The following is a 144,179-nucleotide window of genomic DNA, read 5'->3' as shown; positions in this document are numbered from 1 at the left end:
ACAGCAAGAGTGTGGACTTCCATGAAATTTACATACAAGTGGTACTACATGGAAAGTATCATGTTAAGCGAAATGACTCAGAAAGAAAGGAATAGACACAGAAAGAGTGCATTCATCTGGGGAACATAAAGTAACAAAATAGGAGAATAATACCCAAGAGTTGCCGAGATTAGTACCAGGAATTTTGCTCCATGGCTTGGAGGCCAGCCACACATGCTAAGGGAGAAGGGAGCTCAGATAGAGAAGGGAGCACCAAATAAAGGCTGTTGGAAGGATCCTCCCAGGATGGGAGAAGCATGCTGAAAGTAGACTATAGACCAAACATGATTGTCACCCATTGCCTCTTTTGCAAACCACAACACCCAATAAGAGAGAGAGAACAAAAGGGAATGCCCTACCACAGAGGCAGGGTGGGATGGGGGGAGGGGAGTGGGAGGGATACTGGGACCCGTGGTAGTGGGAAATGGGCCCTGGTGGAGGGATGGGTATTTGATCATTGTATAATTGAAACCCAAGCACAAAAATGTGTAAGTCTGAAACTGTACTTCATGATGTCTCATTAATAAAAAAATAATAATAAAATTTAAAAAAAATTTTAATTAGGTACTGCATAAAAAAAAGAGTGTGGACTTCCTCCCGCATGCAAAGGGGATTCACATGGGATATGCGTGCACTGGGGGCTCCACTGAAGGACAGAGGAAACACCTGAGACAGGAACAAAAGAGCATCAAGGGAGACCAGTCAATGGTCGCAAAGTTCCTCTTCCTTCCTTGCTCTGACCAATTCTGTCCTTCCTCCAGATATAGGCGATGGGTCTCAACCAAGGCACCAGAGTGAGGGCCCAGATGAAGCAACAGATGATAAAACAGGATTAGATTCTGTTGTCGTGCTTGGGCATTGGTTGTATAGAGAGACGAGGGAGAGGGCTCTGTTCCAGCCTCTGGAATGTCGAAACCTCTCCTCTGGGAAGGTAATGTCTCTGATATTGAAGAATAATTTCTGGGGCCAAGCAGTAGCACAGTGGTTGGGCACTTGCCTCGCACACAGCTGAACCAGCTTTGATCCCCCAGAACCCCATCTGGTCCCCTGAGTTCTGCCAGGAGTGATCTCTGAGCACTGAGTCAGGAGCAAGCCCTGAGCACCTCCAGGTGTGGCCCCCAAACCAAAAATAATATTAATAATAATTCCACATGCTCGGCCCCACACTGTTCACCTCAAAGCACAAGAAAATGCCTTTCCCCTGTGTTCCTCTCTATTGGGGCTCACTTAGGTTAAGGGGTGCCTCCTCTCAAATCCTCTACTCTTTCCAAACCCAGAACACCCATGCCTTCTCCTGCAGCCTACCAGGTAGGCACACCAGCCAAAACATCTCCCTCACTGTTCAGTTGTCAAGAAAATATATTAATGCTTCTAAATCAAGAACAAAAATAAAATCACTCAAAAATAAAGTTTAACATTTCATATTTTTGGCACTCAAAATATTCTTCTATTTGTGCTATCCGAGCTTGAGCAGATGACTTGCAAAGCGAAGTAGCCATAAATCAGGCTACTCCAACACCCCTCCTCACAGACATTTGTCAGGAAAAGTAATTAGTATACTGGCTATGAGAACACTAATAAAGCAGTGCGTTTCATCTCATTTGGTCCTCATTCAACAACTGCTAAGAGTTCCAAAGCGAAAGACAAAGAAAATTCGGAGGATCAGTGTCCTAGATCCAGCCCAACAGAGGAAGCATATTTCTCCACATTGGCAACCCTCCTGGACCTCATCTTTATTTTTTAACCTATTGATCGTCTTCCATGAGGAGCAGGCTGGTCCTGCTACAAGAAGAGATGGGCTTCCAAATTGGCCTGAGAGAGGCATGTGGGTTAGAAACAATATTGTCGTTGGCCTAGTCTTGGCAGGATGGGTGGAAAATCAGACAACTGTTGTGTTTTGGAGTTGTGGGCTAATAGTGGCCTCTGTTTTCCATTTTTGCTCCCATCAAACAGAATTACCAGATGGCCAAGAAGCCACTAGAAGTAATGTTCCAATCGAAGAGAGAAAGACCAGTCTCGCAACCACTGCAACTTCTATGGACGAGCTGAAAACAAAGAAGGATGTAAGATGAAGAAAAGGAGAACAAAGGATATAAGAACTCTTGAATCCTCATCCTGGCCCCAGTACACCTGGCCCTTATAGAACAGATTTATCGTGAATTTCAGCAGCTTTAAAATCTCTCTTCTTTGGGGTCGAGGAGATGACGCAGAGGGCTGGAGTTCAGGCTTCGCACACAGGAGCTCTGTGCCACTTGGTCTTTGCAAGTACCACCAGGAGCAACCCCTAAGCACTGAGTAGCTCCTGTGCCCCACCAGTGTGCCTCCTCCAACACAAATAATCAAATAAAACATCCTTGGCCTCCCAAATACCAAGACTTACCACCTAGTGAACATTTGAAAGATTTGTAAGATTTTCCTTAGACCCCCAGAAATCTAAGTCTTAGAGGAAGCAAAATAAACTGTAAATTTTGTTTACATTATTGTTTTGGGGTCACACCCAGTGATGCTCAGGGCTTACTCCTGGCTCTGCACTCTGAATTACTCTCAGCCGTGCTCGGGGGATCTGATGGGATTGAACTTGGGTTGGCTGCATGCAAGGCAAATGCCCTACCCTGCCATACTATAGCTCTGGCCCTAAACTGTAAATTTTTTTAAATCTTCCAGAGAGTTAGTCACATGGGGCAACTAGAGAGAGGAATTTGGGGTGCAGTTCTGGGAAGAGATTTTCAAATGGGGATGTTGGACAGGGCAGGATGGTGTCTCAGAGCTCACCTGCCTTGTGGCCTTACTCCAAATCAGGGCCTGATACCTAAGTGAGTGTGAGTCCCAGCTTGGAAATAAATGGGACTTTGGCACAGTCTAGGAACTGTGTGAAGTGAAAAACCAACAAGAAGCCCCTTCTCTGAGAGTAGGACATGCAGAACCATCGGGTGGAGTGCTCAAATTCCGTCTCCACCTGTCCCCTCCATCATGGCTCACCGTGGGGAGCTAGTTCTCTCCCTGGTTCTGAAGGACGTACTGGATAGCTGGAACTGTTCTTCCAGGCGTTCCTGTGTGAGCACGTGGGTTCGTCTAAAGGAAGACTCCCTTGATTTTCAACAAAGAGGAGAGAACAGAAACTGGCAACGGCACTTCCTATTTGGTCTGAACCTTTCCTGGGCGTTGTGGGCTTCCCCTTTCGACCACCTCAGAGGACAGGAGTCTGGGTAGGGCTGGGAGAAGTCGAGAGTCAGAGAGTGAAAGGCTTCAAAGGACACTGACTGAGTAGATTCCCTCTGGCTGGTGGCACTCTGTGAGCAACTGTGAAGGCCAGAGGCCAGTCAAGCAGCTCACACTCACCTGAAGAAATCCAAAGTTTGCTCCAGGGCCCACAGTTCCCTCAGCTCTTGGCTTTTCTGAGGGATTCTCTGCCTTCTCTGTCCTCAGGACCAGAGGAACTAAGTCCTCTGAAGCCCTTTACTTTCTGACACATATGAATGAGTCCTGAAGAGGATCCAGTTCTCTGACCATGAAAGCTGGACGCTCTTGCTTTCTGGGGCTTCACGCCTCTGTCAGACACCAGTGAGGCATGAGGAGACCGTCTCAGCATCACCAACACACAGCAGCTCTGATGGCCCTGGAGCTGGAGTCGAGAATGGACGGGCTTTCCCTCAGCTCTGTCTTCCAGGAGGGAGGAGGAGAAGTCTGAACTGCTCAGGAAGTGGATTTGTGGTGACACGGGGTGACACGGGGTGCCACTATGCAAACCTATGTGCAAGGCAAACGCCCAACCCACTGTGCTATCTCTTCGGCCCCTCTCTTCACCTTCCAGATGTGGTGAGAGGGTTACATGGTGCTTCAAAGAAAGAAATGCTCTTTGGAGGTGGTAAAAGTAACTGTCCATCCTGGTTAAAGAAACTCTGGTACATCTACACAATGGAGTACTATGTAGCTGTTAGAAAAGATGAAGTCATGAAATTTACATACAAGTGGTACAACATGGAAAGTATCATGCTAAGCGAAATGAGCCAGAAAGAGAGGGATAGACATAGAAAGATTGCATTCATCTGGGGGATATAAAGTAACAAAATATGAGATTAATACCCAAGAATAGCTGAGATCAGCACCAGGAGGGTTACTCCATAGCTTAGAGGCTAGCTGGGCATTCTAGGGGAAAGGGCAGCTCAGATAGAGAAGGGAGCACCAAATAAAGGGTATTTGGAGGATCCTCCCAGGATGGGAGATGCATGTTGAAAGTAGACTATGGACTGAACATGGTTGCCACTCAATGCCTCTTTTGCAGACCACAACACCCAAAAGGAGAGAGAGAACAAAAGGGAATGCCCTGCCACAGAGGCAGGGTGGGATGGCGGGGGATGGAGGGTGGGAGGGATACTGGAATCCGTGGTGGTGGGAAATGGGCCCTGGTGGAGGGATGGGTATTTGATCATTGTATAATCGAAACCCAAGCACAAAAAATTGTAAATCTACAACTGTACCTCATGGTGTTTCACTAATAAAAATAAAAAAAGTAACTATCCATCAATACTACACACATAAACTCTATGGCAACAATGTCACCTAAATTGGGATCTAATGAATTTTCTAATGTAAACGCAAACAGTCCTCTTGAATCTCCAGCGAACACATCTCTCTCATGGATGGGAGGCAGGTGCGATGCAAAATCAGGTCTTAGCTCGTGTCTCCTCACCATTCAAGTGATCTGACATCAGTTCCTCACACCCACCGGCTCGGCCCGTGATACCTGTCTTGTCCTGAGGCCTTCTGTGAAGAGAGATCTGAAGAGTCCTGTTTCACAACGGGATGTCTGAACCCCGCATCCTTTTCATAGCCAGTCAGAGAAGGGCAACGCGTCTCCAGCGGGGGCTACACACAGGCTCTGCTCTCAGCTGGCTCTTCAACACGTGAAGGCTGGCCAGACTGGCAAGTCCCATTTGCCAAGGAGCAATTACTTCTAGAATAATTACATCAGAAATCATGTCGCCTCTCGGAATCAAAAGCGGTTCTCTTCACAAGATAAAAATTCAACCAGAACAGATACAGAAGAAGAAAGAAACAATCAGTGTTCTGTCAGTTGGCATGGACATTCACAGCAGATCAGTACTCTGAGAGTATTAAAGATAGTAGGGCTGTGCTAATATGAGGACTAAATATATTTATTAATGAACCCCAAATCTGGAAATATCAACTGAAGTCATCATTGATATTATAATACAAAAGGAACAAAGGGAGAAGAAAAGATTTTAAATGATAAACTGGAAAGAAAAATCATTTTAAAAATAGATATAGTGGCCACGGGAAGGGTGTTTGCCTTGCATGTGGTCCACCTGGGTTCAATTCCTAGCATCCCATATGGTTCCCTGAGCACCGCCAGGAGTAATTCCTGAGTGCAGAGCCAGGAGTAACCCCTGTGCATCGCTGGGTGTGACCAAAAAAGAAAAAAAAATGGACATAGTAGAAATTCTTGATTCTTAAGATTAGCTGGGCTGATCCTTTGCTTTATGTAAGAGTAGCAATCGTGGGGCTGGAGCAATAGCACAGCAGGTAGGGTGTTTACAGCTTGCACACGGCTGACCCAGGCTCGATTCCCAGCATCCCATATGGTCCCTTGAGCACTGCCAGGGCTAATTCCTGAGTGCAGAACTAGGAGTAACCCCTGTGCATCACCGGGTGTGACCCAAAAGGCAAAAAAAAAAAGAGTAGCAATCATCTGTGCAGCCCTAGTGAGCATTTCTTTCTTTGAAGCACCATGTAACCCTCTCACCACATCTGGAAGGTGAAGAGAGGGGCCGAAGAGATAGCACAGTGGGTTGGGCGTTTGCCTTGCACGTAGGTTCCATCTCCAGCATCCCATATGGTCCCCCGAGCACCACCAGGGGTGATTCCTGACAGCGGAGTCAGAGCCTTTCCCTCTTGGCTACTTCGCTGGCCTTTGTTCATAAATTCACCACAAGGAGAGGAGGAAAGCACGTTGATGCAGTGGGATTCGTCCTCCTGCCCTCGGGATGGCCACTGGTTTAAGGAGCATGAGACACCTAGGGAGCGGCTCTCTCCCAGCTAGAGTCACAGGCAGTCACTGCTTCTGGTCCAGGTGCAAGCCAACAGGCTCCAACACTATGGGGGAGGAGCACTCCTACTGTGCAAGCCACTGAGCTGGGGCAGTTTGGCAGCGGTCTTACTCTGGCAGAGCTAACTAGCACCGTGGTTTACATGGTGACAGAATTTCTGCTGACCATGCAGACTACAGCCAAAGCAAAAAAGAATCCTATTCCCAGTGTACCCCCCATCACCTGCTTGTCTGTTCAGGTCACCACTGGAAGCTAATGATTTTTTTTTCTGTAAACTATAATCCTCAATGTACTTTTTTTTTAAATTTTTATTAGTGAAACACCATGAGGTACAGTTGTAGACTTACAAATTTTTGTGCTTGGGTTTCAGTTATACAATGATCGAATACCCATCCCTCCACCAGTGCCCATTCTCCATCATTTACATTTTTTTTTAATTTTTGTTAGTGAAACACCATGAGGTACAGTTGTAGACTTACAAATTTTTGTGCTTGGGTTTCAGTTATACAATGATCCAGTACCCATCCCTCCACCAGTGCCCATTCTCCATCATTTACATTTTTTTTTAAATTTTCGTTAGTGAAACACCATGAGGTACAGTTGTAGATTTACAAATTTTGGTGTGGAAGCTAATGATTTTATTGGAAAATGTTCTATAAAGAACTCAGAGAAATTTGGGATTAATGAAAGAACTAAAATGTGGGTCCCCTTCCTTCTTCCCTTTCCCCTGACCCCCTATTTGTTGGTGTTTGCTCTGTGTGAGATTAAGTAGAGTCAAACAAACATCTACAGTTCAACTCAGGAGACGGGCCAACTTGGAATGGATAAAAGTCATGCAATTGTAAAGACTTTTCATGAAAATGGGTCAACAACTCCCAGGATTAGAACCTTGGAATCCTTGACATTGAATAACAAATGTTTATTACGCACTTATGAGATATAAGGCTGGGGACAAAGGAAGCAATGGGAGGTGAAGACTCCAAATAAAAGCTTGAGGGACAAATCTTTTCCAGAATGTTATTCTCAGAAACTGTCAGAGAACTCAAAAGTTCAAATTCATTGCTTCCAACTCCCCAAAAGTATTCATAAATACATGGAATGTCAAAATTTGCTTCAAGAAGGGAGCACCAAATAAAGGGTGTTGGGAGGACCCTCCCAGGGTGGGAGAAACATGCTGAAAGTAGACTATAGACCAAACATGATTGTCACCCATTGCCCCTTTTGCAAACCACAGCACCCAAAAGGAGAGAGAGAACAAAAGGGAATGCCCTGCCACAGAGGCAGGGTGGGATGGGGGATGGGGGGTGGGAGGGATACTGGGACCCGTGGTGGTGGGAAATGGGCACTGGTGGAGGGATGGGTATTTGATCATTGTATAACTGAAACCCAACCACAAAAATTTGTAAGTCTATAACTGTACCTCATGGTGTTTCACTAATAAAAAAAAAAAGAAAGAAACTAAATAAACAAATTAATTAATTACTAAAATTTTTTTAAAAATTGCTTCAGGAGTAAATTGAAATTTGCTAACAAACTAAAATATGGACTTCCCATCAGATAAACCTTAGAACAACCATCAGCACAATAGGGAAATCCTCAGGGCATTAACTTCAAATTAGAATCAAAGCAAAAATGGCTGATGACCACCCTATTCACATTATATGGGCCATTAGAACCAGGAAAATAAGAGAGAACAAAGAAGCAAAATGTATGCAAACTGGAAAAGAAAAAAACATAATTATTTATAAACTAAGCTTGTATCGGTAGAAAATACTAGAACGTTAAAAGAATTTGACGAGTTAGCTTGATACATTCATTTTTCAGTTAATATTTAAAAAGCAATTGCACTTTGAGATATACTAGAAACAGGCATTTAAAATACAAAACTTTTAAATAGCACTTACAAATGAACATCACTGGGGCCAGGGAGACAGCTGAAAGGAATGGTGTGTATGCTCTGCACACGTAAGGCTGCGAGTTTGATCCCTGGCTTCACATGTTGCCGCAGGGTTGCTGGTTCCTGAAAAGCTTCACATCACTGGCCCCAGCATCAAACTGTCAGACCCTGTGAGCAGCCTATCTCTGAGAATGGTCCACAACACCACCACCACCACCCCCCCACCGAAGCCTCTGAAGAAAATTAACAATACAAAGTTGCATAAATAATAAAGTCACCCAAATCTTTGCAAGATGTCTTAAGAAGAAAAATGCCAGGCACTTACTGGGAGGCATGAAGAGCCATGCTAATGAGACATGCACTACATATGTAGATTATGTGGACATGGATGTCGTGTTGGAACCAGGACAGTTATTCCCATTTATCCCCTTAACTTCATTGTAGTCCCAGATGAGGCAGGGCAGGCACACACCACAAGGGACTGACACTCAGATCTGGTGATGCCAAGCTGACAGGCCCACAGGTTGGACGGGTGAGACAGATGGGGGAGGGGTTCAGGCCATGTGGTACCCAGGATCAAACATAGGGCCTCACGCAAACAAGGGCTGCACTCCATCCCTTTGCACTGTGCCCCCCATCTCCCTTCTTCAATCCATTTCCCTACCTTTGTTTTTGGGGAGTTTTATAATAAAATGCTGAGGAGAATCATAAAAAGGTTAAGGGCTAAGAATAACCCACCTACTCCAGAAGAAGGGAAAAGCCAGGTGCTTCACGACATAGGAAAAGTTTAAATGAAAGTTATAATTAGCTGAGGATGGAAAGAGAGAAACAAATAAATTGAATAAAAGAGATCACAACACAAGATCACAAGCATCCTGTTGTTCATCAATTTCCTCGAGCAGGCACCAGTAACGTCTCCGTCTTCCTAGCCCTGAGATTTTAAAAGAGCCATTTCAGTGCTCTTTCAGGATTAGGAGAATGAGACCCATCATTATTACTGGTATTTGGCATATTGAGTACGACACGGGAAGTTTGCCAGACTCTGCCGTGCAGGCAGGATACTTTTGGTAGCCAAAAGAGAGAACAGGTATTTATAAAAACCTGTCTGCTGACAGATCTGGCTATTCTAGATCACTCAAGAAAGAATAACCCTCAATAAATGATACTAGAAAGCTTGTTTCTGCAAATGAATAAGAACAAAAGTGCGAAAGGCTAAACCGAATAAACAAATCAGACAAGTCTTCGAAAAGATTTTTAAAGTGACCAAAACAACACAACCCAAAACAATCAGACTAGTACGTTTGGCTCCATGAAACATAAAAACTGTTGTGAAAGATGGCTTCAAGAGTAAAAGACTACACTCCAATCCAGAGACAGTTATTTTTGACTCCTATAACTAAAGAAAGATTAAAATCCATATGCATCAGCAACTTTCATGAACCTTTGCAAAAAAAAAAAAAAAGGAACTACCTCCCCCCGTGGCCACCACCAAACGGACAGCATATGACAGGCAGCTCTCAAAGACAGGGGCTACAGATAACAGAACACATTCAAATCAGCAGTTGCAGAGGCACAGATTAAAACCACAATGAAATTCTGCTTCCTACAAACTAAATGGGGAACCAATTTACAGTCCTGAGAGCAGGCATGTTGGTCAGAACAAGGAACACCAGACAGGCTGTGAAAGTGATTCTAAATGAGGGCAGCCACTCTGGGAAAGAATATGGCAGTTCCACCCAGGAGTGGCCGAGACTAGTACCAGGAATTTTGCTCCATGACTTGGAGGCCAGCCACACGTGCTAGGGGAAAAGGAAGCTCAGATAGAGAAGAGAGCACCAAATAAAGGGTGTTGGGAGCATCCTCTCAGGATGGGAGATGCGTGCTGAGAGTAGACTATAGACCAAACATGATTGCCATTCAATGCCTCTCTTGCAAACCACAGGACGCAAAAGGAGAGAGAGAGAACAAAAGGGAATGCCCTGCCACAGAGGCAGGGTGGGATGGGGGGGATGGGGGGTGGGAGGGATGCTGGGACCCGTGGTGGTGGAGAATGGGCACTGGTGGAGGGATGGGTACTTGATCATTGTATAACTGAAACCCAAGCACAAAAATTTGTAAGTCTATAACTGTACCTCATGGTGTTTCACTAATTAAAAAAATAATTAATTAATTTAAAGATTAAAAAAAAGAATATGGCAGTTCCGCCCCGCCCATGGGACCCACGGAGCATCTGAGAGTCAGTAACCCCATTCTTTAGTACACATCCAAGAAAAGCGCTTGCTCATGACATGGAGACGGGTTTCAGGATGGCGCTGATTGCCATGGGAAACGTTTTTAAGCGACCCAAGTGTCTCTGACATACATGGAGAGATGGACCCGTGACATAATTACATAGTTGAACACTACACAATTGTGAAACTCCATGAGGCATGATGACCCACTTCACAAAAAAAATATTTTGAGCCAAAACAAAAGCCCATGGTTCAGGCACTTGCCTTGCATGCAGCCGACCCCCATTTGATCCCTGCTACTGTGCAGATGGTTCCTTGAGCACAAACCCAGAAGTAAGCCTGAGCACTGCTGGATATGGCCCCCCCAAAAAGCATACAAAGTAAAATTTTAAAAAAACAAACATAAAGATCATCACAGAAAAATATACAACATAACCATTTGCAAAGAAAAACGTTCATTACAGTTAAGCTTAAATTACGTATTTCTATATATTCCTTAGAGATACATAGAGACTAAAAAGATAAGTAAACTCTTATTAGCATCAAATTTATGGAAGGGCTTCCTTTCCAAGAAGATAATTTGGACCCTCCAAAAAAATGTATCAGAGCTTTACATAAAAAGTGTGACGAGATCAGGGCCTGGAGCCATAGCACAGCGGGTAGGGCATTTGCCTTGCACGTGGCGGACCCAAGTTCGATTCCCAGCATCCCATATGGTCCCCTGAGCACCGCCAGGAGTCATTCCTGAGTGCATGAGCCAGAAGTAACCCCTGTGCATCACCGGGTGTGACCCAAAAAGCAAAAAAAAACAAAAGCGTGTCAAGATTCAGCCCCACAGAGTACCAGAACAAGGACAGGAATTCTCTCTGAGTAATGAAAGAGCATCGTCTGACCCAGTGACGGCGGCCAACAAATCCAGCAGATTTTCCAGGAAAAGGCTGAAGCTGCAAAGACTCTTCTGAGGCTGGTCTGTGTTAAATGACCACAGAGTAGAAGGTTGGTTTGAGGCAAAGCACAGGTGCTGAGCAGGAAGCCACAAGAGAACCTCTCGGTAGCTTGTCGGGCTCTCCGAGAGGGGCGGAGGAATCAAACCCGGCTCGGCCAGGCCGGCTGTGCGCAAGGCAAACGCCCTACTGCTGTGCTATCGCTCCAGCCCATAATTTACAAATAAAACAAAAATTTTAAGTGCAGAAGGATTTTGAAAAGGTTCGTGAAAATGAAGGCAAACTCCCCTAGAAATCTTAACATTTTGATCCTCAAATTTGACATACAAATGAGCCAAAACAAAGGCAGTAGCGGCTTTGCTGCACCTCAGGACATTTGGTAAAGCTTCCTTCCAGTACAACAGAGAAGCACAAAGACTACCCAGACCTCACAAAAACTTATTTATTAGTCTTCTTACAGCTTATGAATTACGACTAAATATATATATTTCTATTCTGGGAAAGAACAAGAGAATGAAAACTGGAAGCAAATACCCCTTTTATTTGTCCTTTCTTCTTTCCTCCCTCTCCTACTCCCTCTCCTACTCCCTCTCCTGCCTCACTTCCTGGTTCGTGTCCCTACTTAGCAAATTGCAAACATTAGTAACCTCAGCAAGTGCCTCATTTCATTTCTGTGGGTCGTGGGTCTAGTCACTGAGGAACTAGGCCCTTTGTGCATACGGAGAGCCAGACGCCACCTCCTCCTCCCAGCCCACTGGGGCTACTGTCCAAATCCCATTCCTTGTGGCTGAAGGACTGAGCTTCTAGTGTCAGCCCTGAAGTCCTTACTAGAAGCTTCTCCAACAGGAACCTCATACCCCCAATCACTCCAACACCTCCGAGGCATCATCTGATGAGGCCAGTGCCCCCCGCCCCCAGGTACTCTTCCTCTCAATAAGTACAAACGCCACCAAGGGATGAAGCCAGAGAAACCATGGCCACATAAATGACACGGAGGGCTGGGTGAGCCTTCCCTGCAATGGGGACACTGTGCCAGGAACTCGGAGACACTTGAAGGACGGTGGGGTGGGTTGTGTGAGTTTGCTCTTTTCTGGGTTGGGTTCAGGCAATCCACACCCAGCCAGGCTCGAGGGCTACTCTCAACTCAGTGGTCACGCCTGGCTCAGGAACTTGGATCATGGGATGCTGAGGATGGAATCTGGGGCCCAAGCATGCTTTCAATGTATTCTAGGCCTTTGTGCTATCTCTCTGCTCCCACGAGTGCAGGTTTCTAAGGACAAAAATGTTAGGGCTGGTGTGATAGTATAGTAGCGAGGGTGCCAGCCTTGCATGCTGCTGACTCGGGTCTGATTGATTCCTTGTCACCACATACGGGTCCCAAGCCCCGCCAGGAATGACCCCTGAGCACAGAGCCAGGAGTAAGCTCTGAGCACTGCTAGGCATGGCCCAGAAACCCTCAAAAAAAAAAAAAAAACATAAACTGCTTTTGTTTAAAAAAAAAAAAGTCAGAATGGAAAGACCAGGCAGATGTGTCCCAGGCAGATGGCACTCCAGGACAGAGAGCAAGAAAGAGGCAGTTGACTGGAGCAAGTTTCTGTGGGCTGAAAAGGGGAACATGAGGCCAAGCATCACGTCAGCACAGACTTGAGAATGCGGTGAGCTGCTCTTAGAAACACTGGCATTTAACAAGGGCTGTGGCGGAATCAGGAGTTAGGACAAGGACGCCGACCAACTGCTTCCAGCTACTACTTAAGCTCCTTAACGGCCAGAGACACACAAAAGAATCTCAGAACTGAGCAGCTCACTGCAGAGATGTTTCTGGATTTTGCAATAGGTTGACTTCACTGGGCTACTCCAGACAAGATCAGGTGCTGTCCCTCCGCTTGCCCCCTAGGTGTCCCAGTGGCCACCACCTTCCAGAACCCAACAAGAAACCCAGGTACATGGGAACAGTAATGGCAAACACCAGGCCTCACGGGACGGGGGATGGGCCGGTCCCTCTCATCACCCCTCCCTGATGGGACCTTGAGATGATGCCCATCAACTACCTCCAGCAACTGTTTAAGCTCCTTAATGGCCCTGATCCAAAGACACACAAAAGAATCTCAGAACTGTGGGGCTGGAGCAATAGCACAGCGGTTAGGGCGTTTGCCTTGCACGCAGCCAACATGGTTGACCCAGGTTTGATTCCCAGCATCGCATATGGTCCCCCGAGAACCGCCAGGATTAATTCCTGAGTGCATGAGCCAGGAGTAACCCCTGAACATCGTGTGTGACCCAAAAAGCAGAAAATTAAAAAATTTAAAAAAAAAAAAAGAATCTCAGAACTGAGCAGCTCTCTGCAGAGATCTCTCCAGGCTCTAATTATCTAGAATTTAAGAATCCCAGGAGCACACGGGCACTCTGGCAGCCACACGACATCCTATGCTATTCATAACAAGCTATACAAAACAAACTGTCTAGCTTGCCTTTTCGGCGGGTTTGAGTGGTGGCGGGAAAATTCCAAATAATAATGGTGGGACTGGTGTTGAAATATTGAATGCAATCAAAGTAGAGAGAGAGAGAGTATTATGGAAATTGTCCGCCACACAGGCAAAGGAGGGTTGAGATGGAAGGAGATACTGGGGATTTGGGTGGCAGAAAATGTGCACTGCTGAATGGATGATCATTATATGACCGAAACTCAAACTTGAGTTTTCTAACTATCTCTTGGTGATTCAGTAAAACAAATAAAATAAAACCATAAAAAGAGTTAGGACTAGAACAATGCCACCAACATCTCCCTCCTCCTGGGTCTCCTACGGCAAGAGAGGGACCTGGCTGGGCTGAAAGTCAAAAGGCAAGAGAATCAAAGTGAGGGGAGACACACAGCATTGCCTCTTCATTAGAGCCCACGTGCTCGCCTATGGAAGTCACCACAGCAGGCAGGGCGTTTGCCTCGCACGCAGCCAACCCGGGTTTGATTCCCAACATCCCATATGGTCCCCCTGAGCACCGCCAGGAGTTATTCCTGAGTGCAGAGCCAAGAGGAACCCCTGTGCATCGCCGGGTGTGACCCAAAAAGAAAAAAAAAAAGATAAATTGCTGAGAAGGAGCAGGCAGAGGACAAGGTTGAGTTCAGCTTTCCTGCCGAAGCCACCAGGTTATTTTAAGCAAAACAGCAAGTGTCAGACAAGGTCAAAGAGAGCCGGGAAGAGCGCGCAGCTGTCTCTCCTGATCCCGGCCTGCGGTGAGGGGTGTGGGTGGGCTGGTCCTCCGGGCCACCCTGACTACTTCTTGCCGGCCCAGTCCAAGGGCTCACTCTGAGGCATCGTCCTTGTGTGCATAATGAATTGCTAACTTCATCTCTTGACCGGTTTGTAAATCTCAATCCTTCGTGGGGATTAAGCACTTGTGAAATTCATTTATCAACATTGAAATGAGGTTTTCAGAAAGCTGCCATCCAAATCCCAAGGAACGATGAAAAATCAACCTTTGGCGGATCCTTCCAGACTGACCCACCCCCATCTTCACCCCCACCCCCACCACTGTCGGTGCTAATGATTAATAGTTGCTAAGGAAGGTCTGGGGAGACACTGACAGACAGACCCCCCAGGTGACAGCAGAAGACACCTCGGCCTAAGGAAACACGCATCCCCAGGCTCCCTGCCATGGAACGTTTCCAATCAATATTTAAACGTCCAGGAGCTCCAGCGTCCAGCCAGCAGCACGGAGGATGAGCCCAAGCACAGCGACTCGCAGCTGTTGCAGCAGCTGGGGGCAGATGAGTCAAGGCTGACTTGGAAAGGGGACACGGATGCTTCGTCCTGTTGTCTGTCCACTCGGCCAAGAGGCGTCCCGGCCCCCCACCATGTCTCTCCTTGCTCCCTCTGATAGCTGTGGCCTGCAGTGCCATCACGGGTCTTTGAGGCATTTCCTTCCCAAACCGCAGTCACACGGGACATTCTAGCACCTTCCTGGGACCATCCTTGAGTCTTCTCCCTTCAGTCTCTTCCTCCCCTGGGCCCGTCACGCTCCCACAGACCCTCCCCCACACGCTGCCTCAGCTCACAGCAGGTCCAAAGCCACCCAGAAGGGCCAACGTGCAAGAGGGAGAGGGTGAACGTCTTCCCCAAGGATCACTCCAGGCTCCCTTGCAGACGCCATGGCATCATGCCTTGGAATCATCTAGACCAGTCTGCGGGCCCCCGAGATACTCTGAGCATCCACCAGTGTTAATCACGTAAGTGGGGGCAGGGACTGCACAGAACCAGGGGCCAAGCAGAACACTTGGGCCACAAGAAGGAAACTGTGTCTGAAAGCAGGAAGGGGCCACTGTGCAAGAAAGGGGAGTCGCTTCCCTCCCCAGGAGCGACAGCCCACAGCACAACCACTAACAGGGATCATTCACTGCACATATGGGATCCCTCACTGCACATATGGGATCATTCACTCCACACACAGAATCATTCACTCTATACACAGGATCATTCACTCCACACATGCAATCATTTACTCCACACATGCAATCATTCACTCCATACTGGAATCATTCAGTCTACACACAGGATCATTCACTCCACACATGGAATCATTTACTCCACACATTGGATCATTCACTCTACACACAAGACCATTCACTCCATACATAGGATCATTCACTGCACACACGGGATCATTCACTGTATACTGGGATCATTCACTCCCACACACAGGATCATTCACTGCACACACAGGATCTTTCACTCCATACATGGGATCATTCAATGCACACATGAGATCATTCACTCCAAACATGGGATCATTCACTGCATACATGGAATCATTCACTGCACACATGGGGTCATTCACTCCACACATGGGATCATTCACTGCACACATGCGATCATTCACTCCACACATGGGATCATTCCACACATGGAATGATCATTCTCTACAATCATTCATTCCATTTGTGGGATTAGTCATCCCATACAGGTGGGAGTAATTCATTCCGTACATGGGGGATCAGTTCATTTCATACATGGGACCATTTACTCCACACATCTGATCATTCCATAGGTGAGATCATCCATTTCGTACATGCGACCATTCATTCCATATGAGGGATTATTCACAACATATGTGAAATCATTAATTCTATATATGGGGACATTCATTTCATACATGGGATCTTTTTATCATTTTTGTGGAATCAGTCACTCCCTCTGTGGGAGTCCTTCACTCCATGTGCGGAGGTCAGTTACTCCCTCTGTGGGGGTCATTTGTTCCATGGGTGGCCCTGTCAGCAGCATCACCAAGACTGAATGTTTGCCTCATGCCCGGGAAGAGTGGACTGAGCAGCATCTGTCAGGGATGTCCAGGAACCAACGTCCAGCAGGCTCACCCAAGGAGTCAGAAGCCCAAGGGAGGCCCCAAACTTGTCAAGAGGCCCCGCCACTAGTGACTGGCTGCGTGCCTGGTCCAGAGCCAATGTCTGGCTTGTCCCCAAGCTGGGGCTCCCCAAGACGGCCTGCTTGCCCTGAAGTTGGATCTCCTCAGCGGCCGTCACCCAGGCCCCAACTCCCCCACCGTGCAGCGATGCAGACACACCGCAAAGCTCTTGCAGACCAGCACGGGCCAGAGGGTGCCGGGCAATGAGGCATGACCTAGAATGATCCTAGCTGCCTGAAGGCCACTTCCCCAGAGCAGAGGCCCGAGCCCCAAAGACCACAAAGACTGTTGTGTCCAAGGGAAGCTGAGCAAAGGGGCCTTCCAGGTCAGAAAGGGAAATAGACCAGTGCAGTCAAAACAGACGGAGAAAACTGCTGGGACTGCCCCAGCTCCCAGGTAACCTCTGATTCAGGAAGTCACGCCCACAATCCGCCCCCCAGCACCATCTTTAAAGCACACAGCAGCTAAGAAGAAAAACCGCTGGGTGGCTCCACAGCTCCCGGAAAATGCTCCAGCTCCCAAACAGAGCGGAGATCACCGGGAAGTCCCAGATGGGGTAGGTGCCACATCCTGCCTTCTCCAGATGGAACCCCAATGACCATGAGCCTCTACAAGCATAGTTCGGGCATGCGGGGACCAGGACTTTTATTCCAAACCGTATATAAGGTATATAAAACATCTCCTTATATACAAAGTGATCAATGGAAAGTAAATCATCCAACGTTTCTCCCTGAAAATCAGGCTTAACTCTTACAAACCACAACACCCAATAGGAGAGAGAGAACAAAAGGGAATGCCCTGCCACAGAGGTAGGGTGGGATGGGGGGGGTGGGGGGTGGGAGGGATACTGGGATCTGTGGTGATGGGAAATGGGCACTGGTGGAGGGATGGGTATTCAAAATTAATTAATTAATTAATTTTAAAAAAACAGACAGAGAGGGCCCAGAGAAGTACAGAGGGGAAGCCACTTGCCTTGCATGCTGCTCATCCTGGGTTCGATCCCCGGCATCACATATGGTACCTCAGTCCCCACCAGGAGTGATCCCTGAGCACAGAGTCAAGGGTAAGCTCTGACTGAGCACGGCTGAGTGTGACCCCAAAATGAACAAATGAAAAAAGACCTGAAGATAAAAATTAATAAAAATATGCAATTCACATCTAACAAATAAAGGATAATGATTGGGCAGGGGGGGTTATTTATGGTTTGGGGGCCACAGCCATTGATGCTCAGGTCTTACTCCTGGCTCTGTGCTCGGGGATCACCCAGGGTGGTGCTCAGAGGACCATCTCTAACACAGAAGATCATACCCTGGTCAGTCACATGCAAGGCCAACTTCTTACCCCCGCATACTGTCTCTCCGGCCTCAATAAGTGGCTTCTGTCAATTGATAGCAGGGACCATTGGAACTCTGAACATGAAATGGATTTTTGTAATATTATTGAAAGATTAGCATCTTGAAGAGTAACAGGGACACTCTAGTTGATTTTCAGAGTTCCTCAGAATGAGAGATAAAGGTTGCATACTTATAAACTTGTCACCAAGCTGCAAATGGCTTGCCAATAACACGGGGATCTGGGAAGTGAGTGAGGAGAGAGAGAGAGAGAGAGAGAGAGAGAGAGAGAGAGAGAGAGAGAGAGAATAAAGTTGATTGTGCAGTCTTAACTTGACTGGATTACAGGTACAGAGGAATGCTTGATACTATTCTGTGCCCTTTCATTGAAGCGTCCACTTTTCTGCAGTAAGTTCTGTTTAATGACCAAAAAAAAAAAAATCTACTCAGTGGTGAACAGAAAATTTGCATTATTTCCACTAAGGGCCATCAGAGATGAAAAGTGAACAAGGATTTTTCAAGAGGGTAAGGAAAGAGAAACAAAAAAATTAAAAGGACAGAAACGCAGAGGGGGGAAAAAAGGCATAACTGCATCAACAGTGGGAAGCAAGAAGAGTAAAAGCAGACAAGTGAAATGACATTACCACCTTGTGGTCTTGCAGGATATTGCCCCGAGTACTGAGCGCAGTGCCTTTGCACACCTGTGGGCACTTGCAGGCTGACTCCCCTGGGCTTGCACCCGGCACGCCTGAGTTGAAGGCCACGCTGGGCTTCCTTCTGGACTTTTCTTACTTGTGATTCAACTTTCTTGACTCTCCTGTCAGTCTGAAACTGTCTCGTCACTTGCTATCCACGGCCCAGGCCTTGACAAAGCTTTTTTCCTGGGCTAACCCTGAGATATCCTGGGTTACAGAGGCCAATGCAGCGAATCCAAACCCTTAATGGTTTGTCTAAACAGTTTCAGTGAGGTAGAGTTGGTAGACCGAAAACTTGATAATATTGAATAGCTGCAGCTGGATGAAACCAAGGCTCTCAGCGATGAGACTGTCACCGTCAGGAGCATCATGAATGAGTTCCTCGACTCTTGTAGCCCTTTTTCATCCCTGCTCGGCCTCCGTCCCTGACACCTCATCTTCCTGAGCTCTCCGTTCTCTTTCCAACTCCGTGGACCAGCCTGTGACAAGCAGCACGACGTGTTCTTGTGGTTCTTGTCATCTTGTGGGTGTGACACCACAGAAACCAAGGATCAGGTTGGAAATATAGATCCCAAGGGATTCTATGGCTAAAATGACCCTACTCTCCAACCTGCCGGCCCAAACCAGAACCTTCCATCTCGTCCATTTTCATCAGTCTTACTAGCCCAACAGCTATTATGATCACCTAGTTTATCTTTTTTTTTTTTTGACGAGGGGGAATTCTTGAAGGGAGTTGGGGAGCAGGGGTCCAAGTGCTGCTGCCCAGTGGACCTTGGATTCAATGCAAGGGCCAGAGGATATGGTGATTACCCTGGCAACTTGCCACTGCTTGGGGATCTTCAGGGCTGCATCCAGTGACGCTCAGGGGACCAGGTGGTGCCTGGAAGAGAACCAGGATCATATGAGACAAGTGCCTTAACCCCTGTACTATCCCTCCAGGCCCCCAGTCCTCTTTATTCACAGACCCCTGGGAGCTGTCCAATCTCTGGCATGGACTAGACTGCTAGCTAGCCCCCAACCGATTCACTTATCCTTCCTCCTACATCCAGTTCCACCTCCAAAATGCAGAGCTTATCATGTGATGACCCCCTGCTGAATTCCCAGCCCCATTCCCATAACACCCTCAAGGAAAGACTCCAAATGCAGGCATCTTACCTCTCTCTAACACAAGCCCTGCCGTTCCTGTTTCACCCACTGCACTTCTCCAATCTGATGCAGTGCTCAGGCCACACCAGCCAACTTGTCCTTCCCAACCAGGACACTGCATGCTTCACCCTCCCCCAACTGGGTATGGATGGTGAAGCCTGCCGGAGGACTCGTTTCTTTTGTTTTGTTTGTATTGATCAATTTTTGAGTTTGGTTTCCTTCTTCTATTGGACTCGTTTTTTTTTTTAGGCCTGGTGAGCTGCGAATAAATGTTAACCTTGAATCACACCTGCCACTCACAGCTGACCTCACTTCCCGTGAATACTTCCTAACAGCTGACACGTGGATTCATAATGATGGGCGTGCTGTTCCCTCCAGCCCCGCCTCAGCCCCCTTTAGCTCCAGTGTTGGGTCACTGAAACTGTGTTATAGCAATGGGAACATCCTGGCAGTAAGCACGGTCCCCAGTGAGTGGACACACAGGATTGGCTGCTTTCTGCTGAGCTCTGTTTGAGGAAGCTATCGCCAAAAGACCAAGAGGATGACCAAAGATTTAACGAAGAAAAGGAGAGACTGGGACTTACTGAGCTGATTTTATTTACACTGTTATTATTGTTGTTGTTAATAATCATGAGTGTTGGCAAAGATTTGCTCTTAAACTTCAGGTAGAAGTTAAAAATCTGTTTAACTCTACTGGAAGTAAATGCAACAAAAATGCAGTGAAAACAAAAAGACATTGAAAACATATGCATACTCTGCAGAATTCTGCAGGATTCCACTGGTAAGAATTAACATTCACGATGTGTACTAAGATTTGGACATAAAGGATGTTCAGCACAGCGTATGACTTTCAAAAATCTGAGAGCCCAAATTGTCTCAAATTGGAAGTTGTTGACAGACTAAATTTGGGCATAACCGTATAATGGAATTCTAGGCAGTCATCAAAAATGTGCTAGTATGAAACTTGAAATTAATCTGAAAAAAGCAAAAAATAATAATAGTAATTCTGGCTACAAAACAATAGTGACTTTGTGTGTACTGTGTGTGTGTGTGTGTGTTCACTTATATCTCAGTCTAATGATGGAACACTAGTCCATACAGATTCACACATACACAAACATAAAGAACCAAAACTTAAAAAAAAAAAAGGGAAATATGTCTACCAACATGAAAACAGATTCATAAGTCATTGGTGATTGTCTTTTCTGATTTTTCTGTAACGCTCAAGTAATTCCGGGATGGTGGGGGTGGGGCAGGGAAGTTTTCCCTATGCTGTGAAGGGAAGAAAGCAACCTGCATTCCTGAGGCATCCAAAGGAGAATGCCAGAAGCTGGTCTGAATTTAAAAGAGCATCTGAATCCTAAGAGCAGAAAGAGCCGCGCAGCTCAGCAGAAGGTTAAGCCAATTGGTCAGAGGGCGTTCATGTCAAGTACTCAGATCGATTTCTGTGGAAGGTCGGTGTCAGTATGATCTGGAGGGGAGGCCGCTGGGAGAAAGGTGCTCTCTGTCGATACCGGGTCACGCTATTCACATGACCCTCTGTCCTTGACTGTCCACCTCCCCTCCGCCTAGTACAGGAGCCCCATCCTTGGGACAGGAGCTCGGAAGATCCAAGAAACTTCCTTCACTTGTGGAGAACAAAAGGCACCTGCAGAAGTTGCGGAAGGGTGGTTTTGGCTGTACTGGTCCTGCCCGCGTCCACCGGGTCCCTCTGAGACTCTGGCCCCACCAAACCAGCTCCAAGTCAGATGGATGCTTTCCTGGTGCTTGGACATGTCTCCGAGTTTAAGTTTCATCAAGCACTGTAGCACTGTCCTCCCCCTCTTCATCAATTTGGTCAAGCAGGCACCAGTAACATCTCACAACAAATTGTGAGACTTGTTGTTACTGTTTTTGGCATATCGAATACAACACGGGGAGCTTGCCAAGCTTTGCCGTGCGGGTGGGATACTCTTGGTAGCTTGCCGGGCTCTCTGAGAGGGGCGGAGGAATCGAACCCAGGTCAGCTGCATGCAAGGCAAATGCCTTACCCGTTGTGCTATCACTCCAGCCCAGGTTTCACCAAGACGTATAGGAATTGACTTTCGAGGAACACCTCCCCTCCTCAAAAGAAAAAATAAATAAATAAAATCTCTGATCTCTATTAGAATGACGATCAAGTATTCATTTTGGGAACTGTTTCGTTCTGAAACAAAAAGTCAACCAACACCCAAAACAAAGCAACAAAAGAAAGAAGGAAATCTCTGACTAGAAAAAGAAGCTGAAATTAGTGTTTCTCTGTCAGGGGGAGCGGCCCACGGGCTGCCCAGCTCGGCAGCTACACGGGTCTCCGTGGGTGTGTCTGTGAGGTGTTCCCAGGGGAGTCGAAGTGGGGGTTGGGGGAGAGCAGATGAGCTCCCCCGTCTGCTTCAGGGCTGAAGGAAACTGAGTCAGAGGGAGGGACTGCCTGACTCTGAGCCCTGGATGGGCTCTGGCCCTCAGTGCTCTGGGTCGCAGGCCTCTGGGCCTCTCCTAGACTCACTACTGTTGGTCCTGCTCTAATCCCTGCCACTGGCTCCCTTCCAATCAGGTGAGACTGTGCGTTGGGGTGTGTCTTCTGGTTCTGTGTCTCTGGAGAACTCTGCTAGAAACGGAGAGGAAAAACACTCGTTTTTTTTTCAAAACTTTGGCTAGGGGGGCTGGGGAGACAGTACAACGGGGAGGGTGTTTGCCTTGCACGTGGCCGACCCGGGTTCGATTCCCAGCATCCTATATGGTCCCCAAACACCACCAGGAGTAATTCCTGAGTGCAAAACCAGGAGTGCATCCGCCGGGTGTGACCCAAAAAAGCAAAAAAACAAAACAAAACAAAAAAACCAAGAACAAAACAAACCAAAAAAAAAACTTTGGCTAGGGTTTCAGGGTAGTAAGAGACTTCTGTATTCTTGTGTCATATCAAAGAACATTCCATTGCAAGAACACAGGAAGCACTGCTAATTTGCTGGACAGAGCATGGCCAAATGATCAATCGCCACTGTGGAGATTGTTGGGAAAAAAGCACCCGTGGAACTATGACGTCATGTGATGGGACTTTTCTCTGCGGAAATTTTAGGTAAGATCAACTTCTCAGAGGGAAGCAGGGCACCGGGGTAAAAAAAAGTGGTTTTAGGAGCATAATCTAGTGTCAAAAGAGCCATGACCGATAACGTCTCAATAGAGAAGACTTGCTGGCCTGGGGAGTGGCCTCTAGGGAGCAAACCCTGAGGCTGAGTGGGGGTACAGAGGATCACTGAAAAGAGAGTGGATTTTGTACCAAAGATTCCACGTCGCCCCCTGCTATTGGCTCGTTGGACATTCAGAGGCAGCAGCTCCAACTTGGGGTGCAGGAACTCACGGGACTCAGTTGAAGCATTCTGCCATACTGCCCACGTGGCACCCGCATGTGGCCCGTGTGCGGTGCCCCTGCAGAGCGCTAGGACAGCCAATGCCAACAGCCAATCTGCTTTATCTGCTTAGTGCATACTGCCTCTTCCATGGTGGATTCCATGAAGGCACGTGAAGATGTCACAGAGGGACCTTCACATTTTTTGCCCACTATTGTGTCTCCGGTTCCAGCCACAGCCGTGCTTAAGACCACTCTCCACACGTTCGGACGAGCCTCACGCAGGAAGGAACCAGCAGAGGAACCCAGGTGTGCAGGACCCAGGGCGTAGGTCTCCAAGCCTGCTCTGATGGGGACTGGGCCTCCTCCACCCAGATCCCCCATCTTCCAGCATGTAGGTGTTACACCCACCAACTGCCCACCCCCCCACCCCGTGCCGTGTAATCCCAACGGCCAAGACCCAGAGACTATAAAACCCAGCTCCCGACATATTATCTAGTTCTTACTTTGGAGAACCCAGCAAGCTACCGAGAGTATCCTGCCCACACAGCAGAGTCTGGCAAACTCCCCGTGGCGTATTCAATATGCCAAAACCCAGTAACTATGATGGGTCTCATTCTCTTGACCCTGAAAGAGCCTCCGATGTGGCACTTTCTAAAATCTCAGGGCTAGGAGGAAGGAGACTTACTGGTGCCTGCTGGAGGAAATTGATGAACAACAGGATGACAGTGATACAGTGATACTGTGTCTCCATCCGTGTGTCTCAAATCTTGCCACCAATCTTCCAGTTCCCTCTTTTCACCTCTCACCAGCCCCTCACTGCCTTATGGTAGCTGATATGTAAAGGAACCTCCTTCAGGATGAATTTGGCGCGGCCAGACGGATAGGATGTCAACACGGAAACCGAGAACTGTTGCATTCTGAGACTGAACAAATTTCAGCCTGACCCCCAGAAGGGGTGTTTCTAGACACAGCTGAGGCAGTGGGGTGGGGAGGGCTGGAGGGAGCGTGGGCACGGGAGAAGACGGGGTGCGGCTCGTCAGGAAATGTAACCAGAACGGTAAGAAATTCTGTTATGGCCAAGAGGACACTGGGCCAGCATGCTTCATGAACTTGAATGTAGCACTGTAGCACTGTCCTCCTGTTGAGACTTGTCTCCATAGTGAGACTTGTTACTGTGTTTGGCATATCGAATATGTCACGGGGAGCTTGCCAGGCTTTGCCATGCAGGCGAGATACTCTCAGTAGCTTGCTGGGCTCTCCGAGAAGGGCGGAGGAATCAAACCTGGGCCGACCGGGTCGGCCACGTGCAAGGCAAACGCCTTACCCACTGTGCTATCGCTCCAGCCCAATGAACCTGAATAGGACGGGAATTGTTTGGGAGACTTAAAAATGTCCAATGTGGGGCCAGAGAGATAGCACAGTGGGTAGGGCGTTTGCCTTGCACACGGCAGACCTCTGTTCAATCCACCCCCGGCATCCCATATGGTCCCCCAAGCACCGCCAGGAGTAATTCCTGAGTGCAAAGCCAGGAGTAACCCCTGAGCATTGCCGGGTGTGATCCAAAAGGCAAAAATAAAATAATTTTTTTTTAAAGTCCAATGTTTTGAGGCCCAGAGAGACATGAAGGAAAGAATCTGCCTTGGAATTGTCTGTTTATTGCAGCACTCTTTACAATAGCCAGAATCTGGAAAAAACCTGAGTGCCCGAGAACAGATGACTGGTTAAAGAAACTCTGGTACATTTACACAATGGAGTACTACGCAGCTGTTAGAAAAGATGAAGTCATGAAATTTACATACAAGTGGTACTACAAAGAAAATATCATGCTAAGTGAAATGATCAGAAATAGAGGGACAGACATAGAAAGATTGCATTCATCTGGGGAACATAAAGTAACAAAATAGGAGACTAACACCCAAGAATAGCCGAGATAAGTACCAGGAGGTTCACTCCATGTCTGAAGGCCAGCCACACATGTTAGGGGGAAAGGGAGCTCAGAAAGAGAAGGGAACACCAAACAAAGGGTGTTGGGAGGATCCGCCCAGGATGGGAGAAGCATGCTGAAAGTAGACTATCGACCAAACATGATTGCCACTCAATGCCTCTTTTGCAAACCACAGCACCCAAAAGGAGAGAGAAGGAAATGCCCTGCCACAGAGGCAGGGTGGGATGGGGGCTGGGGGGAGGGAGGGATACTGGGATCCGTGGTGGTGGGAAATGCGCACTGGTGGAGGGATGGGTGTTTGATCGTTGTATAATTGAAACCCAAGCACAAAAATGTGTAAGTCTGGGAAAAAAAAATGTTTAGTGGAAAAAAAAAAAAAGAATCTGCCTTGGGATCTGTGACTGACCAATTTCCCCGGGAGAAAGACTCTTTCCAATTAAGGCAAGGGAGGAAGGAAAGTAGTTTGTATTTACATGTTTGTATCTTAGAAAGCTCCACCCCGAAGCAACACTCTTTCTGTCACACTGTTCCACGCACTTGTCCACAGACACTCTCCTCACAAATATTCTCACACACTCTTAACACACTCACACACTTCTCTCACTCTTACACTTGCCACACTTCCTCTCATACAACCTCACACTCACTTCCATTAAAAAAAGAAAAGAAAAGGTCGCAGTCACCCTTGTCCTCCTCCAAACCAGTTGGCTTGACCTCCTTAATGAAAGATCCCTGACTGGATGGCTTCAACCAGGAGTGTGTGTGTTCTCATGCCGTGGCGACCCCAAGTGCTTGGTCAAGGAGCCGAGGGGTGAGGTTTCTGCCTTGTGGGTTGTCCCCACCTTGTACTCACAAGCTCTCCTCAGGGCACGTTGAGTTCAGCCAGCGGGCCAGTTCCTCAGGACGTCATTCTACAGGATCAAGGCCTCCCCTGGGGGACACACTTCACCCAAAACAAGTGCTCGGAGGCCCTGTCTCCAAACAGAGCCCCCTCTGGGTGAGAACCAGCACTCTGATGGGTGCAGGCCCCACTCGGGAAGAACCTGCACGTCTGAGGTAAAAGACAAGACGTCAGACTCAAGCCTGCGCCCAACAACCTTCCTCAGGGGCCAAGGAAAGATGGGGGGACTGGAGGTATAGCACAGCGGGGAGGGCATTTGCCTTGCACACAGCCGACCCGGGTTCGATTCCCAGCATCCCATAGGGTCCCCCAAGCACCACCAGGGGTAATGCCTGAATGCAGAGCCAGGAGTAACCGCTGAGCATCGCTGGGTGTGACCCAAAAAGTGGGGGCTGGGGGGGGAGGGGAAGGAAAGACAGGTTGTAGGGACAGTAAGGCAGCAAGGAGAGCTTTGTGGGGACACAGGGGTGCAGCAAAGGGGGAGAGCCATGGGGTGTTGGGTGGGGCTCAGTGGCACGGGGCAGCCTCACCCAGGGCAAGGTCAAGGCTCCATCCTGCGCAAGGTGGGGGAGACAGAGATGGCACTGTGGATACGGTGTTTGCCTGGCTCAACCCCTGGCATGATTCTTATGCACTGAGCCAGGAGTAACCCCCCAGGATGGCACAAAACACAAATTCAGATCAGACGCCCAGCTTTCTTTATGGGGGGTGGGGGGTTTGTCTTAAGCTACACCTGGCAGTGCTCAGGGATCCCTCCTGAGAGCACGCAGGGAACTATGTGTGGGTGCTGGAGAGCCGACCTGGGCCTTCCCTACTGTATACTCTCTCCAGCCCTTAAGCCCCAACTTGGTGACACTCTGAATTTTCAGGGGTGTTTTGGTGACGCTGGTCTAGCTAAAATGCTCTGAGCTCTCAAGTGAGCTCAGAGACTCCAAGGGAGATCTTATTTCCCGGGACCATTCACTGACGGCATGAGGTCCACTTGCCCCAGGAGTGGGGGGTTACCGGGAGTCTTACCCCTACAACACTCCCCACCCAACACTTCATCCCCAGTCCTGGCTGCCTCGGGCTCCAACAAGGAGGAAAAACAGAGCCTACCCAGCATGCCCCAACCATCTCCAACATGCTAGGGTCGATCTTGTGGTCAAGCCCCTTTCTTTCACTATTTACTATAAAAGATGCTGGGCTGACGTGAACACAGCATCAGGTAAGATCAAGAACTAACTCTGCACCCCTAGCCAAAACCAGGAAATTCGGTAGGAAATGTGGTCAAGTGGTTCCATTTTCTTTCTGGTTTTGTTTTTTTTTAGACTATTTTGGGTTGGGATGCAGAAACGCAGAAAGCTGTTTTAACAGGATTGCTTTAGGTTCTTGTTAGGAATGTCACCAAGACAGCCTTTTACAAGGCACCTACACAGCCTTCTGCTTCCATGTGAAGAAAAAAAAAATACTGCAAGAAGCACAATAAAATTAAAAATTTTTTTCCAAGTGTCACAAAACTAAAAAGAGAACAGTTTGAGTTAGATTCTTAAAATGTGGTGAGAAGATTAAAATGGCAATCCTTTATCAACTAATTACTAAATATAGTGTTTTATAAAGAGACTAAATTATTTTCCAACGATTAAGATTCACCATATAATTAGTTAAGAAAACCAACTAGAACTGCAGTAGAAATAAGAATGCTTGATTCATGAACGTGTGTTGAATTAAGATACAGTAACATCATTTGATGTGTCAAAGAATAGTTTTTGGTCAAATCCGCCTTTGTGACGGACACTCTGAGTTAAAGGGGCCAAGCAGAAGTGTCATGCAACTGCCAAGAGTCATCACCATCAGGCCTCACCATCAACAACATAAAGGTAAAGGTAAAGGTAAAGGCCCTCCCGTTGATCGTCGATTTGCTCGAGCGGGCCCAGTAACGTCTCCATTGGAGACTTTGTTGTTACTGTGTCTGGCATATCGAATACTCTCAGTAGCTTGCCGGGCTCTCCGAATCAACAACATAATGCAGAAATATCACATCAACACAAATTATGATGAATCGACCGAGATATTAAGAAGTCTACAACTGTGGGTCAGGAAGCCTCATGAGATCACACGACTGCGTGTGGAATCCAGGAACAGCTTCAGAATAAATGTCTGATTATCGTCACATTTGACTCTTTCACCTTTTCGATTATCTACCCACACACCCAGGGTGTCATGTAAGAATTTCTCAAGCCAGAAGTAATTTTTTTTTTCTTTTTGGGTCACACCCGGTGATGCACCGGGGTTCCTCCTGGCTCTGCACTCAGGAATTACTCCTGGCGGTGCTCGGGGGACCCTATGGGCTGCTGGGAATCGAACCCGGGTCGGCTGCATGCAAGAGCAACACTGTGTCATCACTCCAACCCCTCAAGCCAGAAGTCCTGATAGGACAAAGTGCAGGAAGCAAGCTCGGTCCTACGCCCTGTCTCTCTGTTTCCAACTTAGCGCTGGACGAGGCAGTGGCTAAGAGAACACTGATTTTTCTGAACCAGGTCCTCGGATCTTGCTTGGAAGGTCCCACCTCAACCACATCTTTGAAAGAAAGCGTTTTTAAAAATGTGTAGGTGTTGTTATGGAATCAGAGAATCTGAAATGCCAAAGAATGATTTCAAAATTTTACTAAAGAAAATTATTTTGGGTCCGACAGTTCAAACAGGCCGGGCAAAGGCTTCGTCAAGCAGGAGGCTCGGGTTCAATCCCCCCACCACCACTGTGCCCTGAGCACTTGTCAGGAACCAGCTCTGAGCACTGAGCCAGGAGTAGCCCCGGAGCGATACAGGGCGTGGCCAAAAAATGAAAACGATCTGCACATGCGCAGCTGGCTCGATCTCATAGCACAGCCTGTTTTTTCCCTCTTCCCTACAAAAGGGAAACCACACACACACACACACACACACACACACACACACACACACACACACGGGCAAAGCTGACGTAAAAAGACTCATGAAGGCACTGTAGTTAGAACCCAACTTTATTGTTACAACCAATTTTTATTTACAGAATATAAATCTCTTCAAAAAGATACATTCCTTCATTTAATCAATGGTAATAGGCTTCATCAGACAGAAATAAAGCCTAAGTATCACTTTTTTAAACAGAAATACAAACAGCTTAATTAAAAGTTTGTGAACATAGAGCAAAAATTTATTTTTACTTAAGCAGTTACATAAATGAGGCTGTTTTAATTCTGTTCACCGACAACCCCATTGTGTATCCACAGAACAATTTTTACATAAATTAACAGTAGTAAGAATGTAAAAACTAAAACATGAAAATAACACAACGAAATAAAAAAAAAACAAACCAGGAAGTATCTTCATTACCAAACAGATTAAGGAGTTCCTCAGACACCCAGGTACTTTCTGAGGCATATCCAAACACCTACGTCGGAAGTTGCATTCATTTGAGAGGTATCAATACATTTTCAGTGCTGCGACTATTTGTAGCACTTACAGTATATACAAAGCAGCATTATACTACAACGTTTCACATTTGATAAACACAAATTTAAGTTGGTTGCCACAATTTCCCAATTCAACACAGAGCTGACTTAATGACAGTTATTCTTTTCCTTCTGACACTGAGTGAGGAAGTTTGCACTTAAGAACATGGAATAATGCCACGTCCTTTTCCTTTTAGTAATAGCACGTTTTAAAATTCAAATACTTCATACCGTGGAACTTTGCCCAGATGTACAAAGGTTCCGAAATAAAGCTGAAAAAAGTTTCCTCTGCAGATTTCTACCAATTTGAAATTGCTGTAGGACAGATAGGCAACAGGGCATCAAACTGATTTCAGTGTGTCACTACCGCACACCATCACAAGGGAATACTCTCTCATCTGCTCCGCTATGGGGGGCGGAGAGGAGGGGCTCTTTTCCAGATCAGGTCGCAGGAGGATTCATGGATTTAACTAGGGAACAATTCATTTCACTAGTTTCCTCTTATTCTTCACTAATTCAAATACAGTATGTGTTTTTTTTTAATTTTTATAAATATTGTGTAACGTTTTCCTCAAATGACTTAACCGATCATTTCGAAGTGGTCATTCATACTATGAGTGGATAAGAAGTATACAAATAAATGACTACAATTGCAGAGTAAAAGTATTTAACAGAGAATTTTTTTTCCCATTACTACAAATGCTGTAAGATTCATAATGATCACAGACTTTATTTTAACCTATTTAATAACAGCAGTAGCAAAGTGCTTTAAGTATAGGTAAGAGAAAGATTTCAGGGGAAAAAAACTGATTTAAAAACTTGAATTTAGGACGCCTTATATACAAAAGGATCATCTTCTTGAAGCAGTATCATTATTGTTTCCATTCAAAGAACTGAAATCTCTGTCCATTCCAAATTATGAAGTGAAATTTCCAGAAATGAAAAAACTTGAAGTAAAAACTTCTGGAAAATCGCATTGATTATGCAATTTCAGTTTTCAAGTATTCGGCACTGCAAGCCCAAGCACTTTTTCTTTCACAGCAAGACATTTGCCGACTAAGCTTCAAAGATGGGGGAAATTCACTTTAAATAACTGACACACTTTACAGTCTGGAAATATCCAACCTAAGACATAACACTGTAATCAAACATGTGGCATGTAATGGGGAAAAAAAAAAAACAGGTGATTCAATACAGCCATCTTAAAATTAAAAAAGAGAAATGTTGCCTTAATATATAACTAAGTTTCCAGTCAGAGGACATTCTAAACTCTACTGCACCAAAGAAAAAATTTTAAAAATCATTTTGAAATAAAGGTAAAGCTGTTTTACCACACTCTTATCATTTATTTTTCTCTATGTATAACAATTACTGGCATTTTTTTTTTGCCTTTTGTGTAAAGTAGTGCAAGTTCCCGCCAATAACAAAACTCTCCTAGCATAAAGCATTACTTTGTCTAACCGAACAACCAATTCCTATTAAAAGCTAAGGTCTATTTGTTACTTTGGAATGCAGTATAAAATGCTTGTTAGAAGCAATTAAAAGCAGAAAATCAAACAGTATTCTCATTTATATTATGAAGGAATTGAGAAATGTTACAGAAGGCTTTGTATAATTTATAAAAGAAATATCTATATAACTGTCAAAGTGGAGGTTTGTGATGGTGGGAGAACATTGTCTTTAAATCTGAAAGTTTTAGTAGCGTTTTTATGAAGGTCAAGTAATTTAATCCAGCAAAAATGGAAAGAGTGGTCATTAAAAGATGATTCTATGTTTCTGTTTGTTACAATCCCATAATGAAAAACAATACATTTGGAGAAACTGTGAAATACTTAAGTTGAAGACAGAGGCATAATTTATTGTCTCTCTTATTCAGAATCACACTGAGATCTATAAAATTTCAAAGTTGTTTTTGGTAGAAAAAGGTCGACTGAAAACAGGAAAAGACACTGATCATTAAACTTGTATTTTCAGTTTGGGAATCAGGACTCGGAAAACTGGAGTTCTCATACCATTAATTTACTGCTTGCAGGAAGTTTACAAAACGAATGGCCAAGTGAAGGAGGAAGAAAAGTCATATTAGGCACTGAGAGGCTAAGTAAAGAAGTAGTGACATTAACGAAACTAAGCGACCCTATTTCCAGTTCCTCTTGCTATCACACTGTGTGGCCAGAACTGTTGGCTGTTTCCAGTCCAGAAACAAAGAGCTGGACCATTTCTTACAGAGCGAGATCGACAAGAGAATGCAAACCAATACACAATCTCATATGCAAGATACAATCCACACTGATTTACAAGTCTTTATTTACAGGTCTTATATACAGGCCGGGCAGCTCTACGTGATGAGTTTGTGCTCATACTGATCTCAAATGATCATGTGAACAATATGTCACTACCACATCTCTTTGATTTCCAGAAATCAGAGAGCATGGGCCAGGGGTGCGGAGGGGGATTCAACGATCACTGGTCAGGGAAGAGCATACACGTATGTCAGGAACAAAAGGGGGGGGGGGTGGAATTCTGCTTATTAAAGCATTCAGGCCACTATGGTCTATTGTCTATTGACTAACAAGGAGTACACTGAATGCCAATTCTCTGACAACCATTTTCATATTTACAAAATGAGCTTACTACCAGTTATTAGATAAGGCATTCAAGTTCCGTAGCTTAACGTAAAAAGGCAAAAGACATCTCAGCAAGCCACAGGACAGATTTTAGAGGGATTTTTTTTTTTTTAAGAATCCTTTAGATGGTTTAAAACCCAAAAATAAAATAAAAACCCACAGATAATACAATTTTGAACTCTATAATTATTCTGCAGAATGATTCCCCCAAGCCGTCTGGGAAGCAGAGCATCACACCCAAAATCTAGTCAAACAATGGGGGCGAGATCTCTGATATCTATCTGCTCCCCAAGCCCACTGCAGACCCAAGGGAGGGGCGGAAGCCTTGTCCCCTTCGCAACCTCCCTCCGAAGGCACCCTGGGGCCCAGCTATGCGCACCGACTTCACACACCGAGAGTGTGAAGAACGGGACCAGGCAGGAGACTGATCCCTCCCCGACAGCACCTCAACTTTTATAAGTATCCACGACTGCACTTTTGGAAGTCAGCAAACCAAAAAAGCAGTTTAAAAAAAAAAAAACACTTTTTTTTCCTCAAAATTTTAAGAAAATGTCCCAATCAAAGATGAAAATTCCACCAAAATCAACTTTTCAAGTTCACGCTAACATTATATAAAAAGCTACAGTTTAATTGGTTCCATTCACTTAGTCAGTAATGCAAAATTCTATTGATCAACAGTACTATGGTTTATAAAACTGAAGTGAGTCTCCGTCATATGGGGGAGGTAGGAAACAAATCTTGGTCTAACACTGTTATAGAGACAAGAAAGATTTTAAGAATCTATATAACTAGCAGGTACCATATAAAATGGTCTTTTACGTGTTTCTACTTCATTTGCTTTAAACATCTTGAGATAATCCAAGTTTTTTAAAGCACAGATCTGAGAACTTAAGTCATTAGGAAATAATACATCGGACCCCACAGAAAATTTCAGAGGATAAACGTGTACGTGCACATTCTGAATACGCAGATCCATCAGCCGCGTACACGGGCGCTTCCCCGCGTGCCCCAAGTGCAGAGCCTGTCGGATTTCCTTAGCAGCGACTGTGACGGCCAGCTCCACGCCTGAAGCCCGCTGACCCACTCCCAGGATCCACGGAACTGCCGCCCTCGCGCAAAACCTCACAAAATCACACGTACTGAGTAAGAATAACCAAAACCGAAGCCCTCCTACCGTGAGTATTTCTGCTTGATTCACGTCATGTCTTGGGTGTACCAAATCAATGTCATAAATGTCTCTTACTTCCATTCCCCGGAATCTACCTGCATCAATGAGCTACTGGACATCGTTAGAAAGGCAAGGGCAGATCCAAACAAGGACATGACACTAAAGTGAAAGGAATGACTGGAGAGGTAAAAAAAATCTAAATGACTTTTTCTTGTTCCCAGGATGACACACACAGTCTCAATAATTAGCAGTTTTCCTACAAGCGATCCTATTTAGTAGCAAAACAAAGAACATCTCAATAGTGAAACACAAGTTTTGATTAGGAATAATCTGACATAGTAAATTTCCTTTATAACTAGTAACTTAAATGGCCATATTTAGTACATGAAACATTATTCAATGCAGATTTCAGCAACATGAAATCCTATCTATTCCAAGATTATATGGTGAATAGTAATATTTCTCTGCCAGACTAGATAAAGAGAGGGAGATTTAATTCTAAGTACAAACCCTAAAAAAAAAAAACCCTTTCTAGTATTCAATTCAAAAGGATGTAGCACTAGTAAAAACGGTGAAGATACTTCACCCTCCTAAACAGTTATTTTTTTCTATAAACATCCTAAGTAATCTATACCAGTGCCTGGCATTTCAAGAGTATATAATTCACTTACAATGCATCAAGATAAAGGTTACACTTGAATGCCTAGAATATTTACTAAAATTAATCTTATTAAAATAAAAAAAATCTCTCTGGCGCACTCACTGCTGATACTCAACAGATGACACAGATGGATGCCAGCACAGAATCATGTTAGATTTATAATAAATAATTCACATATAACACAGATTAAATTATTAAAGGACTCAACTGACATCTTTATACCTTTCTGCAGATATAACAAATTCCTAATCCACCACGTATGGATAGCAGTTAAGTCTATTTCTTGACATGACTCAGTCTGTCTGAAAGAGACTGGCTGTTTAGAGGCATAATTCTTAAAGCAAGATAACCAAATCAAATAACAGAATTTTAACAAATATTGGCTTTTTGGATTTCTTAAGAAACAATTCACAAGCCTTGTTCTGCTACTTGGGAATAATTAAAGTTCTTCTTTACTCAGGCACTTTTAATGCAGTAACCTCAGGCTTCATTTTAAAGTATTGGTTAAAACGAACAATAGCATACCTAGTGAGAGAAGAGAATAATGAAAGAATTAGTGGAAGCTGAAAAACTTAATCCTCCCTTTATTTCCACTCACTCTTCTAAATGAGTTTTTAAAAGATTTCCAAGGGATGTATTTTTAGTTTATTGCACCACCTACTGGACGCTTTTCTAATTCTGAGAGCATTTAACACTTAGAATTCCTCGCAGATCAATTAGCAAATGTATGCAACCTTTCTAATATTTGGCTGAAAATAATAGCTATTAACATCCCCTATCGGGTTCCAAATGTTAATTTTTGTTAAAGAAGAGACAAAGTAACGCAGTGTGTAGTAAAATTCACCTTACCCAAGGAAATCAAAGTCAATAGTGGAGTATTTGGCTTGAATCAAAGCCCACAATCCCCAAAAGAAATGAGAAGCCTAAAAAAGAAGAAAAAACAAAAAAAACCAATCAAGAGGCATGAAAATGCATTTCTTTGTAAAACAAATTATCAAACGGCTAAATTTTCCTTTTTACAACAATTCCACAATGTTTCTTGACACTTTTTTATATAAAATACCTAAGACGCAAATGAAACTGAAGTTGCATGCAAGTAATCAGCTATTTTGCTGTACCTTCGTTCCAGCCCAATAAATAACATTTTTTTTAAAAAAAAACTCCAATTCTTGAGACCCAGCACCACAGGTAGGGCATGTCTGCCCGGGGATTTGCTCCCCACCATCCCATACGGTCCCTCGGAACCACCAGGAGTGATCCCTGAATGCAAGCCCTGAACACCCTAAGCCTGATCGGACCCCACCTGGGCAGAGTTGGGCAGGACTGATGCAGGTTTCCCTGCAAGGAATCCAAAGTTCGTTATGAATGCAAACAGAAATGAACAAGGCAACCTCGGCCCAGGGAAATGCTCCGAGTCCCTGAGACCAGCAGGGCCATTCTCACCTTTTTCAGTCCAAAATTAGAAGAAAGAAGATCCCACCTCAAACACATTAATTAGAGTCATGATCACAGTTCTAGGAGTGACAAACATCTGCAAACCATCTTTCCTGACCTACTCTGCACAACCGAGACTGCTGCAGTGAAAAGTGGACTTGGACTTTTAAAAGAAATGTGTGTGTGTGTGTGTGTGTGTGTGTGTGTGTGTGTGTCTGTGTCTTTTATTTTGGGGGTAGGGGTTGGGGGGGGGGGGGTGCCTTGGGCCAGATGTGGCAGTGCTCAGGGATCAGCCTGGTAGTACCCAGGGGAACATGCACTGCCAGAAGTTGAAAACGTACTCCACCGTACTCCACGGCGGTGCTCCACGTACTTGAAAACAAACAAACAGAACGAAACAAATAAACCAAGTAACCAACCCTACAAGCCAAGTAGAGGCCAAAGGGCCAGCACAGCCCCGAGAGCCCAGAGAGAGCCCAAGGACCATGCCACCCCCACCTCCTCCCTCCTTCCCTCCTCCCCCACACTGGGTGAGCCAGAGGGAGCCGGGCGCCCTTCTGAGGCACCAGTGCTGCTTCCAGTGAGCCCAGGACACTGCCAGCTATGACCCTGAAACCCAAGCCCTTGACCTAGCAGCTAAAGCAGACAGCACCCGAGGCCGAATCCTCCCTTGCCTCAGAGCCCGGCAGCTCAGGCGACCCCGTGGATGGCTCGGGGCCACTGGGGGAGTGGAGGCACACTTCCACCCGTGCCCGGGTCTCGGGCTCCATACTGGCCTGGGGGCCAGGGCGGGCGCAAGGTGCTCAGGAGCTACTACGACTCCCCACCCCGCCAAGCTCCGGACAGTGCCAGTGAGAGACCAGCCCCGGGGAAGCTGGTGCCCCGTAACACCTCACACGGAACACAGGGCGGGAGAGACCAGGCAGCACAAGACAAAGCCGCAACAGCAGTCACACGCCCCAGGCTGGTTTCTGCGAAGCAAACCAGAGACGAGCGGGCCCCGAAGGTCCAACCCGAGAGGCACACCCCAAGTGCGGCCCTGAGTCCCCTCCGGCCACCGCCTCACCATCCGGAGACTGCCCAAATGATGTGATGATCTCCAGGAAGAAACGGTTCCTGGGTCTTACACCCGGGCTCCTGGAATCCAGCCAGCACCAGAGCAAAGGGAATAAGCTCTGTCACGGGGTCTGGCCTGCCGGCGACGTGTCCGACAGCAGGCTGGGACTCAAGCAAGGGAAAGGCGTGTCTCCCGATGACCCAGGACCAGGCCGGTGGGAAAGGCCCCCACTCACCAGCTTCTGAGATGGGGCTCCTCCCCTGGCGGGAAGAGCTGGGGACACTTGCTCCCAAGGCCCCAGCCCTGGTACGGCTTCTGAGCCGCCGACCCCGTTCTCCAAAATAAACTGGGGAGTCGTGAGGCCGGAGGAGGCAGGGCCGGGCGCCTCGGGGTTAGCTGGCGACTGCTGCAGGGTCAACATTGGGGGTGGAGAAGAGCTAGCGGGACCTGCGCTCGGCATCTGTCTCAGAACCCACGACGCGCTGTTACCGTCTGAACTCGGAACCCAGGGGGGGCTGCCCGGGCCACCTCAGAGCAACGGAAGAAATGCAGACGCAGAAAGGAAGCCCAGGGACCGGAGCAAGAGCAGAGCGGAGGGCGCTGGCCTCGCACAGGCCTGACCCAGGTTCAATCCCCGGCATCGCATGTGGTCCCCGAGCACTGCCAGGAGGGATTCCTGAGCACAGAGCCAGGAGCAACCCTGAGCATCGCTGGGTGTGGTTCAAAAAAGCAAAAAGAAAAAAAAAGGAAAAAAAAACAACCTCCTGTAAACCAGACTTCAATGATTTGCAAAAGGCTAAAACAATACCTTTCTTTACACTCGTGTTTTATATGAATGTTTTAATGGCATTTGTGACATGCTTGTTATTTTAAATATTAAGCTATTTAAACTGTAAATTACTTTGAATCTATCTTAATTCCTAGTGTGGCAAATATGTATAGTTAACCTATGTGAACAGAAACTAGTGGGGGTTTTCCCAAAACCCCTTTTTTCAGGAGCCAGGGACGTCGCCAGTTCAGGGGCAGAACGCAGGCCTGGCTTATCTGAGCTCTGGGTCGAGCCTCAGAACTCGAACCGACTCCCCCCACACACACACACAAATATGTTTTAAGCTGGGGGTGGGGAGAAGAGCCATAGAAACTAACTGCTGAAGGATCCCTGACATAATTTGAGCACTACAAAAACACCGTGATGAGGGAAAGGGAGAGAGAATGACTACATTCGCTTGTGGCAGCACTGTCCTCCCGATGTTCATCGGTGTGCTCCAGCGGGCCCAGTAACGTCTCCACTGTGAGACTTTGTTGTTACTGTGTTTGGCACATCGAAGACGTCACGGGGAGTTTGCCAGGCTTTGCCGTGTGGGCAAGATACTCTCAGTAGCTACTTGTGGCATTTTAAAAAAAATGTGTGTGTGTGTGTATATATATACATATACATATACATATACATATACATATACATATATATATATACACACATACATATATGGGGGAGAATATCCATGGCCAGGGAGAGCAGGGGTTAGGAGAACTGGTCAATGGTTGGAATTAACCACAACTGAGTGGGGGGCTGAGGATAAGATAGACAAGAGACTGCTGTGACAATAACAGCTGGGGATGATCACTCTGGACAAGATCTGAGGGTTGAAAGTAGGTAGAGGAATATTCTGGATAACCTTTTCGTATCAATATTGCAAACCACAATGCCCAAAAGCAGAGAGGGAGGGGAGAGGGAGGGAGGGAGGCAGGCAGAGAGAGAGAGGAGAAAGAGGAGAAAGAGAGGAGGAGAGAGAGGGAGGGGGGGGGGGAGAGAGAGAGAGAGAGAGAGAGAGAGAGAAGAAAAGTGTCTGCCACAGAGGGAGGCAGGGGCTGGGGGGTGATGAGAGGGAACCTGGGGCCCCTGGTGCTGGCAAACGTACACTGGTGGAGGGATGGGGGTTGGAATACTGGATGACTGAATCCAATCACAAACAGTTTTGTAAAAATAAATGGAAAAAAAAAATTTTTTAATTCCCCGTGAAGAGGCCAGGGCAGAGCTCGAGGCTGCGGGAGCCGGCTAGCGCCCAGTACCACCGTGTCGCCGCCGCCGGCTGAGCCCAGGCAGCACAGGGAGGCACTGGTGACCCCCAGCGCCTCAGGGCCTGAGGGGTTCCACACCCCGAGCCCCAGCACCAACCCTTCCGGGCAGAGACAGCCTGGGAGTGGCCCAGGGCCCGCCTGAGAGCTGAGCACCCCTGCCCAGCAAGCAGCACATTCACTGTGACACTATCACAACCCCATTAAGCTGGTTCTGTCTGGGCACAGAGACATCAGAAGCTATGCAAAGCAGTCCTTCCCACTCTTTCCCGCAGTGTTGGCAACTCTATTTCTCAGGTTACTAACTAAATGACTCTACCGTAGGTGTACTCATAAAAATTTTGCAGAAATTTCGTTTTGGTGGGCAACACCTTTGTAAGGTGAAAATGAAAAAACCGTACATAACGCTAGACTCTTAAGAGGATCAAATGGAAATGTAGCAAATAGCCCATTTGTCTTCTGACATTACTGCAAAGAGGGTAAAGTAAAGTAAAGGCCCTCCCGTTGTTCGTCGATTTGCTCGAGCGGGCCCAGTAACGTCTCCATTGGAGACTTTGTTGTTACTGTGTTTGGCACATCGAATACGTCACGGGGAGCTTGCCAGGCTCTGCCGTGTATGTAAGTATAAATAAAATAGCATTCCGTGATTCTCCTATGGCTCGCCTATATGATACTGCTCTGATTTGGATAAGACCATTCAAAGGGCATTTTTCATTTCCAGGCTAACCAACCCAGCTGCAAAGAAAAACTCAAAGCTTTATTGATGAATAAATAACTAAAATAAATCCTCAAACTGTTGTCTGGAAATTCCCCATGAAATTAGAGTACTTCGCTTTAAGAGAATCCAAAGGAACAACCTAAGAACCCTGGGACTCGGGTCCCAGAGGTGCGGGAAGGCAACTCTGACAAAGAGGTAACAGTCAAAGGCATCATTTCTGAGAGGAGCCCACAGCTGGAGAAAGCATGCACCCAGATCCAGGAGGCTCAAAGGGAACCAGCCAAAAGAGACCCAAATAATGATACTCCAAGACGCATCCTAATCGGAATGACGAAAACCAGAGAGAGAGGAGACACTGCGGGCAGGCAGATCAAAGAAGGAAATTACAGGCAAAGGAGCGTCCTGAAGATTTGCCACAGACTTCTCAGACAAAATCCCCTGGGCCCAAAGACAGCGGTGGGATATAATGAAAACACCGAAGGAAATGAATATCTCACCAAGAATACTTTACCCAGTCAGACTCTCATTCAGACTTAAAGGAACAATATGCAGCTTCACAGAGAAAAAACCTCAGAAACTTCAGGCTCAAAACTATCTTTACAAGAGCTGAAGCAATAGTACAGGGGGTAGGGCGTTTGCCTTGCACGTGGCCAACCCGGGTTCGATTCCCAGCATCCCATAGGGTCCCCTGAGCACTGCCAGGAGTAACTCCTGAGTGCAGAGCCAAGAGTAACCCCTGTGTATCACCGGGTGTGACCCAAAAAAGCAAAAAAGAAAAAAAAACTATCTTTACAAGATTAAAGGGGATTCTTTAAGACAAGCTATGTCCCACAAACACGCCAAATTCCTGCAGAAAGTTGGCACAAAACTCCATGACAATAATCTCGTCGATGTCACCAGGCTAAATGCACCAATTAAGACACAGAGCAGCAGGGTGGATTAGAAAACTGAACTCAACTTGTGCTGCCTGCAACAAACACATCTGAGCAGTCAGTGCAAACATGGACCCAAACATGAGCATGGAGCATCCCTGGCCATGGAATTGGTTTTAAAAATAAGGCTGGAAAACAATACTTCAAGCAAACAACCGCCTTAAAAAAAGGCAGTGGTGGCCATACTAGTTTCTGACAACACAGATTTCAGCTGAAAAGGTTATGAGACAGCGGAAGTTATTTCTGAATGACCGAGGGGCATGCACATCAGGAAGAACTCACAGCCATAAATGTATAGGCACCTGAAGAGAGATCAGCAAATTACTTAAAACAACTAACAGACCTGGAAGAAGCCTTGGAGAGCAACACAACAGTAGCTGGAGATTCCAACACCACCCTCTCACCTCTCGACAGATCCACGAGACGAAAGTTCAGGAAGGAAATACTTGCTTTTAAAGGAAGAAATGGAAGACAGGGGCTTAGCAGATATACAAAGCGAGGCTTTTCATCCCCCAAAAGCTGAATACACGTTCTTCTCCAATCAGAATGTACACGGGCCATTCTCCAAGAGTCAACATGCTGGGATGCCAAACACACCTCCACAAAGTCAAACACACAGAAATCCCATCAACTCCCCTCTCAGACCATGATGCAGTCAAACTAGAGGCTAATCACAAACAGAAGTACAGAAACAACTCAAACACCTGGAAATTAAGTGATTCATTACTGAATAATCAGTAGGTCAGAGAGGAAATCGAAGAGGATACGGTAACAAGTGAGAATTAGGACGCTCCCTACCAGAACTCGTGCGAAACAGCAAAGGTGGGATGAAGTGGAAAGTTCATAGCTACGGAAGCGTTCGACAGGAAGAAAGGGGCCACAGAAGTAACTTGACTGCACATGTGTGCAACTTAAGAAACTGAAAAGTGATCCACGAAAGGAGCCCAGCGAAGGCAGGAGAAGAAAATAATAGAGCAGAAACTGATGAACTGGAATTGGTTTTGAAAATAAAAAATATCACTAAAACCAAGAGCTGGTCCTCTGGAAAACATAAACAAGGTCAATAAACCACTAGCAAGACTCACAAAGAAACTGAGAGAGAACCCTAATAAACTGGATCAGAAATGAAAGCGGGGACATCACAGCAGACACCCCAGGAATTCAAAGGATTATCAGAGATGAAGAATCTTTATGCCATGAAACAAGAGAATCTAGAAGGAATGGATAAATTTCTAGAATCCTGTAACCTCCCAGGGCTGAACAAGGTAACTCAGAATACCTGCACAAATAATCACTACAGCGGAAATTGAAACGGTAACCAAGCGTCTCCCCAAAACAAAAGCCCAGACTCGGGTGGATACAGCCACCTTATACCCATCCAGAGGTTTCCAAGGGAACTCCAAGTCACCTCTCTGAAGTAGCTACTGGGAGTGTTGTCTGCGCTTTTAAAACCTATGCCAACATTACATCGAAACTTACCCAATTGGCAACCATCTGATTTCTTTAAATGGGCACATGGAAAAATACACAGGGTCTCAGTGTATTCCTCGTGTTACTACAGAAAATGGCTAAATCCTACGTTTTCAGTTGATTCTGAAGCTCTATAATGAATCGACCTGTGGGGAAAGAAACCCGGTCCCCGACTGACAGACCACACTGCAGTAACAGGACACAGCGGAGAGCAGGCCACGGATTCCACAACAGTTCCACTCGAAAGAGAGGTCAGAACAGCAGGGCAAGTTGCACTTCAGCACACCCTCGAGAGGGACGTTCTGAAGGGCCCCAGCGCAAGCCTCCTCTGAGAGCTGTGACAACAGTCCATCTGTAATAATAAGGTCCATCTGTAATGATCACGTTACAAATATCTCCCATGACGGCCTTACAGAATGACAACTGCACGAAAAATGCAGCTGGAATGACTCTGACCTAGCATCCAACGCCGCCGTCTAACGCCTTTGCAGGAAGAAAACTCCTTTCGCAGCACAGATGTCCTTCTCCCCGAGAGGCCTCTCGGGAGCGGAGCAGACACCCGCCTCCAAGGGTGAGGCCACAAGGACGAGGCCAAGAGCTCCCACGTACGTCGAACGTGGTCCCCAGAGCACCGCCTGTCATCGCCAGGACTCACGTCTGTGACCCCTGGCACCAAGCGACTCCAGGGGCACCACAGCCAGGACACCAGTGACCCCAGGCCAGCACCAAGGGAGGATCCAGGCCAGGAAGTGTGACCCAAGCGTGACAACAACTGCAGCCTCCTGAGCACCCTGGCCAGGAACTGACGGGGGACCCCAGCAAGCCCCGAGCCAGGAGCCTCCTTCCCACCCTCACATCACATCATCACAACAGCAGCTCAAATGAAGGAGCAACAAAGAGAGGTGGGGGGAGACACATTTTTAAAATGGCTTTAGGATAAAGATAACCTGAAAACTCATTTGAAAGGACCGAAATACCAACTCTGAAAAGAACTACCCGAAGAAGGGCAACAAGACGAGACTGTCGGTCAAATCATGGAAACAATTCTACTTGGTATGATTACCGTTCTTACGAACTACTGCAATCATGTTAACATTAAGAGACGTAAATTAAATACTGTGGAAATCTTCATTTCCCATAAATCTGTCCTTGTCAGTGATTTTTCATAATATAAAGTGAGAGGCAATAATAAAATTAAAAAAAAAAGGAAAGGAAGAAAAAGAAAAAGAAATCAGCTTCACACCTTGACTCCAAGTAGAAACCCTTCGTTAGCCCAGGAATCCCTCAATGCCTCCCAGGCGGTGGCCAGGGCCCTGGTTGTTCTTTGGGTCAGGGGATACGGCAGCAAATGAAAGAAAAGCTTTGCCTACCTCGGCATTCAGTTGAGGAAATTGCATAAAATGACACTCTTCATTGTTTTGAACTAAATTTCACGGCACTCAAAATAAGAGACTACTTTATAGAGCAATAAAAATTTTCAAAGTCAGGACAGGAGCAACAGCACAGTGGGGAGGGCATTTGCCTTGCATGTGGCGAACCCGGGTTCGATTCCCAGCATCCCACATGAGCACCGCCAGGAGTAATTCCTGGGTGCAGAGCCAGAAGTGACCTCTGTGCATTGCCGGGTGTGACCCAAAAAGCAAAAAAAAAAAAAAAAAAAAAAAAAAAAAAAAAAAAAAAATTTTTTTTTAAAGTCTTGACACAGTTGACGCCCAGCTTACCAACGCGAACCGGTTGACGTGGATGAAGAGCACCTCCACCTCCCTGTCGCTGACCTCCGACCCGAAGCCCTTGTACCCGTTGTAGGCCTCGAGGTAGGCGCGCAGCCACTGCAGCTGCAGCTCCCGGCCCGGGTAGAGGCCGTAGTCCACCTCACTGACACCTGCGGAGGGAAAGGGACGACGAAGATGAGAAACACGTTTCCTCTGAATGCTCCAATGAGCCTCAAATTAATTTCATGCAAAGAGGGTTTCCACCTCTGCCTAGACTGCAATTCAAAGCACTGTGATAACCCCGATCAATCAATTCTCTTCTCTTGGCCTCAAATTTTTCCTCAAAGTCGAGTCTGAACTGTCTGCATCAAAAGTCCCAAATCCTCAGACGTTCTTACACAGATTAACATTATAAAAAAGAAAAAAAAAATTTTGGGGGTTTTTTGGGTCACACCCAGCAATGCTCAGGGGTTACCGCTGACAGTGCTCAGGGGGCCATCTTGGATGCCGGAGACTGAACCTGGGTCTGCGGCATGCAAAGCAAAACGATCTGTCCACCGTACTAGTGCTCCAGCCCTCAGGACACTTCTTATGACTCGGCTAACTACTAATGAAAGTATATTCCAACCTGAAACTTCACATATCCCACCTGACATCGTTTCATCATGTTAACCCCAGCTACACCTTCCAACACTGCTATTTTCTTTCTTTTCCATTCACCGCTTTAAAATAATCACCCTATGAATTTGATTTAGTGATGCTGTTTGAACAATACCAAAGAAGACAAAGTTCATGTCACTTTGCCTAGTACTCAAGGTTCTTCCTAAGTTGCCCATACCCACTATACTGGTCTGGCAACCCTCTAGTCTCAGGCATGAACGTTGTATCCTGCAAACGAGGAATATCTGCCTTGAAACTGTCATTCCCCTAACCCAATTAAAGTATATTAAACCGCATGAATGTAAGAATGCATACAAATTCAATATAAAATTTCAACCTGGTATTATAAACTATCCAAGGAATTTCCTAACCTTCTATTTTAAGGCATTTCATGTTGCTAAACAGTCATAAAAGCATTTTAATTCTTACATTAAAAAAATAAATGAATAAATAAATAAAAAAGAAAGTACAGGCGCTTGCCTTGCATGCAGCAAGGTCGGATCCATCCTGGCACTGCATGTGGTCCCTGAGCTCAACCAGGGCTCACTCCTGAGCACAGAGCCAGAAACCGCCTCGAGCATCGCACGGCGTGACCAAAAATCAAAACCAAAAACCATGCAAACCTTTATACCTGACAAGTAAAACAAAACAAGACTCATGTTCAGGAGTAGAGCGGGCCACCTTTTCACTTACTCATGAGTCAGGGAGGAAGGAGATTCTCAAGTTAAACCCAACATTAATCCAGAAGCAAAATGTAGCATGGAAATAAGTAAAGACTTTTATGATTTTTTAAAATACAGTTTTGTTTGCAAAGCCAGCTTTCAAATCCTACCACCGAGCCCTCAAGTCAGCTTCAAATCTTAGTTCTGAATTTTACTACGACCCTGGGGCGCTCCCTTCTCCCTCTGGAAAGTGGGTGATGACGGCTGCAGGCCGAAACACACTGATGAAGTAGCTTGTACTCTATCAGGTCCTAAAAACCAAAGTTCTTATTGGAAAGGAAGATCATGTCCAATGATTAAAAAATATCAAAACCACAGAAATATTATCCTTGCTCCCATAAAATCTGGAAAGGAAGATTTTTTAAAAATTTTTACTAGAATCTCAAAGTTCTATATGCTACTCAATTAGTTAACTGTACTTTTACCTGCAAATTCATTGAAATGATTTCCAATATCATATGCCAGGTAGTTGTATCCAGAATACTCATAATCAATAAACTGTACATCACCTGTGTGAGACACAAAACCAATACATAAGAAATCATACATAAGATCAGAAAATCCCTATGCTATTTGTAATTAAAGAGCTTCCAATATTTTGTCTCACTGTACGTGCTTGGTTACATGCACTTCTGAGACAATACAGGGTAAGGCTGTGAATTTTATGGCAATGAGCTTTACAAAATTCAAATTACAAGGTCAACAGCTATTTGGTGAACACTTATGTCCACTATCGGTAAGAGAAGGCAAATGAACAGTCAGAAAGAAAGCAAAATATATCTTTCACCACATGGGGGCATCAGTTACTTAAAAATTCAAATCTAATTAGAAAGGAAAATCGTCTTTGGAAATTGTTAGTAATCTAAGCAACTTTAACCAAAAATTAATCTGTAATACTACAACAGTAATCTGACAAGCTATTGTACACATGGAAATCAAGTATGAATGCTGAATGAGTACTTTAATACTAGTTGAAGAGTCTATCTCCCTAACTCAGGAGGTTAGTCGCCAACCAAACTTGCGTATATCCCAAGAAGGTTGCATCACTGAATTTTCCAATACCATACTTGAGCAGCATTAGATCAATGTTGTTTTAAAAAGAACAACAAGCAAAAGAGAACAAAAGTATGGATGCTTTAAGCATTTTTCAATTTGAAATTTGTTTCTATCAGCTAGAGATTCCTGTATTAAGTTAATGTCAAATATATATGCATATTTTATTATGATTCTCCAAAGATTTTCTGTCCAAAAGACACACTTCTGCTCAGGAACCTGTCTTTCTGGGTACTGAATATTAGAGGAGCAGTTTTCAACTACCAGTCTGCGAACTGGTGTCAGTTCCTAGTATTTAAAAGTTGAAAACCATTAGTAAAGAGAATTTGGCTTACCAAAAATACAGGGCCTTATGTTTCAAAAGAGAGAAAACAGACAACGTTGACAGAGACAGAGACAGAGACAGACAGACAGGTGTTAAAAAATGATGTATCTCTATGAAAGTGGGTCACTGTCTACACCGGCAATAACAGACTGTGATCGAAAGACTTACAGGGGCAGGGAGTTTCAACGGACACATGGACCGAGGGCTGGAAAGGAACTTCCCTGGGCTTCTGCTGAGCAAATTCACAGCATGGGACTGACCCCACTGTCTCATAAACAAACTGACATGAAACAGAGACCTGGTCCACTCCCACTGGCATTTCCCAAATCACAGAACTTTGGAGTTTTGATGTCTCGATAGATATTAGTATGTTTAATTTGGTGATGTAGTTGACCATATTCAAACTCACACCAAAAAGGGGGGAGAAAAAAAGCTCGTGGCATGCACGTTTTACATACAAGCAAAAGAAAAAAAAAAAGCAATTGCATTCAATATATAAGTCTAGAATAAAATGAGAAAGGACCAAAACCCAGTTATCAATATATGCATATTGACAAAATAAAAGGTTTTTTTAAAAAAAAATGCTGACTGCAATGAAGCCATAATATTATATCCTTGAAGTCACAAAACCTATCCATAGAAAATCTATCAAGATTGCCAAATGACTTTACTAAAATGCAGAACAGGGAAACAAAATCTGCGTTAGCCAAATCACCATTAAACGGAACGGGAAATCAGACATCCAAAATGTGTTCCTATTTTCCTTGGAAAAGAAAGCACAAAGACCAACTAGAATGATCAATTTGCAGTCATTAAAAAAAAAAATTTTTTTTCAAAAACTGTTTAACAAACAGAGGAATTATATATTCGTATATATATGCTCTATAACAAAGGCAGTGATCAGAATTAAGTGGCCTTTGGGGGATGGGGAGGGGGGGTGGGGGGGACACAGTGCACCGGAGCGGGGGGGGGGGGGGGAGATGAAAATAAAATCTAAACAAAATGCTTCACCCAAGTGATTTCATTACAAACAGGTGATAGACAAGTGACCTTTTCCTCTTATGTTGCTACCTTTTAAAATTCTATAGGTATTACTTTCAGGAGAGAAAAAAAAAACGAGAGTTGAAGAAGATGAAGAGTCTCTGAACATACTGCGGAGAGGGGAGAGACGGAACACAGTGGCCGGCAGTCGTGCCGCCTGCGAGAAACCAGGCCCCAACGTTCACTGAGAAGTTGTGCAGCTGAGCCAGCCAAAGCCCTGTCGGGTACTACTTTTTAAACTGTAGCTGTTGACTGCTATAGCGCTTTAAACACAAATCCTTGTAGAGCTCATGACTGTTACATGCCAATAAAAATACACAGCCCAGTCCCGAAGCTTAACTTTTTGGCACATTAAAAAAAGGGGGAAAAAAGTTTCCATTTTCAATTTTCGAAATTATCTTTAGAATTTGGCAAATACAGTTAACATGGCAGGAGAAAGATGCCTGCTTGCACAGTAAATATGATTTAAACAAAGCATAAATCATTCTAACGAAAGTTATAATCGGTTTCAGTACGGAAACTTTAGCAACGACTTTTCTGTAGTAGCATTAATTCATTACAGCTAGGCTTTATCTTTAAATGCTAGGTTGCTTACAAATAATGCAATTTAAGAATAAGGAAATGAAGCTAACAAGATACAGATGAGGCTGTTACCAGGCTCCGTGCAAGTGAACAAGTGGTGGAGAAAGCTCCCGCCAGGGCGTTTAAGAAGCACGGTGAGCCGCCCGGGCGGCTACAATGGCATACCTAATCTGTGGCAGACGAAGAGAATTGGGCAAACTCACATTTTACAAGACACAAAGAAGCTTCAAAGGAAAAAAAAAAATTTAAGTCTGCATTAACTTGCTTTTCTCAAACTACGCAAACCAAGTGGAACTCAACCTTAGATTTAATCTTCTGCAATCAGGTGGAATCAAAGAGGCCTTCGGTCAACCTGACCTCGGGGGCCAGAAAAATCAAATTACTCGACGTGCTTTCTAAGCCACACAAGGTACACTGCACATTTTTTTTTCTTTTACAAATTTAACTTCTGATTTCTAGCATGTCCAATTACTTGGAAGAAAAACCACATACCATTCACACGCGATGATTGCTATGGCGTAACTATCGTATGTCGAATTTAGATGGCATGATCATTTCAGACGTGAGTTTCTAGTTAGAACTTCAAAATAGAAGGAAAAGACTGACCCCATACAATTTTGTACAAAAATGTATGTGTATGTGCATTGTCTAAGGAGGGGTTGCTCATTTTTCCAGATTCTCAATGGCTCCTTGGCTTCTGAAAAGCAGGATGCCTCCCACACTAAGAACTCGGGAAAATGGCCTTGAGAGTTTCTCTTTGTGTATGAACACACTGACTAGCTTAGAACACGCATGTGATCCGTTAGACTATGTCTTTCAAAAGCTAATTCTTCTTGTCTTATATATCTTTACGGTGACAAAATTCATATACTAACCTAAGTCAGTCCACTCAAATCCCAGAACAGCTAAAAAACAGTCTCCCACATGGGGAAGTTGCAGAACAAAAAAGCTCAGTCACTAAGTCTTTATAATCTGCCTGACCGTTTGTTCGGATTCCTCTGTTCTGTGATAAGAGGGATAAAAATATGAAGCAAAATAAGCTTTATATTTGTACTTTATATATATGATCACAAAATGAGGAACGTGTACGTCAGTCTGCTTGCTCTGCAGTCCTCGGTAAAGGAGGCAGGAAAACAAGAGAAAAAGCAGCATAATTACAGGCACGAGAAAACGCTCTCCGAAGTGGGGGCTCTCGTCTGGGAGACGCCCCGGGGCCCTCACTTGGTGTCTAACAGTCCGTGAGGCTCTCACAGCGTCCGTCTGAGGCTAGCTGGAGCTTAAGGGACTCCCCTGCAGGGCCTCTGGCTCCCCGGGTCGGGGCTCCCTCTCTCCTGCGCCAGGCACCCACATAGTGCAACTGCGGCCGAGCCATCCCCACCCCTTGCCGGGAGAGTTCAGTGGCTCCGCTGAGACTAAGACTGGAGGACGGTCCACCTTTAAGTGGGGAGGGGAGTGAAACGAAAGACTAGGGGGCTGGCACTTCCGACACTCCGATTCAAGCCTACAGCACATACAGTGGCTCTCAGTGTACGAACAAGGAAAAAGTAACACCAAAATACTATTATCAAATAAACCCATTTAATAGTTCAGGACTTGATGATGCATTTAAATGTTCAGCTGATTTAGGGATTATTTCTTTTATGGTAACTAGTGATCCCCAGCACAAATTAAAACCAGGATAACATTATCCTTCATAAAAGCCCCATCCTGGAAAATACAACATCAATTTACAGTGACTCTAGAAGGTTTTTCAAAAGTTAAGAAAATTCTTCAGTCATTAAAATATTATTGACCATCACAAAAATGCCTTTTCATGAATAATAACAGAATGCATGAGTCTCAGAGACAATCGAGTGACTAAGGACAGTGGCCGGCCCCTTTTCATTTATATCACGTTAAAGAAAAGCCGAGTGCATTCTCTGCAATCCCCAGAAAAAGCTTTTTTTTAACTTCCATTCATTTATATTCTTTAATAGCTGTAAATCAACATCTGACCATTTGCTGACAGAGAAATAATATTGATTGTCATTTTTCTAATGTAATGCTGTACACCAGAGCTTTAAGAGATTTTATGAATAGAGAAGAGAAACAGCCACTAATAAACCTTCTGACAGCATCAAATGAGACAATGCACAAAAAGCTCTAGTAATTACCTCGCGTGTCAGCAGTTAATGGATTAGTGGAAATTAAAATGAGATCTGAAATCAGCCAATAAGTAGTATCACAATTTGTTCTACGTGATACGATCGTAAAAAGAATTATTAATATGCTTAAAAGATGACTGAAAAGTCTTCTCTAACAGCTCTGGCACAAAGACCACTGCTCTGGTTTCCTTACGTAGTAACATTGTATCATCATATCATTAAGCATTCTTGTCTTACCTGGAAAGAAGTCATCTCACTGAAGGCAAGGCATGGCCGCAGTTTACCAACCACCTAATTCCTGGCACTGACTAACTGTTCAAAACTCTTGACAGCTACCATCAACTGCAGAAAGGAAGCTCACTCTTCTCCCAAATTCCTGAGTCCTGTCAACTGACACGGTGAGAACAGGTAGAGGCCGTGTTCTTCCTGTGATGCCTACCAGTTCCTGTAACATTGGCAGGTGAAAATGCCTAGAACCGTAGGGTTCTCAGAGCCCTCGTGAGCATGGACATAATGAGCACACGCGCGCACATGCGCACACACACACACACAAACACACACACACTCACACACATTTTCACTACATTTCACCCAAGTCAGAGGTAAGACAATATGAATGAGGCACTTGAAAACGAACTCAACTGTCCCATCATACCTCTGAGCCATAATTGTCCTAGTTACAGGACTCGGTTCATCTGTCTCAGAGCAAACATTTTTAACATTTTTCAAGTCGGTACAGTTTGTAAAATGCCACCGAGAAATGTAGCACGGGGTCTGGCAAACTGTGTAAGCTCGGGCCAAATTCTTTTTTTATTTACGAAACGACAGCCCAATTTTTTTACTGGAACAGAGCCACACATCTTTATAAGTGCATGGCTATGTTCGTGCGATGCAGAGGTGAGTACTGCAATAAAGACAACAATGTGAAAGCCTAAAAAAACAACTGTCCACCCCCTTATAGAAAAACTGGCCAACCCCTTTCCTGATAAGGGGTGTGCTATACACTGCTCAATCCCTAGCCCAGTATACTTGGTATGTATCAGCAAATTCTTATTCAGAATCGTCTGCACAGAGGACAGTACCTCTAAGTGACAAATAAAGCCAAGTAAAGCTCTAGTCTATCGAAGCCATTGACTGATACTAGGAAATACGTCAAACGTGCAGATCCCTGGGCACATCTACAGTCATTCTTGTGTAGCTGCTCTTCAATGTATATCTGGGCCCAGAAAATTTCATTTTTCCAAAGTGGTTCTGGTGCAGATAACCACGAATCAAATATAAAGACTTAATAGAGATACATGCCTTATCTAACACCACTTACTTCCACATGATTAAGCAGGAATTTAATCCAGAATCTGTCCTTTCTGACTTCTGTTGGCTGTAACTAGGCTTTAATACACATGCTCTAATTAGTTACTTAGATATTTTTAATCTAGTCAAAATATACAAAATCTACTTTTCTATGGTTAAGGATTTTATGCAGAGACATCAAAATGATTCAAAATCATTCAACCAAGTTCATAAAATGTAAATGAACTTTGTGCTTCTGAGAAATCAAGGTCTGGGAAACATACTACAGAGAGTGAGTGAGCTTGTTATCAATACCAACCCCTAGGTTTTCATCTTATTATATATATATATATATGGATACATATATACTATTTACATCTCACACATGTGATCAAACCCTAAGACTGAACTGAAGAGTGGTAACAGATCAAACATTTTTATAAATATTTTATAAAACTTAAGCATAAAATGTTTTAACCTCAAGACTCAATTTGGCTGTTTCTCGTTTTAACAGGTCAACCACTTAAGAACTTTGCAGCACGTCATTTCTAATTTTAATGCTACTTCTTGAAAATGTTGGCGTAAGTAAAATGCTAATGTTAATCTATTTCTCAAATGCATTACTTGAGTTTTCCCAAAATACCAGTCTCATGCATTAAAGTTGACTTAAAAATAACCTTAAAATTTAAGTTCAGAGTTAAGGTATCTTCTCCTTATAGCTGAAGATAAACATATTTTCATGAATAATAGTTCAATCACTTCGAAACAAAGTTTCCTGTAACACTTTCATTAATTTTGGAGTAAACCTGAATAGCATTCAAACCGCACTTCTTAATGCTCACGTATGAACCAATCACACAAGCGTCGCTGGGCTGGGCTGGGTGCGGCTCAGTGCTGGAGCCCCTGGCGTCACTGTCTGAGGGTCTAGGTTTGATCCCTGGCACCAGAAAAAGATTTTTGTTTTTTCAAAGATGGCCACAGGGTCCAAAACTAGTCTCCCTAAAGAGCACTATAAAACAATAAAAATATGATTTAGCTAACTCAGAAAATAAACATTATGACAGTCTTGAATTCCTAAAGTCAAAGAAAACAAAAACTTTATTTAAGAAAATGAGAAATTTTTGTATCACTGAGTTTAGATATGCAATTGATTAAATGAAAAAATATTAAATGTACTTCAACTTAAGACAAAGTAATCTGATTTTTTTGGTCCCTTGTCTTTTAGTTTTATAAACAAGTTTGCACCATGAAATGAATATGCAAAATAAACTTATAAAATAAATGTATGAAAAGTTAAAATATATTTTAAAGGAAATAAATGACTTTCTCTGATTAACTTGCAGTTAAAAATAAAGCTGAGTGTCCACTTCAAACGTAAGATGAGGCCCCTCCCTTGAAATTCCATCATTTTAAACCGTGTTAATGATCTTGAACTGAACTTAAAAACTACTGACATCGCTATAATGCATAACTAGAACTCATTCAGAAATGGCATTGAGATTTGGTTACCAGCACTGTAATAAAGAACACATATATTGTGACAATTACATATGATAAACAGTAATAAACTAAAGGACATCGTCAAGTATAAATACAACTGAAGTTAAGAAAATCACTACACCCAAAGTGTTAGCTCCGTATATTTTTTTAAGTCTACTGAACATTAAAAGTATCAAATGTCAAAATAATTTAAACATATTTTTGAAAATCTGTGATTCATTCTTTGCTATCCTTGACAGTGTTCTTTGGTTGGCTTTTTTCAAGTTAAAGTCAGTTACAAATATTAACCTTTGTATCTGACTTAAGAAGAACGGTCATAAACAGAGACTTAATATAATTATAACTATGACCATTTAACCACAATTTTAGGAAACTAAAAGCATCTTCAAAACAGCAATAATATTCTGACTAGACTCACTCTTCAAAACTGGTTTCCTATAAAACACAATAGCTTCCATTTTAAATACATTTTTTTGGACTAAATACTAATCCTTCAACCAAAATTTTACTTTTCAGTATCAATTCAGTCTTGAAGGACCCCTATCATTAGCAACCAAACCTCAAACCACTTTATTTCAATAATACAAACAAGTGTTCCTTAAACGTGAACACAGCAAGATATAATCACAAAAAATTTTCAAGAAAAGATATCACTGTCTACCTCAAGTGTTAAAAACAGTATTTCCCACAGCTCCTTCATTACTGCTTCAGCAGAGATCCATTTCAGGAACACAATGACACTGCTCCAGCAGAGACTCTCCCCTTAGCATCCACATCTCTAGCAACTCGCATAACAGTCAGGAAATAGGAAACTGGAGAGAAGTTTATTCCCAGGGCTCTTCCACTTCCCACTCCAGAGAAAACAGCTTTACTTAGGAAGCAGTGAATCGTCAGTTGGCTTCTCACCAACTCCCCTACTAAGCAGGCACATTTTCAAATGATGAATTACCAAATGCATTTCGGAGCTAAATTCACTGTTAAAATCTCCTTCTTACTATTTTTTAATGTCTTATCAAGATCCCCCCAAAAAAGGTCTCTAACGTCGTCTACAAATCTAAAGACATGTGTATTCAAAGTTCAGCACAGTTACCATAGCTTCATAACCCAAAAGATCCTTACAGGTTTTATTCATGTTTTTATTCCATGCCTTTCAATTATTTTCATCGATGCAAAGATCAAAGGACCACTAAAAACATAATAGGAATGAACTTAGCTCATTAATAAAGTCAAACACCTACCTTGTTTCCCATTGTAGATTATATTCTTACACAACAGATCATTATGGCAAAGCACAACAGGTGAGCCCAGTTTGGAAAGATACTCTTTCATCCAAGTCATCTCCTCCTGAAGAATCTGAGAGCTTGGTATGTCACTTAGGAACCTTTCGGTTGTAAAGAAAGTTACAGCTTATTAAGGACACTTTCTCAAGTTTGATTAAAGAATAAAGTCTATTTTTTTAATGTAGGAGTACTATTTATTCAGCCATTGATTAAGCTGTAAAAATCTATTTTTATAGTATGTCATCCCATTAAATCACACTCTTGGATTAAAACAACAGATCAGTTATTGAAAAAATGGCGTAAGAATCTTTACAACAAAAAGCGAATGACAAGGAAACAAACAGAAGTTAAATAAAGAGTGGGAAAATGCTTTACTGTGTCCTATAAAACTGGAGGGGAAAGTCACAGATTGCTGACGCTCACACCGATAAGCACTGTGCGATGCTAATTTCTTAATAATCTCACGCGACAGACAGGGAAACCAGGACGTAAAGGACATGATGAAAAGAAGATCTGCTGGACTTTTTAGGGGAGGCGATTCATGGTCAAACAAACACGATCCATTTAAAGAACTAATCTATTTTAAGCTTATACCAGGTGAATGTAGTCTGAATCAGCTAGGTTGACATTTCAAAGTCAAGAGATATTGTCCACTGATCAGTTAGCTCCCGTTATGCGTCATCATTCAACGCGTGCTAAGAAAATGTGGCATGATACGACACTACCTTCTCCAATCTTCAAAGAGCTTCGGGGGGGTGTGGCTCGCAGGGGCCTGCATCCCACACGCCTGTGTCCTCTCTGGACTAAGCCGATTTCACAAGGCCTAAGCTGGCCGCGGGGCAGAGAGAAGCTAGGCTGAGCAGCCAAGGAGGGTTGGGGCGGGGCCGCCCGGGATTCGGTCCACCCTGCCTGCCACCCACCACTTGAGAGCTGCTGGGCGCATCTGGGACAGCGGCAGCCGCCCAGGTGAAAACCAGAGTATGGTTCCACAAGGCAGCACGTAGAGAAAAGCATCAATACTAGCTGGAAACTTAACGAGGCTGTCCTGGGGTCCTGGGGGGGGCCATGGTCTCCACCTCGCATGCCGGCTGCTTCTTAAGCACAGTTCATAATCATAAGCAAGGTGCTAGGAAGGGCCTGCAAGAAACCCGGACCACAGAGCGGCACGGCCAGGCTCTGCACGCAGGGACGCAGCTCTCGGCGAGGCTGGCACCACAGCCCCCAGCCCCAGGAACCATCCCCCTAGCGGCCCTCGACCTCCCTCCGGGGTCCTACAGACCCTGCCTTGGGCTTGGTTTCTAGCACCTCAAGACGGCATCCCTTCACACCATCTTCCCAGGTCACTAGCCAGCGGAATAAAAATCTTAAAAGTTTAAGTAAGAAACAATTAGTTTTTTTCAAAAAAATGACAGAAATCAGCTGCGAGGGACAGATGGGGCACCGCCAGCCGCACAGCACTGCTGTCTGCTTCCTCATCTCCCCGATACTCTGGGCTGGGTTTTCACTCTTGCTCTCAATCTTTCAAGTCACCCCTTACTTCTGCACCTGCAATACTCCCGATTACGATACTTCAATGGATCCGCATACTCAGGTGTTCCATCCGCTACAGATGGTTTGCAGCAAACACAACCCTTCGAGCTCTTTTCCAAATGGTGCGACTATTCGAGACCCCACTCTGAAAGCACATTGCCGAGGGACGCAGGAAGTGTCACAGGGGAAGAAGAGTGCTTGCTCTGCGAGTGTGGGGCCCTGGGTTTGAGCCTCAACACACACACACACACACACACACACACATACATGCACTCACACACACACTGAGCAGAACAGGATTCAAAAAAGGGATTACATGATCATTACAATCATAATAAAGGACAGGATGTATAAAAATACTTTTAATAATTTGTTTTTGTGGTCCGTGGGGGATCTGTGTATATTCGGGGTTGGATACTGGAAATGGTATTTTTGCCGTATTTTTGTTTGTTTTTTTGTTAATGACATTGCATCTCCACTTTTCCAAAGCATCACTCACCTCCAGGATTCCTCAGAAGATAGCTCCAAGAGCGGGTGCACACGCACCACGTGTGAGAAGCCCAAGCCCGGTCCCCAGCACCCCGTGATTCCCCCAAGCACTGCCAGGAGCCACCCCCATGCAAAGGCCCAGGTTTGATCCCCAGCACCAAGCACGCTCCCCCGAGCTACTCCAGGAGTGAGCCCTAAATTTACAGAGCCAGGAATAAGCCCTCAGAACAGCGAGGCGTGGCCCCAAACAGTAACAAAGCAAGTGAAAAAGCAACCCTACCTTTTATTAATGGCTTCATCTGTAAATCCTGTGGGAATGAGAGAGAAATATTTTCCCATTTTCAGCCACAGATTAGATTTGGGGATCCAACCATTGTGTGCGTGGATAGCGTGGATTTTAGCAAGCTGACGTGCTATTAGCCTGTTTAAAAACAAAACAACATAAAATGCATGAAACATTAAAAGTTCATATATACGCATTGGTAAAACTAAATGACCTATTATGCACTTAATAACACAATTTCATGTTTACCCTAGAGAAGTCTCAAAACAACTTGGGCAAGTCAACTCTCACAAGAAAAGCAACCGTACTGAAAGCATCAGGGCAAGCACAAGAAGGGTTCTCACTGCACAATGATCTGGGAGCAGCTGTCCGACGCAGGAGTACAGTCTCAAGACCTGACATTAGGCACCAAAGGTACACGGCAACTGCACTGTCTTTTTCATCACTTCGAGCCGCTGATCAAAGAACTGAAAGCTGCAAGGTTGAAAAGTAACTGAGAGGAGAAAAGGTTTCTGAGCTCATTTCTGTAAGTGTTACAAACGGGTTCTCCGAATATTAGCATTTTCTGACTTGCCGTCTCACTGCAACAACAGAACGCACCTTCCAAGTTGCATCTACTCGCACCTGTGCCCTTTCTATCTGTAATTACGTAAAGCCCAGCACAGCAAATGCTAAGGAAAGAACTAGTCAGAAATATCACTTAATGAAGACTAAAGAGTAACTGACAACCTACACAACTTCTAACTGGTGGCTTTCCGAATGCTACCGACCGAACATTATGTTCTCCAAAGAACAGTTTTAGGACCTCCAACAGATAGTACTTTGCCTTGTAATCATCACACCACTTTTTTTTCTTACTCCAAAAACTGCCTTTCGTCATATTACCACAGTTTGGCAATAAATGACTTTACATGCAATTGGCACAATTTTTTACTTTTCATATCATGGTTGTACCCCATATATTTTGCAAAAACCACTGCCATGAAATCTGCAACAGCTGAACAGGAAAATATGGTAAGGATGTCTTCTCCAAGACCACATATTCATGTCTACAGAAATAGAAAAAGAAGCATTTCTTGGTTGTGGTTTTGGTTTTTAGCAGGGGCTGAACCCAGCTGTGCACATGCCTTCCTCCTGAAGGTGCTCATGGGAGCCCTGAGGTACAGGGATGGAACTGGAGTTGGCATCTAAGGCGAGCACCCTACCCACTAAACTCTAGCCCCAAGAAATCTATTTTTATGTCAATCTTTTAGATAAGTAGCACTGTCGCACTGTCCTCCTGTTGTTCATCAGGCTCGAGCGTGCCCAGCAACGTCTCCATTGGAGACTTTGTTGTTACTGTGCTTGGCATATTGAGTACGTCACGGGTAGCTTGCCAGGCTCTGCCGTGCGGGTGAGATACTCTCGGTAGCTTGCCGGACTCTCCGAGAGGGGCGGAGGAATTGAACCCGGTTCGGCTGAGTCAGATGCGTGCAAGGCAAACGCCTTACCCGCAGTTCAAATGAACATATGGTACTTTAAGCACCATGAAAACTTCATGAAAGAAAATCGGGTGTCACAAAATCATAAGAAACTCCTTTCTTATGCAAATGCACATACACATAAGGGGCATACATTCTATACAAACATGAGTACACACATATATGTAAATTTCTGTGTGACAGATTTTAACCCTGTAAGAACGTCTTTTTTTTTTTTTTTGTCTTTGGGTCACCCCCTGCGATGCTCAGAGTTTACTCCTGGCTCTGCACTCAGGAATTACTCCTGGCAATGCTTGGGGGACCATATGGGATGCTGGAAATCGAACCCGGGTCGGTCGCAAATGCCCTACCTGCTGTGCTATAGCTCCAGCCACCTGTACCAACTATTTTTAAAACTCTGAGGAGAGGGAAGACTTGAAGAAAGGTACTAAGTGTACGACATAAAACTCAAGGGGCAATCTGTCAAAAGCACACAGAGTCCTTCCTCTGTTTAATAAACAAATGAGAAGTGACTCAGGAAAGAAATAAACAATGATGCCCTTAAGACAGCCTCACCCCCAAGATGCATGACACTCTGATTTACAAAATACAAAGTGAAGTCTGAGACGACCCCATCTCCAGGTGCTCGCGGGGAAGCGTGCTCCCAGACAGAGTGAAATGTGAGGGGACCACAGCAGGCTGCTACAGGATCACAGGCACTGCGGGCCGTGAGCAGGGAGGAGCCCCCGACACTTCCCGGCAGGGAGCTAGCGAACTGGAGCCGAGCGGAAGGCACCACGCACAGCAAGCCTCTTCCACGGCGAACGTCACAGGAGGAGGCCCGTTCCCACCTGGACTCCGCACAGTAGTTGCAGTCTGAATCTAAGCAAATCACTGCTACACGCATCTGAGGCCATTTTCTTAAAAGAGAAACAAAACTACTGGCTCTTCACCGACATTTAAGTGCTCCTTCCAATTTGTTACCACATGCCCATGAAGGTCAAACAAAAATCGAATTACTCATTAGTCTGAGGATGGGAGAGATAGTACAAGTTAAGGCAGTGGCCTGATATCCTGCCAATCCGGTTCCAATCCCAACACCACACACGATCCCTGAAGCACTGCCGGTGGGGGGTTGGGGGGGTCCCCCTGAGCTTATAGTGCCCCCTGGGCACTGCTGTGTGTCAACCACCCCAAAACTGACACTTGATGACGATTGCCTGCATGTCACATTCAGAAACAATGAATCTGGAAATTAACTTCCCGTCCACACCACTCCTACTTGATACCCCAGAAGTACTGACTGAACACAGACGACAAAGCAACGAGCAAAACATTCCAAAGGGAAGCAAGTCTCCTTCTAAACATGCGTCATGCAGGGTCCGAGAGAGCCGCAGCAGGAATACGCCCACCAGGGAAAACAAAACATCACGGCAGCTCCCGCCCAGAACTGCGGAATGGAATCGTCGCAGGACCCTGCAATTCCACTGGGTCTGGCTGAACACCCGGAAGAAGAAAACGCACTCTGAACTGGGATTAACTGAAATCAAACAGGAAAAGAAAAGGGAAAGGAGAAAAGCGATGGACTTTGGCCAAGCCAGCCAGCCGTGAAACGGAAGCACAGGAAGCACCAGCCCGCAACGGTCTCGGCACACCAGGAACCCGGCACAGGGACACGAACAGGCCCCGAATGTCCACCTCTGGCCGAAACACAAAACACGGTTTATGCATGTACGAACATTCATCCACCTTAGGAAAAAAGGAGCTCGATCTATTAAATCTCCAAAGAGATCAACTCGCCACAAAAAAGTCTGGGGTCCACTGGGGCCTGGGGAGGGAGGCGGGCTGGCCCCAGCAGCCACGCTCATACCCTGACAGCTGCCACCACACCACGGCTGGGCGCCACCGCCTCCCCACCGAGCGCCACAGAGATGCCCAAGGCTGAGACTTGGAGCTACACCAGGTTTTTTGGCTGAAAACTCTGGGCCTTCTCTGAGTGGAGGTAAGGTGATCTCCCTCCGCCTCTGTAGGTCCGGAAGTCACAGCCAAACCCACCTTCTGCCACCAACCATCACCATGGAAGCTCACCGCCCTGGTAAAGACTCTGAATCTTCCGAAGCGACATCTCCCAACTCTACAAAACTAATATCCCAGTAGGAGCACACCCAATCAGATGGGGATGTAAGGCAGAAGCCAACCAGGCTCAACTAACAAAAACTATTAGAAGGCTCGACTTGCAACAACAGCTTAGTAAACCTCAGACTAGGACTTAAGTGCCCCCACGGTAAGATACAACAATTTTCACAGGTTTTCTTTTACAGAAGTGTACTTTGATCATTCCACTGGCCAAAAGTAACACCAATTAAATGACTGTGGGCCCACTATGTACGTCAGGCTTTGACGGGCCGGGGGGGGGGGGGACATGGTTTAGGGACCGGAACAGCGGTGGTGGGATTGGCAATGGAATACTGAGTGCCTGGAACAATCATCAGGAACAACTTTGTAAACCGTGGTATATGAATAACGTGGAGGGGGAGAGAAAGGGAAATCATTGTACATTCTGTAACAGATCAGGCATGGTGACGCTTCTGCCCGGGGGTCATCTGAGACAGGCGACACCCTCTGAGGGCCACGCGATACTGGCAGGTGGGTGACGGGCAGCCCACTCAGAAAGCATGCTTGTCTGTCCCCTGAGCGAGGGTCAGACACGATTTCATAGGCCTGACAAGCGGCCCATGGGCCAGATAGTCCTCAGCCGGCATAAACACATCTTGAAGACCTCATGCTAAATGACAGGCGCCAGCCCCAATCGCCAGGCGTGACCGCACTGCGGGAAGCTGTCCGGTGGTCACGTTCCTAGCTACAGACAGAAGAACGGTCACCTGCGACAGCAGGGCGAGAAGAGATGGGGAACCTGGTCTCTAAAACATCCCAAATTTGAATCTTGTGAGCGTTCACCAACCAGACGGGGCCCCTTGGCGGGGGCAGAATTTAAACCACTGGTGCGTGGACCCCGGCCGGAAGACTGAACACCTCAAACCCAGCTAGGAATACTGCTTGCTGCTTTGAGAACTTTTTTTTTTTTAATACAGTCTTGCAAGATGAAAAGAATTGTGGGGTTTGGATACATAACAGTTTGACGTTACTAAAGAGCAAACTTAAAAACTGATTAAGGTTACGATATTATAGGAAAAAGTGTTTCACTAATAGTACTGTAAGTCATGGTAACTCAATTTCTTCTGATTCTGGTAAGATGGTTAAAAAAAAAAAATGGGGGGGTGGGAACGACACCCAGCAGTGCTCAGGGCTTAGGGGACCATAAAAAGGCCCTCCCGTTGATCATCGATTTGCTCGAGCGGGCCCAGTAACGTCTCCATTGGAGACTTTGTTGTTACTGTGTCTGGCATATCAAATACATCACGGGGAGCTTGCCAGGCCCTGCCGTGCGGGCGAGATACTCTCGGTAGCTTGCCGGGCTCTCCGAGAGGGGCGGAGGAATCGAACTCGGGTCGGCCATGTTGGCTGCATGCAAGGCAAACGCCTTACCGCTGTGCTATCGCTCCAGCCCATGGTTTTGTGTAGGAAAATAAGTTATAAAAATTAAAGATTACTCAGTCACCCCCCACGAGCGGCTCTCCAGCACAGCCACGGCCCCAGAAGCACAAGGACTTAATGCAGAACCCAGCAGCTTGGAGCAGAAAAGTGAACGGACTATGCGTTGATCCTGGCCATCAAGTCTGCCGGAGGGGAAAGGATGTTGCCCCATTCGCCCTCTCCTCTCTGGAAAGAAAGATGGCGGCCACATGGGAGCCTTGTGGACAGCAGGTATGAGCCGGGGGTGTGGGGGCGACTAAAACCTCATGGGAAGGGGGGCGTTCCGGTCCGTCCTTCACGCCCTACCGAGGTCACCAGTTGCCCCCCACGAGCAGCTCTCCAGCACGGCCACAGCCCCAGAAGCACAAGGGCTTAATGCAGAACCCAGCAGCTTGGAGCAGAAAAGTGAAAGGACTATGCGTTAATCCAGGCAATCATTTCTGCCCAGAGGGGAAAGGGTGTTGGTCCCTTCCGCCCTCCTCCCTCTGGAAAGAAAGATGGCGGCCACATGGGAGCCTTGTGGACAGCAGGTATGAGCCGGGGGTGTGGGGGCGACTAAAACCTCATGGGAAGGGGGGCGTTCCAGTCCGTCCTTCACGCCCTACCGAGGCCACCAGTTGCCCCCCACGAGCGGCTCTACAGCATGGCCACAGCCCCAGAAGCACAAAGACTTAATGCAGAACCCAACAGCTTGGAGCAGAAAAGTGAACGGACTATGCGTTAATCCAGGCCATCAAATCTGCTGGAGGGGAAAGGGTGTTGCCCCATTTGCCCTCTCCTCTCTGGAAAGAAAGATGGCGGCCACATGGGAGCCTTGTGGACAGCAGGTATGAGCCGGGGGTGTGGGGGCGACTAAAACCTCATGGGAAGGGGGACGTTCCGGTCCGTCCTTCACACCCTACCGAGGTCACCAGTTGCCCCCCACGAGCGGCTTTCCAGCACAGCCACGGCCCCAGAAGCACAAGGACTTAATGCAGAACCCAGCAGCTTGGAGCAGAAAAGTGAACGGACTATGCGTTGATCCAGCCCATCAAGTCTGCCGGAGGGGAAAGGGTGTTGCCCCATTCACCCTCTCCTCTCTGGAAAGAAAGATGGCGGCCACATGGGAGCCTTGTGGACAGCAGGTATGAGCCGGGAGTGTGGGGGCGACTAAAACCTCATGGGAAGGGGGGCGTTTCGCTCCGCCCTTCACGTCCTACCGAGGCCACCGGTTGCCCCCCGCGAGCGGCTCTCCAGCACGGCCACGACTCCAGAACACAGAAACCAATTTCTTAACTATCTGACTTTCAGTAGAAATACTTCCAGGGTCAATAGGTAAAATAGCAGAAATCCAAAACCAACATTTAATTCTTGAACCCAGCTGTAGAAAGCAAATCACTTCACAATGCTTTTTCAGCATGTCTGATTTGGGGGGGGGGGGGTAAACTCTAAATAATAGTGGTGAATCTTTTATTGAAACAATGAATCTAGTCAAAGCAGATAGAGTGTTAACTAGAATTCATCTGCCTCACAGGGACGGGGAGGGGTGGGGGGTGGGGTTTTATTGGGGTTCTTCATGGTAAAAAATAAGTATTGGTAAAGGGAAATGTGTTTGATATTTGCATGACTGAGACATAAACCTGAAAGCTTTGTAACCTTTCCCACAGTGATTCAATAAATAAAAATAAATAAATAAATAAATTTTAAATGCAAAAAAAAAAAATTAAAGATTACTAAGAAGTTGTAGCATATATGTACAACGGAATACTAAGCAGCTAAAAAAATAAAGGGCAAAACCATGTACTTTGCTCTGTCATATGGAGGGAGTGGAGGGTACTGTGCCAATCAAGGCAGGAAAGGTGAGGGGAAGATACAGAATTCTCTCTCGGAACTGACACAGGAAGGCGGCCAAAGGCGGCCTACGGCAATGGCACTGGAGAGCTAGTTCCTAGAACCGAGTCTGGGGGTGAGGGTATTGGCAGGCACGGCCTTTGGGCTTGGCAGGAGGAGGAAGGCACTCTGGCGAGGGGTGCGTGTAATCATGAAACCATCATTAACAGTATTGTAAATCAGAGGACCTAACACAGACAAATAAAAAAAAAATCAAAGATCTCTGATTTCTACCATCAGAACTAAAGGTTTTCACTCTGAGAAGACTGAAGTGGAATCAGGAATTTCGCTCTCAGAAGACTGTTCTAGAGAAATAACTAGTGACACTCCCAACTGTCAATCAGGTTTGACTGCAAAAAAATGAGGAACGCGAACTTTAAAGTCCTATTCTATTCCCAGGAAAGCCGTGTTTGAAAATTCGATAGCTTCAGAGACCTTTTTCGCAAATATTCTAATACTAACTGCTCCTCTTGCAGGCTTCTAAAAACCTAAGAGCACTATTACAGGAAATCTTTAAATTGGAAAATCATTTCTAAATCAACCATCCCACGCACTTACTTCATTTTCAGGTACTAAAGCGACAGGTGCACTCCGAAACTGATTTTTCCCTTAGCCTTGTATTAGCCCTTTTGCATGTTTTAGACAATATTCAAAATTACCCTTTCAAGAGTCACGTAAGAGTTACCCCGAGCTGATGTACCTTAGCTATATTTGAAGGGAAGAGTTGTCATCACAGAAACACAGAATGAAGCTTTACCGTATGAGTTACTGTAAGTGTCCCTATTAATTCCAAAAGAGGACATTACTGATTTTACTTGCAACTTAGTGCCACTATAAAGAAGTCATGAGTTTCCAGTTATGTTTTCCTTTTTTGTCTTGCTTTCATGGTACTAGGGGAGGCACGCCCAGCAGTGCTCAGGGCTCACTCCGAGCAGTGCTGGGGATCTGGGGGGGGGGGGGGGGGGGGCGGGCAGGGGTCAAGGCCAGGCTGGCAGCGGCGGCGGGTGGGACAAACGTCCTACCTGCTGTACTATCGCTCCAGCCCCTGACAATTCACTGGAAACTGCATTTCTCCCTTTCTTTTTCTGGTCATTTTTAGTTAGACTTGAGGATTCCGTTCCCCAAAAGGAACAAGCTTAGAAAAAAAACCCTGATTTTAAAAAAATCCCCTAAACATCTCTGAGTTTTTTCAGTTTCCAATCTGGGGCGTTCTGGATCGGGTTTGCTCTGTCCTGTGTCAGGGCCACGCCCGGCGGGACTCCTGAAACCGAGAGGCCAGGGTGCCACAACTCACAAACTGAGCCGGGGCCTCCAGCACACAGCTGTGACCCCACCCCCCACCCGCTGCAGGGCCACAATGTTACTAAACTTCTTTAAAGGTCTCTGCAAGAGTTGACCAAGAAAAGTTCTGCAAATAAAACAGATCACCATACACTTCCCTGAGGTGAATTAGGGATTAATTTGGTGTAATCTCCCTTGTTTGTCTTGGGGCCACTGTAGCACTGTCCTTCTTTGTTCATTGATTTGCTCAAGCTGAGACTTGTTGTTACTGTCTTTGGCATATCCAATACGCCGCGAGGCGCTTGCCAGGCTCTGCCGTGCGGGCGGGATACTCTCGGTAGCCTGCCAGGCTCTCCGAGAGGGGCGGAGGAATCAAACCCGGGTTGGCCTCGGGCAAGGCAAACACCCTGCCCTACCCGTTGTGCTATCACTCCAGCCCCTTGGGGCCACACCTACAGTTTATTCCTGGCGCTGGCTCAGGGATCTCTCCTGGCAAAGCTCGGGGTACCATACGTGGGCTGGGGATCCAATCCAGGCCAGTCTTGCTCAGGGCAAGCGCCTGACCTACACACTGTTGTGACTGAGGGGAAACACCACCTCAGGTATCAAGTTGACTGCCATCAACTATGTATTCTTTTTTTGAAGACTTTTTCTGATCTTCTGTATGTATCACATAGCTTATTTTTTCCAGAAGTATTGCCCCTCACATAGTGAAACTCAGACCAGGGACTATCTATTTTTCCTAGACTTGAGCAAACACGTAACAGAGTTTAGTTCCCTTTCACAGTCACCGCAGATACTTTCATCCACCATGAAGTGCAGATGAACAGCCATCTCTGACTGAGCCAACACAAGAAATCTGATCAACATTCAGGGAGGCCATAATGCAATCAGGCCAGATTGTTGCTAGCCTGATTTAATAACAATGACTCAAAATGTAATACCTAGCTAATTCAAAACTGTCAGCATTTACCAGTCAAAGATCCCTTTTCGCCATAAACACAGGAAACTGTGCTGTGGGATGGGAGGGGGCACACCTGCCAGTGCTGGGGGAGGGGCATGGGGCTCTGTGCTCGGGAGTGACCCCCCCCCCCGGGTGGTCCCCAGGGGACCGTAGGTGCTTCGGATCACGGCCACTGCAGCTGCATGCAGGCCAGTGTCTTCCTTCCGGTACTCTCTCCCCTGCCCTGAAACTCATTTTTCCAAGGAAAAAAGCACACTGTGCCAAATTTGCATTCCTATTCTCAAGGACTCCAGAATCATCATCTAGTCAGTTGCTTGACTGATAAATTTTTTAAAAGTATTTTACCATGAGCGATAGCACAGCGGTAGGGCGTTTGCCTTGCACGCAGCCAACATGGCCGCCCCAAGTTCGATTCCTCGCCCGCACGGCAAAGCCTGGCAAGCTGCCCGTGACGTACTCGATATGCCAGACACAGTAACAACAAAGTCTCCAATGGAGACGTTACTGGGCCCGCTCGAGCAAATCGATGAACGACGGGAGGACAGTGCTATAGTGCTACAGCGATTATCTGGAAACTAAAAAATAACAATCTATAAAATCATTTCTAATTCAGCTATTAATTCAAAATCTTCTTTTCCCCAATTAGCTTTCCGTAGTTTGGTATTAACAAAACCACCAAGCACTGACAGACACCCTAAGGTAATCACACTGTAACTGCAATAAGTCCGCGGGCAAGAGCAAACATTCCGAGCGAACCCTCCCGCTGTTTCCTCTTCGCTGGGTCGTACTGTCACCGTCGCTGGCTGCTTCTCCACCTCCACTGCTTCTTTGAGCCAAAGTTCGAGTCAACGGATCAGTTCGTTACAAGTCAACGTCGAAGAATGAAAATGAATTCGAAGTCCTAATAACTGGTTTCTAACAATATTCCATTTTTCAATAAAATGTGCCGATGCCTGCCTATATCAACGTTATATATCACTGCCCCTGGAGTTCAAGTGAAAGTTTAAATTGGTAAAAGACTGTTTATGACTCTGAGTGCAAATTTTATGAAAGTGTAGGTCTTACAAAGCAACTTAGGATGGCCAGAGCAGGGAAACTGGCATTAGCCATCAGCGATATTTTTCCGTGAGCCCTTTGGACACTGACATCTGGAGCTAGTCCTCCCTTCCCGGCTCCAGTTGCCAGGAAGTTGGCACGGGCCTTCGCCATTACCTTCGCAAATACATCTTTTCTCTGGCTCTAACTCCAGTTCTTCCTTTGGCTACATTACGCATCTACGTATTTCAAGCCTGTAATATTGGTTTTTCTCAAACATGATAAAGGAGACTTATAATTTTTTCACTGTTTAAGTACATAAACACACATGACACACATAGGTCTGAAGACCCCCCCAAAAAATTTTTGACACTAGAGAGCATATCTAACTCTATTTATCAGGATGCTTCAACAATTTAATGAGTACACCTGTGTAAAGGTAGAGGCTGCATCTGACAGCCAACAGCCACGAGAGGAGCAGATCTCTCTGTGGATTACTTGGAACCGGTTTCAAACAGATAACTGCTAACGCATTCCAATTTATCGGTGTGTCGATTTGAGATTCTCTACGATCCAGAACCGGTGAAGACCCCAGAGGCTGACAGGAATGGTGTGACCATTCCCTAAGACGCCGTGTCCCTTCCTTGACTTGTCCCCTCCCAATGCACACAGAGGCCACCGAGAGCCCTGAGGTGGCATGAGGGTGCCATCACCGTAACCACCCAAGAGAACGGGCACTGGCTCTTGCATTTTAAGCACACGCTTTACTTCCAAACATGGTCAATACTAACAAATATCTTGCATATGAATACAAGTTCTGTTGGTCCTGAACCATCTTTCTGTTTTGTTTCCAGGTTCCAGCACTGCTGGGGGACCCTGTGTTAGCACAGAGGGAGGCCATCCCCAGGCAATGCACGGACCTGGTCCTCTGAGAGCTCTCCAGCCTTCAATAATCTTTAAACAAGTATAAAGCGTTCGTGAATCAAAATGTCTGAGGACTTCTGGCTTATGCATAGCCTTGATGTTTTCAAATCAAGCTCGCTTACAAGAGTTTTTAGGAACAAAAAGAGAATATTAACAGAGGGCAATTTTAGTCAAATTACCGTGCATAAAAATACGAGACACGATTGCGGCCAGAGGGACAGGGAAACCGGCAGAGGTTGACCTGAGTGCAGGTTCAGTCCCAGCACAACACAGTTCCCCGGGGCTGCCCCGGAGTAAGCCCTGAGCACAGCCAGGTGTGGCTGGCCCCCGGCCCACCAACAGGCAGTCCATACACCGAACTAAACCAGGACGAATCTAGAGCACTGCAGAACGACAATCGAATATAATCCTAGTCAGCGAGAACCTGACAGTGTGACCCGTACCAAGGCGAGAAACGCATCCTGCTTTGACGGTGGGGGACGGGAAAGCCCTGCTCCGGGTTCTGCAGCCCGCTTCTTCCGGACAGAGGCAACAATGGAACTCACAGACCCAAAGGTTTTGGGGCCACGCTCCCCCGGTCCACGGAATGTTCCTCCAGCCAAGCCCACAGCCAGCCCCGGGAGAGAAGCACTGACCTGAAGATGTCGGGGTTGCAGACGTGCCGGGGGTCCAGGGCCTCGCCCTGGATGAACTCGTAGCAGAGCCCGTTGTTGAAGGTGCAGTAGAGCTGCGGCGCGCAGCCGTGGGCCTGCAGCACGCGGAAGCTCTTCACCTCCTCGTCGCGGTCCACCAGCAGCTCCGTCTTGTTGCCGTAGATGCGCACCAGGACCACGTCCTCCATGGCGCTGCCCACATAACAGCCGATGAGCTTGTTGGTGATCCCGTCCGTGAAGAGCTGTCCGAAACGGAAGGGCGGGAAGAGGAGAGGGAGGAAAGGGTTAGCTAGCCTTAGCCGATGAAACCGGGCAACATGAACTCAACAAAACCTTTTTTTTTTCTTCTGCTTTCTGGGTCACACCAGGTGATGCTCAGGGGTTCCTCCTGGCTCTGCACTCAGGAATCACTCCTGCTGGTGTTCAGGGGACCATAAGGGATGCTGGGAATCGAACCCAGGTCAGCTGCGTGCAAGGCAAACGCCCTACCCACGGTGCTATCACTCCAGCCCCAAAACACCAATTTTAAAGTGTCGCTTCACAGAAAAGAACCTCTAGAGGTCACAAGGCCTCTCAGTCTATCATCTTGGCTCTAAATATAAAATTGAACGCGATTCAACCTCAATGTCCAGAACATCACTTTCTTGCAAGTGTTAATTTATCAATTACTTCGACAATTTCTCTGTATTTCTCAGTTCTGTACTGAGCTAATCACACACACACACACACACACACATACACACACACACACACGTGCGTGTCTGGACACAGGTGATCCTTCCAAGGTCTCACGTGCCTCGGACATTAAAAAAAGAACTTTGAAAATTTAAAAATACAAATATAATGTATCAAAACTTGCATCATGGCAAATCTCCCAACTTTTTTTTTTGTAACTGAACTTCAAATGTAAAGGTCGTAAAGGTCGCTTAGTATCAGGCATCAGAAACCTCCATAGAGGCCTGAGAGACAGTGAGAGGTGGGGGATGGTGGGGGGAGGGGTGTTGAGGCAGCGGCCCTGGGTGGGCAGCCACCCTCTGGCTAATTCAGTATTTGAATATTCACCTATGAATTATAAGCTTATAAACTGAAAGCTAGGCCTGGGGGACAGGTGCCCCGGCTCAGGGTTCAGGGTTCGAGCTTGGGCCTGTACTGTGGCTCCGACCAGGCTCGAGGCTGGGGGTTAAGCGCCTCCAGCGCTGCATGTAGCCGGTGGGGCCCCCGCTCCAGACTCCCACAGACCAGGTCTGGGTTACACCCCCAACCCCACACAGATGTCTGCTCTGGTCTGTACCAAATGCACCCCCGGATGCCAGGAACCAGCCCCTTCATTCTGCACCATCCACACACACGTGAGCCACGCCAGGGAGCGCGCGGACACCAGAGGCCTCCACCCTCCAACGACTGACCCCACGGTGCCCACCCACCAGGGCTCGCCATGAAGAGATCCCAGGGAGACGAGAAAGTGCATGGACGGTATGAAGATCCACAAAGATAGTCCATGGGGAAAGGGGATGAGCCAAGGCCAGGACACCCGCTTTGCTAGTGTGTGGGCCGAGCCGGAAGCCAGCAACAAAACAGCAACAAAACAACAACAACAAAAAAAAATCACTGCAAAGACCATCAATAACTCATTTGAATCTGGTTCCCTCTTTATCTCCAGAGCAATTGGCTTTTCCCTTCAGCTGTGGCTTTTCTCCTTCTTTCCTGCTCCGGGGGAACCAAGCTTCTCCGTGAAAGGCCGCTCAGAGCTCGCAGAGGAGCCTCGGGGCCGGGCCAGGCTGCAAGCACACAGCACAGGGACAGCAGCACCCGCGGGCCACTCTGCAAATCACAAGAGTGACCAACCGCCCCCTCTCGCTTCAGTGGCTGCTGCTGTCCAGCCTGTCACCACCAGCCCCCACTCCCTTCCCGCCAGCTTCTCTGCACCCTCCTTTGCCCAGAGCCTGCGCTGTCCCACGCCCACTCACCGGGGTCCGCCTCGCCCCAGGGTGGGCGCTCCTCACTGTCGCATGTGCTCGGTCCGACTCAGCCACTCCAAGTGGGTTCCCTTTAATGAACAAAAGGAACTTGGCGGGCGGAGGGAATGAAGGGGTCTGGACCACCGCCGGGGGTCCTCGGGGACTACTCCTAGCTCGGTGCTCTGGGAGGACCCTCCCGGAGGTGCCCGGAAGACAGATGTCGTGCCGGGCATGGAACCAGAGTCGGCCCTGCCCTGTGCCCTGCCCCACTCAGGAACACTGGCTTCTCAGACACCTCCGGATGGAGCCCGTCTCCTATACAAATCTACAAGTCAATGCACCGAGCCTTCCAAAATACACGGCTGACATACACCAGATACCTAACAGAGGACGCAGTACACTGGACTCCAGCAGATGCCCAACATTCTGCCTCTCGGTGGGGGATGAAGCTGATCCTGATCTCGGGGAGGTCCTTTCCACAGGCTTCGACGCTGCAGGGGGGTCTACTACTCCCACTTTTAAACAAATCAAACTTAGCTGATTATTTTCTAAGAGTAATATCACCTTGTTAAGGAAAAAAAGGGGGAGGGTGAAGTGATCACACAGCGGGTAGGGCGTTTGCCTTGCACATGGCCAACCCGGGTTTGATTCCCAGCATGCCCTAGGGTCTCCCGAGCACCGCCAGGAGTAATTTCTGAGTGCCGAGTCAGGAGTAGCCCCTGTGCATCGCCAGGTGTGACCCAAGAAGCCAAAAAAAAAAAAAAAAAGAGAGCGAGAGAGAGAGACTAATTCAAAATGTTCTCTTTTGGCTCTTTTAACTGTCAGTTAAGGGGTTTGCGCCAAGGAGAGCAAAGGTGATACATTTTGCGTGCTGGCAAAATGTTCTTTCCCGGGCTGGGGAGGCACCAGTATCTGATCTACAATCATCTATGTCCCATGTACTTTTCTGGGCTTCTTGCACCTCATGACTTTTATCAGAGTAAAAAGAGTGTATCTATTTATAGCCCATCCATTACAGTAAAGATAACTCCTTATAAAACAGTCGCAAGAAATCAGATGCTCTGGCGCCTGAAGCCCAGGGCTCCTACCACTCCCCTTCCTTAGCCACTTGCCCAAAACACAGAACTAAAAGCCCTGAGGCTGCCTCAGCCCCCAGGGGCCAAAAGCCAGTCCTGCCCGGGTCATCAGGTCCCCTCTGTCCATTCCCACCCTCAGGCGGCCCCGGACCGCTCACCTGGACCAGCCAGAACAGTCTCTCCTAGTCATGTCCTTCCCAGGTGACTGTAACAGAGCCCACCAGGAGAAGCAGGACTGTCCTCCACTTCAGCACCTACATTTACAGAAGACTGAACCCAGCCTTAGCGAGCCCTGATCATCGCTCAACCATCCACCCCATCACGTGTTCCGTCACTCATCTTCTCAACGGCCGTGGCCTGGGCCACTCTACTGATTTAGCATCTTGGCCGTGTGCACTGAGCACCAGTTTCAAAACCACGGGATGGGGGGTGGAGTGAGAGCACAGCAGGTAGGGCGTCTGCCTTGCGCACGGCTGACCTGAGTTTGACTCCTCTGCCCCCCTCGGAGAGACCAGCAAGCGACCAAGAATATCGCGCCCACACAGCAAAGCATGGTGTGACCCCCACAGCCCCCCCCCAAAAAAACCCACGGGCCCAAGTTTTCACTTGCACCCCAATTCAGAGGTTTCCTTCGACTGGCCGACTGTCTGCTTGAAAGAACACCCAAGGACCTCTTGGATGGCCTGGGAGGGAAAATGCCAGCTCCTAGGAGGCACACAGCCTTATCTCCCCCGCCCCCTTGCCAAAGACCACTCCCACTTCCTTTCGGCCCAAATCCTTGGCCCAGCTTTGTCCGAGAAGTTTCTCTGCCAAGAACGAATGCTTCCCCATTCCAGTCTAATCACATCTTTCCTGCCAAGCTCAGCCCAGGTTGACCCTCCCAGAACACTGATGAAAATTAGCACTGTGCCTAGTAGGAAAAAAAAAATAAATGCACGTCGGCACTGCTGAGCTGAAGCGCTTCTGATTCTTGTGGATGAATATTCCAACTTACAAGTGAGCAGGTAACAGGGCGGGGGTGGAGACGAGAGCAAGGGATACAGGAACGACCTGTGCTCTTCGTAATTTCAGAATTTTGCACTGTTTTCTGCAGCAGAAAGCAAGCCCGAGGTAAAGATTTTAAAACTTGCCAAAGGCAACACACGGCCATGATCGAGATCCCAAGAACTACCCTCTTCCGAACCTGGGGCCCTCTGAAGCTTCAAAGGGGGAAGGAGTGGTGTGCTCAGTCCAAAACACACAGCTATGAACATCGAAAAATGAACTGGCACACTCAGTTCCCGACTCGAGGGTCACACCTCAATTTAATGACACGGGAGCCCGTCGAACATTCCACATCTCTCCGGGCCAGCCCTGGTCAATACACACTCTGTCCCTGCTCCCAGATTAACAACAGGACACTGGAAAGAGAACACACGGGGAACTCATCCATGGACACAAAAACATCAGGAGGAATCAAAACCATGACCCTTCCCTCTGGTATCCGGGAGAGTCCAGATTCCGACAGAGACGGGGGATGCCGAGTGCAGAGCCAAGCAGAGCCCAAACCCGCCCCCCAAAAGGAGGAAGGGGGGAGGGGCAGATACGAGATCAGCTTTGTAACCTGTAAGACTCAGCGTGAAGATAATGTCAACTGAGAATTCCAAAGGGGACAGAAAATGAACTGATTGCTTTTTCACTGGGGAAACCGATGCCGAATCTGTACTAACAACAAGAGCTGTCGGGAGGACTTCTTTCGTTCCCACAACAATCCTCTGGATGCCACAGCTAAGGACTCCGGCTTACAGTCCAGCCAGCGATCTCAGAGACGGCCTGTGATGAGAACACCTGTGTTCCTTCGAAAGCATCATACTGTGACTGTCATCTTCCTCTGCTTCCTCTCAAATCTTTTGCTACCATCCACACAGACTCCGAGATACAGAAAAACTCACAATGGAGCCAAAGAGACAGAACCGGGGTCAAGTGCCTCCTCTGCATGTTGGTGACCCCAATTGAAAACCCCGGCACTGGGATGTTTCCCCCAAGCACCACCAGGAGTCCCTCCTAGGCAGAGGACGGAGGACTGGCCCCTGAGCAGCACCAGTGTGGCTGAAAACTAGCCCCACCCCAAACTCACAATAAACACGGGGAAGACCCAGATGGCACATGCTAGAATGTTCTAAACCATGGTTCTTCAACTATTTTAGAAGGAAAACCAATTTTAAGTCTTTTTGGTGGAGGGAGAGAAGGAAGCGTTGGGACAGACAAGCGTCCTAAGAGGGGCTGGAGCCAACAGCACATCCGGGAGGGTGTTTGCCGTGCACGCAGCCGACCCAGGTTCAATCCCTGGCATCCGGTAAGGTTCCCCGAGCACCGCCAGGAGTAGTTCCTGAGTACAGAGCCAGGAGTATGCCCTGAGCATAGTCGGGTGTGACCCAAAAAGAAAAAAGAAAATTTTTTTTAGAAATAAGTGTCATGAGAACTGTGAGGCAGAGGGAACAAGAAGCTTTTATTTCTGAGAAATTAATATTATGGAGTAGGGTGAGAGCCCTGTGTCCCAAACACAAGGTCCCAAGCTGGTTCCCTGGCACCGCCTGCCCCCTGCCAACCCCACAGCACTGCTGCAGAAGCCAGCTGGGCCCAGCACCGAGCTGTCCGGGAGCTGACCACGTAGGGCCACTAGTGGGCCCCTGGGGGCCCTACATATGGTTTGGGGGCGGGGGGCGCTCAAAAAAAAACAAGCAAAAAGTTCCTTGTACATACCAGTGGCTTCCCTGCTTTAATCATAATAATCTTACTCGGAACCTTAACCCCTAATCCAGATCCGCCATTTATAATCTGCAAATTCAATTTAAGTCACTCCAACAATTCGGCACTAACAGCCTATCCAGGTCTCAGGCTGAAGGGAGAGGGAGGGACTGTCTCCGAGTTAACAGGTGGGCTGTCCTGCCACAGACAGACTCCATTCCGGGAGATGGCGCTCCCCAGCGCACCCACACCGCCCCACTCCACGCTTTCATCCTAGACACACAGGAAACAACCCAGGCAGATCGGGAGCTCCACCAGCCTGCGAGGGCTCCACCCAGCATGGCCTTAGGCCCCACGCACCCTGCAAGGAGCACCCAGACAGCAATGGGTCTAGCCTCAAACACAAAGCACGTTGGATTTATAAAAACTGGACTTACTAGAAAATTTATCATTCCATGTGTCCCTGATCCGGAGCAAAGACAAGTTTCCGTAACATTGTAACAGCAACGAAATCTTTTTTGTGCCTGTGTGGTTTTTTTTTGTTGGTTTTTTTTTTTTTTTTTTTTTGCTGGCATCTGGATTTTCTGCATATCCGGGCAGGAATAACTGTCAGATAAAATTATGACTAGATGAAAAGGTCATTCCAAAGGAGGGCTGGGGGGCCATCCGGCAGCCAAGCCTGGCGGCAAGGGCCTGACAAGCTCAGGCTTCTGTTTGGGGATTTTTTTTGTTTGTTTGGGGGCTCACCCAGTGATGCTCAGGGCGCACGCCTGACTCTGTGCTCAGGCCGGGGGACCAGACTGGCCGCCAGGGGTCAAACCCCCGTTGGCCGCTATCAAGGCAACAGCCCTCACGCCTTTCGATGGCTCCAGGCCCACAAGCTGGCATTTCTTGTCAGCTGCCATGCCCCCCAATGTACTGCAGCACTGTCCTCCCGTCATTCAACGACTTGCTCGAGCGGGTGTCAGGCCGCAGATGACCAATACCACCCAAATGGCCCCTGGCAAGAGAAAAGATCCCCCACAAACCTGCTGCATTTGAAATCACATCAAACATCTGAGGAAAAAGAGGTTTTGCGGAAGAGGACCATACCGGAGACTCCCAAAGTTTTAGTTTGCTGAGCAAGTGAAACTTCCCCCTTCGGAAAGGAGCCGCGTGAGTTTTCATTTTTCCACATCAAAGGAAATAAAAGCAAATCGCGCAAGAAAATACTCCCACTGAGACTCCCTAATGAAATCCTGAGGCAGCGTGGAAGAGCGGAGTGCGTCACAGGACAATATACTGGGAGAGGAAGACCCATCAATAACCATTGATTCCACTCTCGGCTGTCTGGATGCAAATCTTTGCTGGAACTTGGGTGGATGCGACTAACAACCTTCCCCAGGACAAATACCTGGTATTTACCTTCACTGACAAATGAGAAAAGATTGGATTACGGGTCCAAAGGTTTTTAAGCTGCCAACACAGGAAAAAGATAACGTTCAATTGGAACCATCAAAAGCTGCTGCCGGTTACCACACTCACCCCCTCCCTACTTTCTTATTAAAAAGCTATACACTGGCTTTAATCATTTAAAAAAAAAAAGCACCTAGATTAGGAAATTAAATAGTAATTTTTTTTTTAGTCTTAACTCTAAACCAGGTATAAAGTACCCTCCAGTGGCAGCTCCTTTCAAATAAAATCATGTGAATGCAAATCCCTCCCTCCCCCCAAGCCCCACCTTTAAAATCCCTGCTTAAGGGGGCTGGGGTGATAGCACAGCGGGTAGGGGTTAGGGTGTTTGCCTTGCACGCCACCCACCCAGGTTCGATTCCCAGCATCCCATAGCCCCCCCCCCCCCCCAAAGCACCGCCAGGGGTAAGTCCTGAGTGCAGAGCCAGGAGTAACCCCTGAGCATTGCCGGGTGTGACCCAAAAATAAAAAAAAAAAAAGAATTAAATCCCTGCTTAAAAAAGTGACATTTGCCAGGCCCAGAGGTTACCAGGAAGCGGCACTGGCTAAAATTAATATGCTTACTTTATAGTTGCCAGAATACAAATGACTTTGTTATAAAGACCTTCTCTTAATAGACTACAAATTAGTTAATAATACACGAAAGGAGTACGGAGTTTCAACTGGACGTTTCAATTAATTTAATTTTCTTTAATTAAGGGAAACCTTTTAATTACACATATACCAACCAAAAAGCACTCCTTTATAATTTCATTTACTAACAATTTCCCCCCCCCAAAAAAAAAAAACCCGTAAGGTCATTAAACGTGTCTAAAAATTCTTCTAGACAGTAAGAACTGAAACTAACACTCGAGTGTCAGAAACAGTTCTGGGCCCTGAAGCCCGATTCATGTTTTATTCATCTTTTATCCACAGTTACTTGAGTGAAGACTCTGAATACAGTGAAAAACACTGCTGGAGAGCCGAGCCTACAAAACAACAAGGTGGACGTCTGGCGTGTCAAGTTCAGGGGAAGGTTTCCACGTTGCTGCTGAGACCAAAAATCCCAAATATCCCAGCACCCCGACTTTGTGTTTGCCGGGGAAAGGCAGCTTCTTTTCCTCTTGGGGTTTTTTTGGCTGGGGTTTGTTTTTGTGTGCGTTTTTGGGGGGGACTGGTTTTTTTTTCTTTTTTTGCAGACAGTTCCTGAAACTCAAAAAGCTTAAAATTTTTTTTTTGAACACAACGTCCTAACTCATCAGAGACTGTTTATTTGGGAATCGAGTGGATTCCCAACGGATCGATTTTGTTTTTTCTTCCCAATTTTCTGCTGGGGGCTCAAAAAAAAAAAACAGAAGCCTGGGGGCGGGCGACCTTGGGTGGAGGCCGGCTTGGGGGGCTCGGGGCGCTGGTGCTCCGGACGGGCCAGGGGCAGGGGGCGCCGGGGATGGGGGGCGGGGAGTCCGCGGCGTGGGCGGGCGAAATGCAGCGTCCACGTCCACGTCCCACGGACGGACGAGCCGGCGGGGGCCGCGGGGGGCCGTGGGGGGCCGCGGGGGGCAGCTCGGATGGCCCCGGACCTGCAGGGGAGTGGGGGGAGGGACGCGGGGGCAGGAGCCCCGTCCAGCAGAGACCTGCGAGGGGGGCTCGGGGCGGGGGGTCGCGGGAGACAGCAACCCGGGCTGGTGGGCAGCGGGGCGGGTCCCGGGACCTGCGGGGCGGGGGGTTTCGGGGGGCTCCGGTGGGCAGAGCGGGGGAGGGGGGGAAGGGCGGGGGAGTGGACCCGGGGGCCTGCAGGGGGGGCTCTGGGGTAGCAGCAGCCCCGTGGGGTGTGCAGCGCAGCAGGTCCCGGGACCTGCGTGGGGGCGGGAGGGGGGGTCGCGGGGCTCCCGGGCAGCTGCCCCGTCGTCGGGTGGGCAGCGCGGCGGGTCCCAGGACCTGCGGGGGGGGGGGCCGGGGCGGGGAGTGGGAACCCGGGGACCTGCAGGGGGCTCGGGGGTGGGGGGGGGAGCAGCAGCCCTGCCCGGTGGGACCCCGGGGACCTGCGTGGGGGCGGGTCGGGGGTCTCCGGGACCGCTGCCCCGTCGGGTGGGCAGCGCGGCGGGGTGGGGGGGCGGGGCGCGCGGCCTCCGCGGCCACGGGGGGGCGCCCCGGGCAGGGCCGAGGGGGCGTGGGGGGCGGGGAGCGACCCTCCGAGGTGCGCGGGCGGGGACCCCTCCCCACCCACCGACCCCCACCCACCCCGACACCCGAGCGGCGCGCGCCCCCGCGGGCGTTACCTGCAGGGTCACCTCCTGGGGGTCCCAGTGCGGCCGCAGGTGCCGCAGGAGGCGGAGGGCGCCCTCGCGGCAGCGCTGCTCCTCCTGGTCGGGCACCGTCACGTCCAGCTTGGGCACCTCGGGGGCGCCGGGCGGGACGTGGATGTAGTTGGCCATGGCCCAGGCGACGGCCGACACCACCACCACCGCGACGGCGACGGCGACCACGAGCGCGGCGGGCGCCGACAGGCTGCCGGCGGCGTCCGTGCCGGGGCGCCCTCGCGGGAGGGCCGGGGGGCGCGGGCGCGCGGGGGGCGCGGGCGGCGCGGGCGGCGGCGGCGGCGGCGGCGGCGGCGGGGGCGCGGGGCGGCGGCGGCGGCGGCGGGCGCGGGGCGGCGGGCGCGGGCTCCGGGCACCGGGCGGCGGCGGCTCCTGCAACACTCGCTGTGCGGCCCAGCGCCGGCCGCCGCGGAGCATGCCGGGAGCGGCGACGCGCGTCACGCGCGGGGCGGGGCGCTGACGTCACGGCGGGCCGGGGGCACAATGGGGCGCGCGCGCGCGCTCGCCCCCGGCCCCGCGCCGCGCGCGCCCCCGGCTCCTCCGAGCGCGCGCCCGGCCTCGCCCGCCGCGGCCCCGCCTGCAGGCGTCGTTCGTTAGCACTGGGCCACGGGTGGCACCCGCAGGGATTTTTATTTATTTTTTTTGTATCTTCACCGTCTTCATGGGAAACCTGATGTTTGCTTTTATGTTGACTTTTTTTTAATTCATGTCGCGGTACTGCTGATTCATATTCAGCCACTGACTCGGCTGATTGAATTGGGCACGAACTCCAGTTTTTTTGTTTTTTAAAGGAGATGCAGAATCGGATTTTTTTTTTCTTTTTAAGGAGATGCAGAATCGGGACGGACGGGTTTGGGGTCCGAGGGGCCGCCGCTGGGTTGCGCCTCTGCACGGCCCCCACCCCAGTGAGTGTCATACCCGAGGCTCCAGGTCTCCCGGCACTTAGTGCTCCGGCCCAGGGAGCACTCGGAGCCAAGTCATGCACGAGTAATGCGCGCAACCTCCGCTTTCACGGACCTTGCCCAGGAAGACTGTCAGCGCGGATGCAAGAATTCAGTGTCAAAGAGAAAACCATAAAACTCTTTTTTTTGGGGGGGGTCACACCCAACGATGCTCAGGGGTTCCTCCTGGCTTTGCACTCAGGAATCACTCCTGGCGGGGCTGGGGGACCATAGAGGATGCCGGGGATTGAACCTGGGTCAGCCTCCTGCAAGGCGAACGCCCTACCTGCTGTACTATATAGCTCTGGCCCCAAAACCATAAAACTTTTTATTTTATGCTCTTTGGATCACTTCCAGCAATGCTCACGGGTTCCTCCTGGCTCTGCACTCAGGAATTACTCCTGGTGGTGCTCAGGGGACCATATGGGATGCTGGGATCGAACCCGGGTCTGCTGCGTGCAAGGCAACCGCCCTACCCGCTGTACTATCGCTCTGGCCCCAAAACCATAAAACTCTTAAAGAGAATGTAGGGGAGAAAAATCTAGGTCACCTGAGATTTGGCCGTTTTATATATATATATATATGTATATATAAAGTGTGTATGTGTACATATATATGTACACACACACACACACACACATATGACCCAAAACACGGTCTAGGAAAGTGAAATGATGACTTGGGCTTCACTGAAATTAAAATTCTGCCCAAGCCCCACACCCATGCTGTGCATGAGGGAGGCCCAGGTTCTATTCTCTGGTCCAGAGCACTGCTAGGAACGATGCCTGAACACTGCTGGGGGTGTCCCAAAAACAAATACACACACACACACACACACACACACACACAGAGTTAACAGGATGTAAGGCAAGCCTACTGAGGGGGAGAGAAAATATTTGCCAAACATATCTGATTTTAAAACTAAGGCTGTGTCCAAAGAGAACAAATAATTCTTTAAACTCAACCGTAGGAAAGCAAGCAAAGCAATTTAGAAACGGGGAAGGGATCAGACTGGCACCTCTTCAAGAAGATAAACAGCAAAGAAGCCCGTGAGCATATGTTCCTTGTCAAGCACTCAAGTGATTTGCATCTTAGAACAATAGTGAAATGCGAGTGCCTACCTATTCGGATGGCTAAAATCCAAAATGCTAACAAACTCGCATCCCACGGAAGATTTGGAGCAACAGGAACTCTCTTCGCTGGCCCAGCGGCTCTGAGAGATTGGCTGGCACATTCTTAGGAAGCTAAACAGCATTGCTGAAGATAATGCACCCTGATATCCACCCAGTGGAGCTGGAGAAACCTCTATTTAAAAAGGGAGAAGCAGTGACTCCTGGGGCAGGGAGCCAGCTAGTAGCTCGCTCTCATACAAAGGTCAGGGCTCATCCCCACCACACCCCTCCAGCTCCCTGGGGAGCAACACCTCTCCCAGGTAGCCTCTACACCACCTAGTATAGCCCCAAAGACCAAACAAATGGAATAAAATGTGCCTTGCGGTCCTGTTCTTAATACGATTTCACGTGTAATAAAGCATAACGAAGATACATTTTCCTCAATAGGGAAATGCTGGGCTAGTAGTTGGCCTTGAGCACTTCTTCACCCAACACCTTTGGTTTTCTCAGTTCTTCAGGAAGTGGTAGAAATGTGGCAGGAGACCAGATGGAGATGGCGTTGCTTCTGCTAATACTGCGCTGTTCATTCCTGTACTCATGTCTTGGTGCGGGTGGGTGGGAGTTGTCTGTGCCAGGAATTGAGACCGATGGAGGGTGAAGAATGCCCGCTTGGCATGCTAGGAGAAAAGGCAGCTCAGATAGAGAAGGGAGCACCAAATAAAGGGCGTTTGGAGGATCCTCCCAGGAGGGGAGATGCATGCTGAAAGTAGACTATAGACCGAACATGATTGCCACTCAAAGCCTCTTTTGCAGACCACAACACTCAAAAGGAGAGAGAGAACAAAAGGGAACACAGAGGCAGAGTGGGATGGGGGGGGGAATGGGAGGGATACTGGGACTGGTGGTGGTGGAGGATGGGCACTGGTGGAGGAATGGGTGCTCGATCATTGTAAAACTGAAACCCAAGCACGAAAACTTGTAAGTCTACAACTGTACTTCATGGTGTTTCACTAATAAAATTTTTTTTTAAAAAGTAGAGAAATGGCTTCCAGTTCACACACACACAAAAAAAGAATGCCCGCTTATGGGGTCAGAGCAATAGTATAGCAAGTAGGGCGTTTGCTTTGTATGCGGCCGACTCAGGTTCAATTCCCCGAAGCCCATATGGTTCCCCAATCAGTACCAGGAGTGAGGAGTAACCCCTGAAATTGCTGGGTGTGATCCCCTCCCATAAAAAGTGAAAAAAAATTTTTAAGAATTAAAAAAGAATGCCCACCTAGGGAGCTCCTGAAACTCTGCATCTCCAAAAGAACAGCCCTCGGCCAGGCAGATGGCTTGAAGGGTTGGAGTATATGATCTCCACGAAGAGCCCCAGGATTGCCCAAACTGCCCCCCACCTTATTTTTTTATTTTTATTTTTATTTCTTTTTTTTTTTTTTTTTTTTTTTTTTTTTTTGCTCTTTGGGTCACACCCAGCAATGCACAGGGGTTACTCCTGGCTCTGCACTCAGGAGTTACTCCTGGCGGTGCTCAGGGGACCATATGGGATGCTGGGAATCGAACCTGGGTTGGCCGCCTGCAAGGCAAACACCCTACCCGCTGTGCTATTGCTCCAGCCCCTATCCTTTTTTTTTTTTTTTAATTTTTCAGAATAGCCCTCAGAAGTGTCAGGGATGGCTCAGTGAGAGTACTTCTTGATGGTGCGAGAACTAAGCTAGCTCCCTGGTACCACTCCCATCCTCCAAGCCCGGTGCTGGCAAGTGTTGTTTGGGACAGAACCCCCCCTGTACCAGGTGTGATCACAGTGTACCACCTCGGCTCCATGGGTAAGTGTGCGTAAGCCCAGGAGTTAAAAATATGCAACCCTACGGAACACAGTAACAACGGCCTGCAGCACGGTGAGGCGTGTGAACCCTGGCCAGTTCAACAGTCAGAATGTGCTGGAACACCAGAGCTGCACGCAAGCCAGCCCTCACCCCAAAGCACCCAGGAGAGTGTGCCAGCAATACCGTGCAGAGCCTTGGAACCCTCCTCCCACCTCCCCCACCACAACCACCACCCAAAGGAAAGGGAAGAGGAAAAAAAAAAAAGAATTCCCAGATTCCCAGTCAAGGGCTTTATTCCCTGGTGCTGCAGAGTTTTCCCGTTCTGACAGTGCTGAATTCGCCCACTTAACCACTTCCCAAGCCACTTGCCAAGCCGTAAATTACCCCTGGTTTTCTAACAAAGTCTTAGTTCCCCACAGGGCATCTGTAAAACCATCTAACATCTTGCAACACATTATCTACAAGACAGGAGATGGTTATGAAGATATTATTAAGACACACACCACACACGTGTGAGCCCCTGCGGTACTTATCTCAGCAAGGAGAAGAATTTGAGAACACCTGCCTCCTTCATCACATCTCTGTCCAGAACTTTGCCCTCTGGCACTCATCTTTCTGGAATCTACCTGGGTTTCCCTGGGCCAGATTGACTTCCCCCCTTCAGTGCTTTGTTAGACTGCCTAATAAATTCTGCCTCCGCCACCCACACCGCAGATTTAAGTCATAAAGATAGTGCCACATATAAAAGACTAGTAAAACCTTTCATAACTCGTTATATAATGATATAATGAGTGTTTTGGTTGAGGGCATGGCAGGCGTGCTGGAGAAGAACCCTTTCTAGATCTGGTCAGTAAGGCTTAATTATAGCAAAGCTGACTTTCACGCTAGTAACAGTATATAGAATTTGCAGGGGGGAAAATACTCTGTGAAACAAGATGATCTGGGCTGGTGTAATCGCTAGCTCACCCACCAAATTGAAAATATGTCTAAAACGAAATGAGTCCTGCATCCCTAGCAGAATCGGCTTGTTGATGTCGACGGTGAGTGAGCTGATGACTCAGAAATCCCAAACATCCGTGGTGCCTGCTTTCAAGGTCATGTGTGCTTTGCTTCCCCGACTCCTGCTCAAAGAAGTGAAAAAGAAACAGCCACTGAAAGTGCTTTGATGTTCAAAGCTGCGGGCTGCAATCAACATCTAACAGAGGCTGTGCTACGCATTCGTGCCCTAAGTTTTAAGAATTAATGAATATTTCTCTCAACTACATACATCTTGTTCTAGGTTGCTGCTTTTACATATTCCTTGAATCAGAAGGTAATGATTTTTTTCCAATTTATTTAAAAAAATTTTTTTTGTAATAAATCGCCGTGAGATGCAGTTACAGACTTAGAAACTTTCATGATTAGGTTTCAGTCATACAATGATGGACGACTCATCCCTCCCTCCACCAGTGTCCATTCTCTACCACCAGTGATCCCAGTCTCCCTCCTACCACCCCCCACCCCATTCCCCCGCCCTCCCCCTGCCTCTGCGGCAGGAACAGAATCAGAAAGTAATTATTTCACGTGACATATTAACTCCTTGAGATTTCTAGCACTTTCCTCTACTTAGTTGGGGAGATGGTGCCACACCAGGCAGTGCTCAGGGGCTATTCCTGGCCCTGTCCTAGGTCATCCCTGGCAGTGTTCAGAGTTGTGTGCCTGGTGGGAACTGTCTTACTCCTGCCTCTCATTTGCTTCTTTGTATCCACCACGATCTCAAGACATGACTTGCATATTCTAAATTACAATCATGGGCTTAAATGGACAGAGAAACACATCAAATGATTCCCAGTTTTAACCATCTGAAACATAAGTGTGTATATATATATTTTTTTAAATAAACTTTTGTAAAGCCCTTATCTGAGTCATAAGCGGGGCATATTCCAAATGTGAGATTGCCTAGACCATAAAATGTGAGACCGGCACAAGAAGAAACATAATAAAAAGAAAAGGGAAAGACCCCAATCTATGGAGACATTTAGTATAATTCTGGAATGTAAAAGATAAATTCTAAGTTAGAGAAAGCAGATTAATAAAAGAATGTTGAGATAATATTTTTCACAGACTGAGGAAGTTGGTTTAGCAGTCTGTTATTTAAGCAGTGTCAGTTAAGAAAAGCTTATAGTGCTGATCAATAGTTCATCTTAGTTCAGCGTAAGTTAATGGCAAAATCTATCACTCTAAGGCAGAGAAATTGTATTTACTTCCTTAAGTGCTGGGGGTTTTATTTTGTAACCTGCTTTTTTGTGTGTGGCTTAATGATTGTATTCAGGAAGTAGTTAGATTTTGTTTGCTTTGGGGGGCCCATTCAGTAGTGCTCAAGGCTTATTCCTAGCTCTGGGTTCAGGAATCACTCCTGGCAGTGCTCCGGGGAACCATCTTTCCAGCCCCAGCACTCAATAATTCTTAAATGATAAAATGGGTAATAAAATGATCAATGCTAAAATCATTCTTAAATGACTAAAAAGAAATTGAGCTTTCATAGTACTACGGTTGAGTGATTATTTCACCCATTTTCATGTTTTTTTCCATTGTAAAACTGATCTAATGAAGATACCAAGATGATTTAACTAGATGTTTGTCAGAAACTTTCTAATAATGCCCGTACTATGAGCAGGCTAACACGTCTGCACTGGAGTTTAAAATAAAGTATTTCCAGTTTCAGGGATATGCTTCAAGCACGTGCAAAGCAGTGGGTTTGAACCCGCACCCCACAATCCCTTTCCCCCCTCTAAGAAACACTTCTCCCTGTGGACTGACAGTCCCTCAGCATCACTGGGTGGACTGCAACCACAATAACAAGGGAGATGCTTTTTGTTTCTTCTTTTTGGGTCACACGAGCGATGCTCAGGGGTTACTCCTGACTCTGCACTCAGAAATTACTTCTGGCAGTGCTTGGGGAACCATATGGGATGCTGGGAATTGAATCAGGGTCAGCCATATGCAAGGCAAACACCCCACCCGCTGTGCTATGAGGGAGATGCTTTTAATACCTCAAAGATATGCTAGATGGAATGGCTATGATTTGGAAACCATTTCAGCCTGTCCTCAAACATAGCTAATTCACAATATCCCTAAGCCAAATATTTAATATCTTTTTGTATGCCTATTTGGTCCTCCATAAGAAGTGTTTGAAACAATATTTTGACTTGGAAGGAAGGATTTCTGAACAATAGGATCTGATGTGGGTTGGTGTCTGCAACTTGTATACATGCTGCATATGAAAACCACATCAAGTGCTGGACACTTTTGCCGGCTTCTGATTCACTCTATCTTGTTCCAAAGGACACAATTTTGCTTTCTTGCCTCTGCATCCGTTTTACAAAGACGAAAGGGAGTAATGAAGGAAACTGAAAGGGGATTGCACTTCCGTAGTTTCTACTACTGGTGACTATTTAATCCTTTTTTAAATTTTTTTTTCCACTGTAGCAAATACTAATGAAGATCCCAAGATGATTTAAATAGATGTTTGTCAAAAAAGCTTTCGAATAATGCTTGCAGTGTGAGCCCTTGTTAATTTTTACCTGTAGTAGGTGAAATGATACGTAATAACTGGCTGTTAATTAATGAGATGGTCCTTTTATTACTGGGTAGTAGAAGGTTTAACCACTTTCCTAAATTACTCCCTGGGGGTTGTTCCCATATTTAAATCTTAGTTCAGCAAAAGATTTCAAACTCTAGGGCTGAGTTATGCGGGTGGGGTGTGGATAGCCTAAAGCTATTTCTTTTTCTCTCCTTTTTTTTCCAGGTAGATCTTTCTGAGGCTGCAGTTCTGCAGGAAGAGTAGGAGAATAGGAAGGACCTTCTTTCTGGGGCTTTTGTAATCCACTAGGTGCACTCACGTTACTCCCCTTTTCTCCCCATTGTTCACTGTAAAGTGCCCTTGGTAAGGTGATCAGGAAAGAGAAGAAGAGTAAGGAAGGTACAGCCCTCTCTGGCTGGTCGCTGGGCGACAGTGGCTGCAGGACACCTGAAACCAGAGCACACTCGGGGAGCCATTATTGTGTCGGACTCACAGGTAGGAAACTTTGGAAGCCCATGATCAAGTTCAGTGAGAGGCTAATCTTTTAGTGAGGATGGGTCGAATGGAACCCCTTTGTTTGGAAACCAAGTGACATCAAGCAGGTTCCCTAGGTAACCACCAGATAATAGATGACCAAGCCATGCAGAAAAGCTTCAAGGACAGAAAGATGAAATCCTGGTGACTTTTATTTTAAAAGTAAAACATTGTATTTGGAGGTTTTGAAGGGGAGTAGGAAGAGAAAGTGGAACAGAATAGAAGTAACGTGCTCAAGTGAGAACCTGAGCTCCTTCAAAGGGTGAAGAGAGCCCTTACACACACCCCAGCATTAGACAGGAAAGCACGAAAGTCCACATCTCAAGAGGGGAGATGCAGGCGACACATGTGCTCGGCCATGTGGGCGCACGCAGCACATGGGCTCAGGCAGCATATGCGCCAATCCTGGTGACTTTAAAAAAAAAAAAAAAGCAAAGCCTACTCTACTAATTAACTTTTATGATGGCATCAGGCCATTAGCGATGACAGGAAAACAGCAGAATTGATGTCTCTGGACTTTGGTAAGATGTGATTCTTCTTGTCAACATACAAGACCGTATCATTAAAGACCCAGGACTAGGGAGAAATGGCCAGGGCTGCCTATCCAAATGGTGACTGGTACCTCTGCTGCCTGCATACAGGCTACTGATTTGTCGATGAGATTCCCTAAATATACTTGATGTAACAAGTATGAGTCTTTAGGGGAGGTGGAGGACCCCTACTCACCTGTGCTCAGGGCTTATTTTTTTAATTTTTTTGTAGTAGGGGACATACTTGGAGGTACTGAAGGTTTGCTCTGAGTTCTGTGCTCAGGGATCACTCCTGGCAGTGCTCAGAGCTACTATACGCAATTCTGGGAAGGGAACCCGGACTGGCAGTATACAAAGCAAGTGCCTTACCCACTGGACTATCTCTCTGGCCCCAGACATTTGGGGAGGATGTGAGGGCAGGGGTACACCTGGTCATGCTCCTCTCTCTCTCTCTCTCTCTCTCCCTCTCTCTCTCTCGCTCTCTCTCTCTCGGCCCTCAAGTAGGAGATATTTAATTAAAAAACAACACAGTAGGAGTTTCTACTCAATCCCACACGCTGAGTCAATGTTCAGAAATAGTAAGGATGAAGCCAAGGTAAGCTTTCCCCACCCAAAAATCATACGCCTGAAACAGTGCGCGGAGCTGGATAAAATTAAATTAAGATGGATAAAATTAAAAGTGAACCTGGGAAAGTTATAGGGAAGAGGCAAAATAGATTTCTTAAAACAATCTATGTAACTTAAGGTGTCCCAAGTAACCATAAAAGTAATGAAAATTGTATGTATGTGTGTGGCTCTAAGTAGATTCTTTTAGTATTAATTATAGCCTGAGTCGATTACAAGAGTGAGCATTGAAGCAGGACATGGACAAACCAAGCAAAATTAAAATTGTTCAACTCAAAGGGAAAAGATGGGCCCCAACTTAAAAAGCAAATGGTCCAGCACCTGCCTTGTAGGCTTGAGGCTGCAAATTCAGATTCAAGCCTTGGCAACCCTCCACATGCTGAGGGAGAACCTGTTGGCATTTGTACCACAACAAAATGTGTGACCCCCTGGACATTGCAACAACAACAACTCGGGGGAAGAGGGGAATAATGGCCAGGACAGCAACGTACATGACCTGAGTTGCTACCATGTCAGAACGTACTGCTAAGGGTGGATGTAGGACTCTATGTATTTTTGTCTTCAAAATAGAAAAAGAAATAATAAGTTCTGGGCTTCTCAATTATTTATTTATTTATTTTTTATTTTTTATTAGTGAAACATCATGAGGTACAGTTATAGACTTACAAATTTTTGTGCTTGGGTTTCAGTTATACAGTGATCAAGTACCCATCCCTCCACCAGCGCCCATCCTCCACCACCACGGGTTCCAGCATCCCTCCCACCCCCCATACCCGCCATCCCACCCTGCCTCTGTGGCAGGGTATTCCCCCTTGTTCTCTCTCTCTCCTTTTGGGTCCTGTGTTTTGCAAGAGAGGCATTGAGTGGCAATCATGTTTGGTCTATAGTCTACTTTCAGCATGCTTCTCCCATCCTGGGAGGATCCTCCCAACACCCTTTTCTGGGCTTCTCATTTTAAAAATACCCCCAGAGAGGGGAAATGATGGAGGAGAGCAGAGTAGGCACAAATCCCATAAATTCCATCTCCACTCAGTCACAGATATCGTCAGACATAGAATGGGCACATTGTGGGCCAGCAGGAACTATCTCAGGACGTTGTTCTTGCAAACAACGTTGTTGTTCTTTCAGCAAAAAGAACAGCTATCTAATAATAAGATGTGAAAGTTTTTTTTTCCTACACTGCATGTTCTTCTTGCTCTCTTGGTTTTTCTTTGTTGAGTGCCAAGAATCAAACCGAAGGCTTTACTAGGGCTTACTCTACATGCAAAGCAACATCCTCTAATATTAAACTACATTTCTGACGCCGATAATTGTGTTTAAAAATTACAAAGAAGGGGTTGGAGCGATGCACAGCAGGTAGGGCATTTGCCTTGCATGCGACCAACCTGAGTTCGATTCCCAGTATCCCATACGGTCCCCCGAGCACCGCCAGGAGTGATTCCTGAGTGCAGAGTAACCCCTGAGCATCACAGGGTGTGACAAAAAGAAAAAAATTACAAAAGGAGTAGGAGAGATGCCCAAAGGGGTGGTGCACATTCCCAAGGCACTCAACATCCCCCAGACCACATGCTTTTTTACCAGCACTGCTGGGTATCACCCCAGATGTTCCCATGTACCATAGGTTATGACTCTTATTAATAAAATGAAACTTTAGAAAAGAAGGCAAAATCATTAGTCTTGTCTTTTATGTTTGCCCTCAGCAGTAATTATCAATGACTACCTCCGTATGTGCTCTGAGTTTTTCTGGCCCCTCTGGTGCTCGGGACTCACTCCTGGCTGGGTCAGCCTCGGGCAAAGCACGAGCCTCTCCCCTGCACTGCAGGACTCGAATCTGAAAGGAGGCAGCGGGCGCCCCGATCTGCACAGCTGGGTTTGAGTTTCCCTCTCTGCCCTGAGCAGAGTTCCTGCAGCTGAAGACATCTGGGACCCAGCCACAGCCATGCTGAGACCACTCTCCACATGCTCAGATGTGCCTCACGCATGAAGGAACTGACAGAGGAACACAGGTGTGCAGGACCCGGGGTGAGATCTCCAAGCCTGCTCAGTTCGGGACTGGGCCTCCTCCATCCAGCTCCCCCACCTTCCAGTAGCTAGATAGTTACACCCACCAACTGCCGTGTAACCCCATCAACGGCCAAGATCCAGAGACTATAAAACCAAGCTTCCGGAGATGCGTGGCCTCATTGGCAACTGTGCGACCGTTTATTGTCTAGTTTTCGCTCTCAGAGAACCCGGCAGGCTACTGAGAGTATCCTACCCGCATATATGCCTGACTGGGAACACCTGTAAAGGTGATTAGAGGCTGCCGCAAAAGCCTCCATCCTTCTCAGAGAGCCTGGCAAGCTACCAAGAGTATCCTGCCCACACAGCAGAGCCTGGCAAACTACCCGTGGCATACTCGATATGTCAAAAACAGTAACAATGATGGTCCTCATTCCCCTGACCCTGAAAGAGCCCCCAATATGCCATTGGCCTACACTAGCACCTGACAGGGACAAATGGAGCCCGCTCGAGCAAATTTTGATGAACAATGGGTGATAGTGATTGATAGTGATAGTGATAGTGATAGTGATAGTGATAGTGATAGTGAAGCTGACCTCCATATGATTTAGTAAAAAAAAAAACAAAAACCTTGTCAAAATTACAATGTGGTACAATATATGTTCTCAATAACCTTAATTTTTACAAATGATGACCCATTTTTTTAAATTTATTTATTTATTGAATCACCGTGGGAAAGGTTACAAAGCTTTCAGGTTTAGGTCTCAGTCATGCAAATATCAAACACATTTCCCTTTACCAAAACTTATTTTTTACCATGAAGAACCCCAATAAAACCCCACCCCCCACCCCTCCCAGTCCCTGTGGGGCAGATGAATTCTAGTTAACACTCTATCTGCTTTGATTAGATTCATTGTTAATGATGACCCATTTAGCAATTTCTGATTTGTAGACATCCTTTACATCTTCTTTTGCAAATTGGATCACTGTATCATGATTGGGTTTCAGTCATACAATGTTTCATTACCCATCACTTGACCAGTGTCCACTTCCCACACCAGTGTCACCAGTGGTTTCTCTCCTGCCTCCTTCCCACAGGCTCCTGGCTCCTGGCTCTCTCTCTCTCTCTCTCTCTCTCTCTCTCTCTCTCTCTCTCTCTCTCTCCTCTCACACACACACACACACACACACACACACACACACTTTTTGAGCGCTAAGGCTTGTAATACAGGTGGTGAAAGGTTATCATGTTTCTCCCTTTACCTCCTTCCTGAACTCATTTCCTGTCCAGAGTGATCATTTCCAGCTATCTTTGTCATAGATCTGAATACCTCTTTAATTTTAATGTTACAGCATTTTTCAGCTCTCTTTCGGGTTTTTCCCTAAACATTTTCAACTAATTATAAGACTCTGAGTTGCCTGAAATTTATACACTGTGAAATGTACATAAGTAACTTGTGCTATGTCCATGTAACATAAAGTTAAGAATCAATAAATCTGCATCTTGCTGAACTATATTACTAAAATGAAAAAGTGACTAGACAATGCACCTAATGTTGTCTCAGGATTTTTGTGTTTTTTTTTTTTTATTTAAAGTGTGGACTGGATAAAGCATTTGCTTACACAGTAGACCTGGGTTCAACCCCAGGCACCTCATAGAGGTCCCAAAGCACCACCTGAGGGGAAGTGATTATGCTCCCAAAAAAGTGGGGTGTGTGTGTGTGTGTGTGTGTGTGTGTGTGTGTGTGTGTGTGTGTGTATACAGAGGAAAAGGAATTAGGCAGAGAAAAAGTTTACTTTCCCAGAAACCATAACTTTTTTTTCTTTTCTTTTTTTGTTTACTCTTCCTTGATTACTTATTTTTTCTTTTCTTTTTTTTGTTCATTCTTCCTTGATTATTCAGTAGTTTGGTAGTTCCATAGGAAGGCCTCTGTCATTGAAGTGCTTGCCCTTTGTAACCTAGCTGTGAGTGCTTTGTCTGTCTTGGGTATTAACCCTTTTTTGGAAATAGTATTTGAAAGTTCTTCCCATTGCCTAGGTTGCTTTTCCAGTCTGTTGATTGTCCACTAGGGCTTTTGAGTTGGATAAACCTTCCCTGAATACTTTCCCCTAATGCATTTCACTACTAACTTTCTGGTGTGGGAGTGAATGTTTTAGGCATAACACAATAACAGAAAATCATTGCCAAGACCAACATTATGAAGATTTCTCTGCATGTTTTCTTTAAGAATTTTATTGTCTCATGTCTTTTGTTTAAAAAAATTTTTTTTATCATTTTGAGTTCATTTTGTAAATGATATGAGACGAGTCTGATTTAATTCCTTTGCATGTGGCTATTTAGTTTTCTCAAACCCCATTTGTTGAAGAGACTTTTTGAAGACTGCCTATCCTAGACAAGTCCAAGTAGATTTTAGATTTTTGCTCCTATTTCTTCAAAAATTCATTAGTTATGTTATGTTTTGTTATGTTTTTTCTTGTGGGAGTTTTTCTTATGTTTTACTAAATGAGTTAAACTTATTGGGCCTGAAAAGGACGAGTTCGGTCATCTTAAATGGCACAAACAGACTATTGCTCTTTTATTTGAAGTTTTCTTACTTCAATATATCTGTGAGTTTTCTTTTTAAATTATTGAAGTTATATTGCATTACGATATATAGATTTCAAGTATGTACTGTTAGGAATTTATATTTGTATATAATACATTATATTCAGGCTGGAGCGATAGCACAGTGGGTAGGGCATTTGCCTTGCAAGCGACCAACCCGGGTTCGATTCCTCCATCCCTCTCTAAGAGCCCGGCAAGCTACGAAGAGTTTCTCAGCCACACAGCAGAGGCTGGCAAGCTCCCCGTGGCATATTCGATATGCCAAAAAAACAGTAACAACAAGTCTCACAATAGAGATGTTACTGGTGCCCACTTGAGCAAAACAACCGGAGGGCAGTGCGACAGTGGACAGTGCTACCTTATATTCACTGCTAAAAATAAAACCAATAAAAAATGTAAAAGCTTTGAGCACAAAATTGAAATTACCAAATGGATGGGGGTTCAGGGCCAAGAAAAAGGCGGCTAGAGATGGGGAATATCGGACAGTTTAGTGATGGTGAGGTACAGAACTCTTAGACAACAAAATCACTGTAACCTTGTCACCTAAAATACAATGTGGTCCACAAAACTGAAAATTGGGAGATTATTGAGGTCTGGGGTGGGTGGGGGTAGAGGGGAAGGAAGAGAGGAACCTTGAGATCTGGAGAACATAGTGGAAAATCTTTCTTTTGTTTCAGTTTTGGGGCCATACCCAGCAGTGCTCAGGGGCTACTCCTGGCTCTGTTCCCAGGGATCTCTGCTGGTGAGGCTCAGGGAACCATATGCAGTGTCAGGTGACTTGAGGGCCAGAGAGATATTTTAGGTAATAAGATTCTTACCTGCCTTGTACACATCTGAGCTCTGTCAATCCCCAGCATCACAGAAGGTCTCCTGAGGACCACCCGGTGTGGCCCCAAAGCAAAACAAAATACATACATAAATAAGACATTTTTAAAAAGTGGATTCAAGAGTATTAATTCATTTTACTCATTTTTCATGGAAGGTTTTCCTGTGCACTTATTAATGGTGAAGCAATAGCTACTGAAGTGCTGACTCCATCCACTTAAAAGAGCTTCACGAACAACTAGATAATAGATAATACTCGTTTTTTTATGTCAGTGTTATCACATATACAACAAATAGAACATTAGCTCATTGCAATAATAGGACTGTTCCCACCTAATCCCCAGAATTCCAGGGCAAGAGTAGAAGCCCTTCCTGGGACCCACTGATCAGCTGGCCCGGGTTGTTAGCCAGGTATCAATGGGAGTGCTCCCCAGGGCGCAATCTGGGAGGCCCCCAAATGAATCAATGATATAATTAACTGATTATGCCTCTGAATAGTCCTGGAATCTGACCAAATGTGTGTTTTGTAAGGATAAGAACCACATCCTGGTATTTGTTGTTTCCCTTACTTCAATGCTTGATAATACCCAGGAAGATTTAATAGGCATTGAGGTAATTAATGAATTCAATAACCCGCATCTATTTTCCATCACCGGGGGATGATGACGTTCCCCACAACTTAACTAGCCCCTTCTGGGAAAGCTGTTGATGGGGTGAACATGAAGTGAGGAATGTGCCAGGTTGTTAAGATTTTCCTGCAAGGTCTAAGGAGATTTGCCTAACAAAGCCGATAATTGAGTCACTCTACTGCTCATCAAACTGCTGACGCTGACAGAGCTGGGAAAAATAATGAAAAACATCTAAATGGGTTGGTTTCTTGAAGACCATCCTGTTTACTTTAGCAGTGACTTTATTACAGAAACATGAACAGTTAGTTCCAAGAGACCTGAATTCCCCGGGAAGGTGATAGTGAGCTCAATGGTGGAATATGACCCAAGGCTAGCAATTCTACACCGGGGTTTAACTTCTTCAAGTAACTCATTAACTATTTGTACTACAAAGGCAAGTGCATGGTGATTCTGAAGTAGCTAAAGAGAACATTGCAGTTGGAAATGGGAACATCTTTTATGCTTTGATGCTGTTAGAATGTTCTACTACTGGTAAGTTTTCTTACATTCACGGATACAGTCCCTCAAATTTTTCTTCTATGTGTAACTATTCCCGCTTCAAATGTGGTTTAATTAGGGCAGCTGAGCCTTCCCTTGAACTTTGTTTTTTGATTTATTTCTCTGGCAAAGGAACTTTTAACTTGGCACAGTCTCAAGTATGTGTGTGGAAATATTCCTTCAAAGAAACAAAGAACAATAGTACAGTGAAGTAAAAAAAAATCTAAATTCTATTTTTTAAAAAAGCAAACTTAACGATGGTCTAATTCAGATTTTTAGATGAGGGAGTGTTGTAGGGGCAGAAAACCTTTCCCTTGTTCCCTCCCAGGCTCTTGGCTTAAGAATGAGTTCATGCAGTATCTTGGGGAGAACTTAAAGGGTAAGAAAAGCTTCTCAGCAGCTGTGTAATTGGGTCTTCTCTTCTCTCTCCAGGAAGAAGACAACAAGGAGAGGAGAAGAGCAGACGTGAGGTGAATGTTCACCTCTCCGTGAAGATAATTCTTCCTGATGTAAAACGTTATCTCTGGAATGGTCCATTTCCGAGTACAGGTCTGCTATCTCAGTTGTTTCAGGCAATTAAAGGAGAGGTTACCTATGAAGCTGTTAGAAAAGATGAAGTCATGAAATTTACATACAAGTGGTACTACATAGAAAGTATCAGGCTAAGTGAAATGAGTCAGAAAGAGAGGGATAGACATAGAAAGATTGCATTCATCTGGGGAACATAAAGGAACAAAATAGGAGACTAACACCCAAGAGTGGCCGAGATTAGTACCAGGAGGTTCACTCCATGGCTTGGAGGCCAGCCACACATGCTAGGGGAAAAGGCAGCTCAGATAGAGAAGGGAGCACCAAGTAAAGGGTGTTGGGAGGATCCTCCCAGGATGAGAGAAGCATGCTGAAAGTAGACTATAGACCAAACATGATTGCCACTCAATGCCTCTTTTGCAAACCACAACACCCAAAAGGAGAGAGAGAACAGAGGGGAATGCCCTGCCACAGAGGCAGGGTGGGATGGGGGGATGGAGGGTGGGAGGGATACTGGGACCCGTGGTGGTGGAAAATGGGCACTGGTGGAGGGATGGGTATTTGATCATTGTATAATTGAAACCCAAGCACAAAAATTTGTAAAGTCTACAATTGTACCTCATGGTGTTTCACTAATAAAAATTAAAAAAAATAAAATAAAAATTAGAAATAAATAAATGAGAGGTTACCAAAACTCCTAGCCCCTTTCCTCAGTAGCTGCTAAGGGGCTGGTCCTCTTCAGGAAGTGCAGGTGACAGGAGGGGGACAGCCCTGCCACCTCCTTCCACCACCAACCGCATCTCACTGCTCACCTGTCTCCCTCACTGTCAGCCAGCATCCAAAACCCACTCCGGAAGTGGATGACGGGGGAGATCAATGACCTCGTGAAGGCCCATTGTAAAGGTGCCCAGAGCCTTAGCCCAGCCAACAGGGCACTTGCTCTCACTCAACCTACCCAGGTTTGTCCTGGAGCACAGAGCCAGGGTTGAACCCTGAGCCCCGCCAGGTGGGGCCACAAAGCCAAGAGAAATGAAGCGGCTGTAAAGGTGTGGAAGCTTCCTGAGCAAGCGTGTTTGCAAAGGCCCCGGCCAGTGTCGACATTTGAAGCCTCATCTGCCGTGGGAGAGGGCGGGAGGGACTTCAGGTGCGTGTCCAGCAGGAGATGCTGCCCCTGGACCCTTTCCCAGCATAGACGAGGACAGCGGAAGCAGAAGAATAAGCAACAAAGGCAGCAGATTGCCAGGCTTTCTTTCCACAAACCTGCATGTAACATAGTCAGATTTAAAAAAAAAAAAAAAAGAGGCATTGAATGGCAATCATGTTCGGTCTATAGTCTACTCTCAGCACGCATCTCCCATCCTGGGAGGATCCTCCCAACACCCTTTACTTGGTGCTCCCTTCTCTATCTGAGCTGCCTTTTCCCCTAGCATGTGTGGCTGGCCTCCAAGCCATGGAGTAAACCTCCTGGTACTAATCTCGGCCACTCTTGGGTGTTAGTCTCCTATTTTGTTCCTTTACGTTCCCCAGATGAATGCAATCTTTCTATGTCTGTCCCTCTCTTTCTGAATGGGTATTCGATCATTGTATAACTGAAACCCAAGCACAAAAATTTGTAAGTCTACAACTGTACCTCATGGTGTTTCAGTAATAAACATAAATAAATAAATAAATAAAATACACACAGGAAAAAAAATAAATTTTGCATTTGGTGTTTAAAAAAAAACCAAAAAAACCAACCCCAGCTCTTTGAACAACAGTGCCCTTCCTGTGCCTTTGGCCACCTTCAGCTCAAAATAATCTGCAGGCCAAAGTACCACATGGGGAGGGAGTCAGACACTCTATGCCCCCTGGTCGTAGGGATCTGTTAACGAGTTCAGGTCCCCAAGCCTGTCTCCAGGCAATCTTATCAGTCGAGGGTAAAATGTCTCCTGAAAACATGACATTTCCTGGGATGATAACGAAATATTTTCGGAAGTAGTAAGTGCTAAGTGAAAACCCAGGCAGCCAACTGTGCAGACATGTCTATCTGGGTGATCATTCGTGCTTCCTGGCACCCCACTCTCCAGCCCCGCCATATAATAATCTGAATTATTTTATATCTTGTTTTCTGTTTGTTGATTTTTGGCCACACCCAGCAACTTACTCCTGGTTCTGCGCTCAGGAGTCACTCCTGGCAGCGCTCAGGGGACCATATGGGATGCTGGGAATGGAACCCGGGTCTGCCACGTCCAAGGCAGGCTTCCTCCCCACTATATCTTTGCCCCAACCCCCTGAAATATTTTATATTTTAAGAGTACTTAAAGTAAATGACAATAAAATAATTTTCTTTCTGTTTCCGCACATAAACAGCCGTCTTCATAAAGGAAAGTTGCAACTCCACTAAAGTGAGACTAAACTGACCTTCACGGAGTTAATAATTTGTAGTGTCATTAAAATAGACAAAATAAAAAACACCTTCTCTAATGAGGGTGTAGGCTGATATAACCAGAAAATCTAAGCTGATTATATCTGTATCTCCCAGGGAGCTAAAGTAACACCTTAAAACAACAGCAGCCCAAATGGTGAAACTTAGCTGAGTCACACCTCCACCTTAAGAGCAAAAATAATTTCAGGCCACAAGAAAAAGAAGTAAGAAGGAAGGCACCCAATGTTGGTGATTGCGTCTGTATCATAAGACATGAATATATTTCTGGAGTAGATAGATAATATATTTAAGCATATATATTTAAGACAAGCATATATACTTTGGACAAACTGGCAGGTTACCGAATGTAGCCTGCCCACAGGGCAGAGTCTGGCAAACTCCTCGTGGCGTCCCCAATATGCCAAATACCAGTAACAATGATGGGTCTCATTCTCCTAAAGAGCCTTGAATATAATCTCAGGGGCTAGGATGAAGGAGACGTTACTGGAGCCTGCTCGAGGCAATCGACGATTAACAGGATGATTTGTGATTTGTGATATTTAAGAAATCATATAAATCATATATAAATCATGTATATAAAAATCACATATATATTTAAGAAATCACAACTGTAAAATGTTTGAACCTTATCCCATAACTATCTCTTTATGTGTATCCTGCTGAAATGGAGTTAAGACACTATAACTACAACTATATTCATTATAGTGTTTCTTCAAAAGAAAACTAGAAATCATGTGAATCCAATTGTAGAGGTATATTAGCTACACTACATTAGGGAGAGCCTTAAGCTGTCTATCAAAAGATGCCATCAAAAAATGTGTGTCACAGGGGCTGGAGCAATAGCATAGCGGGTAGGGCGTTTGCCTTACACGCAGCCAACATGGCCGACACAGGTTCGATTCCCAGCATCTCATATGGTCCCCAGAGCACTGCCAGGAACAATTCCTGAGTGCATGAGCCAGGAGTAACCCCTGAGCATCACCGGGTGTGACCCAAAAAGCAAAAAAAAAAGTGTGCCACATAACCAAAAAACAGTCGTTGACAAACAGAAACACCTTCACACAATTCAAAAATCCAAATTAGTCCCCATTTACTCCCCTGCTTTCCCTTTCTCTCCACTCACCCACTTTTTGTCAGTTTTGATGCAAATTAGATCAGAAATGTAAATCTTTATTTCTCTCTTTCATTTTAAATTTAAATTTAATTTTATTTTTTGCTTTTTGGGTCATACCTGGTGATGCTCAGGGATTACTCCTGGCTCTCAGGAATTACTCCTGGTGGGTGCTTGGCGGGGACCATACGGGATGCTGGGGATGGAACCCAGTTAGACCATGTGAAAGGCAAATACCCTACCCACTGTACTATCGCTCCAGCCTCCTTCCTTCCTTCCTTCCTTCCTTCCTTCCTTCCTTCCTTCCTTCCTTCCTTCCTTCTTTCCTTCCTTCCTTCTTTCACTCCCTTTTTCTTCTTGCCTTCCATCTTTCCCTCCCTTCCTCCCTCTCTCCTTCTTCCCCTCCCTCCCTCCCTCCCTCCCTTCCTTCCTTCCTTCCTTCCTTCCTTCCTTCCTTCCTTCCTTCCTTCCTTCTTTCACTCCCTTTTTCTTCTTGCCTTCCATCTTTCCCTCCCTTCCTCTCTCTCTCCTTCTTCCCCTCCCTCCCTCCCTCCCTCCCTTCCTTCCTTCCTTCCTTCCTTCCTTCCTTCCTTCCTTCCATCCTTTCCTCTTTCATTTTGTCTGTGTTTGGGCCACACTCAGCGGAGCTCAGTGCTTACTCCTTACTCTGTGCTTAAGGATCGCTCCCGGAGGGAATCGGGGGACCATATACTAGGGTTGGCCATGTGCAATGCAAGTGCCCTACCCATTGTGCTATATGTCAAGCCTCCTATCACTTTTTTTTCTGTTTCATACTTTATTTATTTGTAATTTAAATCCTTAAATTGAATCTTTCATTACTAACATCTGGGCTTGAAATGCAGCCCACTTGAAAAAATACAAATTTTATTTTATTTGTAGTTACCCCCCTTCACTCGGTAGCACTTGGTACAAACATTCTCTGGCCAGAGGCAAAACAGCCGGATATCTTAAAGCTGTGATGCTGTACCACGTGTAATGTGGCTCACTTGATTGTCCCTGAAGTGACTGGCAATTTGCCCAGAATTAGACTGAATGCACGTAATAAGCTGTAGAATTTCCACAATATTGACAATTAGATATCTCTATACAGCAGCAGCTGTGTATTGTTCTCATGGTATGGTCCCCTCAAAGCACCTCCTAAAAAGAAAAAAAAACCTGGTAGAAGGTTGCAGGCAGCAGAAAGGTAATATACATTGTATGAAATATCTCAAATTCAGATTAATCGGGATGTTTCTATTAGTACGGTTTTCTGCAATGGAAATCACGGTTGAAACAGAATGCTTTGGAATAGAAGTTTATAACACCACATCTGTATCGTGTAATTGCTGTATTTTGAGCGTTCTGGGGAGGCAGATACCGTTTCTCATTTTCGTTTGTTGTGAAGAAGGGAGGCACTTGGGGAGCATTGTGAGTCCTTGAGAGCGAGCAGTTTTGACCTTGATATCACTTCTTTTTATTTTATTTTTTTAAATTCACTTTTACTTAGACACCATGCTTTACAAAGCTGTTGACAGGAAGGTTTCAGGCACAAAAGGGACATTCCCCAATTCCACCATCCGTGATTGCATCCCTTAATGAGCACCCTGGATTTCTTTTCTTACCTCTCTTTTCCTATCTCAAATACAGCATCTTAAATGTCCGTAAGTCTAGCCTGCCAGTGTAGCCTGTTGCTGGAGTCTTTGGAGGAACACGCAAGAGAAGACCAAAAAAAGAAATTTTATTCCTGGGAATGGCCTGAGCGCTGCAGGGGTACCCCATCCTGCAAAAGCAGCCCAAATGGTGAGACCTGGTATTAAGTCCCCAACTTCCAAAGGTCCTGGCAAGTACAATTATCACACTTTCTGGGTTAAATGTGTTAACACATATTTATTTCTACCAGAAATTTGTACTATAAAACTTTATCAGCACTATTATACTTCCCCTTTTCTATTTTTGTATGAAACTAAGAAAAATATTTTAGGGGCTAAAGACATACCTTAGTGATAGAACATCCTTATATATCTGCGAGGTCCTGGGTACAGCTCTCTCCTGATGACTAGTGATAAAATCTGGTACAAGCCCAATAATTTTCACAGAAATGCTGAAATATAAAGACCTAGAAAGTTCCCCTGATGCAAGGACCTGGATTTTGCTATAAAAATCAAAACGTCTACTGGAATTACGTGCCTAGGCATTTGCTTAGGACCTTACTGTGTTAAGTAAGTATGATTTGGATATATCCTACTTATACTGAAGGGCCAGAGTGTCTAAAAGGAGACAGTTACTAAGGGGAAATAGGTCAAGAGAAAGAAAAATAAAAGTTAGGCCTAAAAAATACTTAAGCTTGCTACCTTGTTATTTATTTTTTTCAAAATTTCCATTTCTAAACGTAATTGATATAACCTGAGTCCTGCTGTTCTCTTTGATTAAATGAGAAAAGATTAATTGCTGCACTTTGTACCTCACTAGATACTTCCTGTAATATCCTGTTCCAGTTAACTACTTAATAATTCAATTAAAAATCAGTAGAGCTATAAGCAGGTGGAATGAAGTCCCACGGGGTCTTAGATTTTGTTTTAAAACTCTTGAGCAACAAAAGAAAGTGAAAAAGAGGAAGGGTAGATAAAGACATTATAGCCAAGACTGATAATTCTTAGATCTGGGTATTATACTGAGGTGAACTTTCAATGTACTACTCTCTACTCTGGTAAATGTTTGACATTTGTCTTTATAACAGTAAAATCAGTTACACTGAAAAGAATTTGAGGCTCAGCCTCCTTTATTCGTTTTGGTAGGGGCCACAGCTGGCAGGGATGGAGAGACCACGCTGTATTGGGGGCAGAACTCGGGACTCCTGCATGCAAAGCAATCCTCACTTTTAGCTTTAAAGAATAAAATCTGAGGCCAGAGAGATAGTGTAGCTGATGGGGCATTTGCCTTGCACTCAGCCAACCTGGGCATCACATATGGTCATTTGAGCGCTGTCAGAAGCGATCCCTAAGCAGAGTCAGGAGTGTTCCCTAAGCACTTCTGGGGGTGTGATTTACCACCTGCCCAGCCCCCAAACACCTAAAAAAGATCAGAGAGGATTTAGGCTCCCCTGAGCTGGTAGTGTGGAAATAGGGTGGTGGCTCGAAGGTTCAAAGAGTTCTTTGAACTTTTTTTTTTTACCATTTCCTGTGCTAGAAATTTCGCATAATAAACTTATTTAAACATTCAAAGGGATATAGGAAAACAATATCGCGTTAGATACAGTGGACAAGGCAAGAGGGGTCCCAATCCCAGATCATCAGAGACCTCAACCGTAACCCAGCACCCACCCACCTTGCTTCCTAACCTGAGTAAGGCCTCACCCTTGACTTCATGTCTGTCCCCCACAATTCCCATTTTCTTCTTGAAATCTCCCGTATTTCCCTTCAGAGAGATGACTTTGGGGGCTGGAGTGATAGATAGCACAGCGGGTAGCGTGTTTGCCTTGTACACAGCTGACCTGGGTTCGATTTCCAGCATCCCATATGGTCCCGTGAGCACCACCAAGAGTAATTCCTGAGTGCAGAGCCAGGAGGAACCCCTGTGCATTGCCGGGTGTGACCCAAAAAGAAAACACCAACAGAGAGATGGCTTTCTGTTCGAGTTCCCTATCCATTCCCATCTTCTTCTCCGGCTATATTTTTGGTGCATTAACTAACGTGGACCTTCTACAGAAGAGCTGTGAGCACATTCAGCATCTCTGCACCGGTCAAGTGACTTCACAAGTTTCCCCCATAAAGGCCAAATTGAATTTGGTCCGAGCACCAGGCTTTTGCCTTCCCTCCCTGTGGTTCTTCTTAGCTTGGTAACCGTCACGGACAACGCCATGTGAATCTTGGGTCTGTTATTGTTGCACCTAGCAACCAGGAGGGTTCCCAAGGCTACACACTCTGAAGACAGACCCTTTTGATATGGTAATAAACGGAGCTGAAGAGGTACATTCAGCCGTACAGGCGGAATCCTGTGTCAATATTAGAACTGCTCTATAATTAGCTCTGGCCTTGTGGGCTCAGGGGGAGCCATTATTGCGGTCTCCATAATCAAACACTCTGCTTTAGTCATGGGAAGTAAACCTCTCCAACGCCGTCCAGGTTAAATGATAAAGACTTACAGAGGAGGAACGAGTGGATACTCCAATTAACCACAGACCCTGAGACCAGTCTTGACAAGCACTAGCGTTCAGTCATTCTTCCTAAGGAAATAGAACCACAAGCTGGTGTGTTCCCGCTTTGTTTGTCCTTTTTATTTCCCCCAAACATCGCCGTTCTGAGTTGGAGAACAATTCTCCAGTTCATGCAAGATCTTTTTTCCTTCCCCCCTTTTTTTTGTACCTTTTGTAACCGCACATTTATATCTTCATGAACACAATGTAGCATTTGCCATAGAACACAGGGTACTCTGTATTTTGGGTGCCATACTCAGAAGTTGTGAGGACTGAGGTTACCCCAAACTCTGTGTTCAAGGGTTGCTGTTGGCATTACCTGGAGACCATGCAGTGCCAAGGATAAAACTCCTGCGTGCAAAGCCAGGCGCTTCACTCATTGAGCACTATATCCAGTCTCTAGAATACATACTATCTGCAAAACTTTTGAACTAAAAATTGTGTGGTCGAGATTTAAGCATACAGATGTATGTAATGGATCCATTTTAATGGATACATAGAATTCCACAGAGTGAGGAATATGCAATTTGTTTAATTTTAAAGAAAAGCACTTAAGCTAACTTTCAACAGTTTGGAAATTACTTTCCAAAAAGCTGCAGTGACTGTTTTTGTACGTGTTCCTTGACATCAGTGAGAATCTCTGTAACATAAGTGGTTGAACATGAGTTAATGTTCATTTCATTTCATTTCATCATCCTGTTATTCGTCGATTGCCTCGAGCAGGCCCCAGTAACGTCTCTTTCATCCTTGCCCTGAGATTATATTCAAGGCTATTTAGGAGAATGAGACCCATCATTGTTACTGGTATTTGGCATATTTGGTACGCCACGGGGAGTTTGCCAGACTCTGCCCTGTGGGCAGGCTACATTCAATAGCCTGCAAGTTTGTCCAAAGTAGGAATAAGACAATAAGATGTCATAAAAAAAGTTCTGTTAAGATGTCGCGCGGCCGCAAATGCGGCCGCGCGGTTCCGGGTTCTGAATTTTAAAGTCTCTGAGTCTTGGCCGCTGATGGGATTACACGGCGCCAGGGGGCCAGGTGGTGGGTGTTACCCCCGCCTACTGGAATTTGGAGGATCTGGGTGGAAGATGCTCGACTCCAATTCGAGTAGGCTTGGAGGTCTCGGCCCCGGAACCCGCGTGGCTTTGTCCCTCTGCCAGTACCTTCAGGTGTGCGGAGAGTGGTCTCAGCATGGTGGTGGCTGGTCCTGGAGGTCTTTGGCTGCCGTAGCCCTGGTCGGGGCGGGGAGGAAAGCTCAACCCACTCCCCTCCAAGGGACTCCAGGAAGGAACACCCAGGCGCGGGGGCAGAGACTGCACTGTTAAGTTAATGTTAGTAGGATAAATTGTTCGAGATTTTCAGATGTTGAACTATGCTTATATTCATAGAATGAGTTTTATTTTGTTATGACTTTTTTGCACAATCACAGGATTGGGGGCATTTTAGAAAATGGTAGTACAATGGGTAGGGAGTTTGCCTTGCATGAGGCCAACCAGGGTTCAATCTTGGGCATCCCATATGGCCCCCTGAGCACCGCCAGGAGTGATTCCTGAGCACTGTTGAAAGAAAGAAAGAAAATGATCTTTGGTTCTGCGTTTATGAAGAGAGGTTTGTCTGTGATGTTACTTTCTTGTGTCCTTATTTATCTTTGGTACCAAGGTTATGGAGTCTCATAAAATTTTGTGGGCAACTTCCCTTGCATTATTTCTTAAAGAGTTAAATTGTAAGAAAATTTATCGCACAAATTCCAGAACACGGAAGTATAAAAGATACAAATTGGGGCAGAAAAATAGCTCATCCTGCTGATGGAATGCAAAACATGCTTTGCATGTGGTCAGTCCCAAAGCTACATGGCCCCTGAGCATACTGGGAGCGACCTTGGAGAGCAACTCCTGCCTGAACACAGAGCCAGGAGTAACTGCCCATTGGATTAGGATTCGGTCCTCTATAAAAAAAACTCTAAGTGTATGTCTTAGGTTTGGTGAGTTGATTCTAGGACTAATCTCCTGGAATGGGATAAGTTGAGGCATCTTCTGCCTTTGTAGATATGCTGAACAGAGGCAGATAACTTGGGGACCCCAGTCTCTTGGCTGGTGTCTGAGAGGGAAATAATCTTGAGGGGTTGAGCCTGGGCCTTGCAAGGTCTGGCATGAACAGTGGATACAGTGAAAGGTGGCATCAAAGGTTTGAAGCAAAACAAAAATTCTGGCACTTATTTGGTGCCAGAATGAAACAAATATCTCTCACCATTATTGTGGAGTGTTTATTTAAAAATTGAACTTATTTTATTTATTGTGGTTTGGGATCTGAGATGTTTACGGGCTATTTCTGGATCTGTGCTCAAGGATTACTGCTGGCCAATGTGTAGGGGACTCCATGTAGTGCGGGGGGGGGGGGGAGGGGGTCCCCTAGCTCCACCCAAGGCCTTAGTTGCTATACTATCTCTTCAGCCCTGGATTACGTAGGCATTTGGATATTCTTTGAAAATGACTTTTGGGGCTGGAGCGATAGCACAGCGGGTAGGGCGTTTGCCTTGCACGCAGCCAACATGGCCAACACAGGTTCGATTCCCAGCATCCCATATGGTCCCCTGAGCACCGCCAGGAGTGATTCATGAGTGCATGACCCAGGAGTAACCCCTGAGCATTGCTGGGTGTGACCCAAAAAGCAAAAAAAAAATGACTTTTATTCTCAGGCCACACACAGTGATGCTCAGGTGCTATACCCAGCCTAGTGCTCAGGGGTCACTCCTGACACTGCAGGGGTTCGAACCTAGGCCTCCTACCAATAGACCAGGTGCTCCAGCCTTTGAGCTATTTGAAAGGTTACAACCAGGGCTATGTTGAAGCCAGTTTATATTGACTCAGACGAGCTATTGATTAACGCTTCTGAAGTTCGTGGGATGACTGTTAAATACAACTACACGAGTGTGCATCCACACGCATCCATACTGGGAGCGACCTTGGAGAGCAACTCCTGCCTGAACACTGCCCATTGGATTAGGATTCGGTCCTCTATAAAAAAACTCTAAGTGTATGTCTTAGGTTTGGTGAGTTGATTCTAGGACACACACACACACACACACACACACACACACACACACACACATTTCCCATCTCTTTATACCACATTTGCAGTCAAAATACCCAGACCCCTCCACCATGTTCCATGGAGTGCCCCCTCCACCTGTCTCGTTCCCCCGCCACACACCCATCTGGAGACCTGAGATGGTTCAGGGTCCAAGGGTTTGTTTTCATTGGGCTTTGTCTGTGCCTTCACTTTGTTTCTTTATATTCCATCACGAAGGAATCACTTGCTGTCTTTCTTTCTCCTGCCTTATTTCACTTAGCCTGGTCCCTTCCAGTTCCATGCATATTGCCACAAGAGTCAAGGGGTCATCTTTTCCTCATAGCTAATAGTTTTCCATTGTGCATTTGAACCACATCTCCTTTATTATTTTTTTAATATTGCAACATATTTTTAAACATTTCTTTTATATTATAAAGTTGCTCACGATGATTTATTACATTCAGTATTCCAACGCCACTACCACCATTACGTCTTCCCACCACCATTATTTCCAATTTTCCCAGCCACCACCCCAATAGCAGGCCCTAAACAATTTCTTTCATAATACTTGTTATAAATGATTTGCTATTTAGTTTCCTTAGAAAAAAGTGTGTGAAGATTGAAATGAGTCAGAAAGAGAGGGACAGACATAGAAAGATTGCATTCATCTGGGGCACATAAAGTAATCAAATAGGAGACTAACACCCAAGAATAGCTGAGATAAATACCAGGAGGTTTACTCCATAGCTTGGAGGCCAGCCGCACACTCTAGGGGGAAAGGCAGCTCAGATAGAGAAGGGAGCACCAAATAAAGGGTGTTGGGAACCACATCTCCTTTTGCCACTCATCTGTCATCGGTGACTTGGATGCTTTCTGTATGAGAACATGGAGAACATGGGTTTTCAAGAGGAGGAGAGAGATCACAGTGGCTAAGGTTCTTGCATTGCATGCAGCCAATTAGAGTTTGATCCCTGGCACCATATGATCCCTTAAGCACTGCCTGGAGTGATTCTTGAGTGCAGAGCCAGGAGTAAGCCCTGAGCACTGTTGGGTGTATCTCCACCTCCCATCCCCAAACTAAAAGAGAAAGAGAAAATGAAATATATTTGATCCAGTGGAAACAAGCGGTACTAGATTATGATTAATCAAATTATATTTTATCCCTCATGCTCTAATATATTTAGTCCTGTTGATCATCGATTTCCTTGAGCAGGCACCAGTAACAGCTCCTTCGTCCCAGCCTTGAGATTCTAAATAGTTCCACATTCAAGGCTCTTTCAGGGTCAGGAGAATGAGACCCATCATTGTTACTGGTTTTTGGCATATTGAGTACGCCACAGGGAGTTTGCCACACTCTGCCATGCAGGCAGGATGCTCCCGGTAGCCTGCCGGGTTCTCCAGAATAAGAACTAGATAATAAGATCATATTTAGTTCATGAAATAAAACCTAGCAGTGTATCTAAAACAACCAGAATTTTTAAGTAGGACTGCCCAGAAATGCTATTTAGAGAGATCTGGAAAAAAAATGTAATGTGATAGGAAAACCTTCAGAGTTACAGCATACTCATAAGTATTTCTATTATTAGCACTATGATTTGTGATCCACGTTCATAGATGAATAAAACAGTGATTTTAATGGAAAGGTAGTGAAAATAAGATGCAATTTTTTCTCATTCAGTTTATGAGTCTGAGATTAAAACTTCTTCCCCGGGGGCTTCTTTGTCTTCAAGGCAAGTCTTAGGCAGAAAGCAGCATGGGGTGATGCCCAGCTCTGGTCTGGATGCGGCACCGGTCACTCACGCCGGCTCAGAACTCTGCCAATGAGTGCATTAGCTGTGATCTAAATTGTGACATTCAGCCTTCACTGTGTAACCACGTGTCCAAATATAACTTCAGTACAAGGATTATAGCAAGCAACTAGAAATCCGTTAAGTAGTCTTAGGGGGAAATGGATTTTAGATATTTTAGCTGAGAAAATAGAAACATCTGAAGACGAGCCTTGGAACTGCAGGCTACGGAAGGCCTTGATGCCTTTCAATGCTCCTTCCGGCTCTGAGATTTCCGTCACTGTTGGCAGTGCAAGGGATGAACCAGCCCTTGGAGCTCTCTCTCCCACACAGATGAAGGACACTGTGAAAATGCAAACCGACAGTGGATGAGCTTAGAGGAATCAGGGTTAGCTCACTCCAAAGTCGTGAATGAGGTCAAATTGACTCCCATCTTTACCACAGTATCCTTCCTCTCCAAGTTGACTGGGCACTCTCTGCTGCCCCAGGGTATGAATCTTTCATTCTTGATATACTTCCCAAATTCGATTGTGAAAAATTCCAAAACATATAGAAAAGTTTGAAAAATATATAATAAATACTTACAGATCCCCACCTGGATTGAATTGATCAACATTTGCTTTTTTCCCTGTGGGCAGCAGGATTGTTGAGAACTTTAATTTCCACTTGTGGAATAAAATATATAAAAAAGATTGTACCAAATTAATACCAGAAAGCAAAGCAAAAGTAATCGTTTGTGTTCCCCCCCCCCCCATTTCATTCTTTGCCAGTATTTAATTAGATTTAATTCCGGTGTTAAAAGGAGAAAGGTCATGGTGACTTTAGAAAGAAAGGAGTGGATTACAGGGGATTCTGGAACCCTCCGTGCTCTCTGTAGCCAACTCTGGAATCAAGATCCTACCAATGTTTATTGATTAGTGAATATATCTAAAAAAAAAAAAGGAGGTAGACTTGGTCTCTGTCTTCATGAGAAATAGAGCATCTAGTTAGTAGTTTCAATATGAAGAAAATTAATGTGTTTATTGAGATTCTATTATACACAATTTTAGAGCTTGGCTTAACCCTATGTTTTCACTTCCTTTTTTTTTTCTTTTTGGGTCACACCCAGCGATGTTCATGGGTTACTCCTGGCTCTTCACTCAGAAATTACTCCTGGTGGTGCTCATGGGACAATATGGGATGCTGGGAATCAAACCTTGGCTCAGCCACGTGCAAGGCAGACACCCTACCCACTGTGCTATTGCTCCAGGCCCTGTTTTTACTTTCCTTAGCCCGAGGTCCCATCAGAGATACCTGGATGTCATTATCCCAGAGACTTTAGTTGGCTTTTCTTGAATTCTCTGATTCTCCTGCAGCATTGAGTTTCTGTAACTGCCCTCAAGTGGAGATATAGATTTTGATGCCTCAAGCCCTATAATCCCAGAATTCTAGATTTATTAGTGAGAAAAGGGGACAAGTATGTCCAAGAATTGAGTCCTCTATTCTGGCATTAGTACTGCAGAATAAATCATCCCAAACTCACACATTTCTCACTGTTTCATTATATAAGTCTAGGTTCCCATCTCTGGTCTCTGGGTTTCAAGTTCCAGGTTGTAATTGGCTGAGGTATGCTACATTCAGGTCAAGTCACAAAGCCCAAGAAGACCCAGTTGACTTTATGAGCACTTGAAAGCCTGGGACCAAGTCATTTGCCAAAGTAAATCACAAGGCCAAGTGTCAAGTCTATAGAGCCGGGGAGGAGGGAATCATGGAGTTGACAATTGCACAAATGCGATGTAATTCATCATACCAAGAATTCCAGAAATGGGGGCACAAAACAAGAGTAGAAAGAAAAGGCTGACCCAGATAGGTGTAGACAAGTTTAATAGTGACCCTGAGTGGAAAAGGAGAAATGGCCCCCCAGACTCCAATTACCAGGAAGAAATGTGCAGTATCTGTGCAGAGTATGATGATAATAGTGATGGAATGCTTGAAACTATAAGTTTCATAAACATTGAGGCTGATGAGGGAGATGAGGATTCAAAGATAAGAGGAAAACTCTGTGTGTGTTTGTGTGTGTGTGTGTGTATGTGTGTGTGTGTGTGTGTTTAAAGCTGAGGATCAAACCCAGGGTCTCACATAAGCCTGGCAAGTGTTCTACTATTGCTCTACATTCCAACCCAACTCAACTCTTGGTGTTTCACTAATAAATTTTTTTTAAAAAATAATAAAATTTAAAGGACTTTCAAGAAAAAAAAACACATTGCATTGATATGACCCGTTGAAGGTGAAAGCACACAGCACACATTGCTGTGTTGAGTGGGCTTTATTTATCCCTTTTTAAGCAACATAAAGATTTTAAGGTGAATACTGTTCTTGTTTCAGAAATATTAGGCTCACGAACCATCTCTGCTGCCACGTTAGCTCATCTACTGGCCTTGTTCCAGAGACTCATAAAAAAAAATCTTGAAAGAGATCAGTTAGCTGCAAATATTTCTTGACACCCATTCCCAGCTGAGACATCCAGGGCACTCTGGAAGGCTTCCCCAAAATTCTAGCAGCCACATACTCACACACTCCACACTCCAAAGTCACCACTATGCCTCCAGCTGGGATCCATCAACTCAGGACTGAGCCTCACCGAAACATTAATCTGCAGAAAACTCAGGTAGACGGGTTCTTATGACTGACAGTGCCAGACCCTCTCAGAGTTGGGATGGTCACCTTCGCCCACCTCCTTGTACTTCCAGAAGCTTCAGCAGTGACACCCACATACCAAAGCCACCACCCAGTTAAAAAATTTAACGCCAGCTATACTTCCCAGTTAAAAATTCTGGATTTAGAGATACTTCCAGTGCCACAACTGAATCATCTGGGGCTCCTCGGAGCAGAGGCCGAGAGGGGCAAGTGAGTCCAGCACCTGCCCAAACAGAGCCCTGGCAGCTAAAAAATCTCCACACTCCACAATTGCCGCCATGCTCAGGGCCAGAATCCACTGCTCAGGATGAGCCTCATCCAGAAATTGATCTGTTGTGCGGCCAACCCAGGTTTGATTCCCAGCATCCCATACGGTCCCCTGAGCACCACCAGGAGTAATTCCTGAGTGCAGAGCCAGGAGTAACTTCTATGCATTGTCGGGTGTGACACAAAAAGAAAAAAATAAAAGTTTGGGCTGGAGCAATAGTACAGCAGGTAGGGCATTTGCCTTGCACACAGCCGACCTGGGTTCAATTTCCAGCATTACTCCCACCAGGAGTAATTCCTGAGTGCAGAGCCAGGAGTAACCCCTGTGCATTGCTAGGTGTGACCCAAAAAAAAGTAAAAAAAAAAAAAAAAAGAAATTGATCTGTTGAAAAATTCAAGTTCACAGGTTTTGTAACTGAAACCTCCAGGTTCTCACAGAGTGAGGGATGGGCTACCTCCCCCATCCCCCATCTCCCTGTTCTTCTGGAAGCTGGAAGGTATGTCCATGAACTGCCTCTGGCACCAAATAAGCTCATTAACTGACCATGATTCAGAGACTCATCAATAAATCTTGAAAGATATCAACAAGTTGCAGAGATGCTTCTGGATCTGTGCCAGGCTCTGTCTTCCAGGGCTCCCCAAATCACCATCCTGTCAAAAGTCTAACTCCAGCTGTATCACCCCATTCAAAAATTCCAAATTCCAAATTCCTGGAGTGCTCACTGGCACTTGTGGCCATGCGATATCTCAAACTCCACACCACGGAAGAACCAAGAGTAGCACTGAACGGGATGTAAAGTAGAAGACAATTCTCTCCATTAAGAAAATATAAACACACAAGGCTTAACCTATAACCAACATGTTAGTTGTCTCTTCTACAAGAGTTAAGGTTGTATTATAACAACCATTATAAAATAAATTTAGGGTCTGCTAAAATAAATTATTCAGGGGCAGGATTGAAGGGTGGTTGGGAAAATTGGAAATATTCATGGTGGGAAGGTCCAATGGTGGTGAGATTGGTGTTGGAATATTGAATGTAATAAGTCATGAACAATATTTTAAAAATAAATTTAAAAAAGAGACTATGTATAAAATATACTGGATTTTCTGAAGTACACAAATGCAAACATGACCACTTGACATCTCCAAACATACATTACTGACAATCTGGTAGTAGCACACCAGATTGGATGGGATATAATGTAGAAGCCAGCTAATATCAACTAACAAAAACAATAACACAGAAGGCTTAACCTGTAATATTTTAGTAATCCTTCAGACAAGACTTAATGTTCCCATTGTAAGATACGACAATTTTCACTAATTTTCTTCTAAGGAAATATTTTTCGATAATTCCATTAGCAATTTATTGATAACAAGCAATATAAAATAAATTATTGTGGGCCTGTTAAGGGGATAGGCTTGATGTATGGTGGGGAAATTGGAGACAAGGGAGGAAATGTGGAGGGAAGGTGATAGTGGTGGTGGGATTGGTGTTGAAATATTGAATGCTGTGTTAAGCGAAATGAGTCAGAAAGAGAGAGAGAGAGAGACATGGAAAGATTGCATTCATCTGCAGAACATAAAGGAACAAAATAGGAGACTAACACTCAAGAGTGGCCGAGATTAGTACCAGGAGGTTTGCTCCATGGCTTGGAGGCCAGCCACACATGCTAGGGGAAAAGGCAGCTCAGATAGAGAAGGGAGCACCAAGTAAAGGGTGTTGGGAGGATCCTCCCAGGATGAGAGAAGCATGCTGAAAGTAGACTATAGACCAAACATGATTACCACTCAATGCCTCTTTTGCAAACCACAACACCCAGAAGGAGAGAGAGAACAGAGGGGAATGCCCTGCCACAGAGGCAGGGTGGGATGGGGGTATGGAGGGTGGGAGGGATACTGGGACCCGTGGTGGTGGAAAATGGGCTCTGGTGGAGGGATGGGTATTTGATCATTGTATAATTGAAACCCAAGCATAAAATGTGTAAGTCTACAACTGTACCTCATGGTGTTTCACTAATAAAAATTAAATGAAAGAAAGGAAAGAAATATTGAATGCTGTAACAAATCATCATGAACAATTTTGTAAATCAGTGTTTAAATAAAGTATGGGAACAAAAGATTGTATCTGTAGGTCTTACCTATTTTATGTAAACTCCAAAATACAGAATTTTAAAAAGTTTTATTGATAACAGATAAGATATGATTATTACCACAATGAGATCCAAGTACAAAATAAAATTTGATGTAATATATTTTATTTTTTAAAAAATATTTTGGGGGGGCTGGAGAGATAGCACAGTGGGTATGGTGTTTGCCTTGCACGCGGCCAACTCGGGTTCAATTCCCAACATCCCATATTGTCCCCTGAGCATCGCCAGGAGTAATTCCTGAGTGCAGAGCCAGGAGTAACCCCGGTGCACTGCCAGGTGTGACCCAAAAAGCAAAAAATATATATATGTATATATATTTGGTGTAATATATTTCAGATTTCAGAGTTGAAAATTTACTTATGTAAATGAGAAAAGGAATTTTATTATATTGTATTAAATGGTTTTAATTTCCTTATTTACATAGGTTAAAATCATACCGCAATCACAAATTAGCTTTTACTGATTTCTTTTCTGATCATTTTATCTGCCATTTCTTCAAGTTTTGTTAGAACAAGCAATATAAAGGCAATTTGCTATGTGCCTAACGGGAAGTTTGGGTTTGGGTTTGGGTTTGAGATAATACAAAGCAACTGAGATATTAGATTTCTGAGATAATGCAAATTGGTGGTGTTGGGAAACAAAATGCCTGAAATAACTGTATTATGAACAACTTTGTAAATCACGGTGTTTTAATAAGAATAAATTTTAAAAGGAGAAAACGAGAAATATCAGGTTGTAGTAGCAGAGATGAGACACGATTAGCTGAATAGTTTTAGTTTTTGCTATTAAATATTATAATAAAATACTAACTTCCCTCCGAGTGTTTCAAAGCCTGTTTCTGATCCTTTCTGTCATAATTTCCTTCCTGTCCTACCAGTTGGCCCCCAGTAATTATCTCATTGGCTCCATTTTGCACGATTTTCACCCATGGCTCCCTTGGAATATTCTGATGTTTCACAATGATCCCCAGCAGAGAAACGCTGCTCTAATGGTTTTGAAACCCAGAGAACAGAACCTTGATTTGAAAAGACAGCAGAGGCGGGTGGAGCCTCAGAAACTCAATATAAATTTAATATAAAAGGTTTAGGAGCACACAATTGTCCTGTCAAATTGCTCTTTTAAAAATTCTAATGTCAAGAAAGAGCACTGGAAAAACACCAACCTCATAAGTCACGGGGAAGTAGAAATTGAAACCACAATTAGATACCACTGTCTATTCATTGTAGTTACAGTTGAAAAGACTGAAGACATCAACTGTTAGAGAATATAAAGCAACTGGGATATTAGATTTCTGAGATAGTGCAAATGGTGTGGACATTTTAGAAAACAGTTTGACAGTATCTCAGTATCTTATGAATTTAAACACCCACACACACACACACACACACACACAGACTTGTGAGTACAGCCTAGCAATTCCATTCCTTAATACTTATTTAAAGAAAATGAAAACATACATCTACTTAAAGACTTGATCTTAAATATTTATAACAACCATATTCATTATAACTTAAAACTGGATCTAATCCAAATGCCCATCAATAGGTGAATGGACACGCAAATGTGTTTCTTTTTAGTACTACGTAATGTTTCTTTATATGGGTGGGTCATGCTTTTCTTTTTGTACTCTTTAGCTGATGGATATTTGGGCTGTTTCAAATTTGGGGTACCTATAAATAAAGCTGCTATACATTTTCACGCAGAAGTCCATGGGTAAATATAACTTTTTATTACTTGGGTAAATACACAGGGATATTACTGGATTGCTTTTAAGAATGTGACAAAAGTATTATATGTCCACCAAGAAAGTAAGAGAGGGCCAGTTATTCTGAAGCCGGTATTTGGTATTGTTGCCTAACTTTTCCTTTTTCTTGTTTTGTTTTTTGTTTGGGGGCCACATTCAGCAGTGCTTAGGGCTTGCTCCTGGCTCTGCACCCAGGGATCACTCTGCACGCTCAGGGAACCAATGGGGAACTGGGGATCGAACATGGGTCAGTCACTTGCAAGGCAAATGCCCTCCCCATTGTACTCAAGCCCCTTGTTTTCCTAACCTTTCTAATAGGTATCATTACAGACCAAATTGTGTCTCCATACCTCATACCCTCAAGTTTTTGTTTTTGTTTGTTTTTTGCATTTTGGGTCACTCCCGGCGATGCTCAGTGGTTACTCCTGGTTCTGCACTCAGGAATTACTCCTGGTGGTGCTCAGGGGACCATGTGAGATGCTGGGAATTGAACCCGGGTTGGCCATGTGCAAGGCAAACGCCCTACCCACTGTGCTATCACTCCAGCCCCCACCTCAAGTTTTTTTTTCATTTTAATTTTATTTTACATTTTTAACTTGTTCACAGTAATTTATTACATTCATTCGATATTCCCAGTACCTGACACCATTACAGCCGACCCACCACAATTATGTTGAATTGTTTCATCACCATCCAAACCTGTCCCCAAATCACGTACTAAATAAGTTATTTTGGGGCTGGAGCGATAGCACAGCGGTAGGCCGTTTGTCTTGCACGCAGCCAACATGGCCGACCCGAGTTCGATTCCTCCGCCCCTCTCGGAGAGCCTGGCAAGCTACCGAGAGTATCTCACCCACACGGCAGAGCCTGGCAAGCCACCCATGATGTATTCGATATGCCAGACACAGTAACAACAAAATCTCCAATGGAGATGTTACTGGGTCCACTCAAGCAAATCGATGAACAACGGGAGGACCTTACTTACTTACTTGTTATGAATAATCTGCTAAAAATGATCCAAAAAAGTTTCCTTAGAGGAAAGTGTGTGAAGAGTGTTGTATCTCAGCCTGGAGCCATTAAGCCCTTGTAAAAGAGATCACTAATATGTTGTTACAGGTTACCCCTTATATATATATTTTTTTGATAAAAATAGCTTGCCTTCTACATTCCACCCCATTAAATGTGATGTGTTGCTCTTGGTACATCAGTGGGGCAGAGTAGGAGATGTCGAGGTGCAGGAATTCTAAAATTTTATTTATTTATTTATTTATTTATTTTTGCTTTTTGGGTCACACCTGGTGATGCACAGGGATCACTCCTGGCTCATGCACTCAGGAATTACTCCTGGGCGGTGCTCAGGGGGCCATATGGGATGCTGGGAATCGAACCTGAGTCAGCCACGTGCAAGGCAAATGCCCTACCCTCTGTACTATCACTCCAGCCCACTTTTTGTCTTTTTTTTTTTTTTTTGCTTTTTGGGGGAATTCTAAAATTTCAAATAGCACGATACAGCTAGAGTTAAATTCTTAGCTGTATGGTGACTTTGGGGTGCAGAGGCATCACTGAAGCGTGTTGCTCTCTTTCTCTTCCAAGATTTATTTGTGAGTCTGGATCATGGCCATTCATAAATGTATATGGCTCCAGAGGCACTTCAGGGGTGTGACCACCAGGCTCCGGTAAGCACAGGAAGTTGGAGGGGAGGTTGCCCATTCCCGACTCTTTGAAAGCCTGGAGATTTCAATCATACTCTCATGTTTAAATGTTGATGTAACCCATATGTGACTATATTTGGACGTAGAAATCTTTTTTTCTTTTTTTGGGGGGGAAGGGAGATGGGCAGGGACACACGCAGAAGTACTCTTTCCTGGCAATGCTTGGGAGACTATATGATGCTGTGGGTAGAACCCACATGCAAAACATGTGCTCCAGCCCTCTGAATCAGCCCCCTGGACAGAGAGGAGTCCCTAGGGAGTAAGTGAAGTGAAAGATCATTGGGATAGTAGCCTGATCCAGCAGAAGGGATGTCCTTGGAATAAGGGCAAAGGATGCCAAAGACACTCGCAAAGGAAAGGTCAACCCAGGGCACAGCAATATGGTGACCGTCTGGAAAACCAAGATGAGGTTATTATCAGAAGCTCACTCTGCCACCACCGTGATTTCTCATTTCCAGTCTCTAGTTTTTATTTTTATTCTTAAGCCATCAATTCAGGGCATTCTGCGGTGGCCTAAGCAAATCTATACAGGTGCGTGGACATTTCTCATTGGGGTTTAATGTGCATTTCTCTAGTGATTAGTGATATTGAAGGAGCTTCTTTTTTCATTAATTTTTTAAATCACTATGAGAGACACAGATACAAAGTTGTTCACGATTGGGTGTTAGTCATACAGAATTCCAACACCCATCCCTTCACCAGTGTACGGTTCCCACCACCAAACCACCGATGCCCCCAGTTTCCCCCCCCACCAAACTCCCCCTCTATAAGCAGGCACTTTTCTCTCTCTCTCTCCCTCTCTCTCTCTCTCTCTCTCTTTCTCCCTTTACTTTGGGGTATTATGGTTTGCAATATAAGCACAGAATGGTTATCGTTTACCTACTTTCAGTATTGAGTTCTTGTCCACAGTGATCATTTCCAACCATCATTGCCATAGTGGTACCTTCTCTATCCTAATTAGCCTCTTTTCATGTGGTTATTTAACACCATTAGCTCTTCTTGTGAAGTATGTGTTTGCTCACAATTTTAAGTACTATTATACTCAAACCAACTCATCACTTTTACCATGATGCTGTGACTTGTTGGTATTTGTATTTGAATGATCTTTACAAAAACTGGGTTTCAATGGTGAGATAATTAAACAGAATTTAATTCGATGAACTAAATAAAAAATTCTATCATTGCAATAAACTAATTTCCTATTTGCAATAAATGATACACCGACAGAAAAAAAACAAGCATCATCTAGATGTTTGTGAAGCTCTTGTTATACTAATAGAGTCAGCACATTAACAGTTATTACTCCACTTTTCATAAGTGCACAGGGAAATTTTCAATGAAATAAGAGTGAAATAAATGGAATAATCATTTGATCTAATGCATCATAAATTGACATGTAAATGGACAGTTTGCATTTGCACATGCTGAATTTTTTTTTTCATTTGGCATCATCTTTCTAAAATAAGCACTCACTTTCAAGGTAGAGGTTTATTCTTCTTCCAGTGATTTGTCATCTGGATTTCCAGAAGCCAGTTTTATCCCTACAGTATCCATGGTAGATATAAATAACAGCAAATTCCATAATCAGGATTTTTTTTTTTGGCTTTTTGGGTCACACCACAGGGGTTACTCCTGGCTTTGCACACAGGAATTACTCCTGGCAGTGCTCAGGGGATCATATGGAATGCTGGGAATTGAACCCGGGTCGGCTGCATGCAAGGCAAATGCCCTACCCACTATACTATCGCTCCAGCCCCCATAATTAGGATTCTCAAGAAATAAAAACATAAGGCTGGAGAGAGAGTACAGGAATTACGGTACTTGCCTTCCATATGGACAACACTTGTTTGACACTTGGCACCACATATGGCCCCCCCACACAAACACACTGCCAAAGGTCACTCTTGATCGCAAAGCCAGGAGTAGCCCCTGAGCACTACTGGGCAAGGCTCCTCCCCTTCTCTCTCACAGCCAGGTAATAGGAAAAGAAATAGAAACACAGTATGGAATCACTCCTAAAACTTTCAGGTTCTGGGTTGAATGGTAATATTGTGTTCTCTCCAAAACTCATGAATCTTGAGGTTCTATTTCCCAGAGCCACAATATTAAGCAGCAGCATTGTAACAGATTTAATACAGTAAGCTGAGGGGGGCAGGAGCCATAGTACAATGGGTAGGGCATTTGCCTTGCACGCAGCCGACCCAGGTTCTATTCCTCGGTCCCTCTCAGAGAGCCCAGCAAGCTACTTAGAGTATCCTGCCTGCATGGAAGAGCCTGGCAAGCTCCCCATGGCGTATTTGATAGGCCAAACACAGTAACAACAAGTCTCACAATGGAGACATTACTGGTGCCCGCTCGAGCAAATCCTTGAACAACGACAGTGACAGTGACAGTGATGTTAAGCCGAGGTCATATTGGTGTAATTTGGGTACCTGATCCAGACAGATTGGTCTATTAAAAAGGGTAAATCGGACACAGACATGCACACACGTGAAGATGAGGGCAGAGATGAAGGGTGATGTTTCTACCAACTAAAAAATACCGAAGAATGTCAGCAGATCATCAGCTGCTCAGCAGGAACCACAGAAGAGATTCACCCCTGCCATTGGCAGTAGATGGAGCTTATGACACACCTCCAACCAGAGGCCTAATGTTCATGAAGTCAGGATGAGCACAGGAAATGGATGCAATAAAGTGCCTTGAGCAAGAGTTGGCGCTAAGATGAGAAAGTTCTAGAGTGATTTCCGGGTTCAAGGTGAAGACATTACAGGCAGTGCTGGGGTCAAAGTCTTTAACTAGAAAAAAAGAAATGACTGAGGACTTGAGAGGTGAAAGGTTGGAGCTGATGGCACACACCACAGAGACAGGGAGGCTGGAAGTTGCAATGCTCTGAGCAGGGTCAGGGACAGAGGCAAAGGCCACCGCGTGCTCTGTGGACACTTCCTGCTCATCTCCCCATATCAGTTCCCAACTTTCAGTTCCTACACCTCAAAAAAATCTCTTAAGATCTTTTTTCCTTTCTTTCCCAATAACTGTCTTTCAGGAAAGCAAGAATTAAGAAACTTAGAAGCTAAAGTATCAGGGACCTGAAAATCTGGGGTAGCAGTACTTCCCTTGTTATTATTATTATTATTATTATTTTATTATTATTATTGCTTTTTGGGTCACACCCGGCGATGCACAGGGGTTACTCCTGCCTCTGTGCTCAGGAGTTACCCCTAGAGGTGCTCAGAGGACTACATGGGATGCTGGGAATCGAACCCGGGTCGGCCGCGTGCAAGGCAAACACCCTACCCCTGTGCTATTGCTCCAGCCCCTCTTCCCTTGTCATTGTTTATAGTATAAATGAAGTCCATTCGCCTACTGGGTTCTCTAGGTGAGTGTAGCAGAGCTTCCTTTAGCTTGATTCATCAATGCATTTAATTTTCTTTTTGATTTAATTTCCTTTTTGATGCAGACTGTGATCACCCCATAAGGAGGCATTTGTCTCTCAGACATCATTACCCTCCCACACAACTTCCTCCATAGCCCTCCTCCACCATCCATTGTTCTTACACCCCAGCGCCTCCTGTGGTCCAGGCTCTCACCGTCCCTCATCTGTACCATACAGCATCCTTTTAACCATCTCCCTGCCTTGGTTTTTCATTTCATTAGTTGTTCCTTGTGGATTTTTTCCCCCATTCATTGTGATTTTCAAATCATTACATTGGAGGCAGGAACATACTTCAGGGGCCAGGGTTGTATGTAATCTTTGCAATGTCCCTCCTTGGATTCCTCAAACACCACAGTGGAGCCCTGGTGGCCTCCAGCAGCACCGGGTATGAACAATGCCACATCTTCGTGTCCTAGTGGAGGACTGTCCTTCCTAGTGGCTGAGTCTTGTTGAGGGTGGACTTCCGGAGCGCTGCTTGGGAGGCCTCCAAAAGTATACCATTGCATTAAAATATCATTTATGATGTTTATTGGGTCCTTTGGGGCCTTCCTTTTCTTATTTTCATTTTTGTTCTTCTTTTGGGGCCATACCCACTGGTGCTCAGGGCTCACTCCTGCTTCTGCACTCAGGGATCACTACTAGTGGACTCAGGGGAATATATAGGATGCCGGGTATCTAACCCAGATTGGCTGTCTGCAAGGCAAATGCCCTATCCACTGGACGATCACTCCGGTCCCAAGTCCTTTGAGGTCTTCTTAAATTTACATTTATGGTGTTTCAAAGACAGTAGAAAATACGTGGCTGACCCTGGTCTTAACCCTGGCACTGATAGGGCCTTCCAACAACCACCAGGTGCTACCCCTTAGTACAGAGCCAGGGATAAGTTCAGAGTACTGCCAGATGTGGCCCTCCCAAAAATACCTCAAAAGAGTGCAGACTATCGTTCTGGGGTTAAGTGCTTGTCTTGCACATGGCTGATCCCATTCCATTCCTGGAAACCCATAGGGTCCCCCAAGCATTCTCAGGAGTGATCCCTGAGCACAGAGCCAGGAATAAGCCCTGAGCACCACTGGGTGTGGCCCAGAAACTGAAAAAAAAAAACACATTTGCAATCATGACCTCATTGTACAGGAGATATGAGGGTGCAAACTACTCTTTTATTTTCATGCATATGGCGCACCCAAGGCTCAGAGCCACATCCCATAGCTCTTCCTTCAGGACTCTTCCAGCATCTCCTGTGTTTCCACAGGGAAGACTCGTGCCCCTCGTGGTGGCTCCTTCTGGTGGCTGGATGAAGGGCTCCTGAGTGTGCCCACTTCCTAATCCCCAAGGGGGGTTGACAAGTAAGATTAGGTTCAGAATTTTGAGATGATGAGATTTCGATGTTCTGGGCGGCTCGTTCCACTGAAAATTCACCTGAATGGTGAGGTAACATATTTATAAGGAAGTCACTGTGAGTGACTGTTCAAGATTGAAATGCAACCAGGGTTGTTCACCTGGAAAATATATATACATATAATATATATTATATGTATATATATTTATGGGGACTGGAGCAATAGCACAGCGGGTAGGGCATTTGCCTTGCATGTGGCCGACTCAGGCTTGATTTCTGCATTCCTCTCGGAGAGCCTGGCAAGCTACCGAGAGTTTCCTGGCCCCACAGCAGAGCCTGGAAAGCTCCCCGTGGAGCATTCGATATGCCAAAAACAGTAACAACAAGTCTCACAGTGGAGACATTAATGGCGCCCGCTTGAGCAACTCGAGGAACAATGGGAGGACAGTGCTGACAGTGCTGCCCATATATTATATATATAGCACAGAAGGCCAGAGAGAGAGCTGAGAGGCCTGGAGTCCAGGCTTAGCATCAGGAGGCCTGGGTTGGATTTCCAACACCACAGGGTCTCCTGAGCACAGAAACAGGAGTATCCCTGAGAACTGCCAAACGTGGCCCCCAAACAAGGAGATAAAAAAGCAAAACAAAGAAAGACGTGAATGGGTTTAGTCCCCTGGGTGCCCCCTGAACACAGAGCTGTTCCCTTGGTAACGACAAGAAACCGGCCTTCTTCCAAGAAACAGATGAAGCCACAAAGCAAGGAAGAGTGAAGTTATTCAGATAGTTGGAGGACGAACAGGGCTGCTAAGCTTCAGACAAAGGACTCGCTCTCGGGACTGGTGTGGCAGCCGACGTTTGGGCCCTGTGTCTGTGCTGGGTTGGTCACTCTATGCGTAGCCTCTGGAGTGAGTCAGGGCCCATGATGCACCAGGCCTTATTCCCGTTTCTCATTCTTGTCCATCAGTGTCATGCCTAGTTTTGCCGTGTAATGTTAGCACGCGGCTACTTGCAGAGAGAAAGGGTCCAGGAACTGGGAGGCTTTCTCCCAGAGCCACCAGCGTTTCTCCTACATTCTCTTTCCTCACTGTTGCTGCACCCAAATCTCCCCAGCTGGGGTTGGTTCTCTAGGGGCCCACCAGGCTGAAATCCAAGGGGCAGCCTTGCTGGGGCACAGCGTGGAGCTTCTGGGGAAAGACTGAAGTCCAGGCCGGATGGATAGCACAGTGGGTAGGGCATTTGCCTTGCATGATGCCGACCCAGGCTCGATTCCCAGCATCCCATATGGTCCCCTGAGCATCGCCAGGAGTAATTCCTGAGCGCAGAACCAGAAGTAAGCCCTGAGCATCTCTGAATGTAACCCAAAAAGCTAAACAAACAAAACAAAGAGGTGCTCTTTCAAGTTTACGTTCTCTCTCTCTCTCTCTCTCTCTCTCTCTCTCTCTCTCTCTCCCTTAAAAAAAAACAGACTGAAGTCCAAGTTGGTTGGTTGAACTAGTCAGAACTCAGTTCTTTGCAGTTGGAGCACTAAAGTCCTCTGACCGCTAGAGATGACCCCAAGGTGTTCCCTGCGGTCACCTCAGTTTTGGCACCTAATAGAGTTTGCTTTCCCCAGGCCTGTGGAGCACAACTCTGACCTTCCTCTATTACCACTAGGAAGAAAACTCTCTACTTTTTTGGGGGAGGGGGGTGAGGGTGGGGGACACACCTAGAGTTGCACACCTAGAGTTGCTCAGGGATTACTCCTGGCTCTGTGCTCATTCCTGGAGGAACTCAGAAAACTTCATGTGGTGCCGGGGATTAAACCAGAGCTAGCCACATGCAAGGCAAACATCTTACCCTTGGCACCATCTTTTGGGCCTGAAAAGTCTATGCTTTGAGTTTGTCTGATGAGGTCAGGCCTACTGAGGTGACTTCCCCCTCTTTCTGTCAGCCCTGTCATAGAAAGACACAGTCACAGAGGAGCATTCGTATTTGTATTCACAGACCCAGGAATAACCAGGGAAGTGGGAAACTTGGAGGCTGTGGTACAAATTCTGCCCACCAAACCCTTACCCATGTACACTTATCGGAATGGGGAGAGAAAGTACATTTTGAAAAATAACTCAGCATACAAAAGACCTTGGGTTTTTCTCAGTTCTTATCTGCACATTTCCATCAAGTTTATTGAAATTAAACTCGAATAACTCACAACGATACAATTAACATTTCTTGGTGTGACTAATGTGACAATTCAATTCTTCTAGCTGGACTCTGAAACTTCACTGGGTCACGCAGCGCCGGGAGCAGCTAATTGGCCGGAACGGGTCAGCTCTGCCTGCAATGAGTTCACATGAGTTACTTAATTTCACAAAACAATAACGAACATATTTTTAAAAGATAACAATGTCAGGTGACGGTTGCGCTTACTGTACTAGAGTTTTGCAAGACAGTATTACTGGGGGCTACTGGGGAAAAGGGATGTGGCGTTCCTGGGCGTGTGACCTCTCACAGAGGCGTGCAAATTCCACCTCAGCATTCGAAGCTGAACATGAGAAATATCCATTTTAATGTGTCATATTATCCAGAGCAGGGGGAGGTTAGGGCTCCATCCGGTCCTCTCTGGGCCTCCCGTGATTGGCTGGACTGGCGCTGGGATGCAGCAGGTGGGCGGGGCCTCCCGGCCTATGTCAGTTATCTGGAATGTAGACGTTGGTTTTGTCCTTTCCAGGAAAAGGAAGTGTGAACGGAAGCAGGATAGGACTGGCAGCCCGAGACAGGGAAAAGGGGTCAGAATGTGCTAAGCAGAGATCTTTGCTCAGTGGAAGATGAGCCGAAGCTCCAGCCAGAGTCTTTATCGGCCCAGGCGGCCTATTTTATTTTACAGCGTGGATAAACTGGCTAGTCATATCTTGGAATTTGTACTTTGTTTACAGTGTCTTAGGCGGACTGCCAGCTATTTGAAGCAAAACCACAGGTGTCGGTTGGAACATTGCAATATATGGAGTGATGTTTTTGAAAAGCCCCCCCCCCCCCGGGGTGGGGGGAGAGATACTCATCTTCAATATTGTTTTTTTGTGGTTCTAAACCCCACCACTGTGTAACAACAAGCTGAGCCATCAAGGTGCCCCGAGCCAGGAAAGAGGAAAGCAGAAACAGCGTTCTGTGATTAACTTCAATCTTTCAGTCAGTCACTGTGCCTCACCCTGTGCAAATAAAAGAAAAATTATTTTTAATTCCAGGAGGGTTAGAGATGGCAGTTATCAGTAGTTCTTTACTCAGAGCTATTGAGTAATGTGATGTTAGTCCAAGCCTCCGACAATGGAGGTAATCTATTGCAAGACAGTGACTCTGTGGCTGATTTCTGAATGCTGTTTTGTTTGTTTGGTTGTGTTTTTTTTTTTTTTTACAAAATTGGTATTTTCAGGGAATGTCTCAAATCAGCCTTTATACATCACAGTCAGAACAGCAGAGAGTAGAGTACATTGTGGATGGCAGACTCTTGGGATATTAGACCTGGGTCAGGGAAAACTATCTCCTCCACTGGGAAAGAGTTTGATGTCATATTGTCACTTGATCAAGGTATGGCAAGCTGGGGGATCATCAGATTTTCAACACATAGCTTTAAAAAACAAAGAGAAAATATAAGAAGAAAAAAATAAACAAAATTATGAAAAAAATTAAAAAATAAAAAACAAAGACAACACTTAGTGGGAAAAGTATGAAGGGTGTTTTTATCTTTGTGTTTTCTGAGTCAGGAGAAACTCTTCATGTATAGAGTCTATCCACCAGGAGTTAAAAAAGACACTGGAGTTGATGGTACAATGGTACAGTGGCCAGCACTGGCCTTTTGGGATGCTGATCTAGGTCCCATCCCCACCACTTGTGTTTCAAACCCCACCAAGAGTGATTCCTGAAAACAGAGCCAGAAGTAAGCTCTGAGCACTTCTGGGGATGTCCCCCAAACAGAACAATAAAAAGAAGAAGAGAGGAAGAAAGAAAGAAATGAAAGGAAGTACACTTTTCAAGACCTGAAATATACAGAATAAGACTTATTAGTCTGATATCATTAAGATGGAGGGAAGGTCACTGGTAAAGATCACGGTCCTCCCGTTGTTCATCGATTTGCTCTAGCGGGCCCAGTAATGTCTCCATCATGAGACTTATTGTTACTGTGTTTGGCATATCGAATATGTCACGGGGAGCTTGCCAGGCTCTGCCGTGCGGGCGAGATACTCTCGGTAGCTTGCTGGGCTCTCTGAGAGGGGCGGAGGAATCGAACTCGGGTCGGCCACTGGTAAAGATAGAGATGGCAAAGCCAAGACAAAGACTCCTGGTCATAGATTGACATCTTATGTTGCTTTTTTACTGTTCTGCGGGGAAGGGGGGTGGCTATCACTGTCAGGGTGTCCAGTGGCCACTCCACTGAGTATTTGCCCTTCCCCAGCTATTCAGTTCTCAGGTCCTGCAAAGTTGGGGCCAGCAGAGCAATCTCCAGGTGGTTTAGCCTTCTGAATAACCTCCCTGGCCACTATGTGTACTTGGAAAGCCCTGGAAATGGTTAAGACAAGAGACTTCACCAGTAGACGAATCCATTTTCCTATTAGAATGCAACCCCCGGAGCCTGATCTTGGAGTCCGTCTCTTCTCATCGAAGACAGCCCGCACAGACACCTGCGATGGTCAGCCAGTGTCCAGCTGCACATGCCAGTGGGCTCTGTCAGATCACACAAGAAATCAACCCCTCTTCCCACAGAAGGGTGAGCATTGTCCGTCGAGTTTTGGGGTGGCTGTGACAGATGATGTGTTTGAGGAAGGCTTCATGGAATCCAGCATGTAGAAAATACAGCCCCCTTTCTTTTTGCTTCAGACTTATTATTTCGAGTGACCACTGGTGTTGCCATTTGTCTTCTACACTGTTTTTAAATAGATATTTCCCCCCTTGATTTTCTTCACTTCCCTCCCTGATAGTCTAAAGACTCATCAATTCCTGGGGCTGGAGTGATAGCACAGCGGGTGGGGTGTTTGTCTTGCAGGTGGCCAACCCAGGTTTGATTCCCAGAGTCCCATGTGATCCCCTGAGCACTGCCAGGGATGATTCCTGAATGCAAGAGCCAGGAGTAACCTCTGTGCATCGCCGGGTGTGACCAAAAAGCAAAAATAAATAAATAAATAAAAATAAAGACTCATCATGGCTAAAAGGCACATGAGAAAATGCTCTACATCATTAACCATCAGGGAGATGCAGATCAAAACAACAATGAGATATCATTTCACACCACAGAAACTGGCCCACATCCAAAGGAACAAAAGCAACCGGTGCTGGCGCAGATGTGGCGAGAAAGGGACTCTCCACTGCTGGTGGGAATGTCGACTGGTTCAGCCCTTTTGGAAAACAGTATGGACGACTCTCAAAAAATTAGAGTTTGATCTGCCATTTGACCCAGCTATAGCACTCCTGTGAATATATCCCAGAGAGGCAAAAAGGTATAGTCGAAGTGACATCTGCAATTGTTTGTTCATTGCAGCACTCTTTACAATAGCCAGAATCTGGAAAAAACCTGAGTGCCCAAGAACAGATGACTGGTTAAAGAAACTTTGGTACATTTACACAATGGAGTACTATGTAGCTGTTAGAAAAGATGAAGTCATGAAATTTACATGCAAGTGGTACTACATGGAAAATATCATGTTAAGCGAAATGAGTCAGAAAGAGAGGGATATACATAGAAAGAGTGCATTCATCTGGGGAACATAAAGTAACAAAATAGGAGACTAACACCTAAGAGTGGCCGAGATTAGTACCAGGAATTTTGCTCCATGGCTTGGAGGCCAGCTACACATGCTAGGGGAAAAGGAAGCTCAGATAGAGAAGGGAACACCAAATAAAGGGTGTTGAGAGGATCCTCCCAGGATGGGAGAAGCATGCTGAAAGTAGACTATAGACTAAACATGATTGTCACCCATTGCCTCTTTTGCAAACCACAACACCCAATAAGAGAGAGAGAGAAAGAGAGAGAGAGAGAGCAAAAGGGAATGCCCTGCCACAGAGACAGATGGGGAGAAATAGGGGGGTGGGAGGGATACTGGAATCAGTGGTAGTGGAGAATGGGCGCTGGTGGAGGGATGGGTACTTGATCATTGTATAACTGAAACCCAAGCACAAAAATTTGTAAGTCTATAATTTCACCTCGTGGTGTTTCACTAATAAAAAAAAATAAAATATATATAAAAAAATAAAGACTCATCAATTCCTCCTTAATGATTTTGGTCTCAATTCTCCGATCCATTAAGACGTGCCATGCTTGTGCTAATAATGGAAATGCAGCAATGGCAAAGAGCGGATTTGCGTGGCTTTGGATCTGCAACAATTCATTTTTTTCCTAGCTCCTTAAAGAAGAGTCGATATAATAAAATAGTGCTCTCCTTGTGCTTCTTTCCACCCTAAAAATCTCTAAGTGGTGTACTCTGCCACTTATTTGTTCCAAGACGTCCAATTCAAAGTCTACCTCTTATGGGAAGGTGCTTTCCCATTTATCCCCAGATTAATTTCGAGGCTCTTAAATATTTATTATCCAAACCATTTCATTAGCTCCCACTCGCTAGTCACTGTCACTCACTGTCACTGTCCTCCCGTTGTTCATCGATTTGCTCATTAATTTGCTCGAGCGGGCCCAGTAACGTCTCCATTGTGAGACTTGTTGTTACTGTGTTTGGCATATCGAATACGTCACGGGGAGCTTGCCAGGCTTTGCCCTGCGGGCGAGATACTCTCGGTAGTTTGCCAGGCTCTCCGAGAGGGGCGGAGGAATCGAACCCAGCTCCACTGGGCTGGCTGCGCGCAAGGCAAATGCCCTGCCACTGTGCGATCACTTCAGCAAACACAGTAACGAGTCTCACAATTTGTTGTGAGACGTTACTGGTGCCCGCTCAAGCAAACCGATGAACAATGGGAGGACAGTGCTACAGAGAGGGAGAAAGAGGCTGAAGGAGGCAGGAATATTTGGGCAAAAAGGTTACACAGGGGCACTTTGAAGTAAAGGAACAAGACCATTAAGTGAGAAAATGCAGTTTGCGTCAGATGGCGAAAACTACAGAAAGTAAAGGGTCTATTTAATTTCTTAGCTGTACCCAGAGCAACAAAAGCGGCACTCAGCAATCATTCTATGCCTTCCTTGCTTTTCCCCAAGTCACAAGTTCGCTTTTTTTTTTCTTTTTGGCCTCAGGACTTGAATACTTGTGGGGGAAAAAAAAAAGATCCCCAAAATAGAATTTAAAAATTACTTTGTTGTTTACAAGAAATGTGTAACAGGAAGGAAAGAGGGGGCGTGTTCAGGAACCGTTGGCAAAGTACAACTGTACCCCACAGCCTTAACCTATGAAGTCACAGAACCGACACCATCCGCCAGCTCAGCTGCCTTGTGGTTTGCAGGGAACATTCCAGCCGATGGCACGGCCAGGGCCTGGGGGCAACGCAAGCCCTGGAGTCAGGAGAGAAAGGGGCACTGTTTGCATTTACTTGAAAAGATCCCAAAGTCGGTGGGGGAGGACTCAGCCACCGCCCTGTGCAGGAGACCTTAACTTTCTTGAACAACTGACACGGTGCTCTGTTCTCAGTCAACAAAGTCAGCCAACAGCCCAGTGTGTCCACAGTGAGAGAGGCACCGTCAGAGGCAAACCTGCCTTCCATAGCGAACAAAAATGACAGAAAAGGGGCTGGAGCGATGGCACAGAGGGGAGGCCAGGGATTCACGCGCGCCTGACCTGGGTTCTAGCCCCAGCACCCAATGTGCCCCTTCCCTGTAGCCCTGCCAGGAATGATTCCTGAGCACTGCCGGATGTGGACCCCCAATCAAAAGTTTAGGGGAAAGAGTAAGAAAACAGGGGCTGGAGTGATAGCACAGCGGGTAGGGCGTTTGCCTTGCAGGTAGCCGACCTGCGTTCGATTCCCAGCATCCCATATGGTCCCCCGAGCACCGCCAGGAGTAATTCCTGTGTGCAAAGCCAGGAGTGGCCCCTGTGCATCGCTGGGTGTGACCCCAAAAGCAAAAAAAAGTATATATATATACATACATATATATATATATACACATATCATGAAAATTAAAAAAAAGGCTAGTTTAGCTACCTTAAAAGGATTGAAATACTGTACAACAGAAACCTGATCATGAACAGCTTTATAACTATGTATCTCACAGTGACTGAATTTAAAAAAAAATCGATCACGATCATCCTGTTGTTTGTCGATTGCCTCGATCGGGCACCAGTAACGTCTCCTTCATCCTAGCCCTGAGAATTTAAAGAGTGCCATATTTAAGGCTCTTTCAGGGTTAGGAGAATGAGACCCATCATTGTTACTGGTATTTGGCATATTGGGTACGCCACGGGGAGTTTGCCAGACTCTGCCGTGTGGGCAGGTTACATTCGGTAGCCTGCCACTTTGTCAAAGTAGGAATGAGATAATAAGATGTTGCGTGGCCACATTTGCGGCCGTGCACTTCCGGGAGCTGGGTTTTATAGTCTCTGGGTCTTGGCCGTTGATGGGATTACACGGCACCAGGGGGCCAGTTGGTGGGTGTGACCCCTGCCTAAAAAATTAAAATTAAAAAAGAGAGAGAGAAATGAAATCCTTTCAGGCAACATAATGAAATCGATTGCACTTCGCCTTTCGGATTCCAGTTACAATGGCATGAAATATGTCAGAGTAGAAGAAAAATTTAAAGAGAATTGCTATTTTTTTTTAAAACCATGTACTAAATTTATTTTGAAATGGGTTAAAGAGTTCGATGTAAGATCTGAAACCTTAAAAATACAACAAAGAAGGGGCTGGAGTGATAGCACAGTGGGGAGGGCGTTTGCCTTGCATGTGGCCGACCCAAGTTCGATTCCCAGCACCCCATATGGTCCCCTGAGCACTGCCAGGAGTAATTCCTGAGTGTAAAGCCAGGAGTAACTCCTGAGCATGGCCGGGTGTGACCCAAAAAGCAAGAACAAACAAACAACCCCCCCCCAAAAAAAAAGGAGTGGAGAGATAGTCCTGGGAAAGGTGCTTGCCTTGCATATGGCTGACCTGGGTTTGGTTTCTTGGAGGTCCGCCAGGAATGATTCCTGAGTGCAGAGCCAGGTGTATGGTCTGGGCACCACCAGGGGTAGCCCATAAACCGAAGACATTTTTTTTAAGAAAATTAAATGATAAAGAGAAATGTATCATTTTTGTCTTTGACATAGAGAAATTGTTAATTGTGAGTTTCTTGGAAATGCAAAAGGTCAAAATATCACTCTGTATTCAGACCCAAGGAAACAAGTCATAAACATCAAAGAGGCAGCCAATATTTTCCGGCTTGTTTCAGAAATGTTCTTAAAACTCATTTGTCAACATAGTCATCCAATTAGGAGTCCATGCTCTACATCTGGTTAAATTGCATGTTAAATTTTTGTGCTTGGGGGGCCACCCCCTGTGGTGCTCAGGGCTTACTCCTGGATTCACACTCAGGAATCCCTCCTGGAAGGGGTCAGGAGGCCCATACTGGGTGCCCGAAATTGAACCAAGGTCAAGTACATGCACGTGCCCTACTCCAGCCACTGTCATGTAAAATCTTTTAAAAATACATATCATCAATTTCTTTGGGTGGGGGATTGGGTTGTAGCCAGCAGAGTTCAGGGGCCATTCCTGACACTAGTATTGCTAGGAGGGTCAGATGTGGTGTTATTTTTCTTTTTTGCTTTTTGGGTCACACCTGGCGATGCACAGGGGTTACTCCTGGCTCTGCTCTCAGGAGTTACTCCTGGCGGTGCTCAGGAGACCCTATGGGATGCTGGGAATCGAACCCAGGTTGGTCGCGTGCAAGGCAAACGCCCTACCCGCTGTGCTATCTCTCCAGCCCCCAGATGTGGTGTTGAAGGTTTGAACCAGGTTCTGTAGGAGGAAAGACAAGAACCATAGCCTGTACTGTCTCTCCAACCCTCACCTATTTCTTGCCACGTATTTGTTAAGTAAGTGGATCAGTGTTCTGCAGAATAGTCACATCAGGTTTTATTAGTTTGGATTTTCCTATTTGAATCACACGTTACTTAGCAATCTGTCCCACTTTTCTGCAAAACTACAACTAGATATAGAGAAGGGATACTATGTCACTTTCTTGAGGGGTCAGAACTACTGCAAAGGCATTATATGCATTTTATTTCATCAGTCAGGTGACCCAGACACCTCAAAATGTCTCCCTGGTGTCGGGGATCACTATAACCATTGCTAAGCAGGAAATTCATGAGGAATTACACATTGATCTGGGTTGAATTTCGGTTTGGGCCCCCATCTGGCACTGCTCAGGATTTTTTCCCGGCTCTGTGCTCAGGGGTCACTCCTGGCGCAGCTTGAGGGATTTTACGTAGTACTAGGGACTGAACTGGGGTCATTTGTGTACATGGCAAGAGTCCTACCCATTGTACTATCTCTCTGTTCACTTATTGACTAGAATTTTTTTTTATGGAGAAACTTTTATCAATTATTCTCTTTGTTGCAGTTCTTCCAGGAAATACAAGAGAAATGCTTGATGCATTCCCTGTTTGGTTTGTTTTCAGAATAATGTGCTGAGTTTTTAGCTTTCCCCACAGGGATTAATGGTATTAGTTGTCCTATTATTGTTAATATCATCATGTACTCTGGATTTGTATAGATTTGATCTGTTCCAACTTATAAGGTAAAGGTAAAAGGTAAAGGCCCTCCCGTTGATCGTCGATTTGCTCGAGCGGGCCCAGTAACGTCTCCATTGGAGACTTTGTTGTTACTGTGTCTGGCATATCGGATACTCTCGGTAGCTTGCCGGGCTCTCCGAGAGGGGCGGAGGAATCGAACTCTGGTCGGCCATGTTGGCTGCGTGCAAGGCAAACGCCCTACCCGCTGTGCTATCGCTCCACTCCAACTTATAAATGCATGTGTAATATCAGATATATGCTAATAATATGATAAGAAAACAACATAATTACAAAAGTCAGATTATGATTACTCTACAGTTATTTTTCCTTTAGGATATTTCCTACTGGGAATAGATAAACTCCTACTTGAAATAACTCTTATCTATTTGACTAATCTGCTACCTTTCTATATAATTAAGATTACTAATTATGCTTTCAATTAAATTTGTTTTCTATTTTGCGTGTTTCCAGAGTCTCCTGCACCCGCGCCTGGCTGTCCTCGCCAGGACCCCTTGGAGGGGAGCAGGTTGAGTTTCCCTCCCTGCCCTGACCAGGGCTCCAGCAGCTGAAGACCTCCAGAACCAGCCACCACCTTGCTGAGACCACTCTCTGCACACATGAAGGTACCGGCAGAGGAACAAAGGCATGCGGGTCCCGGGGCTCAGATCTCCAAGCCTGCTCGGATCGGGGCTGAGCATCCTCCACCCAGATCCTCCATATTCCAGTAGGCGGGGGTCACACCCACCAACTGGCCCCCTGGCGCCATGTAATCCCATCAACGGCCAAGACTCAGAGACTATCTCATTCTTACTTTGAACAAACTGGCAGGCTACCGAATGTAACCTGCCCACACAGCAGAGTCTGGCAAACTCCCCGTGGCATACCCGATATGCCAAATACTAGTAACAATGATGGGTCTCATTCTCCTAACCCTGAAAGAGCCTTGAATGTGGCACTTTTTAAAATTTCAGGGCTAGGACGAAGGAGACGTTACTGGGGCCTGCTCGAGGCAATAGACGAATAACAGGATGGTCGTGATCGTGATCGTGAATTATGCTTTCAATTAATTTTTTTCCTATTCTGTGTGTTTCCAGGTTCTGCTATAAAAGGAGGTACTTTCCTGTGAACAGATTTAGCTTTATATCTTTTTCTATCACTGGTTTCCTATCTCTCCCTCTCCCCCCTCTCCTACTCTCTAGATAAACATATTATCAATGTTTGCTTTCCTTCATTTAGAAATAATATATGCACTATCCACAATAGCCAAAATCTGTAAATAACCCGTGTCTGGGAATAGACGACTGGATAAAGAAAGTATGGTACATATACACAATGGAATATTACTTGGTCATAAAAAGGATGAAGTCATTTACTGCTACATGGAGGGAACTGAAAAGTATGCTGAGTGAAGTCAGAGGGAGAGAGACCAACATAAAATTATCTCTCCTATATGTGGGATATAGAAAAACATAGCACTGTAGCACTGTCCTCCTGTTTTTCATCCATTTACTCGAGCGGGCCCAGTAACATCTCCATTGTGAGACTTGTTACTGTGTTTGGCATATTGATTACATCACGGGCAGCTTTCCAGGCTTTGCCATGTGGGTGAGATACTCTCAGTAGCTTGCCGGGCTCTTCTAGAGGGGCAGAGGAATTGAACCCTGGTCCGTTGGGTCTGCCGCGTGCAAGGCAAATGTCCTACCCGCTGGGCTATCGCTCCAGCCAGATAAACATAATTATTGGAATAATTAAAACCCAATGACAATGGAAACAAAGAACTTAAGAACTGGAATTCAGTAGAGAACGTTCCATTCGAGTGGGTTGGGGGGAATAGGATAGTGAAGTGGCCACGGCTCTGGTAGAGGGAAGTTTTTAACTGCAAGGAGGAGGTGGTGCTAAGAAGTGGAAAAGTGGGGCCCGTGCGATGGCACAGCGGGTAGGGCACTTACCAACCCAAGTTTGACCTCGTATGGTTCCCTGGGAGCCACCAGGAGTCATTCCTGAGTGCAGAGCCAGGAGGATCCCCGAGCATCACCAGGTGTGACCCAAAAATTAATTAATTAATTAATTAATTAAAACAACCACCACCACCACCTTTCAGCAGTGGTACTGTAAACCACAGTGCAAAACCTATTTTATTTTCCCAAAGCGCCTCTCACAGAAGCAGACAGCTGGATGGGAGGCAAAGGCGGGCGTGGGGTGGGATTGGCGGAGAGAAGGGAACACTGCGGAAGGCTCCGGTGTTGAAACCCAATCGTGAATAACTTTGGCTTTGGGGCTGATGTCCCATAAGAGGGTGTAGGTGAACTGTGGCACATCAATAGAGCAGAATACAGCTCGTTAACAAAAATAACAACCCATCGAGTCATGATCACAAAGACAAGCAAGGGTGGAGATCTCTCTAAGCCAATCAAGCTCATGAAATAGGCTACATACATATGTATGCGTATGTATATTTTGCAAATACATCTAACTTATTATTTCTTCCCTTTTATAGATAAAGATGTCCCCCCACCTGAATGCTTATTTATTTAGAGGTCTGGGGCCACTCCTGGCTGACTGAGCTCATATTCCTTTGCTCAGGAGCGACCCCTAGTGGTGTATGTGGGACCGCATGTCACGACAGGGATTATGCCCAGCGGGATTAAGATACATTTTCACCGCTGCACTGTCTTTGCAACCCCGTGTTTATTTTTTCCATAGCACTGTAGCACTGCCCTCCCGTTGTTCATCGATTTTCTTGAGCGGGCATCATTGTGAGACTTGTATTTACTGCTTTTGGCATATTGAACACGCCACGGTAGCTTGCCAGGCTCTGCTGTGCAGGCGGGATACTCTCGGTAGCTTGCCGGGCTCTCCGAGAGGGACGAGGAATCGAACCCGGGTCGACCGCGTGCAAGGCAAGTGTCCGACCCGCTGTGCTATCGCTCCAGCCCATACATGAATTTTTTTCCTTCAGATTCCAGAACTAAGGGCTTCAACATGCTATGAACGCATCACGCCATAGAGTACCATTCCCAGTCAAGTAAACTCAGCATTTCTGGGTGATTATTTTGTATTCGTATCTTTAATCATTTGACTTTGCATATTGCTAGCTATGGGTTAGTTTAATTTTTTTCTATTACAAAGATTGCTTCCATTAATAAGTATGCAATCAAGGTTTAAAATTTGTGTTTTGGGGGAGGGTGTGGGGTGAGGGCATACTGGGGTTTTTGGTGGTGGAGAATGGGCACTGGTGAAGGTACGGGTGTTTCATTGTATGACCGAGACTTAGACCCGAAAGCTTTGTAACTGCTCTCACGGTGATTCAATAAATAAAATTATAAAAAATGAAAAAAAACGTAAGGTGGAGTTCATGCACAATTCAATCAGCTGAATAAATAGCAGTACTCCTACAAAAACAATAATAAAATTTATGTTTTATTAAAGAACTCTCAGTTACAAAGTTATTGACAATCGAGTTTGAGGCATATAGTATTTCAACACAAATACCCCCACGAGCTTCAACTTCCCCTCACCGGTGTTCCTATATTCCCTTTCCGCTGCAACCCCCACCCCATCGCTGCCCATCAACTTGGCAGGCACAATACAAACTTCGAGTGGTTGCAGCTTAGATTTTATTGTCTGCAGCTTTGTTGAGTCTGTGTTTTGCATATACGGCTGTACCACTTATCCACATCACCAGTATAACTGAAGTCCTAAAGCCTGTTTACCTATTACTTCCCATTTTATTCTCTCCACACACACACACACACACACACACACACACACACACACACACACGCCCCTTGATTTTTTTCCCCCTTCTTTTGTCCTTCTCCTCTCCAAAAACTGGGGTCGAGTAATCTAGGCTGGGGGCTGGAGTATGTACAATAGGTAGGGCACTTGCCTTGCATGCAGGCGACCTGGGTTCGACCCCTGGCATTCCATATGGTCCCCCAAGCACTGCCAGGGGTGATTCCTAAGTGCAGAGCCAGGAGTAATCCATGAGCATTGCCTGGTATGGCCCCCAAACAAAAACAAAAAAAGAGAGTGATCTAGTGATCCCCTTTTACTGTAATACATTTCCTCATCTAGTACTCTGTAGACCTCAGATAAGTGAGATCATCCTGCCTTTGTCTTTCTCCTGGTTTGCTTTACTCACTATGATACCTTGCAGTTCCAACCATGTTGCAGCAAATTGTATAATGTAATCATTCCTTACAGCTGCATAGTATTCCATTGTGTATATATACCACATCCTCATAATCCATTCATCTATCGTTGGACACCTAGGTTGATTCCCTATCTTGGCTATTGTAATGAGTGCAGTAGTGAATAATGGTGTGCATGTCCTTTTACACCCTCAAAACGGTGTGAGTTTACAAGGAAAGTGTGGGCACACATGGGACTCGAGTGTTTGGTGGCCGAGAACCATTCCCCTGGCCGGCCCATAGTGATGGACGGACAAAGGATCAGGGGAATGGAGAAACAGGGCCCCAAGCTGGTTGGTAGTCAGTTTATTTCTCTCTCCTCCCCAGCATAGTCTGACCTCTCCCCTTACAGAACAACTGTAGTCATAGTTTTGGTCATAGTCCGAGTCATCGTAGTTCCCTCATCCTAGATTTGTAGATCTCAAAGTCTTCTACCTCTAGTTCTCAACTTTTTAGCCCCCTTTATCCCCTTACAGTACAATTATATGGAAATCATGAAGGGTGGGGTACACATAGGTGGGGTTGAACATTGTCATAACAACAAACAGAGGTAAAGTTACTCCTCAGGGAAATTTCTAGGGAATTAACTCAAGGACAAGATCTCATCTGAGGGCTCAGCACTCCAGATTATTAGGAGACCTGCTCAAGGGCGGGATTCTGTCCAGGGTGTATTGCTTTCTCCTTTCCTCAGCTAGTAATCTATTTAAACAGTCATAGTGAATTCACTTCTGATAATATTTCTAGTCATTTTGTATGAACACAGTAAGAGATAAGTTAAGCTTAAAGGTTGGTCCTTCCTGGGGATATCTCATTATATATCCCAGACCATAGTAGGTAGGCGCCACACCCACCAGCTGCCGACAGCGCCAGGTTGGTTCCATCAACAGCCAAGACGCGGAGACTATAAAACCCAGCTCCTGAAAGCATGCGGCCGCATTTGCAGCCACGCGACATCTTATTATCTTTCTTTTGGAGAACCTGGCAGACTACCAAAAGTATACTGCCCGCACGGTAGAGTCTGGCAAACTTCCCGTGTCATACTCAATATGCCAAATACCAGTAACAATGGTGGGTCTCATCCTCCTAATCCTGAAGGAGCACTGAAATGGCTCTTTTAAAATCTCAGGGCTAGGTAGGAGGAGACGTTACTGGTGCCTGTTCGAGACAATCGTGATCCCAGACCACAGTCCTCAGGCCAGGTTGGTCTTTCCTAGCTCCAGCAGGGTCCTTATTCAGTTACTTCTTTTTGGGTCATGACAGAGTTTGTCTCATGACCAGGCTCCTAACTTAAACTTATGGTGCTTAGCTTGCCCCCTTTCGATGCCAGGGTAGCTTACATCTTGCCCTGGGTCCATCCAGCCCCTTCGTCAGGACCCCGCTTTTGGAGTGCTAGGAACTAAGGGCCACTGAGACTTAAGTCAAGTAAATATGGATGCCCAGGTGTAAATATTATTTGGAGTCAATTAACTCCCACGTTACAAAGCATAGCACGGACTGTCTTCCTGTGTCTACACAAAAAGGACATTGCTAAACCGCACAAGCGACGTAAAGAGAAGAGAAAAGCAATACAGGATTATTAGTGCTTGCTGGAATTGGGAGTGCCTCAGGGGCACTGTTGTGGGACTTTCTCAATAAACCTGAGCTCCCTGTCGGAGAAGCAAGGACAACCTGATGTTATCCAACAAAAGTGGAATTGCTGGGTCATCTGGCAGCTCAATTCTAAGGCTACTGAGAACTCTCCACACCGTTTTCCACAGGGATTGTACCAGACAACATTCCTACCAGCAATAGATGAAAGTTCTCAGGTTTCATTTTATTGGTGTTCCTTTGGAATAAGTTCTGGGAGGGGAGTTTTCAGGTCCTGGGGAAAGCAACGCAACTTCATTGTCTGTAGCTGACTGAAGAGGCATGATCATACCACGGCAAACCATCCAGGGACACATGCTAGGTTCATTCTTCCTCTGTCCACCCGACCCACTGCAGTAACTAGTAACGGCTCCACTGGGCAGCATTCAATTGAATAACACGAGTCTGCAGGAAGCTCATCTTGGGAGCTGAATCTGGCTCGTGACAAATCCTGCAAATCTCTATATCTACTTAGTTTTGCTTTCTAGGACACACTGGAATCATTATTGAGCTGCTCCTCTCACAGCAGGAAGAAACTGGAAATAAGCAGAAGTCTGGGGAATTCCGTTTCGGCACCATGAATCAATCAGTGTTTTAGTTAGTGTTTGGGTACAGAAAATGTTACGGCCTTGTGGCAGCTCAATTAGTGCCACTTACCTGGCAAAGAAAATTGTGCGTAAGAGGAAGTCCAGGGACGATTTAAAACTTCCAAGGGTCTGGCATGTGATCTGGATCTCATGAACTGAGACGAACTGGAAACTACCTTAGTTTATTTAGACGGTGAAATGATAGAATTAATAGGAACCATGATTCAGTTAAAATGGAACAAACTAGTACTACAGGAATAGTATTAAGGCAGGGGAGCAGTGGTCTGTCCTACACAAACCTAGCAAGGCAAAAAAAATCAAATTAAACCCACTTCTGAATAATGGCTCACTTTTAAAATATTGAACCTTCTCCCTCCCCTCCTCTTCCCTCCCCTCCCCTCTTCTCCCCTCTCCTAGGCTTCCCTTCCCTCTCTTCTCTCTCCCTTCCTTTTTTTTTTCTTTTTGTCCACATCTGGTTGTGCCTAGGGCTTACTCCTGGCTCTGCCCTCAGGGATCATGCTTGGCAGGGCTTGGGGACCACACGGGGTGCTGGGATCAGACCCAACTCAGCAGCTTGGAAGGCAAGTGCTTTACCTCTCTTTTATTCCTCCAAAAATAGTGCCCAAAAGATACACCCAAATCCATGAGAAATTAGGAAGTTGATTTTTGGGTGCTGGGAGGGTGGTGGCCATTAGGTGCATTGGTTTTTGGGGTCACGCCCAGCTCAGGGGTTACTCTTGGCAGTGTCCAGGAGACCATCCGTGGTGCTGGGAATTGGACTAGGGCCAGCTGTGTGCAGACACGTGCCTTCACCCTTCACAGGGATCCCTGAGCACCCCTGGGTGTGGCCCACTCCCCCCCTTCCCACATTAAAAAAAAGATAAAAATGTAGAACTATTCATTAAAATGGGTAAGAGATGGAAGTTACACGGCATGAATGGGGTTAGCGAGACTTGAGAAAGGGGGTCAGGAGCTGAGAAACAGGGACTGTCACAGCCAGTGAGGTGGATGGAGAGGACAGACATACAGCGTGAAGGGCCGGCTCGGAGCCAGGAGGAGAGTGTGTCAGACATGAGTGAGCATCAGGAAAATGGAACCTGTTTGATGTCTTCAGAAATCGACGGTTACAGACAGCCTGGGTGGATGCAGTTGGTGGCTAAAACGGAGAGAAACCGTTTCAGGATGGGCAAAGGAGGAGAGAGCAACGAAGAAAGATGGCCTTTGGGCATCCTGACCCTGAAGGCAGGGAGACCCTAACAGGAGCCTTCTAAGAGGGGCCAGGAAAGAACAGAGGTGGGAGCAGGACCAGTGCTCACCCACACTCACACTTCCAGTCACATCTGCCCATCACGGAAAGGGTGCGGGGTGAGAGAACTGGAGAACGGGGAGATGCGTAGAGAACACGCATTGCTCAAGGTTTAATGGATGAGAGTAAAACAAAGATGAATAATCATGTCCCTGGACATGATGCTGATGGATTAGATTTTTTGTTAGGAAGGAGAGCAGGGTAGGCCTGATAGGTGATTTCCAAAATAAATGATGGAATTCTTTTTTCTTTTTTTCCTTTTTCGGGTCACACCCGGTGATGCTCACGGGTTACTCCTGGCTCTGTACTCAGGAATTACTCCTGGCGGTGCTTGGGGGACCATATGGGATGCCGGGGATCGAACCCAGGTCGACCACATGCAAGGCAAACGCCCTACCCGCTGTGCTATCGCTCCAGCCCCAATAAATGATGGAATTCTTAATTATCTGACAGAACGATTAAGAGGAAAACTTTCCAGGTGGGGAGAAAAGCGGCTAATTGGAAAATAAATGTGTTGTCTTTTAAAAAGCACAGGGTATTAGAATCATGTTGTCTAGGTAGAAATGCTACCTCCATGGGGGTGAGGGCAACAATACAGTGGGTAGGGCGCTTGCCTTGCACATGGCCAACCTGGGTTCCATCCTGGGCACCTGATATGGTCCCCCGAGCACCGCCAGGAGTGATCCCTGACAGCAGAGTCAGGAGCAAGCTCTGAGTACTATTGGATGTATCTCTGTCCCTATAACTCCCTTCAGAAAAAGAAAAAAAGAAAGAAAAGAAATTATACCTCTTGCATTAGTTACTTGCTCTGAGATGACACTGGGTAGAAGTCGCCACAGCTTAGCAAAGCACTGGACTCTTCGTCTCTTTAAAGAAGACTGAGAATTCCTAATTCATAGGATTTGGGGGCTGCTTGAAAGCTATGAGCACTGAATTTAGCAGCGGCTACAGCAAATTCTAGATACACACGAATCTTTCTAAAACTTGTAGGATTAAAAAAAAAAGTGGCAAGGGACAAAGCTCAAGAAGATAATCAGGAAACAGATGATGGTAGATCTGTTAGGGAAGTCAGCATTGTTCTCAGCATTAATTATAAAATAAAGTCTTACAATTATTAGATGAACTGAGGTCAGGCTTAATGCTGCTTAAAAAAAAAAAGCCTCCAGGAAGCATTTAATTATAATCTCCTGCTGATGAGGCCTTAAGGCAAAGGTACCTCAGTATTTACAGGCTAAGTAGGAGGCTAAAACTGTTAACCTTTAATTGCACAATTAAAAAAAAAAAAGATTACGACATTTGGCAATACAATGCATTCAGTGCTTTCCATTAAGATTACTGCTAAACTTCAGCTTTCTAGTTTTTAAATGTGTGTTTTGGTGTTTATTTTTTTCAGTATTTTTTTTAAAGTACATTGATAGTATGGTAATTCTCTGCTTTCAGTATAGAAAGCTCTTTTCACTCTGCCACCAAAGCAAACAAAACATGTAAGAATGAACTGATCAGCCAGTGAATCTGTCCTGAGAGCATTGTAAGGGTCGAGTTTGACACCATGGTTTGCAACTGACGGATCTAAGGAAATCTACCAAGGGAGCTGTGGTCTCTAACCTTTATAACCTTTTGTTACAGTTTGAAAGGATAAAGTTTTCTCTAGTCTATTAAAAAAAAATAGCAATTTGCCTTTCAGACCCGGCTTGATTCACCCGTTCTGGTGCTTAGGGGCTACCCCAGACTGGCTGTGGCTGCCAGGAGGGTCCCCGTGCTGGGAACCGGGTAGAGGGGGGTGGAGGGGGTGAAGGGGTGGGTTGGGGGGGAAATCCAGGTCTGGCTTACCCCGTGCAAGGAGCGAGCTGCAGCCTCTTGAGCCACTGCCCTGCCCTGGTTCCTTGTTTGGAAAAAGTCTTTTTCTAGTCTCTTCGGGAAGAGTTCAACTCCACATTTCAAGTGAGTAATATTCTCTGTATAGACAGCAATTTGGGCTTCAAGAAAACTCTGGCTCGCCACTGCCAGGGACACAGTAATTAAACCTGGGAGTGGGGTGGGGGAGAGCAGGGGCGAGGGGTTACTCTCAAGCAGTGCTCAGGTGTCTCATCTGCATTTGGGGGTGGCGGATGTTTGAGGGGCCACCCTCCAGCGGGCCTCAGGGCTCCCTCGGACTCTGTGCTCAGGGATCACACTTGGGGGGCCACCCGGGGTGCCGGGCACTGCAACCCTGATCAGCAGTGGACAAAGGCCAGTGCCCCGCCCGTTGGACTATCACCCCTGCCCCGTCCCCGAGTGTTCCTAACGTGAAAAGCGTCCTGATGATTTCCACGTGAGGGGTTTCCCATTGCTGAAGAATCTACGGGCACCGGAGATGAATTTAGGGGCACTGTGGACGAATCTAGGGGCATTGCAGCCAAATCCAGGGGCAGTGCAGAACAATCTCGGGGCATTGCAGAAGAATCTAAGGGCACTGCAGACGAACCAAAGGGCACTGCAGACGAATCTAGGGACATCGCAGAACAACCTAGGAGCATTGCAGACGAACCTAGGGGCTCTGTAAACGAATCTAAGAGCACTGCAGACGAATCTAGGGCCATTACAGACAAATCCAGGGGCACTGCAGAACCACCTCGGGGCACTGCAGATGAATCCAGGGTCTTTGCAGACGAACCTAGGGGCACTGCAGACGAATCTAGCGGCACTGCAGACGAATGTAGGGGCACTGCAGAACCTAGGGGCACTGCAGACGAACCTAGGGGCACCGCAGAACAACCTCGGGCACTGCAGATGAATCCAGGGTCTTTGCAGACGAACCTAGGGGCACTGCAGGCGAATCTAGCGGCACTGCAGAGGAACCTCGGAGCATTGCAGACGAATCCAGGGCCACTGCAGAACCACCTAGGGGCGCTCCCTTCTACCCGGAATTGCTTGGCACGGTCGCGCGAGCCTTCGGATTGCGTGTTCCGGGGGGCTGGCCGGCACGGCTCCGGGCAAGGGTCTGTAGGTGTGTCCCGCGTCCTCCTCCGGCCCGGCCGTTAGATCACGTCCCCGTAGCAGCCCAGCACCAGGGCCGGGTGTGCGGGCTGTCGGGGTGCGGGGGTGCGGGTGGTGGTGGAGCCTGGCTCGCTTCTCCCAGCGGCCGGGACCCCGGCAGCAGGTGCGGGGCCCGAAGGGCACCTGCACTTCTCTCCCCCCGCGGGGCTCGCGGCCACACCTGCCCGCCCGTCACTGCACACGCGCCTGGCGGCGGCGGGGCCAGAGATGCGGCTCCGACCAGCACCGAGCGGCCCGGGGCGGCCACGTCGTCGGGCGGGCGAGCTCGGGTTGGATGATGCCGGGCTCGACGCCCCGCCCTGCCCCGGCCCCGCCCCTTCCGCCGCCGCCCGGGGAGCGCCGAGCGGTCGATGCGGCCTCCACGCCCCGGGCGCCGCCATCTTGGGGGGGGCGGCGGGCGCGCCGCGGCTTGGACTCCGCTTGCGTGTTTTTCCCGCGCCGCCGGGTCGGGTCGGGTCGGAAGAAGCCCCCGGGCCCGCTCCTCCGGCTGCCTCTCCGGGATGAGGCGGCAGCGCCGGCGCGGGGCCGCTCCGCTCCCCCCCGGCCAGTGAGTGGCGGCGGCGGCGGCGGCGGCGGCGCTGCTGTCAGTTGGCGGCGCGCGTGCCCGCCGCGCGCGCGTCCCCGCGGCCCGCGCGCGCCCCCCGCGGCCTCGCGCGCGCCCGGCCCGGCCCGGCCCGCCCCTCCCCCACCCCCTCCGCGCCGGGCGCCGGGCGCCGGGCGCAGCGGGCGCGCTTGTTTGTCTCCGCAGGAGCCCGGGCAGCGCCCAGCCCCGACGATGCCCGGGAAGCTGAAGGTGAAGATCGTGGCCGGGCGCCACTTGCCCGTGATGGACCGAGCGAGTGACCTGACCGACGCCTTCGTGGAGGTGGGTGCCGCGCGCCGTCCGTCCGCGGAGCACCCCGGCCCCCACCCCGCGCTCCTCGGCCCCCAGCCCCCCGGCCCGCTGGGTGCGGTGCAGCCGCCTGGTGTGGGGGTGGGGGGGAGGGCGCAGGCCACCTGCAGGCGGGAGATGCCGGGGCGTGGCCGCGCGGGGACACCCACGCCACCCGGACTTGCACACCCAGACACACGCACCCAGACACACGCACACACGCGCCCAGACACATGCACCCAGGCACATGCACCCAGGCATGCACCCATGCACACAGGCACGCGAGCCCAGACACACGCACCCAGACACATGCACCCAGACACACGCACACACGTGCCCAGACACGTGCACCCAGACACACGTGCACACGCACCTAGAGACACACGCACTCAGCCACACACACACATGCACCCAGACACTCACCCAGACACGCGTACCCAGACACATGCACACATACACACACACCCAGACACACGTACACATGCACCCCAGACACATGCACCCAGGCACACGCACCCAGACACATGCACACAGACACATGTACACACACACCCAGACACATGCACACAGACACACGTACACATGCACCCAGACATATGCACCCAGGCACACGCACACTCACTCACACCCAGACACATGCATGCACACACACCCAGACACACGCACCCAGAAACACGGACACGTACACATGTACCCAGACACACACACATACAGACACGCACAGACACACACCTAGACACATGCATACAAGCACACATATGCACACATACACAATACAAATACGCACAGACATACAGATCCAGATACACGCACACCCACACACTCACACACAGATACACACGTGCGTCCTCATGGGGCGCGGGGGCTTCTCACCCCAGCGTGATGGGGAGGGAGGCTGAGGAGGTGTGTGGCCCCCTGGGCCCTGGCGGGTCTGCCTGCTGGGGAGAAGCCCTGGGGTGTGTGGACGGTTTTCGGAATCCTCCCCGATTCCCAGAGAATTCCCGGAGAGCCAGCAGCCACCCGTGCTGTGCGCCTGGTGTTTACCGCCCAGAGGCGGGAGCACAGGGAATGCGAGGGATTGATTGACCTGGCAAAATGGCTTTGGAAACCGCAAGGTTCCTTTCAAGCTCATGCAAATCCGCAGGAGTTTAAAGCCCTGAAGGAAAAATAATAAATCCAGAGTGTGAGAGAAGCCAGGTGAAATATTTTCATAAAAAAGTCGACGTAACTAGCCTGAGAATGGGCACCGAGCAGCTGTTGGAGTTTAGAAGTGACCGATGATACCCCGGGATCTTCCTCCCGGTTTCAGCTCTTTCAGCTCGGTACGCAATTTTCTTGCGGGGGAGGGGGAGGGCAGAGCCCTGGCACTTTCTCCCTAAATCCGTCCACGCCAGCGACTTAATCTCGATTTCATTGTCACGGCCCAGAGCGGGTTCTGGGGCCCTAGAGCCCCCTGGGGTAGACTCGGCTTGCAGGTGACCGAGCCATCCAGGTTAGGCTCATGACTGGCCCACAGCATGTCTCGTCTCTTTATTGCCAGGTGCGTGCTAGATATTTTTGGGGGGTGGGGATTGGGCCTCGGCCCGCCGTGCTCAGGGAACCAGGGCAGGAACCAGTTTCCAGCAGTCCCGCCGTTTGCTCTGACTGAGCTGGCTCCCGAAATCCTCTCTGGGTCTCAGTCTTTCCCCGGGCACTGACCTGGGAGCTGAAGCCTTGGGACTCAGCGATCTGCCTGAGGCGCTTGGTTAAGCCTGTGGACTCCCAGAGCCTGCTGGGCCGTCATTGGTGTCTGGAGGGCCCCTCCGGCACACGCTGAGGGGGGTAGACAGGGATCTGGGAGTCGCGTCCACTCTGTCCTGACTGAAGGCAGGAAGCCTTCCTTAGGAAAGGGACATTTTGGTTGGCCTTGAAGGATTTTCCCAAGCAGAGGGACCGACACAGCGCACGGAGTGAAAGACGTGGAGGCGGGGGAGGGGCTGAAGGATGAGGCCAGAAGGGTGGATGAAGGACGAACCCCATTTTCTGGAAGAAAGGATTCGCCGTATATTTGGTAAGGGGGGGCGTATTTCAGTGGCTCAGGTTGGTGTCTGTTAGGGGGCTTGAATCGGGAGGGCCTGGAGAGATGGGGCCCAGGCATGGAGCCCACTTACGAGGGAGGCGTGAATTTCATGTGGGCCCCTATGCTCGGGGCGGGGGACCCCAGGGGCACCTCCTGGGTGTGTCAGGCTTTGAAGATCGCCTGGTGCTT

General features: G+C 46.3%; 2 protein-coding genes across 17 annotated transcripts in view; one reads left to right on the top strand and one right to left on the bottom strand.

Annotated features, from left to right (window-relative positions):
• Positions 1-34,038: 34,038 nt before the first annotated feature.
• ETNK1 (ethanolamine kinase 1) lies at positions 34,039-77,717 on the bottom strand. Its single transcript, XM_056134676.1, has 8 exons — positions 77,448-77,717; positions 67,959-68,218; positions 56,194-56,334; positions 53,853-53,995; positions 45,105-45,188; positions 43,307-43,467; positions 34,748-34,821; positions 34,039-34,423 (listed from the first exon to the last, which is right to left on the bottom strand). Exons 1-8 carry the CDS (start codon positions 77,601-77,603, stop codon positions 34,351-34,353), a joined length of 1,092 nt encoding a protein of 363 aa, XP_055990651.1. The 5' UTR covers positions 77,604-77,717; the 3' UTR covers positions 34,039-34,350.
• A 64,099-nt stretch (positions 77,718-141,816) lies between these two features.
• The window catches only part of C2CD5 (C2 calcium dependent domain containing 5), a 92,803-nt gene continuing 90,440 nt past the window's right edge, over positions 141,817-144,179 (top strand). For all 16 annotated transcript variants that reach the window (XM_056134671.1, XM_056134666.1, XM_056134659.1 and 13 more), the window contains exon 1: positions 141,817-141,925. In XM_056134671.1, coding sequence (XP_055990646.1) covers positions 141,836-141,925 — 90 coding nt within the window. In that variant the 5' untranslated portion in view covers positions 141,817-141,835. The remainder of the gene's footprint in view (positions 141,926-144,179) is intronic.

Source organism: Sorex fumeus, unplaced genomic scaffold, assembly GCF_029834395.1.
Source record: "Sorex fumeus unplaced genomic scaffold, SorFum_2.1 ptg000100l, whole genome shotgun sequence".
In the NCBI taxonomy this organism is placed as follows: Eukaryota; Metazoa; Chordata; class Mammalia; order Eulipotyphla; family Soricidae; genus Sorex; species Sorex fumeus.
The sequence above is the reverse complement of the archived record's forward strand: the minus strand, read 5'-3'. Positions and strand labels throughout refer to the sequence as shown.

What these genes read in the sequence shown, in the direction of transcription:
- ETNK1 (XM_056134676.1), bottom strand. Translation starts at nt 77,603, where the DNA reads ATGGCCAACTACATCCACGTCCCGCCCGGCGCCCCCGAGGTGCCCAAG. An exon ending in CCCAGGAGGTGACCCTGCAG is followed by an intron (nt 68,219 to 77,447) that starts GTAACGCCCGCG and finishes CGTTTCGGACAG; the next exon opens with CTCTTCACGGACGGGATCAC. An exon ending in ACGTCAACCGGTTCGCGTTG is followed by an intron (nt 34,822 to 43,306) that starts GTAAGCTGGGCG and finishes CTTCTTTTTTAG; the next exon opens with GCTTCTCATTTCTTTTGGGG.